Source organism: Myotis yumanensis, unplaced genomic scaffold (assembly GCF_028538775.1).
Source record: "Myotis yumanensis isolate MYYU_CA2020_CCGP unplaced genomic scaffold, mMyoYum1.0.hap1 SCAF_11, whole genome shotgun sequence".
NCBI classification, from domain to species: Eukaryota; Metazoa; Chordata; class Mammalia; order Chiroptera; family Vespertilionidae; genus Myotis; species Myotis yumanensis.
In genome coordinates, this window is record NW_027223762.1 from 56,294,280 (window position 1) to 56,438,458 (window position 144,179).

The 144,179-nt window shown below is 43.0% G+C and overlaps 1 protein-coding gene across 2 annotated transcripts; it reads left to right on the plus strand.

The window, feature by feature from the left end:
- The first annotated feature begins 1,350 nt into the window (after positions 1–1,350).
- Positions 1,351–107,465, plus strand: ANAPC1 (anaphase promoting complex subunit 1). 2 transcript variants are annotated; one of them, XM_070429691.1, is made up of 48 exons: positions 1,351–1,559; positions 3,579–3,815; positions 4,782–4,940; positions 8,018–8,069; positions 8,281–8,381; positions 9,182–9,264; positions 10,623–10,696; positions 12,668–12,813; positions 12,997–13,217; positions 13,892–14,101; positions 16,088–16,183; positions 18,029–18,119; positions 18,206–18,271; positions 20,141–20,275; positions 25,160–25,300; positions 26,192–26,252; positions 28,115–28,302; positions 41,685–41,759; positions 42,481–42,749; positions 44,154–44,245; positions 44,993–45,141; positions 47,849–47,927; positions 48,341–48,377; positions 48,473–48,543; positions 50,897–51,075; positions 54,296–54,510; positions 64,691–64,809; positions 68,600–68,871; positions 71,333–71,567; positions 72,976–73,067; positions 74,174–74,308; positions 74,682–74,764; positions 77,268–77,346; positions 78,327–78,401; positions 85,214–85,290; positions 85,824–85,914; positions 86,012–86,065; positions 86,942–87,135; positions 90,671–90,757; positions 92,414–92,531; positions 93,742–93,819; positions 94,892–94,959; positions 95,958–96,096; positions 97,892–97,978; positions 99,522–99,617; positions 100,868–101,066; positions 105,856–105,990; positions 107,102–107,465. In XM_070429691.1, exons 2-48 carry the CDS (start codon positions 3,603–3,605, stop codon positions 107,215–107,217), a joined length of 5,832 nt encoding a protein of 1,943 aa, XP_070285792.1. In that variant the 5' UTR covers positions 1,351–1,559; positions 3,579–3,602; the 3' UTR covers positions 107,218–107,465. The 2 variants fall into 2 exon arrangements, with proteins under 2 accessions (XP_070285792.1, XP_070285793.1); XM_070429692.1 differs by lacking the exon at positions 20,141–20,275.
- The last annotated feature ends 36,714 nt before the right edge of the window (positions 107,466–144,179 follow it).

Consider the following 144,179-nt stretch of genomic DNA (forward strand, 5'->3'; position numbering starts at 1 on the left):
CGCATGGCTTATAAGCAACAATTTATTTCTCATAGTTCTGCAGGCTGGGAAATCCAAGATCATGGTGCTGGTAGTTTCAGTGTCTGCTGAGGGCCTGCTTTCTGGCTCATTGACAACCTTCCCTTCACTGGGTCCTCACTTTGTGGAAGGGGCACTAATGCCAGTCAGGAATGCTCCACTCTCATGACCTAAGCACCTCCTGAAGGCCCACCTCCAAACACCATCACATACAGCATATGGTTTCCACATCGGAATTTCGGGGGAGGGGGGACACCAGTATCCAGTCCTCTCAGCACACTCCTTCTTGGATTGAAGTCTGCGGAGAAGAGGCATTTGAGCTAAACCCTGAGGGTTGGCATTCCAAATAAAGAAATGAGGGTGTACCCAGATCCCAAGACCACAAAGTGCAAGGTGTGTTTGGGGACACTCAGGAGATGATCTTAGTGCAGACATAGGTTTCAGCCAATTTTATATTTCAGGATAAAGAATTTGAACTTGATTTCTTAGGCAATAGGATGTCCATTGATATATATAAATATATATTATTCTTCACCTGAGGATGTATTTATTTATGAGAGAGAGAGAGAAACTTCATCTATGTGAGAGAGAAACTTCAATCGATTGCCTCCTGCATGCTCCCTCACCCGGGATCAAACTGCAACCTCGGTATGTGCCCTGATTGGAAATCAAACTCACAACCTTTTTTGGTTACAGGAGGACGCTCAGCCAATTGAACAACGGGGTCAGGGCTCCATTGATATTTTTAACTTAGAGAGCCTATGCAGTGGGAGAGTAGAGCTCGGGAAAGTTTTCTAGTTTCCATCAGTGTGAGATTGTACAGCTAAGTCCACGGAGAGGGAGGGCAGGTAAAGCTGGGTTCTCCATCCAGGTCTAGGGGTCAGCGGGGGGTGTGTCTGTGAAGCTCAGAAATTGCACGCCATGTCTCTGTGAGGACCTCCATGACTTTCCTGCACTTTTCACAGGGTCTGGCCCTACAGGGTGAAAGCACAGGCACAGGGGAAATCAGCGCGCCCATCACCGCCCCAATCCCACGGGGAGCGAGCAAAACCAGCCTGGAAGTGCGGCAGGTCAGGGTGGAGGCAGCTCAGGCTCGTAGTGACAGGACCCGGCGCAGACGGAGAGGCCGGGACGGTCCTGTCACAGCTCAGACTCCAGCTGACCGGGTCCTGCTTCCGGGCTCCACGCTGCGCCAGGGACAGAGGCGGTACCGGCGGGCGGCCCCAGCAGCCTCCCCTGAGGGGAGCAGACGCCGGACCCCGGGCTGCGGCACCTCCCGCGACACCCGGTCCTTCCAGGCCCCGCCCCCGGGCCCGGCGCAAAGCAGGACGGGACACCAAGATGGATGCTCTCATTTGAGCGCCTGATCTGAGCGGGCAACCTCACGCCCGCGGTCCTCAACTGCCGCTCGCTGTTTCTCGGGAGCCGGGGACGGAGCGGGAGGAAACGCTGCGGCGGCGGCGGAGTCCCCGTGACCGACTCTGCTGTGGCCCCGGGGGCGCAGCCGGGCTCCCGCGCCTCACGCGTCCCGAGTGACTCAGGTGAGGCCGGGCCGGCGGCGCTGCTAGTCGCCGCGTGTCCCTTACTCCGCACCCGACCGCCCCGGGTGGCGTGGCCTTGGGGGCTGGGCTCCGCGGCGCCCCTCCCCGCGCCGCCCCCCGGCCTCCTTCCGAGCTGAGCGCGGTGTCCGCGCGGCCGCAGCTCCGGGCGGGCCCGCCCCGTGGCCGGCGCTGCTTGAGGCTCCGGCTCGGCTCGCGGGTCTCGCCGACCCTGAGGCCCCGGACGCGGCCCTTCCGCCCGACCCGGCTCCGGTGCCTTCGGGTTCCCCCCGCGCCGCCTCGCGGTGCCCCTGGCAGGTCCTTGTTCCCAGGAAGCGAGGCCGCGGTCTCCATGCGAGCGCATCAGTTCAATGCGGTGCTGTTACAGGGGCCCCGGGAAGCGCACACACAGATGGGGCTGCAAAGATCTAAATATACTAATCAGCACAAAGTGGTCATTGTTCTGGGCAGGCGATTCTTTAATCACTGATTCTGTGGCTTCCTCTCAGAGTGTTAATATGTTGGTTATCCCGTTGACTAGAATATAGGAAGACCGGCTGGATTTTGTGGGTTTTTGTGTGTAAGTTTTATAAGGCACTATCTCAGTCATGGCCCAGGTTTAAGTGTTCACAAAACTGGCTTATCAGAAGGAGGAAAAAGTGTCATGAATGTGACATAACCGTTCTCTCAGGAATAACATTTAATTCACAGCAAAAATAACCACAATTCAGGAGCTGCGTGGGAACCACAGGCTCTGAGATATTTCAGCCAAGAAAGCTGCTGGTGCCAAAAAGACCTCAGAGGAGAAACGAAGTCAAATTAAATTGTTTGTGTTGTAAATGCTGTTTCAAACACTGTTTTTAAAGGTTGTCTAGTGCTGACATGAATGCTTGTTTTGATCTCTGTACTTGAGGATTGCAGCTTAACCGCTGTGCCACAAAACCCATTTTCATGTGGCCGTTGTCTCTGAGACAACTGGCGTCCACCTTATATGGCGCCTTATATGGTGTCTGAACTTGACAGGCTGCCAGTTACAGTCGGTAGAAATGTTCTGGAAGTAGTGGAGGGGTGTGTGTGTGTGTGTGTGTGTGTGTGTGCGCATGTGCATGTGCATGCATGTGCATGTTTTCACCCACAGCTCATCCACTTCTTTGTAGCAAAAAGCTGAATAAATTATGTTAATTCAAAGCTAGAATTGTTAAATTTGCAAACAAGCCTGACTGATCCATCGCCAGACTTATTTTATTCATGCCTTGGTCTTTTGGGTTTGGACCAGAAATTGGCATTGATTGCAATTGTATGCTTAAAATGAATTGGGGCTCAAAATTACTGATCACATTTGGTAGTTTGCTAAAGCAGTAAGTACTTCAACTTTTGATGAATTAAAAGTAATATGTTGTTTTTGTTTGTTTCATTTCAATATGCAGTGATCTGTTAGGTGTGCTTTTCAAATGAGGTGTCAGCATCTGAACAGAAATGCCCTTAAATGTTTAGAGCCTTTTACTATAAAGTAAAACCTGTCTAAATACTTAAAATGTGAAATGTGGAGATATTAGTGTGTAGTGTAGGAAAGGTAGGATAGTTATTGTGGGACATAAGTGCTTGTCTCAACCCAATAGATTCCTGCCTGTCTATTGATTCACTTGCAACTAAAATGTAGCTGTAATGTTAATTATGTAATGACTAGAGGCCTGATGCATGAAATTCATGCAAGAGCCTCGGCCCTCCCAGCCCCGGCCTGCCCTTGCATTCCTGGCTTCATCTGGAAAGTCATTCGGCTGTTCGTTCTAATTAGCATATTAGCTGTTTATTATATAGGATAGTGTAAGGTAAGTATAAAATGATAACTGTAATTACCTGAAAGAATCAGATCTGGAATGCCCTTTGATGTTATGATTACTTGTACACCTACAATGTGTGACACTCATCTAAGGATTAATGGCTCTTCTGTAAACTTTTATGATAATTTTCTTCTGGCTTTGACTCCCAACAGCTGACCAGAATGTGTTTGAATTCATACAGAAATAATGTTGATATCTGAAACCCATGTCGAACTTCTATGAAGAAAGGGCAACAATGATTGCAGCTGGGGATTTGCAGGAATTTGTTCCTTTCGGTCGAGACCACTGCAAACACCACCCTAATGCTTTGAACCTTCAGCTTCGGCAGCTGCAGCCAGCCTCTGAGTTGTGGTCCTCTGATGGTGCTGCTGGCTTGGTGGGATCCCTGCAGGAGGTTACAATCCACGAAAAACAGAAGGTTTTATTAAGATTCTCAGTTTGCTTTTGAAATGTAGAGAGATGCGATCTACTTATAATTTAAGGCTATCCAGATGCAACTGAGAAATGAGTATGATGCTACTTTGAGGGCACAGGTTAAGATTTGGTAATTTTAATCAAAGCTAAATATAACGACCTTATTGTATTATAGTGTCATGGCTGTGTATTTAGACATATAACTCATGGATTTATAATGACAGTCACTATGATTATGGTCCATTTAAAACCTCTTTCTTCACTTAGTATGTGGGGACCAGATTTCATGGTTCCCACATGGTTATTTGATGGTTAGATAGTAGAGTTAGCAATGGTCCCTGCTGCCAAAAACTTACATGTTTCTAGAGGAGAAAAGAAATGCCACATAGATTTAGTACTAGTTTTTAAATAGGGGAATGAGAACTAAGTGCATGTTAAATATTCAGTCTTTCTCATCTTATTCCAACATTTCAGGGTGGAGAAGTCTGTAGTTAGAAATCTAAACCTTTCTCTGCCCTGTTCATTTTGACGGTTGGCACAAGGGCAGGAAGGTGAATGTATATGCAGTTGTGAAGCAGGGAAATCTGCATGGTGGGTAAGCTCCCCCAGTGCCCGTGTGCACTTCACTGCACCCTCTGCTTCACCCTCCTATGCTTAATATGTCTTTAGTCTCCTAAGAATGTTGATTTAATTTTTGGATATATAGGAAAGGTCTAATTTTTGTTTGTTTATGGCAGCATAATATGGTAATATAATATAAAACACTTAATATGGAGAATTCTTGAGTATGTTCTCATTTATGAAATCAACCTAAGAGTTGGACTTTACTGAATCTTACTCCACAGGCAAAGAGAGAGTAGGAGACTTGTATCTGGATTGCTGTTCAATTTTGAGTAATTAATCTTGCTCCATAATGTTGAAAAAGAAATAAAAACCACTTAAACATGTCTTACCTATGTAAATTTTTAAGGAAAGCTGGCAGTTAAGGAGAGGCGGAAGTGAAATTGGAGAAGTGGATTATGACGAGGAACTCTATGTGGCTGGAAATATGGTGATCTGGAGCAAAGGAAGTAAAAGCCAGGCATTGGCTGTTTACAAGGCCTTTACAGTTGATAGTCCTGTCCAACAGGTGAGTTGATTTGAATTTTAGTATTTGATTGACTATTGCATATTTTTTTTAAAAAACAAAGCTCTTGCCTTAATATTTAACAGAAATGATAAAAACAGAGTATAATGATCCCAGTAGCTGTGTTTATGTTTTAACATGTGAAGATAATGGTAGGGAAGTAAACATTTCCTTTATTTTTCTCTATCAGTTTTTTACACCATTCTTTTTCAATTTAATGGTAATGTTTAAACATTTGAGTAATTAAATCAATTATTGTCAAAATTTTAGGACTAAGGGTACAAGAATATATTAACACATGATTATATTTGATTGTAGGATGTTGAATAAATAAAAATCAGATTCATGGTAGTACTCAAGAGTAAGGGAAAGGAAAACAAATCTAGTTTGTTGTCATTGCACTTAGCCATTACACCTAATTTTGTCCTAAAAATTAGTAATTAAAGGGACAGAATTAAGCATTTGCCCTGCCTTTTTAGGAGCTTTGTGGTTCATCTCTAGTTAATGAAGGAAAACCCTTATTTAAAGAAGAATACCAGCTAATAAATATAGAAGGAATTGCAGAATTTAAAAATCTCCATTCTGTACTCTCCAGTGTAACCTCTGATTCAGATAAAGATTGTAAATAGATAGTAATGCCATTGTGTGAAAGGTATTTAGGTGTCACCCAAAGTGAAGAAACAAATGCATCTCTACTTTGAAGCTGCGTGTTGTTCTCCACCTCCACAACCTGGTGGGTTTACCATCACTAATAGGGGACAGAGGGCTCTTTTATACCTACAGCTGTAATGTGGCATGGAGACATGATGTCATCTACTCAGTTTTCTTCCCCAAAATATTTGACATGAATATGTAGACATAACTTCCAGTTATAGGAAGTATGGGGGCTAGAGGATCAGTTTGTAAAATGAGAGAGGAATGAGTGGAAGTATGGATGAAACAAGAATAGCCAGAGTTGAGAATTATTGAAGCTGGCTGATGGGGATGCATCACAGTACTCTTTTTATTTTGTATACTAGAGGCCCGGTGCACAAAAAATTGTGCACTGGTGTGGGGTGGGGGCTCCCTCAGACAAGCCTGCCCCCTATCACATACTGGCAGCCCTCAGGGATGTCCTACTGATGGCTTAGGCCGCTCCCTACTCCCCTTGGGGAGCGGGCCTAAGTCACAGTCTGGCCTCCCTTTGTGGGAGTCGACCCGACTGATCAGGGGAAGGCACCAGCCCCATCACCCCGCTGCTACAGCCACTGCCAGTCACCGCAGCCACCAAGGTGTTTTCATCAACACGGACTCCAGTCCCTTCACCATGGAAAAATGACAACTTTCTTTTGGCATTTTCAAGATGTGTCTTTCATAGGAAATGACCTTTCTTTCTTTCTTCTTTTTTTTTTTTTAATTATCACCTGAGGATATGTTTCCATTGATTTTTAGAGAATGTGGAAGAGAAAGGGAAAGACAGAGAGAAACATCAAAGTGAGAGGAACACTTTGATTGGTTGCCTCCTGCATGACCCCTGACCTGGGCCCGGGCCAGGGAGGAGCCTGCAACCTAGGTACATGCCCTTGGCCAGAATTGAACCCAGAACCTGCGGTGGGCAGGCTGAGGCATTAACCACTGAGCAAAACCAGCTAGGGCAGGATATGACATTTCTTAGCCCTCCAGCAGCGGACCTTCCTTTTTTTCTCCAGGAGTGTGGTAAAAAACCCTAGATCACCTTATTGGATTCTTATTACTCAAATTACTAAGAATATTACCAGTGGCATACAGGGAGCTTAGCCAATGAGTAGTCAGAAAAGGTGTTTCCTCTGTAGTTCATACCAGTTGCCGGCTTGGCCCCTGCCCAGGCCTAACACCTCTGGCCAATTCATTAGGCCTGGGCAGGGGACCTACAGCTCCTTGCGATTGCCAGCTCCGCCCCTGCCCAGGCCTAATGCCTCTGACCCCTGCCCAGGCCTAAGGCCTCTGACCAAGGCCTTAGGCCTGGGCAGGGGACCTCCAGCTCCCCGTAGTCGCCAGCTCCGCCCCTGCTCCTCGCCATTGCCGGCTCCATCCCTGCTCCCCACCATCTCTGGCTCTGACCCTGCCCAGGCCTAATACGCTTGGCCAAGTAGTTAGGCCTGGGCAGGGCACCCCCAGCTCCCCATGATGGCACACTCTGCCCCTGCACCCCGTGATCGCTGGCTCCACTCCGCCCCTGCCCAGGCCTAAGGCCTCTGGCCAAGGCGTTAGGCCTGGGCAGAGGACCTCCTGCTCCCCGTGATCACCAGCTTTGCCCCTGCCCAGGCCTAACCATTATGCTTTGAATAGGCAAATTCACAAAAACAGCAAGCAAGTAGAATGTTAGCTGGGGGAGGGAGGAATGGGGAGTTATTGTTGAATTGGCAGTTTCTGTTTGGGATAATGGAAAAGTTTTGGAAATGGATAGTAATGAGGTTGTACAACTTTGTGACTGTACTTGATGCTACTGAATTTGTATACCTCAAAATGGTTAAAATGGTAAATTTTATGTTATATATATTTTACCACAATTGAAAAAAATCCATAAAATGCCATTAAGTAATTTCAGTAAGTGATTGTCAGGCATGCCAGTGAAAGTTGAATGGCATTTCCTAGTTTATATTTTGTAAGGTAAAAGGGAAAGGTTAGTTTTTCCAAAGATTTTTCTGAAGTGACTCTAGGAATGTCAAAGAATGTTAAGATTGTTAAGTAAATCTGTAGATTATAAAATAGCTCTTCTGATAATCTTTAGTTTTATATTGGACATAGGGTCTAAGAAAGGTTAAGCTGCTGTTTGAGGTCACTTTTGTGGCAAGGCTTCTATCTAGTAGATTTTTAAAATTTTTGTCTTCCCTTTCCTTTTCATAAAATTTATTTGCACACATGGTTTATCTTCCCTTGTAATATTTATCATTAATTAGTCTCATTTTATTTTATCTTTTTTTTGTTCCCATGGTGCCTGTGTTGAGCTGATGAGGAGACGGTTGTTATGTAAATGTCATAATTATTATGTAGATACCATTTGTTAACAGACTGCTGTTTAGATACAATTTTCTTAGGTGAGCATTTTGTTTTAATTTTAGGCATTGTGGTGTGACTTCATTATATCACAGGATAAGTCTGAAAAAGCCTACAGTAAGTTACTTGAAATTTTATTGCACTTTTTGATTCCAAAGGTATACCTCATTGTTTTTTTCTTCAAAATAAGTAGTCACTAATAATAGTGGTTTTGCTTAAGTATTTTTATCTTGCTCATTAAAGAATTTGTATTATTGGGAATTGTAATTTTGATGGGAATTTTTTTTGGGGAAAAAAGCATACATGTTATTATATCCTTTTTTTGCAGGTAGCGCTGAAGTAGAAAAATGTATATGTATATTGCAAAGCTCATGTATCAACATGCATAGCATAGAAGGAAAGGATTACATAGCTTCTTTACCTTTTCAGGTAAACTTGAGTGTTTCCATGCTGTTTTGTTTGGTTGGAGAATACTTTTTAGTTAATTGGTTTCAGAAGTATTACTACTTTTATATCTTATAGTTATCAAGGATGTTATTTTTACTCAAAATAACTAAGCAGCTTTAGTTGCTTACTATTTTCCCATTCTTTGCATAAAAAGTAATTTAGTGGAATGAATATGAAGTCTTTTCTGAGTTTTTTTTTTCAATTGAAGTGATATACAGGAAATAATTTTGATTATAGTAAGCACATGATAGTATTAGTCTTTTCCCTGTTTCTCTTCATCACATTAAAGTTTTATCACATTGTAACTTTGCTACTGATATTTGCAGCCCTTGGCAGAAAATTTGGGTTGAATATTTCCTTACAGTAGACTTGCTCTTGTCTTACACTTGCTTATTAGAATTACTTTTTAAAAATATTATAGTTAATAATCATGTTATTTACTTATTTTTTAAATATATTTTTATTATTGATTTCAGAGAGAAAGGGAGAGGGAGAGATAGAAACATCAATGATGAGAAAGAATCATTGATCAACTGCCTCCTACACGCCCCTACTGGGGATCGAGCCCACAACCTGGGCTTGTGCCCTGACCGGAATCGAACTTGGGACCCTTCAGTCTGCAGGCTGACGCTCTATCCACTGAGCCAAACCAGCCAAGGCGATCATGTTATTTTGTAAAGCTCTTATTAAATTCGAAGAATATCTAATTTTCTATATTGTTTTCTGAAAACATGTTATAAAGAGTAGTTTACTTCTGTTTTCCCCACCCTTTTACCTGACAGGTTGCAAATGTTTGGCCCACCAAATATGGATTGTTGTTTGAACGAAGCAGTTCTTCACATGAGATACCTCCAGGTCCACCCAGGTATCCAGTTTACTCAGTTCAGAATATTATTACTAGCGCTTTTTTTGTGTTCTGAGGTGAAATGGTTTCCCTCTGAATTTGGGATGACGATAATTTTCATGAAAACAGCATAGATTTATGCCACTTTCTCTCATCTCAGTGATGAGCACTCCTGAGTCTTCTCCTTACTTGGGTACTGAGTCACTTACAATTCCTCCCCCAGCCCCCCAAGTTGTAAAATTGAACAAGCATAAGGTTTAAAGATAACAGTACTCAATTCTTAACTCTCTCATCTTTTTATTGTGCTTCTTTGGGCAAATCATTGGAGCCTTCTTGGCTTTAGTTTTATTATTTGTTATAGAAATACTCTAGTTTACCTCTTGGATTTATGCAGGATTAGGTGAGCTAATGTATACAACCTGTTTTTGTTGTTAATCCTTACATGAGGATTTTTTCCATTGCTTTTCAGAAAAAGTGGAAGGGAGGGAGGGAGGGAGGGAGAGAGAGAGAGAGAGAGAGAGAGAGAAACATCCATGTGTCTCTCCTACATCGACTGGTTGCCTCCCGCACATGCCCCAACTGGGGGTGAGGAGTGAACCTGCAACCAAGGTACATACCCTTGACTCAGAATCAAATCTGAGACCCTTTGGTATGTAGGCCGATGCTCTATCCATTGAGCAATACTGGCCAGGGCTAAAGTATCTAACCTTTGACACAGGGCTTAGTATGTATTAGAAGCGCGAGAAATGATAGGTGCTCATTGATGGTGTATTTACCTGTCTCTGAATGAATCAGTTATGAGCTCACTGAAGGGCAGGGACATGCAGTGCTTTATCACAGTGTGGTGCAAGTAGTAGATACTATGTTTTTAGAAAATTGCTTACAGATTTTAATCTTTTTCTGTGTTTAGATAGAAGGTCTGTTCCCCTCTCCTCTTTAAAACACAGCCTCTTTATTTACTTGAAGTTTTTCTTTTCAAGTACACTCCTGTGTAAATAGGTGTAGGAGACAAAATTTCTTTCTTAGCTTCCAAAGACACTGCTGCTAACAGTGGTTACAAAAAAACAGACTGCTTTATGCCCATTACCCCATTGTTCCGTAATGCGATGACTGCTGTTTGCAGATTGTCTCTGGGCTGCATTGATTTTCCTGGGTTGGGTATGCTTACAGTCTCCTGCATAAGAGGGATTTCTAGGAATGAAATAGGAGAGACTAAAAAACAGTCTGTAGAAAGTTTAGAAAGCTTCTTTTTGAGAGGATAGGTTTCTAGTTTTTAGTGCAATTTAGAGAAGATATTTCTTTGCAAGGAAGGTGCAAAATTTGTGCACAAATGGAGTCATCTTGTATTGGTGATTGATTATTTGTTTTTTTATTACTAGAGAACCTTTACCCACTATGTTCAGCATGCTGCATCCACTAGATGAAATAACTCCACTTGTTTGTAAATCTGGAAGTAAGTGTATTTTTAGACATTCTTTTACATAGCTCTTTTTTGGAATTTGGGTGTGGGGAGAAAATGAAGGCTCTTATGAAACTTTAACTTGTTTCATAAAAATAATATAATTTAAACATTTTACAAAAATAACCTTTTTATTATGAAAATAGTTCATATTAAAGTAAGAACTTCTTGAATACCATTATATTAACTATTTGAACAGCTATTCTTTTCCTGAAAATAGGGCCTATAAGTTGATCAGGATTACTGATAGATTTGCTAATCTATCTGTAGAAGACTTTGGTCTCTGTTCCTTAGTGATTAATAAGTAAATGAATGATACTTAGATGAGCTAAAATTGATTACTTCTTTGAAGAGAAAAATATAGGTTCTTATGCCCTACTGTGTAAATTTTATTTTTATATTTTTAAAAAATATATTTTTATTGGTTTCAGAGAGGAAGGGAGAAAGAGAGATAGAAATATCAATGATGAGAGAATCATTGATCAGCTGCCTTCTGCACACCCCACACTGGGGATCAAGTCCACACCCCGAGCATGTGCCCTAACTGGGAATTGAACCGGGTACTCCTGGTTCATAGGTCGATGCTCAACTACTGAGCCACGCTAGCTGGGCTGTACTGTGTAAATTTTAATATTTCATTTTCCCTGCTCATAAAAACCTGATTTGCTGGGGCTCAGACTTTTAATATTTGCTACAGGTATTTCTGTATGAGTATTTTAAAATGTTCAATGTGGCCAAACATGATAATTGGTAATTGTGATTAGCAAGGATAGAAAGCTAAAAAAAAAAAAATTAATACACACACACACACACACACACACGTGTGTGTGTGTGTGTGTGTGTGTGTATGTGTGTATATATATGTTTTGTCTTATTTTTATCCCAAGTACATATTCTGAAATATGAGGTGTTTGTCTTCTGTATCAGGGCTTGGCAAACCATAGCCGGTAAGGCTTAAGAACTAAGAATGGTTTTTACCTTTTCAAAGGGTGTAGAAAAAAATACCCCAAAAAGATTATGTAACAGAGTCAGTCACAAAGCCTAAACTAGTTACTCTTTGGTCTTTTACAGAAAAAAGTTTGATAATTCTATATTTTATTGGTAACAGTTACAACATAACTGAACATGTTAGCACCTGTGATTGAATTGTGTGTGGCCATTATTGATCATGTTTTTGAATAATAAACTCAGGAGTTGCTTATTCATAATGTTAAGTATGATGTAAAATAATACAAATTGATTTTGATTTTGAAAAGACCTGAGAAGTGTGTGTATATGTATAGGGGAAACTAGAAAAAATACTCCCAGATGTATTAATAGTGGCTATTGAGATGGTGGTATTATGAGTGCTTTTTATTTTTTTAAATAAAATGCTTACTTTTATAAAAGAATTGCATTCTTTTATTTTCTAATTTAACTGAAAGGGGGAGCATTTAATATGTTGTTAAATAGGGACAGAGAAGTCAATTCTTGGTACTATCAGAAACTGAACTCTAAGCCTTATTTTGAATGTATAATTAGTAAAGCAGAAACAGGTGTACTCTTCACTGTTTGAATGGTTATTATGAAGGACTAATTTCATACAGAAGAAGAGAATCAATAAGGAAGTCAAACTTGGCAGAATAGTTGATTGAAATCGATAAACAAGTTGCTTATTGGAGGAGTGGACCTTTCACCCATGGCTGATGAATTTAATGGTGGATCAGCACAAATCTTCATCTTTTAATTGTGTGTATGTGAAATTGAAACCGGTAACTCTCTCATCTTTAACGTATTCTGAGGAATTTGATGCTTAAAGTAAATTTATTAAAAATATAGGGTCAATTAATTAATATATTAATGGATTTTGTGCCTTAATTGGTTTGGTTTCTCTTGATCTTTAGGAATTGCAAGGTGTCTTTTTATAAAGAACAGATTTGTAAAGTTTATTGTTCAAAACCTCATCATTTCTGTTTGATCTTTCAGGTCTTTTTGGTTCATCACGGGTTCAATACGTTGTAGATCATGCGATGAAAATAGTTTTTCTCAGCACTGACCCCTCCATTGTAATGACCTATGATACTGTTCAGTGTCTGCATTCTGTGTGGGTTCTCCGGAGAGTCAAAGCAGAGGTAAGGATAAAGGGTAGTTAATACTGAAAACCTTCACATGTTTTTGTGAAATAGATTTGAGCTTCTTAGGGAAAAAGAAAGATGGTGTCCTTAAGAATTCATATCCACCCTGAATTTTCACAAGGAAATTACCCTTTTTATCTAATTATAATCTTTTCTCCCTTCTCATCATTCTTACTTAAGGAAGAGAATGCCGTTTTAAAATTCTCTGAACAGGGGGGAACTCCTCAGAATGTGGCCCCCAGTAGCTCCCTCACAGCAAACCTCAGAAGCCTCTCCAAAGGAGATTCCCCCGTGGCCTCGCCTTTCCAGAATTACTCCTCCATCCACAGTCAGAGCCGCTCCACCTCCTCGCCCAGCCTGCACTCACGCTCTCCTTCCATCTCCAACATGGCGGCTCTAAGGTGGGGATCCACTGTGGGTGTTACCTTGTTTTACCAAGATAGACCAAGAAAAACATAACTTTTTTGAAACTTTCTCTTAGTTTTGAGGAATTTAAAATTTCGGTTGCCAGCCCTTGGATAGTTTTGGGGAAGACAGCCATTATTCCAGTTGTGTTACCCATTTTTAACGAGTCATATTTAGAGGCTGCCTGTGTTTGTCATAAAATTAGTTATCTCATTTGTGCTAAGTGGCAGCAGTTTGATGAATATTGGTTGCAAAAATATTTTGATGCTATTTTGTCTTAATTCGAGTTAGTTTTTCTTTTGTTTGGTTGTCTCTCTAGCTATTAGCTATCTATTGATACAGTAATGTAGTTTTGTTGGTGTGCAAATGTGAGCATACAGGAACATAGTTTAGACGTTTTGAATGATATAAACAATTCATTTTTTGAGGTAGAAAGTGAACTGATTTTCAGTTTTAAAAGAAGGAATTCTAAGAAGAATTGGAAATCTTTACAGTATAATAGAACACATTAACATGACGTAGTTATTCCTTTTTCAAGAAATTGTTTTTCTGACTGGGGTTTTGCCATCACGAATGCTCTTTGTACCCAGAAGTTTGGAAAGTGTTCCTGGAAAGCGTGTGATACCATCTTGCACTGTGGTTGTGATGCCCTCTCTCCTCTGTTTTGCAGTCGTGCTCATTCCCCTGCTTCAGGAGTGCACTCTTTCACGGGGGTGCAAAGGTTCAACCTTTCAAGCCATAATCAATCTCCAAGGAGACACAGTATTTCTCATTCTCCAGATAGTAATTCGAATAGCTCTTTTCTTGCACCAGAAACAGAGCCAATTGTTCCTGAACTTTGTATTGACCATTTATGGACGGAAGCGATTACTAATATAAGGTTTGTAGTATATATTTTTATGTTCAAAGAAAAATGTTGCTAAAAGTCTTAGAAGATACTTGTTATTTTGCCTAAACTTCTTTTAATATGTTCAGTTATTAGTACTTATAAACATGTATAGACACGTATTAAGGCCACCTCTGTTTCAGGAGAGGATGTTAATGACATTAAAGTGATCATAAAAATTTTTTTGTGTCATTTGTTATTTCTTTTTTAACTTAGTAATCTCTCAGATTTGAGGTGTTTGATGGTATAGGGAGAAACAACTAATTTCTGTAGATTAGGAAACTTGGGATTTTTATAACATTTTTTAATGTTTTTCTCTTTATGTTAGTTGAGTGTTGCCTGTTCTTGGGAAACAGTTCAGATCTGTTCTAGCCATACAGAGCCTCTAGGTCAAGGTAGAGTTTTGTTTACATTGGTTGACCTACTTAAAGAAAATTTATCTTAATGACTAAATACCTCAGTGTGTGTCCCTAAAAAGTAAGGACAATTCCTTATCCAACTGCAATACCATTGTTAACCCAGCCAATTAACAGTAAGTTCTTATCTCATCTAATAGTCTGCCTTTGTGTTTCAAGGCTTTCATGTTAATACTAGAGGCCCGATGTACGAATTCATGCACAGATGAGGTCCCTCAGGCAGAGGGACCTTGGGAGGTTGGCTGTGGGAGCACACTGACCGTCTGCCCCTTGGTGGTCAGTGCACATCATAGCAACCAGTCGGCTGGTCGTTCAGTTGTTCGGTCACTTAGGCTTTTATATATATGTAGATGAGAGAGTAGGTTTTAAGGAGCATAACCAAAACAGGGAAAGCATTGAAAATACAGGGGAAGGAAATGACGAGGGACAAAACCAGCAAGGAGCACAGGTGGAGATTAGCCTGAGGAGAAAGAAGGTGGTGTTTATCAGACATAGAGGCAGGGGGTTGAGCTGAAGCCTTACAGCCTCTCGTCTGTGAGGCCGAAGGCAGATGCACGCTCTTAGAGCAGGGGTCCTCAAACTACGGCCCGCGGGCCACATGCAAATACAAATATTGTATTTGTTCCTATTTTGTTTCTTTACTTCAAAATAAGATATGTGCAGTGTGCATAGGAATTTGTTCATTGTTTTTCTTTAAACTATAGTCCGGCCCTCCAAAGGTCTGAGGGACAGTGAACTGGCCCCCTGTTTAAAAAGTTTGAGGACCCCTGTCTTAGAGGGTCATTAGAGGAAAGTAGAGATGGGAATACAGTGTTGAAGTAGCTTCTCTGATATAAAATAAAATAAAAAATTCCTACTTTTAAAAACCTTGGTAAGTTGAATATATTGTAGATCCCTATTTTAAAGATTTCTGATCTTTTGCTCCATTCTAGGAAGAAACCTTTGGCAATTAGAGGCGTGGATTGAAAAAAATTAGTAAATAGAACCTAATCTGAGAGAGAGAGAAGAGATACAGGAAAGGGCTTTTTATGAAATGTCTGATCCCTTAAAGCAGCGGTTCTCAACCTGTGGGTTGCGAACAATGAAATACATCCTGCATATCAGATACTTATATTATGATTCATAGCAGTAGCAAAATTACAGTTATGAAGTAGCAACGAAAATAATTTTATGGTTGGGGGTCACCACAACATGAGGAACTGTATTAAAGGGTCGCGGCATTAGGAAGGTTGAGAACCATTGCCTTAGAGGGATAGGAATTCAAGTCTGCATTACTTTAGCAGTTGGTGACTTGCATATTATGGAAGTAAAAAATTCATTGATGTTGCTTAAATTTATTGTGATTTCCCCCCAAGAAAGCTGTAGACTCAGAATCAAATAGCTGAAAGGAATCTCAGGAATCATGAAATTCAAATCCTAGAAGTGTTTTTGGGTCTTCCAGGTTATTGCTTGACCCATGTAGTTTTAGGTTTCTGGCAGAATATTTTTCAAAGACTTTTAATGGTTGCTGTGGTAGACTTTTGAGCCAATGCTGACAGTTACTTTATTTATATATCTATTTCAGGGAGAAAAATTCACAGGCCTCAAAAGTGTTTATTACATCTGACTTATGTGGGCAAAAATTCTTGTGCTTTTTAGTAGAGTCCCAGCTCCAGTTACGGTAAGTGCATAGTCCCATTGATATTCTGTGTAAATAAATCTAGGGCTGCCCGCCCTCCCTTCCTCCCTCCCTCCCTCCCTCCCTCCCTTCCTTTTATCCTTCTTTCCTTGGAGTAGCTTTATTGCAGTAATTTATATAACATAAAGTTGACATGTTTAAGTATACAATTAAACAATTTTTAGAAAATTTACAGAGTTGTACTACCATTACCACAATCTAGTTTTTAAAATTTCTCTAATCTTAAGATCCTTTGTGCATGATTTGTAGTCAGCCTCATTCCCATTCCCAGCCTGTGGCATCCGCTCTGTAGGCTTTCATCTTTGGATTTGCCTTTCCTGGACATTTTATAGAACTGTGCAGAATGTAGCTTTTGTGGCTAGCTTCTTTCACTAGCATAATGTTTGCTAGGTCCCACCATGTTGTAATGTGTGTGAGTGTGTAGTCCTCCATTGTGCAGATACATCAGGTGTGGTTTATCCCTCAGCAGTTGATGGACATTTGGTCTGTTTCTACTTTTGGACCCTTGTGAGTTAGGTAGCTATGAACATTGGAGCTAAAGTCTTTGTGTAGACATACATGATTTATTTTTTCTTGGGTAGATAGATAGGAGTGGATGGTTTGGTCCAATGATAAATTCATTTTTAATTTTTAAGGAATTGCCAGATTGTTTCCAAGTAGGCTGAACTGTTTTCCATTCCATCCAGCCACATCTGAGGCTTTCAATTTCTCCTTGACAAGATCAGGTATTGTCATTCTCTCTGATTGTAGTGAGTGTGAAGGGTTTTAATTTGCATTTCCCTAATGATTTATGATGTTGAACATCTTCTTGTGTGTTTATTAGCCATTTATCTTTTTAGGTGAAATGTATATTCCTGTCTTTTGCACATTTATTTATAATTTTATTTTGAAATAATTATAAATCACAGGAAGTTGCAAAATAGTAGAGGAGTCCTGTGTACCTTGTACTCTTTTTGCTTCAGAGTTAACATCTTACATAACTTTAGTGCATGATCAAAACTAAGAAGTTGATATCAGTATAATCTACAGACTTTATTCAGGTTTCATCAGTTTATATGGATGTGTGTGTGTGTGTGTGTGTGTACATGTACGTATGTGTGATTCCAGGAAGTTCTCTCAGTGTGTAGATTTGTGCAGGTGTCACAATCAAGGTATAGAACTTATTTATTACCTCAAAGGTCTCCCTTGTGCTTCTCCTTTATAGTAACACTAGAGGCACGGTGCACAAAAATCGTGTACTGGGGGTGGAGAAGGGGGAGTCCCTCAGCCCTACGCCATCTCACAGTCCAGGACCCCTCAGGGGATGTCCTCCTGCTGGCTTAGGCCAGATCCCCAGGGGGAGCTGGCAGTCAGACATCCTTCTCGCAGTCTGGGGCTCTTCCAGTCTCAGACCCCTTGCTCCTTACCACCCGCCTGCAGCAGAGGTGGGAGAGGCTCCCGCTACCACCACTGTGCTCGCCAGCTGTGAGCCCAGCTTTTGGCTGAGCAGTGCTCACCCTGTGGGAGTGCACTGAACACCAGGGAAAAGCTCTTGTGTGATTGCCCCCTGGTGGTCACTGCATGTCATAGCAACTAGTTGTTCCACTGTTTGGTCGATTTGCATATTAGGGTTTTATTATATAGGATATACCACCCCCACCCCCATCACTAACCCCTGACAACCACTAATCTGTTCTCCATCTCTATAATTTTGTCATTTCAATATATATAAAAGGAATGCTACAATATGAAACCTTTGGAGCTGGGCTTTTTGCATAGTACCCTTGAGATCAGTACAGGTTATTACATGTGTCAATACTTTGTGTTTTTTTTAAATTTAATCTTTAGCTGTGTAAAGTTTCAAGAGAGTAATGATAAGACCCAGCTCATCTTTGGCTCCATCACCAACATACAGGCAAAGGATGCTGCGCCAGTGGAGGTAAATGCAGGCACTTTCTTGAGAAGTTGAAAATCATGCTTTATAACTTGCACAGACTTTAAAATAAAATGTGTGTCCTCTTTTAGAAGATAGACACCATGCTGGTTCTGGAAAGCAGTGGAAACCTGGTGCTGTACACAGGAGTGGTTCGGGTGAGTCAGAAGCAGCTTTTGGTGCTTTTGTAGGGCTGCCTCCTTAGTTATGATTTTGTATTGTTGCTTTAGTTTTCTATTTAAATATTTACTCCCATTTGTAGGATTTGGCAGAAGGTTTATTTTGTAAGAGCTGAAAATGAAGTTCCCAATTTAGGTTGGTCCTAAGTGGGAGGTTGCCTCACTGCCATTAGATAGGTTGGCACTGGGAACCCAGAATAGATGGGAACCTTCAGTGAGGATAGAGATACTTTAAAAAAGAGTTAAGCTGATGTTTTATAAATTGAAGTGTTGAAATTGATACATGGGTAGCTTTGATAATTCTCAAAGTTTTTGTAAAGTTCTATTATATTAAATGTATACTGTGTTGGGTGGATCTTTTATCAGTTGTGAAATTTATATATGAATAATGTAAATGTTGCAAATTTAAATTATGAAATTTAGTACATACACCAGTTTGAAGAATGACAACATTTGTGTAAGCTATACTCAGGTTAAGAAATAGGGTGCTGCCAGTATCACTTGTCTCCTGGGAGTTCTTTCCTGACTGTCCTCATCTCCCCACCTCCCCCAGATAGACACTATCCTGACTTCTGCCATAAATCAGTCCCTTGTTTTTATTATTTGTTTTGCACTTATGTATGTATCACTAAAGATTGAATTGTTTGGTTTTCCTCATTTTGAATTTTTATGTAAAGGACACCATGCCATATACTTTTCTCTGACTTGATTATTTTGCTCAACATTGTGCTATTTTTAGATTTATCTATCTTGATGTGTAGTTGTTTCCCTATTCACTGTTACATGATATTCCATTGAATGATGATACAAACCTTCACTATTTTACCTATCACTAAGGTTGGTTGTTGTTTCTGCTGTAGTTCTAGTAAACAGTAATTTAAAAAAAAAAAAATCCTTATATATGTCCCCTAGCCTCTATGGCAGGGGTGGGGAACCTTTTTTCTGCTAAGGGCCATTTAGATATTTATAATATCATTCGAGGGCCATACAAAATTAGCAACTTAAAAATTAGTCTGCTATACTTGGTCAAACATTTAATTAACTCACCCCTAATGCCTTGGCGGGGCCAGACCAAATGATTTTGTGGGCCTTATACATCCCTTAGGCCGGATGTTCCCCACCCTTGCTCTAGAGTATATGCACATTTACTTTGGCTATGTGGTGCCAGATAGTTTTCCAAATATATATGCACCTTTGATATTTCAAATTTTATGCTCAAACACTAAAGATCAAAGAAAATTAAAATTTTAGTAATGTATCAAATTCTACCATCCAATACACATATCTTGGTATAATTTCTCTTGGTCTGACTCCTTCTCTTTATTACTGAGAAAAGAATTATTTCTTGCAGGAAAGTGTGGAAAATACTCAAAACTAAAGAGAAATTTTAACAATATACATATGTATTGTCAATATACCTCCCAAAAGCTAATAAAATTACAAAAGTTGCCAAAATAAAATCCATAGGATTAAAAAACAAAAATGACAATGAAAACTAATGCATACAGTGTGGGGGCAAAAGTACATTTACGGTTGTGAGTATGCAAAATGAAGTTTATTTTTGTATTACTATTTATTAATTTATGTATTATTTTCCATATGAACAACTACAAACCTACTTTTGTCCCACCATGTATACATATAATGCTTTTAACAAACTCTCAGAAACCTCCAGCTAATGAAGAGAAGGAGTCAGACCAAGAAAAATTATACCAAGATATGTGTAGTTGGATGGTAGAATTTGATACATTACTAAAATTTTAATTTTCTTTGATTTTTAGTGTTTGAGCATAAAATTTGAAATACCAAAAGTACATATATATTTTTACATCCTTTCATTGCTTTAAGGTGGGCAAGGTTTTTATTCCTGGACTTCCTGCTCCTTCCCTGACAATGTCCAATGCGATGCCTCGGCCCAGCACTCCACTTGACAGCGTCAGCACTCCTACACCTCTGAGTAAACTGCTTGGAACCTTGGATGAGGTGAGAAAGGAATTAGGTGTTGTCAAAAATGAGTAATGTTTTAAAGAAGTTTGGTCAGATGTTCTTTCCACAATTACCTCCCCCCCCCCACCCCCCCCCCCGTTTTAAAAATGACAGAATTGGCAGTTTAGCTAATACTTGTAGAATATGAATATTTCCAAGTACCAGTGTCTCAGTCAACGTGCACTGACCTTCTGTGTATGTGGAAGGTACAATGAAAGGTGCCGCAGTGATGAGAATGAGGCATTCTTTTCCATCCAGGGATCTCACCATTTACTTTCGTGAAACATGTAGTGTCTGCATAATCTACACTAATAAAAGAGAAACATGGTAATTAGCGTACGACCGCTACCCTTTTCATTGGCTAATCAGTGAGTATATGCAAATTAACCGACAACCAAGATGACGGCTAATTTGCATATGTCGGCTCCAAGCCACAGACTGAGGCTTAGACCTGGGTAAGGGAGGAGCCAGCCAGAGATCGTTGAGCCAGCGATGGTTGATGGCGGTGATGGCAGGGGGAACCGGGGTGGAGCCAGCCAGTGATCATAGATGGCGGTGGCGGAGGGGAGCTGGGGGTGCCCTGGCCCAGGCCTAAAGCCTTGGCCAGAGGCTTTAGGCTTAGGTTGGGGAGGAGCCAGCCAGCGATTGTTGATGGCGGCAGAGGTGGGGAACCAGGGCGGAGCCAGCCAGCGATCAGCTGAGGCGGGAGCTGGGGGTCCCCAGTCCAGGCCTAACGCCTTGGCCAGAGGCTTTAGGGTTGGGCCAGGGAGGAGCCAGCCAGCGATCTTCCGCAGCGGCGGAGGTGGGGTCTGTGGCGGCGGTGGCGAGCTGGGGGTGTCCCGGCCCAGGCCTAAAACCTCGGCCAGAGGCTTTAGGCTTGGGCCGGGGAGGAGCCAGCCAACGATTGTTGATGGCAGCGGCGGAGAGCTGGGGGTGCCCCGGCTCAGGCCTAAAACCTCGGCCAGAGGCTTTAGGCTTGGGCCGGGGAGGAGCCAGCCAACGATTGTTGATGGCAGCGGCGGAGAGCTGGGGGTGCCCCGGCCCCGGCCCAGGCCTAAAACCTCGGCCTGAGGCTTTAGGCTTGGGCTGGGAAGGAGCCAGCCAGCGATCGGCTGCGGCCGGAGGTGGGGGTACCCCGGCCCAGGCCTAAAGCCTCGGCCAGAGGCTTTAGGCTTGGGCCGGAGAGGAGCCAGCCAATGATTGTTGATGGCGGCGGAGGCGGGGAACCAGGGTGGAGCCAGCAATCGTTGATGGCAGCTGCGGAGAGCTGGGGGTGCCCTGGCCCAGGCCTAAAACCTCGAGCAGAGGCTTTAGGCCTGGGCCGGGGCGCAGCCAGCCAGCGATCCTTGATGGCCACGGTGGCTTGGAGCTGAGGGTGCCCTGGCCCAGGGCTAATGACTCGCCAGAGGCGTTAAGCCTGGGCAGGGGCCAAACCAGCAATTGGTGTGAACTACAGAGGAAACACCTTTTCTGACTGCTGATTGGTTAAGCTCCCTGTATGCCACTGTAATTTGGGTAATAAGAATCCAAATAGGTGATCTAAGGTTTTTTTTACCACACTCCTGGAGAAAAAAAGGAAGGTCTGCTGCTGGAGGGTTAAGAAATGTCATATCCTGCCCTAGCCAGTTTGGCTCAGTGGATAGAGTGTCGGCCTGTGGACTGAAGGGTCCCAGGTTCGATTCCGGTCAAGGGCATGTACATTGGTTGCGGGCACATCCCCAGTGGGAGGTGTGCAGGAGGCGGCTGATCGATGTTTCTCTCTCATTGATGTTTCTAACTCTCTATCTCTCTCCCTTCCTCTCTGTAAAATATCAATAAAATATATATTTTAAAAAAAAAAGAAATGTCATATCCTGTCCTAGCCAGTTTGGCTCAGTGGATAATGCCTTGGCCTGCCCAACGCAGATTCTGGGTTCAATTCTGACCAAGGGCATGTACCTAGGTTGCAGATTCCTCCCTGGCTCTGGCCCAGGTCAGGGGTCATGCAGGAGGCAACCAATCAAAGTGTTCCTCTCACTTTGATGTTTCTCTCTGTCTTTCCCTTTCTCTTCCACATTCTCTAAAAATCAATGGAAACATATCCCCAGGTGAGGATAAAGAAAGAAAGAAATGTCATATCCTATGAAAGACACATCTTGAAAATGCCTAAAGAAAGTTGTCATTTTTTCATGGTGAAGGTACTGGAGTCCGTGTTGATGAAAACACCTTGGTGGCTGCGGTGACTGGCAGTGGCTGCAACAGTGCGGTGATGGGGCTGGTGCCTTCCCCTGATCAGCCCGGTCGACTCCCACAAAGGGAGGCCAGACTGTGGCTTAGGCCCACTCCCCAAGGGGAGCAGAGAGCAGGTAGTAGGACATCCCCTAGGGCTCCCAGTATGTGATAGGGGGCAAGCTGGGCTGAGGGAACCCCCTCCCCAGTGCACAAATTTTTGTGCACCGGGCCCCTAGTAGATTATATTTAAAGTAGACTATTAACACTTATGATGACTAATAAAATGTCCTGAGGAGATGTACTGATAAGATACATTCTGAGGGTCAGTGTGGCAGAACCACCTCTCATCTTGGAGAGGCCTGTCTGACTAGGGCTGGCCTGTGAGGATAAGTGGAATGTCTGCAGGTGAGAAGGAGCATTTGGGGAGAGAGGGCTCACAGGGCCACAGGCAAGGAGGCAGGAGAGTGCAGATCACGTGTGTTCGCATCTCCATCTCCTAGTGCACAGGTTAAGACTCAACACGTCTGAGGGTAGAATGAACGAGTGTTTTTGCAAGTACAAGGAGTCTCTTGGGATTGTCATGGTAACCTGTTTTTGAGTGTTTTCTGTGTACTAGGCACTGTTCTCTGTGTTTTGTATGCATTAACTTATTTAATTTATTAGACCAGCTTTATTGGAAAGTTACTGATTGCTGTTTTACAAATGGGTACACAGAGATACAAGGAGGTTACTGTTTCGAGGCCTGTAGCTAATAATGGTGGTGCTGGGATTTGCATTCTATTGATAAGCCCTTAATACAAGAAAGGATGAAAAGGTGGTATTTATTCTGAATGCAGTCACCAGGGCATTACAGTTTTTTTTTTTTGTGTTTTTTTTTAATATATTCCATTGATTTTCCACAGAAAGGAAGGGTGAGAGACAGAGAGTTAGAAACATCGATGAGAGAGAAATATCGATCAGCTGCCTCCTGCACATCTCCCAATGGGGATGTGCCCGCAACCCAGGTACATGCCCCCGACCGGAATCGAACCCGGGACCTTTCAGTCCGCAGGCCGACGCTCTGTCCACTGAGCCAAACCGGTTTCGGCACATTACAGTTTTTGAGGATGGAGTTATGAGTGCTGGGATCGTGCTTTAGGTAATTTTATCTTGGGATTGAAGATAGACCAGTTATATTCCAAGTGCATTGTTTGTGTTAGTTTAAGAGGTGCAAAGGGAGACTGACCTAGGGCAGTACATTGGAAAGAAGGGGAGTGACACGAGAGGTCTAGAGAGGTGGGAAGACAGCGTTTATCGGTTGGATTTGTGCTGTGTTGGGGCAGGTGCTGGGAAAGGAGACTAGGTTCTCTGAGCAACCTGGGTGGATCCCCAGATGTACCAGGTTAGGAAGCCTGAGAAAAGCAGGGGGTGTTTCAGAGACACCTGAGTGCACATGTTTAGGGGCAGTTCAAAGTGCAGGTTGGTGCTGCACTTGTGTTGCATAGTGTCTAGGCCCGGAGTGTTATTTTTGTTTTTATGTTCTTCAGTGAACAAAAGTTTTAAACTTTAATGAAGTCCTATTTATATTTTTCTTTCGTTGCTCACTAAATATTATTTTTTTAAACACATGCAGTGTTGAGCTGTTTCCTGTTAAGCCTGACCCTTGCAGAAATCTTGGGAGGGGGCTATAGAACTATCAGATTTCTGTGTGATTTGCAAGAATTTCTTTTTTTTTTTTTTTAAATATATTTTATTGATTTTCCACAGAGAGGAAGGGAGAGAGATAGAGAGTTAGAAACATTGATGAGAGAGAAACATCGACCAGCTGCCTCCTGCACATCCCCTACTGGGGACTTGCCTGCAACCCAGGTACATGCCCTTGAACGGAATCGAACCTGGGACCCTTGAGTCTGCAGGCCGACGCTCTATCCACTGAGCCAAACCGGTTTCGGCTGCAAGAATTTCTTTTATAACATAAGATGATTCCTCGCTTTCTTGGAATTTCATAAACCTAGGAATGGTTAGTGGCTTAATGGCAGCTGTCAGATCACAGCTCAGTCTAACATATTGGCTGATGACTTTCCCATTTCTAGGACCAATGAAGCTCAGTTTTAGGGCAGCTATTGGGGTAGAAGCTGGAAATAATATATACATCTTATTCTGGGTTGGCTCTTATTATTGACAAGATAGTCATTTAGAAATTTCCTGTAAATTGAGTTATAGGAATACAAAAAGGTTGGTGGTCAGGAATAGATTTAAAATAGGAGGCATCTGCATGTAATCAATAACTACGATCATTTAAAATTCTTGTTTGCATATCTACAGTTGAGAAAAAATGTTGCTCTTTATCAGACGTTTGCTTTTTCTGAAGCATCACTAAGCTGTCTCAGTTCTTTGCTCTCTCATTGCTTTTCCTTCTCTCCCGTGTCTTGGAGCCTCCAATCCTGTCTGTCATGCCTTCCTCACCTTTCAGTTACATCTGTAGCCCTGTTGGGTTGCCAAGAGTGTTGCTGCCTTCTCTTCCTGTGGCCGTGTTTGCACATCAGTCTAGCTAGCCCTATCCCCCATGATCCTACCTAGAGCAGAATGATTGTAAATTATTATGTACAGTTGTTAGACTATATGCAAAAAGAAATAACCTTCACTTCTCAAAAAATACTTGATATGTGTTGTACTTATGACTTTTTATAGGTTGTTCTATTGTCCCCAGTTCCAGAACTAAGGGATTCTTCAAAACTCCACGATTCTCTCTATAATGAGGACTGCACTTTCCAACAGCTTGGAACTTACATTCATTCTATAAGAGACCCTGTTCGAAACAGAGTGACTCTAGTAAGTATATGTAGATTAGGTGGCTCTCCGTAAGATATGGCGGTCACTTCAAATTTGTCAGAATGTAGAATTTGTCTGAAAATCGAAAGCAAACATTTCTGATGACATTTAAAATATTTTGTGATGTGTTCTTTCTTTGCATTATTTTACTGTGAAGTAAATCTGTTCAACTTTTTAAAGGTTTTTATATTATTAAAAATGTATCGAAAATAGCTTGTTCAATAAGTTGAATTTTGTATTGACATCATTTTTTTCCTTACAGGTAAGTCTCTTTTTTTAGTGACATCATTTTTTGTATTAAGTCTCTTTTTTAGTGACATCATTTTTTGTAATAAGTCTCTTTTTTGTATTGACATCATTTTTTTCCTTACAGGTAAGTCTCTTTTTTTAGTGAAAATGAGACACTTATTAGAAACAAAATTTTTGTAAATGTTTTACAATTACGCACATTTATAGTTTCTGAACTTTGGAAGTATTCGCTTCTGTTTTAAAAATGTTCATTTTTATATTTATTTTTATATTTATTTACTTAGTTTGTAGAGGATGTTTTTCCATTGATTCTTTTTTTTTAGAGAGTGTATAAGGGAAGGGGAGAGACACATCGATTAGTTGCCTCCTGCGTACATCTATCTCCACTGGGGCCAGGAATTGAGCCTGCAGCCCAGGTACTTGCCCTTGACCAGAATCTAACCCAAGACTCTTCAGTCTGCAGACCAACACTCTATCTACTGAGCCAAACAAGCTAGGGCAAATATTGTTTATTTTCTTTTATTTTATTGAATTTTGCTTTGGCAGGCAAAATCTTGTAAAGCATCAGCTATTGTTAAGAATTCAGAGACTTAGACCACAGATTCTGTTGACTAATTCTGGTTTGTTCCCTTCTTTTTCTAGGAGCTGAGTAATGGCTCTATGGTGAGGATCACTCTCCCTGAAATCGCCACGTCTGAATTAGGTGCGATTAAGGAGCAAGCCTGAATTCTGTGTATTCTTAGTTTGATTTGGAGTCATTGTTGATTTGTGTTAGTAATTGGGGATATTAAATTTTTTGCTGTTAGTGAAGCCACAGGATGGCGTTTTTTACTTTGTGGATAACTGTGAAGAACCAGGAGCACCCCTGGGACGTCCCCTTCATGGGTACTGTGAGGCTGGGCGTGACTTGAAGGAGATGCTGGTTCTGTTTCTCGGCCTTTTTTTATGTGGAAGATACCACACAGTGAGATTACACATACAACATGCTTCTTGCAAGAAAATCTTGCAATAAGGAAGGCTAAGCAACTAAAATAGTTTTTGGCATACTTGATGGTTTTAATCCTAAATCTCTCAATTGAGACATGAACGTAATTGCCTTAATTGAATAAAAACATTATAGTAAAAATGCAGTTAGAAGTGTTTTTCATACAATTGGAGTCTGCTTGAATTATTTTTGAAATGCAGTTTGGAAAGTACTAGGTGGAGAGTATTTCTGAACATAGAATAGTATAACTAGAATTGAAAGAATTTGCCAAGAAGCAAAAGTTAAAAGAATGCCTATGTGACAAAAGAAAATGTGTGACATGTATTAGTTTCAAAATGTAAATGCCAAAGCAAAGCGCTGGCAGGTGGTCTGGTTTCTGGAATTTGATAAGTAGGCCAGAATGACTTTTTTATTCTAGGAAATACCTTTCATTGGTGTGATAAGTGATATTCTGAGTTGGTACAGAGATAACTTTGCTTTTCTCAAAGATATGTAGCCCATAATCACAAGGTTATGTACCTAGAAGTACAAGCCTAAACAAAATATACATAAGTTAATAGCAGATTAAGTTAAATAAAACCAAAATGAAATCCTGCTCTCTCACAGCCAAATAGAAATTTTTGTACTTTATAAAGTGCGTCTTAGCTCCTCGTTTACACTTATCTGGTTTACACTTATTTTGGATTCAGCCGTGACAGATTTGGTTGTTTTTCTAACATTTATTCCATTTGATTTCAACCTTTGTGTGCGCATGCACATAGTAAATTCATGAGAAAAAGGATATGCAGCTGAGGATGGGCCCAGTGACAGTGACAGTGTGAAGGGAAGAATCCTCTGAAGAGAACATAGAATACAAGCACTTTGCTATTAAAAGCAGACCCAGGCCCTTCACAGCAGCAGCCCACGCCAGCTAAAGGTGTCACTGAATGACAGTGGAGCACTGAAACTGGCATTCATACAAATGACATAGGGTCATTAAGAGAAACATGGTATTGAAGGGTCTAAGACAGAGAGCCTGGACAACATTTTAGACTCTGAGTGCTGTCAGATTATTCAGTGTTGTAAAGCTTTGATTAATAGGAGTGTTCACTAATGGAGAAATCTCTTGTGCTAGTAGAAGAGGCTGTTGACTGTTATATGCGTCTGAAATATTAAAGCAATTATTTCATATGAATTTATTTGTGTAGAAATTGTGTTTTGATACAGTGACCTTTAATTCATTGTCCATACTAGGAATGTTTGAGGCTGAAATGGGGAGCGATTAATACTTGCTGGGGCAGTGGATGTCAATCCCTCTGTCTCAGGTTATGTGGGCTCTTTGGTTACCTATTTCTGATAGAAAATTAATGACTGAAAAGCTACCCAGAGACCTCTTGCAGATCCTGTGAACTTTAGTAGTGGGTTTAGGTTTCCAGTGATCGGTTAGGTAATGTGGCATTTTATTGGCTCTTTCATGACAGTTCTCTCTTTATAGTAATTGGCCTTTATATAGTCATCATAGTTTAAAAACTTTCATATTAAAAGGGGAAGAGAAATGCATGCATAGGAACCATACTGAACGTAATCTTTGCTTTTAACAGTACAAACATGTTTGCAAGCAATTAAGTTTATCCTGCCAAAAGAAATAGCGGTTCAGATGCTTGTCAAGTGGTACAGTGTCCACAGTGCTCCAGGCGGACCCAGCTATCACTCAGAGTGGAATCTATTTGTGATTTGTCTCATGAACATGATGGGTTATAACACAGACCGCTTAGCATGGACACGAAATGTAAGTACATCCAGTTGTTTTTCTTCCTGAGTTATTCTGTTGTTATCAATGTAATGTTTACATAAATAGTAATACAACCTTCAGACTATATAGCAGAGCAGTTTAATAGGTGTACCTTATTCAACAAAATGGAATAATACTGAGGGTTATTGTATCTGTATTCTAAATCAAATATCATTTCATATTTAATAACATTTTACTAGTAATTATTATTATTACATTTTTATAACGTGGCAAAGCATGTTAGAGTATTATTTCTCATTTCATCGTTGTAAAATAACTGCAGTTTATGCTAGGATTAGTAGTAATAGTCTCTTTTACTGGAGAAGGAACTGAATCACAAAGCAATCACATACTGGAGATTTGCTCAAACCTGGGCCTACAGCAGGGGTGGGCAAACTTTTTGACTTGAGGGCCACAATGGGTTCTTAAACTGGACCGGAGGGCCGGAACAAAAGCATGGATGGAGTGTTTGTGTGAACTAATATAAATTCAAAGTAAACATCATTACATAAAAGGGTACGGTCTTTTTTTTTTTTAGTTTTATGCATTTCAAACGGGCTGGATCCGGATTCATTTCAAAAAGACCGTACCCTTTTATGTAATGATGTTTACTTTGAATTTATATTAGTTCACACAAACACTCCATCCATGCTTTTGTTCCGGCCCTCAGGTCCAGTTTAAGAACCTATTGTGGCCCTCAAGTCAAAAAGTTTGCCCACCCCTGGTCTAGAGACTCTAGACTATGTCTGCTGACTCGTGTCTCTTTATTCCTTTCCGAAGCCCAGACTATTTTCACACACAAAGTTCTTGATTTGTGAGAAGGGAGACTTGATTTGAGGGGGATTGAAAGTGCTTTAGCCTCAGTGTCTACTCTGTTAATGAGAGCAAGCTGTGTCCCTCATCTCCTGGCCCTGAGACTTCCTTAGAAGGTCCTACAGAGTTATTTATACAGTCAGCAAGGGCGTGCCTTCATCTTGATTTGCTCTTGGCTCTGGAGATGACTCCCGGGACAACCTTGCCTGGGTCACTCTGCAGAAATCACTCCTTGTCCAGGTAACTCAGCTGTCCCTGTCTGTACATTTTAGTTTTGTGTTGGCAAATCTATTTTAAAGATCGTTTGTTTTTCTTTATTATGAAAGAATATATGTTTACTGAGGAAAACTTTCAAAATGAGGAATTCAGAAGAAGAATAACACTATACAGAGATGGCCACTGTAAATTTTTTTTGTTATTGCCTTTTAGATAAATATGATATCAATGATCTTTTTAAAACATCCTTCAAATATGACCCATAATTTCATCATCCTCATAAAAGGCTACCATGTGGTCTTATCACACCTAACCAATAGCTATTAATTGAACATTGTTGAATCTGTTTTTTTTCTTTTATTTATTAAATTGGGGTAACATTGGTCAACATGAACATATAGGTTTCAGGTGTGGTTTTCTATATTATAAGATCTGCTTATTGTGCCATGTGCCCATCACCCAAGTCAAATCTGTCCCCATATATTAGGACCCCCTTCTCTTCTCACCCCCTTCCGTTTGGCAGTCACCACACTGCTATTTATGTTCACAAGTTTCAGTTTTATATACCACATATGAGTGAAATCATATAGTTTTTAGCTTTTTCTGACTGACTTATTTCACTTAGCATAATGTTATCAAGGTCCATCCTTATTGTTGCAAATGACACTATTTCATCCTTTCTTATACCTGAGTAGTATTTCATTGTGTATATGTACCACATCTTCTTTATCTAGTCTTCTATCGCAGGACACTTTGGTTGTTTCCAGGTCTTGGCCACCATGAATAATGCTGCAATGAACATAGGGGTGCACACACATGATTTCGAGTTTTTCAGGTATATACCCAGGAGAGAGATTACTGGTCATATGGTAGCTCTATTCTTAATTTTTTGAGGAATTGCCAGACTGCTTTCCATAGTGTTTGTACAGTCTACATTCCCACCAGCAGTGAATGAGGGTTCACTTTTTCCACAATCTCTCCAACACTTGTTATTGCTTCTCTTGTTGATAATGGCCACTCTATAACGGGCGTGAGGTGGTATCTCATTGTATTTTTTTAAAATACATTTTCATTGATTTTAGGGAGGAAGGGGGAGAGAGAGAGAGAGAGAGAGAGAGAGAGAGAGAGAGAGAAAGAGAGAGAGATGGAAACATCAGTAATGAGAGAGAATCATTGATTAGCTGCCTCCTGCATGCCTTACACTGGGGATCGAGCCCACAACCTGGGCATATGCCCTGACCAGGAATCGAATCATGTACTCCTGGTTCATAGGTCAACGTTCAACCACTGAGCTACATCGACTGGGCTCATTGTAGTTTTGATTTGCATTTCCTTAATTACCAGTGAGGTTGAACATCTTTTCATACATCTATTGGCAGTTCCTATGTCTTCTTGGGAGAGGTGTATTTTCAGGTTGTCTGCCCAACTTTTGATTGGGTTGTTTGGTGTTGAGTTTTATGAGTTCTTTATATATTTTGGAAATTAAAGCTTTGTTGGAGCTACTGTTTGCAAATATCATCTCCCATGTGGTTGGCTCCCTCTTTGTTTTGTTGTCAATTTCTTTGGCTGTGCAGAAGTTTTTCATTTGATACAGTCCCATACATTTATTTTTGCCTTTACTTCCCTTGCCTTTGGGGTCAAGTTCATAAAATGTTCTTTATGACCAAGGTCTATAAGTTTGGTATCTATATTTTCTTCTATATAACTTATTGTTTCGGGTCTTATATTTAGTTCTTTGATCCATTTTGAATTAATTTTTGTACATGGGGACAAGCTATAATCCAGTTTCATTGGTTTGCATGTGGCATTCCAGTTTTCTCAGCATCATTTGTTGAAGAGACTATCTTTACTTCATTATGTGTTTCTGGCTCCTTTGTCAAAAATTATCTATTCAAATACATGTGATTTTATAGCTGGGCTCTTAATTCTGTTCCACTGATCTGAGTGTCTGTTACTCTGCCAGTACCATACTATTTTGATTATCGTAGCTCTGGAGTATAATTTGAAATCATGTAGTGTGGTATCTCCAGCTTCGTTCTTTTTTGATTTGGCTGTTCGGGGTCTTGTGGTTCCATATAAATCTGATGATTTCTCATTCTGTTTCTTTAAAAAATGAAATTGGAATTTTGATGAGGATTGCATTAAATTTGTATATTGCTTTGTGTAATATGGCCATTTTAATTATGTTGATTCTTCCAATCCATGAACACTGGATAGTTTTTCATTTTGTTGTGTCTTTTTCAATCTCTTTCAATAATGATTTGTAATTTTCATTATATAGGTCTTTCATGTTCTTTGTTAAGTTTATTCCTAGATATTTTATTCTTTTGATTGTAATTGCAAAAGCAATTGTTTTCTTTTTTATTTTTCTCTGAAGTGTTTTTGTTAGTATACAGGAAAGCAGTGGATTTTAGCACATAGATTTTGTATCCTGAAACTTGATTGTATTTGTCTATTGTTTCTAATAGTTTTTTGGTGGAGTCTTTACGGTTTTCTATATATAGAATTCTATCATCCACAAAAAATGATAGTTTTACTTCTTCCGTCCCTATTTGGATGCCTTTATTTCTTTCTCCTACCTTTTTACTCTGGCTAGGACTTCGAGCACTATGTTGAATAAGAGTGGTGAGACTGGACATCCTTGTTTTGTTCCTGATCTTAGAGGAAAAGCTTTTAGTTTTTCACCATTGAGTATAATATCACTTGGAGTGCGGGAAACGAGTTAAGTCGGCTCGCGTGAATTGCGCGTACTCCGCGGGAGCCGTCTTTAACTCGGTTCATATAGATTTGCGGTGGAGTGCGGGAAACGTGTAAACTCGGGCCGATTGTAACTGCGTATTACCAAATATTTGTTTGTAATCCACCCTTTTGGTGGATGGAACAAAACCAAAAGACAGAGCCATCTTATATTTTGGCGGGAAATTCACCCGCACTCCAAGTGATATTAGCTGAGGGTTTATCCTAGATGACCTTTATTATGTTTATGTACTTTCCTGATATTCCTATTTTATTGAGTGTTTTAATCATAAATGGATTTTGTATCTTTATCAAATGCTTTTTCTTCATCTATTGATCAGAGATGATTTTCATCCTTTCTTTTGTTATTGTGGTGTATTGCATTGATGGATTTGCATATGTTCAACTATCCTTGCGCCCTTGGAATGAACCCCACTTGATTGTGATGTATTATTTTTTGGATATACTATTGTATTTGATTTGCGAGTATTTTGTTTATGATTTTTGCATCTATATTCATCAGAGATATTGGTCTGTAGCTTTCTTTTTTTGTGTTACGTTTGCCAGGGTTTGGTATCAGGGATATGGCCTCATTGAATGTTTTAGGAAGTATTGCCTCTTCTTTAATTTTTTGTAAGTTTGAGAAGGATAGGTTTTTAATCTTTGAATGTTTGGTAGAATTCACTGGTGAAGCCATCTGCTCCTGGACTTTTGTTTTTTGTAGGTTTTTGATGGTTTCAGTTTCTTCACTGCTAATTGGTCTATTTAGAGTTTCCACTCCTTCATGATTTACTATAGGAAGGTTATATATTTCTAGGAACTTACCCATTTTTTCTAAGTTATTGAATTTGGTGGCATATAGTCTTTCCTAATATTCCAGTATGATCCTTTGTATATCTGTAATGTTTGTGGTGACTTGTCTTTCATTTCTGATTTTGTTTATATGGGTCTTTTCCCTTATTTTCTTAGTCATTCTAGCCAAGGATTTGTCAATTTTATTTAACTTTCCAAAGAACCAGCTCTTTGTTTTATTAAATTTTTGGTATAGTCTTTTAGTTCTCTATTTCATTCATTTCTGCTGAATTTTTATTCCTTCTGCCGACTTTGGGTTGCTTTTCTTCTTTTTCTAGTTCTTTTAAGATGTAATGTTAATGTTGTTTACTTGGGATTTCTCTTGTTTTTTTATATGTTTTATTGATTTTTTAGAGAAAGAGGAGGGGAGAGGGAGAGAGAGAAAGAAACATCAATGAAGAGAGAGAATCATCTATTGGCTGCCTTCTGCACACCCCCTAATGGGGATCGAGCTTGCAACCCGGGCATGTGCCCTGACCAGGAATCAAGGCAGTGACCTCTTGGTCCCTGGTCGATGCTCAGCCGCTGAGCCACACCGGTTGGGATCTCTTGTTTCTTAAGCTAGGCTTGTAGTGATACAAACTTCCCTCTTATTACTGCTTTGACTGCGTCTCAGAACTTTTGATACGTTGTATTGTCATTCTCATTTGTCTCTCTATATCTTTTGATCTCATCTTTTATTTCTTCTTTGACCCAGTCATTGTTTAGTAGTATGTTGTTTAATCTCCACATATTTGTGGGTCTCTTTTACAGTTTATTTCTAATTTCAAGACATTGTGGTCAGAGAATATGTTTGGCATAATTTCAGTTTTCTTGAATTTGATTATGCTAGTTTTGTGACCAACATATAGTCTATTCTTGAGAATGTCCCATGTGCACTGGAGAAGATTGTGTAATCTGGTGTTCTGGGATGTAAGGTTCTGTAAATGTCAATTATGTCCATTTGATCTAGTGTTTCATTCAAGGCCGATATTTCTTTATTGATTTTCTGTTTGGTTGATGTGTCTAGAGCTTTCAGTGGTCCCCAAGAATGATTGCATTTTGATCTGTTTCTTCCTTTAGTTCTGTGAGTAGTTGTTTTATATTTTTCACTGCTCCCTGGTTGGGTGCATATATATTAAGAACTGTTATGTTTTCTTGATGTGGTATTCCCTTTATCATTATAAAGTGTCCATCTTGTCTCTTGTTATCTTGAAATGTATTTTATCAGAGATAAGTATGGCTACACCTGCTTTTCTGTGGATATTATTTGCTTGCAGAATCATTTCACACCTTTTTACTTTATTTTTTTTTATTTTATTTTATTTTTTTAAATATATTTTATTGATTTTTTACAGAGAGGAAGGGAGAGAGATAGATAGTTAGAAACATCGATGGGAGAGAAACATCGACCAGCTGCCTCCTGCACATCTCCCATGGGGGATGTGCCCGCAACCCAGGTACATGCCCTTGACCAGAATCGAACCCGGGACCTTTCAGTCTGCAGGCCGACGCTCTATCCACTGAGCCAAACCGGTCCTGGCGACACCTTTTTACTTTAAATCTATCTTTGTCTTTGCATCTTAGATGTGTCTCTTACAGGCAGCATGTGGTTGGATTTTGTTTTTTGATCCACTCTGCTACTCTGTTTCTCTTTATTGATGAATTAGACCATTTACATTTAGGGTAATTGTTGGTGTGTGGGGATTTCCTGTAGCCATTTTATCTTTTGTTTTCTGGTAGCTCTGTGCCTACATTGGTTCTTTTTTCTTTGTGTTTCTTTCTGTTATATATTTATTTTTTATTGTTTTGGTGATATTCCATACTTCTTTCCTCTGTTTTCCTCCTTTTAAGCTGTGTTTTCCTGGTTTGGGGATTTTTGTGTGTGGATATCATTAGATTAATAAAAAATAAAGTTGCATACATAGTGTAGTTTTCTTTTGAGTGCACCTGATCTTCATCCTCCTTTGCCAGTTCAGACCTTATCCCCTCCCCTTTATGTTTTTGTTGTCACAAATTATCCTTGTTTATGCTGTAAGTTGTTTGGTGATCTTACTCATAGTGTTGTGACCTTATGCTCTTTTTTTAAGGTAGAATAACCCCCTTACGTATAATTTCCTGCAATGGAGGTTTTCTGGTGATAAAATCCCTTAGCTTCTTCATGACTGGGAATGTCTTTATTTCTCCTTCATATTTAAAGTATATTTTTGCTGGATATATTATTCGTGGCTGGTAATTTTTCTCTTTCAGACGTTTGAATATTTGGTTTCACTCTATTCTGGCTAGTAGAGTTTCTGCTGAGAAGTCAGAGGAAATTCTGATGGGTTTTCCTTTGTAGGTCACTTCCTTCTTTTCCCTGGCTGCTTTGAGAATTTTTTCTTTGTCGTTAATTTTTGACAGTTTTAAAACCAAGGGCCTTGGAGAGAGCCTCTTTGGATTGAGGTATCTAGGTGTTCTGTTTGCTTCTTGGATTCAAGGATCAATAGGTTTGGGAAGTTCTCATCCACTATTTGAATAGACTCTCCATTCCCTGCTCCTTTTCTTCCTCTTCCACAATACCTATAATGCTAATATTTTTCTAATGGAGTCAGATAGTTCTCATAGAGCTCTTTAGTTTTTCTTTATGCTCAGGTCTCTATCTTCTTTTCTCTGCATCATTTGTTGATTCCTATCTTTGATATCACTAATTCTTCCCTCCACCTGGTTGGCTTTGTTTTCTGTGCTCAGTAGTTCACTCTTACTCTCTTTAATTGCATGCTTCACTTCCAGGATTTCTGATTTGTTCTTTTTTAAAGTTTCAATCTTTGGTAAAGTACTTGTTTTGTTTATTGATTTGTGTTCTGTGTGCACTGAATTGCCTGCCTGTGTTTTCTTGCATCTTGAGTATATTCAGAACTGCAGTCTTGAAATCTCCGACATTCATATCACATATTTCCATGTTACAGGTTGTTTTCTGAGGATTCCTCATTTCCTTTCTGATCATCCTCATTACTGTGGTTATTCATGGTATTTGCTATTCTCCTTTGCATAGGCATGAATACTTGTCTATATTACTGGCTTTGAATATAGGAGCTTACTCTGAAGAGGTCTTTCTGCTATTTTTCAGTAGATGGTGCTGAATTGCAAGAATTTTTTTTTTACCTATGTGAGTTCCCAGTCTTGACCTTCATAGCTTCTGTAAGACAGTTCAGCCACCTTGTTTGGCCGTGGCATTTATTTTGTCCTCACTATAATGGCAACCCCTGACTTCCATGGGGTCCCACTCTAAGCACCCCTCCTAGGTTCAGTCATAGAGGTAAACAATGGTTCTACTGCAACAGCTCTTGGTTTATGGATAATATGCTCCTGGTTCCAACTCTAAGGACAACAGGAGGCGAGTCTTGGGGGTCCAAGCGGTGGATATATTAGGGCTACCTGTGGTTTATAACAGTTATAAAGGGGAGGGAATTCTTTGGTTCCATTTCTGAAACACCACCACTGGCCAGACATTGGAATACTGCACAGCAGAACCCCATGCTGTCAGGTGTCTGCTGACTCAAGTACTGTTTGCTCCCTCACTGCTTGCCCTGCTGGGCTGCCCCCTTCCCCCCGAACCCTTCCAATCTCTCTGTTCCTCCTGGCTGAAGGAAGCACCTGCTGTCACCAGCTTTCTCTCCTCTCCTGGCCCAGCCCTGAGCTCTGCAGAGTCTGCAGGGTGTCTGCGCTTTCCTCCCTTCTCATCTCCCCCTTTATTCCCCATTGCCCACCTTTAGATGTTTCAATGTGCAGGTCTTTAGGTGTGCATCTTTGTTGAGCAGTGATTTCTTTGTTGATTTATAGTTGGTTAACTTGTTGAAATTTCAGGGGGAGAGGACAGGGTGCACTCCTATGCAGTCATTCCTCTGACAGCACTCTTTTCATGTTTATTTTTTAAAATAATTATTAGTAATTTGCAAACTTACTTTTACACATAGATTTTGACATCTCTAGTCATTTTCTAAGACTTGAACCTAAAAAGAGGGATTTTGCAAACATGCTTTTACATGTAGATCTTTACATCTCTAGTTTCCCAAGACTTGAACCTTAATCCCAAGAGGGTTTACTAGGTGAGATAACATGGAGAAAGAGATTTCACAAAGAGCTTTCGAATTGACATTCTCACTAGCGTAATTTAAAAGTGCCTATTTTACCATATTGATGATTGTGGTGTGGTGAACTTTTGCCAACTTAGTGAGAAATTCTATCTTATTTCTGTATAAGTAAATGGGAGTGTTTTTTCCAAATTCTCATTGGTCATTTATAATTTTTATATTTTAACTTGAATTACATGTTCTTGCTTATGTTTCAGTCTCTTCTAAGCCCCGTAGACAAAGTAACCCTGTCGGATAAAGTCAGGTCATATTACTCCTGCTTAGAACCTTCCAGTGTCTTCCCATCCTGCTCTGAGTAGATGGAGGCGAGAGGCCGTCCCCTGGATGAGGAAAGTTTAGGTCTTTTTCAGATCTCACTGTAGTGCTGTCTGCCCTGTTCATTTCCTCCCCTTCATGCTCTATCCCCTTTACCTGTTTTATTTTTCTCTTAGCACTAATTAAATGTAATATGCTACATATTTTTCTTACTTTGTTTGTGTGTCTCTCCTTTTCCCATTAGAATGTCAGTTCTATGTAAGCAGGAGATTTTTCGTTTTCTTCACTATCTCCAGGATCTATAGCCGTGCCTGGCATTGGTAGCTGCTCAGTGAACATTTGTCAAATAAATTTCTTTTCCGTCTAAATGAGATAGTTTTAAGAGTTTGTGTCTGTTGTAGCATGAGAGAATTGCCCTCTGTAATTTTCTTAAGAAAAAAATCAAGTCCACTTCAGCTTTTTGTGTTCAGTGGAACTTGTTGAATACAGAGCATTATGCTTCATTCTCCAGCAGAGAACATGTGCCTACTCGGGTTTCCATGTTGTAGGAGGACCGAGCACCCAACCCACGGTGTTTTATTTTGTAGAGATGGATATGGCTCTCTGACCTGTTGATTGGTAGTCCTAAAGGAAGAAACAAGGGACTCAGTTCTGAGTCCAGGTTGCTTTGACATTCATTTTATAAGAGGACGTACATAGTTCACCCCTTGATATCTTCTGTCCTAATCAGAGCTCAGGATGGAACAGTCCTCATTGTCAGATTGTTCTCTTTTACTTTGTCCTGCTTTATCCTCTTTTTCTTTTTCTTTTTTTTTTTTTCATTTAAAGAATGGGATGGAGAATAGGGGATATGAAATTTCTGTCAATGACTAGTTATGTGAATTTTGGCATTTTTTTTGGACCTTTCTTAATTTACTGATGTGGTAAATGAGAGCGCTGGACCAGATGATGTTTTTCTTTGGTGAATGGTTGCATCTGCGGCCAACTTTTGATGTGCTTTGGGATGCTCATATTTTCATTACAGAGATATGGAGCCCCTGCTTTGGGTCAGGCATGATGCCAGGCATTTCAGATATGCATTAGGCAAGATAGATAGTTCCTCTCATGGGATTGATTATGTCAGGGGAAGGCAGATAAATAAATATTTTACATACAGGTGATTACAGATGGAGGTCAGGGATGCATAGGGGTTATAGAACAGGGTTGGCTGACATGAATTATTAAAATAATGAAAATAAAGCAGATCTATATATGCCACAAAGAGGTATCGATAGCAACAGTTTCTGCTGTTTGTTTCCATAATTTCAGGTCTTACAAATCTGGGAACAATAGCAGAGACATTCTCTCTGACTGTGGGACTTAGGCACTGTGTATGTGTGTTTGTGTGCTATACCGTTGTGAATATACGAAACAGTTTATTCTTGTATTATTATTTATTAATAATTATTTTCCATACAAACAACTGTAAACCTACTTTTGCCCTGCCCTGTATTTTGGTTGAACTTGTAGGTAAGATAACTATCATATCTGTTTCTTTGATTTCAGTCTTCTTATTTTTATTTTTTTGATAATATTGTGTTTGAATTGGACTGTGTTTCATTTGAATGCTCCACAAGAAAGAGATCTTTTCTCTTGGTCAGCTTTAAAAATTGCTTTATGCAGTTTAAAAAATTACTTTATTGCTACCTATCATTTAGCTTTTATATAGAGATCAACTTTTAGGGGAATAGGATTAACTAATAAGTAAATATATGTAAGTTTCATAGAGCATAAGAAAACAGCATTACCATTTCTAGAGTTATAGTTGATGATGTGGCCATGAGAAGTAGCAGAGGTGGCAAATACTATGCCAGAGGAAATTGGGTAAGAATGAACTTTTAGAAAGTTTGCTTTTATGTAATAGTGTTAGTTAGGGTTAGCTAACTGTTAAAACAGAAAATTCTCAAAAGATATAATTGCTCGCTCATGATAAAAATGTGTGTCTTGTTCATATGATAGTTCTTAGCAGGTAAACAGGACACACATTTATTACAGACCCAGGCTGATGGAGCATGTGCCACCTTTAACTTGAGGCTTCAAAGGTGGCCTTTGGATTGTCTCCATCTAATCAGGTTCAAGGTTAAAGTGCCTGGAGCAACATTCATGGCTGATGTCTCCATGAACTGGGCCTGGAAATGGTGACATCCACTTTCATTCAGAGTCACACTGTCACAGGGCCACACCTAACTCTGAGGGTAGTAGGGATATGTAGCATGGCTGTGGGTCCAGGAGAAGGAGGAGAACACAGGTTTTAGAAAGGAACTACCTGTCTCTTCCATAGAATTGTTAGACTCTAACAATTCATAGAATTCTGAACAGACTCTAAGGAAATGTCCGTTTCCTTCTGGTATGTGGCTAACGTTGGGGTGACTCTTTGAGACATGGCATATTTGGTTATGGCTCATGGTTATTGTTCTTCTAAAGGAGTGAAGATGTGTGCTATCACAGAAGTACAGGAGGATAGGAAACTTCCATTTCAGTACCTGTGAGTGCAGGCACTGTGCTAGGTGCTTTACATACATGGTTTCATTTACTCTTCACAGTGATCCTAGAAGAAAGGTATTGTATCATGTTTTTCCAGGTGAAAGAATGAGTTTTGGTCACCTACTTTCCGTAGTTGGTGGAACTGATTTCACACACACAGGCCAGATTATTATGACCACCTAACGTTTGTAGGCAAATTAGCTATAATTACGCGCTGAAGTTGCTAGAGGGCCAGACCATTATAAATAGGGAAGCAGGTTGTTTACCATGACAGTAGAAGTGATTTTTTTCTGAAGATATAGGTAAACAGCGCGATTTAACAGCCTTTGAACGTGGGATGATTGTTGGTGCTAGGAGCCATGGAGCGAGTATCAGCAAAACAGCTGAATTCCTTAAATGTTTAAGAGCAGCTGTTGTTAAAATGTTTAACCGTTTGAGTCCCAAGCAGCGCAATCGCGCTGCTGAGATTTTATGTCGAGAAAACCCAGCACATTTCGAACATTGTGGACAATGTGCTGTTTGGGATTCTTCGACAGTGTTTTTTCAATACCCCCTGGGACTCAAACGGTTAAAGACTGGACTGTCAGCCGAAAATCTGGGTCTGAACGTGTGAATTGTGGTTGTCAGCGACTAGTCAATTTTAGGGCAGAACGGAGAGTGGCAACACTGGTACAAGACAACAGAAGGGCAACTGTGCATCAAATTACTGCAGATCTTAATCAGGGATCCTCTCAAAATGATCTCTGAACGCACTGTTCGCCGTACACTGCATCGTATGGGATATGGAAGCCGAAGGTCTGTTCGAACACCTTTACTGTCTGCAGTTACCAAGATAAAACGTCTCCATTTCGCACAGGAACACGAGGATTGGACAATTGAGCATTGGAAAAAAGTCATGTGGTCCGATGAATCACGTTTCCGGTTGCATCATGCAGATGACAGAGTGAGAATTTGGCAGAAACAGCATGAAAGCATGCACCCCACATGCCTGAGTACAACCCTTCAAGTTGATGAGGGCAATGTTATGGTTTGGGGCATGTTTTCCTGGCATGATTTGGGCCCTTTGATTTGTGTGGAACAATGTCTGAATAGCACAACATACTTAAGTATCGTTGCTGATCAAGTTCATCCTATCATGTTGATGGCTTATTCCAATGGAGATGGCTTCTTCCAAGAAGACAGTGCGCCATGCCACGGTGCTCGTATTGTGCAGGAGTGGTTTCAAGAACATGAGGGAGACTTTACCTTGCTTAGATGGCCCCCACAATCACCAGATCTCAATCCAATTGAGCATTTGTGGGATGAAGTTAAAAGAGCCATCAGGCAGCTGGTTCCACAACCATCAGATCTCACAGAACTTGATAGTTATATTCATCAGGCATGGTGTCAGATGCCTCGCATCAAGATTCAACATCTCGTGGAGTCAATGCCAAGAAGAATCGCCGCAGTATTGAAGGCAAAAGGTGGCCCAACGAAATAATGATGGGGTGGTCATAATACTCTGGCCACTCTGTGTGTGTGTGTGTGTGTGTGTGTGTGTATGTATATATACATATATACATATATATCCTCACGTGAGGAGAGGATGTTTTTTATTGATTAGAGAGGATGGAGGAGAAAGAGAAATATCCATGTGAGAGAAACACATCGGTTGGTTGCCTCCTGCACGTGCCCTGACTAGGGCCCAGTCTGGAGAGGAACCTGCAACTGAGATACGTGCCTTTTGACCTAATTGAATCCGGGACCCGTCGGTCTGCAGGCTGATGCTCTATCCACTGAGCCAAACCGGCTAGGGCTAATTTCTGAATCTTTTTAGTCAGTTGACAGTGATAACTTTATATGATCTTTGTCTTCTCTTTTGGGTTTATCTTCCAGTTTGACTTTGAAGGATCACTTTCCCCAGTAATTGCACCCAAAAAAGCAAGGCCTTCTGAGACGGGATCTGATGAGGTAAGTATTATTTCTTGCTAGTATAAATTGCCCTATAGATACTTTTACTAGTCTCCCATTTCTGTGGTATGACTATGGCTTTATTGGGCTTCACAGATACTGCGTTTTTTCAGAATTGAAGGTTTGTGACAACCCTTCATCGAGCAAGTCAGCTGGTGCCATTTTCCCAACAGAGTTGCTCACTTTGTGTCCCTGTGTGACATTTTGATAAATATTGCAGTATTTCAAACATTTTCATTATTATTACATTTGTTATGGTGATCTGCGGTCAGTCATCTTTGATGTTACTATTGTAATTGTTTTGAGTCTCTACAAACTGCACCCATATGAGATGGTGAACTTACTGGATACATGTGTGTGTTTTGACTACTTCCCTGATTGGCCATTCCCATTTCCTGTTTCCCTCTCCTTGGGCTGCCCTTTTCCCTGTGGCACAACTAATAACCCTACTAGGCCTCCACGTTCAAGTGAAAGGAAGAGTCGCCCATCTCCTGGGAAAAGTGCTGTGGAGATTGTGGAAATGACGCAAAGGACTTAGAATATCATGGCCATCACTCAGCTGTTTTGATATTCTTTTTATGTTTCAGCATTGTGCTTTTTTTTTTTTCATATTCTTAGAGCAGCTTAATGTGAAATGGAACTTGAATTGCTTTAATTGAGTTTTTTAAATGACAACATTACAAGGAGGCATGATTTAAAAATCAAATCTGTTTCTTCTCAGGATTGGGAGTATTTACTGAATTCAGACTACCACCAGAAGGTTGAGTCTCATCTTTTGAACAGATCTTTATGTCTGAGTCCTTTGGAAGTTTCTCAGATAAAGGATGAGGACTTGTCACAGAATCTCAGTCTGGATTCTTCTACACTTCTCTTCTCTCACATACCTGCAATGTTTTTTGTTCTTCACCTTGTCTATGAGGAGCTTAAATTGAATACTCTGATGGGAGAAGGAATTCATTCACTTGTTGACCTCCTTGTTCAGTTGGCAAGGTAAATACTGTGTGTAGAGTGAAAACTTCTAGGAGTGCTCAGGTGACTCAGAAATTGGCCTTCCTAAGAACCCTGAGCATTTTTTAAGAACCACAGAATTGTTTGGAGGTATTGGCTATGTAAGAGCCTGTGGATCATGCTAGGATTGCTATGAACAGCGGGAAATCACAAAATACGTTAAACACTGGCGGTGACCTGCTGAGCATTTCATGTTGACAAGATGACTGGCTGCACTGTGGTGGAAGTTCTATAACAATGTCTGCTGTACTGTAACAATACCTACATTCTGGTAGTGCTTACAGTTCAGAGAATCGCAGTTTAGCTACATAAGTTGTCAAATAAGGCCAGGGAGTCATGATCCCCATTTAATGATGAGAAAACCTGTCTGAGTGTGTTTCCAAGACCATGACGTTTGGCTAGCTGTGGGCTCTGCTGCGCTGTGTTGTCCCTGTCTGTGATCATCCCTGTCTTCCAGGTCCCTAGTGGATCCACATTTAAATTGTTCTAACAGTGCTCTTTAATAGCCTTGTGTTTCGCACTGAATTCTAAAAGTCACTCTTGGGTGTTTAAGCTTTGTGATCCTTGATGATAAAGAAAGTTAAATGGAATCAAAATGTCAATGTCTTTAGTTAAGGTTACAGCAAATTTTCTAATTTCTGTGATCTTCCTTTAGATCAGTGGTTCCCAAACTTATTTGGCCTACCGCCCCCTTTCCAGAAAAAATATTACTCAGCCCCTGGAAATTAATTTTTTAAAAATTTTAATAGCAGTTACTCATCGCCCCCAAATGTACCTGTGGCCATCACTGCCCCCCTGGATCGCTGCAGCGCCCACTTTGGGAATCACTGCTTTAGATACTGAAATTATTTTCTGAGACATGACAGTTTTAATTGTTTGATTTCTCTTAGGAGAAATCATTACTATCATGAAAATTCTTTTTTAATGAAATAATTTCCAAATCCTAATCATGGGCTCTCTGAAATAAGTAACATTTGTTTAATGTTTTACATTTCATAAGATATTTTTCACATATCTTGTTATGTTTTAAAACTTCACAGTGAATTTACTGGTGTTTCCCCATTTTCTGGAAGAAAATTTCAGGTTCTAGAGATGATTTGCTGAAGATCACACAGCTAATAAGTATTGGAGGAGAACCTAGACCTCAGTGTTTTTACAGTAGTTTCACCTCCACAAAATTTGTAGCAAAAGGAGTGTAGGTTGCTTTTATCATATTGGGCACTGGAAAGTCCAGAAATAGAATAAAGAGATTCTAGATTTGATTATCTTCTTTCTAATAGGTAAGTTTTTAAAATGGAAAGTTCTATTGATGCACCCTAACTCTTGGGGGAAAATATTGTAATATCTTCCTTGTTATTTCTATTTTATATTTTCTTATTGTTTTAGGGACTTAAAATTGGAGCCTTACTTAGATCATTACTACAGGGATTACCCAACACTTGTCAGAACTACTGGACAGGTGTGCACAATTGATCAAGGTAAGCATCTGTGTTGATAAAGATTTTGTGAACAGTGTAGTGACATTTGCTTGTATTTTTCTTGCCATCAGTCCCTAAGTCAGGGGCAGGGCCTTCCCACTAGGCAGATTTTAGTTTGTGATTGATCTCTGATTTGCAGTAAGCCATAACTTCCTCATATGTGGGCAAATTATACTCATCCTTAAGGTTCTGAGTTGCAGAAGCTTAGCTTCTACTTTGAAGTATGCTGTGTCCAAGACCTGTGCTTGTCATTCCAGTTAATAATATTAAAAATTCAGCTCCTCAGTTGCACTGGCCATGTTTCAAGTGCTTAGTAGCTGCATGGGGCTAGTGGTTGCCATATTGGAACATGTTCATTACCACTGTACTGTCTTAGACCCTGAGCTAAAGGGACTCAGGATTGGGGCCCAGTGTAAGAACAGAGAAGAATCCTGACTGTCTCTTCTGTTTTCTGACCTTTCAGGTTAGGGCAGAAAATTTTGGTTAGATTCTTTATATGCCTTGAGCATAAAAATTTGCTGAATTTCTATCTAGCAGGGGATAAAATAATAGTCATTCAAATTCTACATATTATAATATAGACAGTTTACTTATTGTGGCAAGAAAAATGCAACATTTTGGAAAACAGGGGAAAATGTTATTCCGATTAATAACAGTATCTGTCATTTTAAAATATTTTCCCTTTAGAAAAAGAGCATTTTCCAAATGTATTCTTGTATGTCTATAAGTATTTATCTAATTTTAAAGGTCAAACAGGGTTTATGCATCATCCATCATTTTTTACTTCTGAGCCACCAAGTATTTACCAGTGGGTGAGTTCTTGTCTGAAGGGTGAAGAAATGCCACCCTACCCTTACCTCCCTGGCATCTGTGAAAGAAGCCGACTTGTAGTTTTGGTACGTACTCATACTATTTGTTTTTATCTTTTTCTTTTAAAATATGGTTTAAAAATTATACAGTAAAATTAACTTTTTAAAAATTTTGTGTGCAGTTCTGTGAATTTCAACAAACATGTAGATTTATGTATTCACCACCATAACTAGGATACAGAATAGACCTCCTCCCTTCCAATAAATTTTCCCTTATACTTTTGAGATTCATGCAGTTGTGAATATAGCTGCTGTAATCATTCAGGTTTCTGTGTGAACGTAAGTTTTCATTTCTTTAAAGTAGATACCCAGAGGTGGGATTGATGGTTATGTAGTAAGTATGTATTTAGTTTTTAAGAAACTGTAAACTATTTTCACACTAACTGTACCATTTTACATTTCCCCAGCAGTGTGTGAGCATTCCAGTGTCCCTGCATTTTTGTCAGTGTTTGCTATTGTCATGATTTCTAATTTTTGCCATTCTGGTACATGTGCAGTGATATCTCATTTGGTTTTAATTTACATTTCCTTAATGGCTAGTGACATTTTGAGCATTCTGGATAATGAAATTTTGTCAGATATGTGGATTGCAAATATTTTCTCCTAGTTTGCATCTTGTCATGTCTCATCATTCTCTTAGTGTTTATTTTGTAGGACAAAACTGTTCAATGTTGATGAAGCCAGTTTATCCATTTTTTTTTTTCTTTTATGGATAGTGCTTTTGGTGTCATGTGTAAGAATTCATTGTTTAACTTCAGAACACAAGATTTTCTTCCTGTTTCCTTGTAGAAGTTTTATAGTTGTGTGATTTACATTTAGAGCAACGATCCACTTCGATAATTTTTTATAAGACATAAGGTTTAAGTCCAGGTTCTTATTCAGTATGGATGTGTAAATCTTTTAACACTATTTGTTGAAAAGATTATTGTTTCTTTGTTGCTTTTAAAGTTTTGTTAAAAGTCAGTTGACCACATTCTTATGGGTCAATTTCTGGGCTTTTTAATCTGATCCATTGATCTGTGTTGCAGTCCACACAGTCTTGATTATTGTAGCTTTAAAAGTAAGTCTTAAAACTGGTTAGTATGTCTCTTCCCATTAACTCTTCTTTTCCAATATTGTTTTAGCTATTTTAGTTCCTTTGCTTTTACAATTAAATTTTTTAACCAGTTTGTCTGTAGCTTCCCAGGTCCCATCCCCCCCTCCCCCCACCCAGAGAAGTATGTTATTTATTGTTAAAATTAGTTCATTTTGCATAGCTAAGACATATCTATGGTCAAATCTTTGAGTAAGAACCAAAGGGCATCTGGAAAGGTGAGCTTTTTCAGCACCTGTCTCTCGGTCCCCTGGCCCTCGAGCAGCCTGCGTACAGGTCCTTTATGGACCCTTCAGGCTCACAGGAGAATCGTGTGCTTTTGTCTTCTCTCACACATGTCAGTGGATCACACCCATCTTTTCTTCACTCTGCCTCTGCCTTCATGTTGAGGAAGGCTTCACAACCCGTGTGCTCTGACACAGACATGCAGAATGGTGATTCTGCTCTTTTAAATAAATGATAATGTGATAATCTAACATGCTATTTATTATTTTAACTGTTTTTTGGTGTACATTTCAGTGGCATTAAATACATCCATAGTGTATTCAGAACAGCTTAATCACAGAACTTTTGCATTTCTTGCAGCTTGTGTGGAAGCATTTAAGTTAAATCACCAAATTTTTGGTCTTGCCCAATGGGGTGGACCCAGTGCATTTCTAACCAAAAAGGGAAGGCAGAGAATTATGGATAAGCCATAATTCTTCAACCTCCAACCTAAATACATTAGTCAACTTACAGATATTCACATTATAACTTTTCTTTGTTAGATTTGATGCCTGGTATATAGAATTTTAAGATCCTCCAGTTTTGTACTAAAATTCAGTAAAATCGTGCTACTCCTTTCTTTAAAAAAAAAAAAAAAAGTGCCACTGCAGGTACAGATGTTAGTGGTGGGACAGATATTCAAAAGAGAACCATGGCTCTGGCCGGTGTTTCTCAGTGGTTGGCCCTTGAACCAAAGGGTCACAAGTCAGGGCACATACCAGGGTTGTGGGTTTCACTCCCCAGACTCAGTGGGGCTCATGTGATTGGCATCCAGTCAATCACAGTGATGTTTCTTTCTCCCTCCCTCCTTCCTTCCCTTCCATTTTCTCTGAAAAGCAATGGAAAAAATATCCTCAGTTGAGATTAACAACAATAAAAAAAAGAGAATCTTGATGGCAGAAGTGGGAAAAGGGTTAGGTCAGAGGGTTAGGGTTCACCTAACCGGAAATGACCTGTATGCCCATCTGAACAAAGTTGGTACATCTGTGTAAAGGAATACTGCTCAGCAGTAGAAAGAAACAAGCTCCTGATAGATGTGGTTAATGTGGATGGATCTCAAAGGCATACTCACGAAGTAGGACACAGAAGACCACACATTTGTGGTTCTATTCACATGACACTGTAGAAGAGGCAAACTACAGGGACAGAACACAGATGAGTTGTCTCTGGTGCTGGTGCAGGGAGGAGCAGATGGACCACGAAGGGCACTGCGGACCTTTCTGGGATGAGAACAGTATTCGTATCATGATTGTGATAGTGGTGGTGGGACTGTGAAACATTTGTCAAAGCACAGAGCTGTACCCCTAAAATGGATGAACTGTCCTATATGTAATAACCCAGTCATTTAAAAAAGATGTTAATTTCCTCCTTGTGCAGAGTATTGCGCTCTACATTCTTGGCGATGAAAGCTCTGTTTGTGATGAATCCTCACACTATTTATCGAGAATTTCTCTAGGTAAGTCAGTGTAATGTTAGGCTTTGCAAACAAAATTTTATAAATATTGATATCAGAGTTGAAATTAAGAAATAGATTCATGTTTGTTTAGAAACCACATCTTACCTCATTGTAGAGGTTGTATCTTACACTGTCTGGTCTAAGTCCACAACTGAATTTCAGAGACCAGGATGACTTAAAAATCTAACTTCATACTTTTAATGTACCTTATTTCATACTTTTAGAAGGATTATTTTATTTATTTTTTTAGAAGGATTATTTTAACTTCAGGGAAATTATACTTTCCACCTGCTTATTTTATTATTTTCTAGGAGTTGTTCGTTAAAGCTTTATTTCCAGATTTCTTGTGTATGTTATGTATTTTTTTTACCAGGAAGACTATCAAAATAAAGATTCGTTTTGTTATCTTGTAGCCCCCCAAAAGTCACAAGCAGAACAAGAGGAAAACAGGTGACTTTTATTCAGATTGTGCTTTTATATTAAATACGTAAAACTCGATTATGTGTCACTCTTTTGCTTAATAACTGTGTTTTGTTTTCCTACAGGTTTAGTTTCAGGCATTCTCCATCAGTTTCTAGTCTGGCTGAAAGATTGGTTGTCTGGATGGCTAATGTAGGTAAGGCTGTCTTTACTCTTTATGTGTATTGAACTGCCAGTGAGAATCCTCTGCTTCCCTGGACACTCCATCCTCACGAAGCCCATCTTCTTCAAGGCAACTTTCCCTAACAGTTTCACAACTTTCATATGACATCAGCAATACTAGCTTCTGATCTCTGGGCCTCAGAATGGAGAGCACCAATCACTGCACACCAGACCTTAAGCCATCGTCATACTCAGATGTCAGAAGGGAGTATTCCTGGCAAAACCTAAAAGTAGTTGTATGAACATTGCAGGTGTGCTTTGGAAGGGTATATAGGCCAGGGATTTGAGGTACCAAGATGAAGATTCATAGGTGGAAGGGGGAAGGAAAGAGTTTTCTACTCTCCAGTCCTAACCCTGTGATCCTAGGTTTCAAACTGAGTAAAGTACTAAAGAAATTTTTCACAAAAACAACTAAAAAAAAAGTTAAATTACTTATATGAAGATATTAAAAAAAAAAATGAAGATGTTTCTATATTAGAAAGTCATGCTCTAATGAATGTTACAGGATATTCCTGAATTCTTAAAGACTGCTCTAAATGACTTAGTTTTTCATTGTACTTTTTTGTATATCTCTTCAAAATTATAATAATTGTCATTAGTATTACAGATAAGATACCTATGCTGAAAAAATAGTGGCCAACTTCTATCTATATGTTACATAATATTTAATAAAATTGTTATTCTCATATAAGGAATCATTTTTACCTTAAAAATTAATCAAGGTTCTATATTAATAGATAATATATAATTTATAAAATTTAGATATTATTTTAGGAAAAATAAAAATTTAATTAACGTGAAGATTTAAAAATTTTAAAAATGAAATGTGGCGTACATACAAAAGAATTTTTGAAATGTTTAGAGAATAACAATAAAGTGAATATTGATGTACTGGTCACCCACCATTAGAAACAGAACATTGCTAGTGTGGTTGAAGACCCTTGTGTGTTTACTTCTGCATGGTGTCCTCCCATATAATCCACCACTAGAGGTAACCAATGTCCTACCTAAATTTTGTATTTCTTTTCTCATATATTTTTCTAGTTTTATCATCTTTATATATTGCTTAGTGTTTTATATTTTTGAATTTTATGTAAACATAAAAATAAAACTTTCTGCTATCTTGTTTTCTTCACTCAATACTGTTATTAAAAATTTAGAAAATTATATTTTTATTGATTTTAGAGAGGAAGGGAGAGAGAGAGATATAGAAACATGAATGATGAGAGAGAATCATTGATTGGCTTCCTCCTGCACAGCCTGAAACCCGGGTATGTGCCCTGCCCCAGAATTGAACTTCCTGAGCCACACCATCTGGACTCAATATTTAAAGATTCATCCATGTTGACTCACATAGCAGTAGGTCACTTGTTTTCATTGCTAAATACTTCATTATTTGAATATTAAAACTTATTTATTCATTCTTTTTTTGTTGTTAATCCTCACCCCAGGATATTTTTCCATTGATTTTTAGAGAGAATGGAAGGGAGGGGGAAACAGAGAGAGAGAAACATCCATGTGAGAGAAACACATCGATTGGTTGCCTCCTGAATGTGCCCCAGTGGGGGCCAGGTATCCATCCTAAAACTGAGGTACATGCCCTTGACCAGAATCAAACTCTAGACCCTTCAGTCCTTGGGCCAATGCTCTTTCCACTCATCAAAACTGGCTGGGCCTTATTTATTCATTCTATTGATGCAAGTAATTGGGATGTTTCCTCCCTTCTCTTTTTTTGCCATAGTGAAACAACATTGCTAACAAATATTTTAATATTGTGTCCTGGTGCACAGGTGCACAAGTTTCTGTGTGGCTATTGTTGGACCATAGGGGTCGGCCTATCTGTACATGCCAAGTGTTTTCCAGTGTGGTTGTACCAGTACATAAGTAATCACCATCAACTGTGGTCGAGAAGTGCTGTTGCTGTGCATAGTTGCCAATACTTGATATTGATTGACTTCAATATTTGTCTGTCAGGCTAGTGTGAACTTCTGTTTTCTAGTGGCTTTAGTTTTGCGTTTCCATGACCACTCATTGGATAAACAATCTTTTCATATGTTTATTGACTCTTTGTATTTAATCTATGGAATGGTTTTTAAGTCCTTGGTGGTTTTCCTATTGTTTTAGTTGTCTTTTTCTTAAGGTTTTTTAGAATTTTGTAAAGAGACCTTTTCTGCTAATCCCTGATGTCAAGACACTAGCCTGGTAGTAGGATGAATAAAATGAATTTCTTTCTTGTCAGAATAGATGTTTGTTAACTTTAGTCAGAGGGTAAACAGGAGAGTGGCAAATCTAAATGCAAATAAAAAATGTTTTCCTTTCACCATCAGGTTTCACTTTAAGAGACTTGGAAACTCTTCCCTTTGGAATTGCTCTTCCCATTAGAGATGCAATTTATCACTGTCGAGAGCAGCCTGCTGCAGACTGGCCTGAGGCTGTGTGTCTCTTAATTGGACGCCAGGACCTATCCAAGCAGGCCTGTGAAGGAAACTTACCCAAAGGGAAATCTGTGAGTGTCAACACCAAAAGTTCAAGGGTTCAGTTTGGCCTTAGTAACATCAAAGTAGGAATGTTCTACATTTCTTTTATCTTTCTGCAAGCGTGTATATTACATTGCCTTTTGCATATTATGTACCAGGTGGCATTTATAATTGAACAAATGTTATTAATTGTAAATTAAACATGAGAACAGGAGATTTTGGAATGCTTTCTCTTTCCTGGACATTTCTTCACCTTGAGTGATCAGTAGAGCAACTACCATGGTTGACTCCCTACTTATATTGTATTGGTAATTAACTAATTTATAATTATGTGGGAAAAGCAAGAGCATAGATCCTGAATTTGAATAGTTAATATATAACTATTTTCTGTTTCATACATTTCTGATGAGTTGGCTTTCTTGAATTTAACCTTTGAATATTATAAATATATCTGTTTAATCACATCAAACTGAAGCCCCAGGAAAAGGATTTTTTGGGGGGAGGGGGCAGAGGGCACTAAGGTTTGAAAGATGTCTTAATGTTATCCCTTCTGACTACTGTCCTTCATCGGTCTTTAAGACTGTTTTTTAAAGAATGGGTTCTAAGGTAGAAAGTGAATTACATCATTAACTCTCCAATTATTTCTTTTAAAATCAGCCTCTTTAAAAATTTAAAAATGGAATTTTTAAAATTTCTAAACTCGAGTTAACTTTAAAATCATAAATGGTGGTGCTGTATTACTGTGAGCATCCCAGAGGGTCCAGAGGTGGCAGTGGACATTTGCCTACTCTCTTATTAGCCTTTGAACCAACAGATCATAATCAACACATTTTGACTATTTATAATCCACATCAGGTCTTAGGCTACTGATGCTTTAGAACCTGTGTCAAAATTTATTCCTGACATTAGTGTTGCCTCATGTAACTGTGACAGAATCTGTTTCCATGGGGATCCATCTTCAGTAGGGTCCAACCAGATAGTGCTCTTCAGTCTGCACCTACATAACAACTCTTTTTTTTTTTTAAATATATATTTTTATTGATTTTTTTACAGAGAGGAAGGGAGAGGGATAGAGAGTTAGAAACATTGATGAGAGAGAAACATCGACCAGCTGCCTCCTGCACACCTCCCACTGGAGGATGTGCCCGCAATCAAGGTACATGCCCTTGACCGGAATTGAACCTGGGACCCTTCAGTCCGCAGGCCGACACTCTATCCACTGAGCCAAACCGGTTTGGCAACAACTCTTATTTGAGTTAGTATTTGTTTTGTCTTAAACAGAAAACCATTTTTTGGGGGGGGCGGGGGGGGGGCGGTGGAATTAATACAATTTTTATTCTTTCCTTGGCCAAGATAAGTTTTAGCATTTAGACCTCTTTTCACTGAGTAAGAGCAGTGTAACATCATTAGCACTGAAACCAAATGGTATTGATAATCATTCACCTGTATTTGTCATTTTAAGTAATTCTGTCTAAATTCAGTTCAGTTAATTGAGGCTATATTGTATAACTCATCTAAATTTAACTTACCAGCTATTTGGGTCTATATTTTATAGCTAACCCACCCATTAGAATATAGTTTCTTTTTAAGATTAGATAGTTCATAGGAACCGTAATAAATTTTTATGAACTAAATAAAAGTGATTATTTAGCCCTATCTGCCATTATTTTTTTCATGTTAATACTGTTTCCATGTTAAATGTTGACAGAACTCTAGCATTTTAACTAGAAGTTAACCTTTTGTTAAAAGAATATAAAACATTGAGAGAAAAGAAGATTTCATGCTATTCAAATCTGTGTTGAAGTCTGAATTACAGTGAAACCTTGGTTTTCTAACTAATTTGTTCCAGAAGGCTGTTTCGAGAAGTGATTTGCTGGAAAACAGAATCATTTTTTTCCCATTAGAAATAATGTAAATTTTATTAATTCTTTCCAAACCCCCAAATGATTCCGTTTTGACCTTTCTTATATACAGTACATGTCTAATGTACTATTTAACCTATAAACAAAACACTTCTTTTTTTTAACTTATCAACCCCCCCCCCCCCCCCCCCCCCCCCCCCCCTTCGCGCCCAGCCTTAAATGAATCACTTTCAGCACTGGTTCCCCAGTTTCTTTCAAGGAGGTCAGTATGTGGCATCTGCTTTTTTACATATCTCCGCCTCCAAAATGCTGTCATTGGCTACCTGCTTTTCCTCTGTCCAACAGTTTTTCTACCTCTTTAGTTGTCCTTGATCATTGTTTTTTTTCACATCCTTAGTAACATTAGTACTCTTGATGGCCTCTGTAAGTTTTAAAATTGTGCCAGTTCTCCATTTAGTCAGCAACAAAAGCAAAACAAACAAACAAACAAAAAAACAACACAAAAATATTCACAGCACTGTTTCCTGAGAGGTTAATAATCCTAGATTTAGCAGTAAACTGACTTGCATTCTCTCTTTTGTTTATGGCCTGGGAGACCCTTTTTGTCATTCTGATGTATCAGCATGAAAGGGTTGTCAGGTCCAGAACCAAAGTTTATTCAACAACCCAGGCATTTTTTCCATGAACAAACTGGTCAAGAATTGAATTGTTCAAGATGGGAGAAGTTTGAGAGCTGATGTTTGACTGTACTTGGACCGGAAGACTCATACTAAAAGCATTCACTGAGCTTATGAAGACAGAATGATAATCAAGGATTGAACCCCTTTCATTTGTTTTGTTACATTCAGTCCCCTCCCTTTTAAGAAATTTTTATTTGGAACATATTTACAAACAAAAGTGAAAACCAGCCATGATTCATTGTATTTAAAACACTAAAGGGAGAAAGTATTGTTCAGCTACCCTTGTTGCATATTCTGCATGTTTTTCTTTTCTGCTTATATTAATAAAATATAATATTTAAATTAGTGTGGGTTCTTAAACAATAATGAGGGGTGTCATATCTGTTTTTAAGATGTTTAGGATATAGTTAGATTTTTATAATTTATTAGATCCTTTTAAAGGAATCCTCCTCCTGACTCTTATCTCAAATTTAAACTTCTCTTGGCTCAATAAAGAATTTTTAAGTGGGCAGTTTAATTGTGCTGTAACAGAGAGTTCTACGTTCTACGTTAGAGTCCTGGTACATAAGGGAATCCAGGCTCGCCTGCTTTTGAATGCATAGTTCTTCTCTGTTGGTGGTCAGATATGTCATCCTGGACATGCTCATGTCAGTCAGTGTGTATTGACTGGTTTTTAAATTGTCACTACAACCAAGTCTGTTACTCAGGTGCTCTCATCAGATGTTCCTTCAGGAACAGAGACTGAGGAGGAAGATGATGGCATGAACGACATGAATCAGGAGGTTATGTCACTCATATGGAGTGAAGATTTAAGGGTGCAGGACGTGCGGAGGCTTCTTCAAAGTGCGCATCCTGTCCGTGTCAATGTGGTGCAGTACCCAGAGCTCAGTGACCATGAGTTCATTGAGGAGAAGGAAAACAGGTAATTGAAAGCATGAATTACCTCTCGGGGATTTTTTTTTTTAACGCAAAAACCCAAAAAATGGATACTTTAAAGTTAAAAGTACCGTATGTTTTAAGTATTTATCCAACCTTAATACTCTATACATTTTCAACATATTTTGGCGTTTAATGAGGTAAATGTTGTACTTCAGACCCTCATCCTCTTAAAATAACAGCTCTCTGCTCTTAGTTACCTTAAGAATTTATAAAGGAAAACACTGAACTCATCCTTGGACTTCTTGATCAGGAAAATATTTTGAATTTTTCTTGTGTTATTTTCAGTATAAACTTACACCAGTATTTTTTCCTTGCTCCCATTAGAAACTCTAATAGTGATATGTAATATTGTATAAGCCTTCTCTTTTGCCATTCTCTAAAACTTATGTTCTTTATTACATTGCTAATACTAATTTATCCCTTGATAACTTGTAGTAATCCATGTAACATTCCAGAATTGTTGCCTTGGGGCAATTCAACTTAATTTTTATCAATTATAGTTGAAATTCAATATTATTTTATATTAGTTACAGATATATAGTATAGTGGTTAGACATTATATAATTATGAAGTTATCCCCCAAATAATTCTAGCATCCACTTGGCATCATACATCCTATCTAATAATAGATAAACATGGTAATTAACCATACCTCCGCTACGCTTCCCATTGGCTAATCAGGATATGCAAATTAACTGCCAACAAAGATGGCGGCTGGCAGCCATGCAGCTGAAGTGAACATGAGGCTTGCTTGCTCCAGTGATGGAGGAAGCCAAGGTTCTCTGCCTGCCGCGGCCCAGCTCTGAGCTCCGGATGCAACAATGTTTCAATTATAGAAGCTAAACAAACCCCAGATACCTGTTTTCAGCCGGCAACGGGCTCAGAGCTTAGAGCGCCAGTGATGGCAACAGAGTTTCAATTATAGAAGCTAAACAAACCCCAGATACCTGCTTTCAGCCAGCCATGGCCTCAGAGCTGGAGCCGGCTTTTAGCTCCAGTGACAGCTATAGAAGGTAAATAAATCCCAGAATAAAAAAAAAAAAAGAAAAAAAAAGGCTGAGAGCTTCAGTCGCCTGCCAGCTTGAAAACGGCCCTCAGCCCCTCACCCAAACTGGCCAGGCACCCCCGTGGGGACCCCCACTCTGAAGGGGGTGTGACCAGCTGCAAACAGCCATCAGCTCGACATCCAGGCTGGCCAGACACCCCAGTGGGGACCCCCACCCTGAAGGGGGTGTGACCAGCTGAAAACAGCCATCAGTCCCTCACCCAGGCTGTCCAGGCACCCAAGCGGGACCCCTACCCTGATCCGGGACACCCTTCAGGGCAAACCAGCCGGCTCCCACCCATGCATCAGGCCTCTATCCTATATAGTAAAAGGGTAATATGCAAACTGACCCTAACAGCAGAAAGACTGGGAATTACTGGTCACTATGACACACACTGACCACCAGGGGGCAGAAGCTCAATGTAGGAGCTGCCCCCTGGTGGTCAGTGTGCTCTCACAGGGGGGAGCTCTCCTCAGCCACAAGCCAGGCTAATGGCTGCCAGTACAGCAGTGGTGGTGGGAGCCTCTCCTGCCTCCTCAGCAGCGCTGAGGATGTCTGACTGCAGCTTAGGTCTGCTCCCCGCTGGCAAATGGACATTCCCTGAGGGCTGCCGGGCTGCCAGATTGCCATCTTAGGCTCAATCTCCCGGGGAGCAGGCCTAAGCCAGCAAGTGGTCACCCCCGAGGGGTCCCAGACTGGGAAAGGGCACAGGCCGGGCTGAGGGTCTCTCTACCCCTGAGTGCACAAATTTTTGTGCACCGGGCCCCTAGTAGTTATTATAATACTAGAGGTCCAGTGCACGAATTTGTGCACAGGCGGGATCGTGGGAGGTTGGCTGTGAGAGTACACTGACCACCAGGGGGCAGCTTCTGCGTTGAGTGTCTGTCCCCTGGTGGTCAGTGCACGTAGTTTGGTTGTTTGGTCGCTTAGGCTTTTATACATATAGATTATTGATTTCCTCTGCTGTACTTTATATCCCTATTGCCGGGGTTCTTGTTCCAGTATTAAGAAGGGTTCAGGAAATTGGAGAAGGGCTGTGTGTAGATTAAATAGTCCAGAAACAAAATATAATTTTGAAAGGCATTTGGGGGTCAGAGGAGCCTAGTTTAAAGGAAACTAAGATCTCCTCGTCTCAGGACCCCATGCTTTTTATTAACACAAATTGTCCTGAGGTGAGGCAGAGATATACACTTCAAAGGGTCAGGGTTTCGTATACAGAGGTCATTGTCAGACTGGGGAGAATTAGCCTATGGCTGTTCAAGTGTTTGGCCAGTAGGAGGCAATAACATGTAGATTAAGATTCCCTGAGCTGTCTGGCAGCAAACAGTCAATTTAATGTATCCTATTCAGGTTTGGGGAAATGCCATCAGCTATTCCCAGACTCAGCCCTGCTGTCATGCTGTAATTGGTTTCTGGCACCCTATCACCATTTTGTAACTACCACTTTGCACTTCTTAAATCCCTTCACCTTTTCCACCCCATCTTCTCCATTCTCTGGCAACCATCATTTGTCTTCTGTATCTATGAATCTGTTTATGTTCTGCTTGTCTGTTTATATTGTTTTTTAGATTCCACATATAAGTGAAATCTTATGGTGTTTGTTTTTTTCTGTCTGACTTACTTCATTTAATATACCCTCTAGGTCCATCCATGTTGTTGCAAATGGCAAGATTTTATTTTTTTCTATGGCTGAGTAATATTCCATTATGTATATGTACCACATCTTCTTTATCTAATCATCTATTGATGTGCACATGGGTTGCTTCCATATCTTGGCTCTTGTAAATAATGCTGCAGTGAACATAGGGGTGCATATATCTTTGAAATAGTGTTTTAGATTTCTTTGGATATATACCCAGATGTGGAATTGCTGGGTCATAAGATCTAGTTTTAATTTTTTTGAGTAACCTCCATATTGCTTTCCACAGTGGCTGCACAAATGCATTTGTACCAGCAGTGCACCAGGGTTCTCCTCCACATCCTTGCCAGCACCTGTTGTTTGTTGATTTATTGATGACAGTCATTCTAACTGGCAGGTGGGAGGTGCTATCTCATTGGGTTTTAATATGCATTTCTCTGACAATTAGTGACTTTGAGCATCTTTTCATATGTTATTCATTTTCTTTGGGTATTTGCACTATTTAGGGAGAGGTTCTTCTATGTGGGAGTTTTTTTGTATAGGGAGTAAGTTGGGGTTTTTCAGGGAGCCCTATTTGGTGCCTCCTCCGTTATTTTCTTTCCTCAATCTATGCAAGTGGCTCTAGTTGCCATATCTCCTGGGATGCTGGAGAGCTGCCACCCTAGCTCTTGGGCTCAGGAATAGAAAGCCTTCTAGAAGAAGACACTCAAGTTCTCTGGCATAGCCTAAGGTATGGGTGTGCTTGGTGGAGTTGGGGAGAACTCGTTGCCATTTGGAACTTGATAAGAAGGGTGGGCTTAGGGCTTAGAAAGTGCCACTTCTGGCAGGTTTGGAAATTTACAAATAAATTCTTGTATATTGGTGGTAAAAACACCATTATGTCCTCTATGGAGAAGTGTCTAATCACTTTTTAATTGGATTGTTTGCTTGTTTTGGTGTTGAGTTGTATGAGTTCTTTATAAATTTTGGATATTAACCCCTTATCAAATGTACATTGGCGAATATCTTCTTCTGTTCAGTAGGTTGTCTTTTTGTTTTGTTGATAGTTCAATTTAGATTTTAAAATTCTCCCCAGTCCCTTTATCTGCCTGCTCTCTGTTACCTGTAATCTCTGCCACTGTTTTTTCCTTTCTTACTCTGGGACTTAAAACTTTTAGGGAAGGACCATCCACACTTAGCTTCAGGCTGGTGAAGGTCTGAGTCAGTCATAACTCCCTATCTCTATTTTCTCCCCATATGGACCCAGCTATTTGTCACTATAAATGAGGAAATGGAGTGACAGAGATGCTGTGTGAGAGCATAGTCTATAGCCTGGACTCTGGGCTATGCCTGGCCAGTATCTGCTGGGTGACTTTGAATAAATTACTAATCTCTTTCTGCCTCAGTTGCTGCCTCTATAAGAAGCACGATTGTAGCGTTTATACCGCACAAGGTTTTGTGTATCAAGTGAGTTATCTATCCTATATAATAAAGAGGTAATACGCAAAAAGACCATCATGCCCTTGCACAAGATGGCTGCCCCTATGTGGCCATAGGATGGCCGGCAGGGGAGGGCAGTTGTGGGCGATCAGGCCAGCAGGGAAGGTCATTGGGGGACCAGGCCTGCAGGGGAGAGCAGTTGAGTGTGACCAGGCCGGCAGGGGAGCAGTTAGGGAGCGGTCAGGCTGGCAGGCAGAAGTGGTTAGGGGCAATCAGGCAGGCGGGCAGGTGAGAGGTTGGGAGCCACCAGTCCTGGATTGTGAGAGGGATCAGACATCCCCTGAGGGGTCCCTGATTGGAGAGGGTCCAGGCCGGGCTGAGGGACCGCCGCCCCCCCCACCCCCCCCCAGTGTACGAATTTCATGCACCGGGCCTCTAGTCCTATATAATAAAAGGCTAATATGCAAATCGACCAGATGATGGAACAACCGGTCCCTATGACGCGCACTGACCACCAGGGGCAGACACTCAACATAGGAGCTGCCCCCTGGTGGTCAGTGTGCTCCCACAGAAGGAGCGCCGCTCAGCCAGAAGCCGGGCCATGGCTGGCGAGCGCAGTGGTGGTGGTGGGGACCTCTCCTGTCTCCACTGCAGCGCTAAGGACCCCTTAGGGGATGTCCAACTGCTGTGTGGAGTGGGTCTAAGCCAGAAGGTGGACATCCCCCGAGGGGTCCCAGACTGCTAGAGAGCACAGGCCGAGCTGAGGGTCTCCCTCCACCCCCAGTGCACAAATGTTGTGCACCAGGTGTCTAGTCTATATATGAAAGGCTAATATGCTAAGTGTTCGACCATCTGGGTAATGACATCACGTAGCAATGCCCGGCTTCCTCTCCCTACCGACTAGCCTCCTTGTAGTTTCTTCAGCCCAGGAACATGACTTGCTTTACAGCCAGGTGGAAACATTTTACACTTTGACCAAATGTCTGTAAAGCGTTTTCCCATACCTCATCTCATTTGATCCTCACAGAAGTCCTGGAATAGGTAGATAGGAGACTCAGTGGAATCCTATTTTCTTTTTATTAGCTGGGAAATGGAGATTTAGAAAGCTTAGAAACTTTACCTGACTGAAAAGAAGTAAGAAATGGTGGACCTTGAAAATGACTTTAGGTTTTCTCACTACGGAGAATATAGTCAAACACTGCTGCAGTTAAATATTTTACCTCTTGTTCTCCCTGCATGACCTACAATAATAATGTGCTTTGTGTTGATATTTACTGCTGTGTTGCTGACAACTACCTGAAAGAGAAGTTGGGGTGCTTCACTGGGCTGGAAAAAGTTGAGTTAAATCAGAAAGCAGGTCTAATTAAGCAAGTTTTATACTAGAGGCCCTGTGCACGAATTCATGCACATGTGGGGTCCCTCGGCCTGGCCAGCGATCAGGGCTAATTGGGGCCGGCAGGCAGGGGGGAGGGACTGCAGGAGGTTGGCTGGCCAGGGGGAGGGGCCGTGGGAGGTTGGCCGCCCCAATCAGGGCCATCGCTGGCCAGCCAGGGGATGGGAGAGGCTGCAGGAGGTTGGCCAGCCAGCCGGGGGGGAGGGACTGTGAGAGCTTGGCTGGCTGTGGGAGCGCACTGACCAGGGGGCAGCTCCTGCATTGAGCCTCTACCCCCTGATGGACAGTGTGTCATCATAGCTACTGGCTGACAGGTTGTAATGGTTGCTTAGGCTTTTATATATTTACTAGAGGCCTGGTGCATGACATTCATGCACGGGGGGAGGAGGGGTGTCCCTCGCCCCAGCCTGCACCCTCTCCAATCTGGGACCCCTTGGGAGATGTCCGAGTGCCGGTTTAGGTCCGATCCCACCTAAACCAGCAGTCAGACATCCCTTTCGCAATCCGGGACCACTGCCTGCCTACCTGATTGCCCCTAACTCCCTTCCCCTGCTGGTCTAGTCACCCCCAACTGCCCTCCCCTGCCGGTCTGGTCGCCCCTAATTGCTCTCCCCTATCGGCCACATCGCCCCTAACCGCCCCTGCTTCGGTCCCTGCCACCGTGCCTTTGTCCAGAAGGATGTCCAAAAGATGTTCAATCTAATTAGTATATTACCTCTATACACACACACACACACACACACACAGACATATACATACACACACACACACACACACACATACATACTAGTGGCCCGGTGCACGATATTCATGCATGGGAGAGTGGGTGTGCCTCAGCCCAGCCTGCACCCTCTCCAATCTGGGACCCCTCGAAGGATGTCCTACTGCCGGTTTACAGGGATCGGGCCTAAACCAGCAGTCAGACATCCCTCTCACAATCCGGGACTGCTGGCTCCTAACCGCTTACCTGACTGCCTGCCTGCCTGCCTGATTGCCCCTAGCCACTCTTCCTGCGGCCTGCTTGCTCCCAACTGCCCCCTGCTGCCGGCCTGCTTGCCCCCAAATGCCACCCCCCCCGCCAGCCTGATCACCCCAACTGCCCCTGTGACAGTGTGCTCGCCCCAACTGCCTCCCCTGCCAGCCTGCCCACCCCCAGCTGCCCCCCTGCTGGCCTGCTCACTCCAAACTCGCCCCCTCGCTGTCCTGATCACCTCCAGCTGACCCCCATTGACAGCCTGCTTGTCCCCAACTGGCCCCCCTGCTGGTCTGCTTACCCCCAATGGCCCCGGCCCCACCAGCATGATCACCCACAACTGCCTTCCCCTCTTGGCCTCTAACCGCCTCTACCTCGGCCCCGCCACCATGGCTTTGTCCAGAAAAACGTCCGGAAGGTCTCCTGGAAGGTCTCCCAGTCTAATTAGCATATTACCCTTTTATTTGTATAGATAGAGGCCTGGTGCATGGGTGGGGGCCGGCTGGTTTGCCTTGAAGGGTGGCCCAGATCAGGGTGGGGGTTCCCTTGGGGCATTGGGCAGCCTGGGCGATGGGCCTGTGGTGGTTTGCAGGCTGGCCACGCCCCCATGGGGTGAGGGGCCCTGCTGGGGGGGGGGTGGTGGCCAGCCTGGGTGAGTGGGTGAGGGTTGTTTTCAAGAAGGTCACACCCCCTTCAGGGTGGGGGTCTCCTCTGGGATGCCTGGCCAGCCTGGGTGAGGGGCTGATGGCTGTTTGCAGGCTGGCCATGGCCCCCGGCGACCCAGGCTCCAGCGCCTTCTTTTTTTCTTTTTTTTTTCAGCGCCTCCTTGAGCGGAGTGAAGCAGGTATCTGGGATTTATTTATCTTCTATAATTGAAACTTTGTAGCCTTCAGTGGAGGCCAGGGTGGGCAGGAAGCTTGGCTTCCTCCATCGCTGGGGACAACACAAGCCTCCTGCTCGCTCCAGCTCTGTTGCCGCCGCCATCTTAGTTGGGTTAATTTGCATACTTGCTCCTGATTGGCTTGTGGGCATGGCTTGTGGGCATAGTGGAGTGATGGTTAGTTTGCATCTTTCTCTTTTATTAGTGTAGATATATGTATAAAAGCGTAAGTGACTGTATGACCAAACGACCGGTCACCATGACCCGCACTGACCACCAGGGGGCAGACTCAATGCAGGAGCTGCCCCCTGGTGGTCAGCGCACTCCCACAGCCAACCTCTTGTGGCCCCTCCCTCCAGCTGGCTGGCCAACCCTCTGGGTCACCTCCCTCTGGCTGGCCAACCTCCCATGCCCTGATTGGCCCTGATCGCTGGCCAGGCTGAGAGATCCCACCAGTGCATGAATTCGTGCACCGGGCCTCTAGTATAGATATAAAGTTCTCGCTGGTGCCAGTCGTGTGCATCTGTTTTGATCTGTCATTGTCGATCATGAACTTGGTTGACACTTCTTTTATAGAGAATTAATTTCCTTTCAATGTGCACGAATACATGCACCTGGCCACTAGTCTTATATAATAAAAGCCTAATATGCAAATCGACCGAACAGCGGAACCACTGGTCGCTATGATGCACACTGACCACCAGGGGGCAGATGCTTAATGCAGGAGGTGCCCCTGGTGTTCAGTGTGCTCTCTCGATGGGAGCGCCGCTCAGCCAGAAGCCGGGCTCATGGCTGGTGAGCACAGTGATGGCGGGAGCCTCTCCTGCCTCCAAAGACAGCGCTAAGGAGCAGTGAGTCTGGCTTCTGGCTGGTGAGCACAGCGGCAGTGGCAGGAGCCTCTGCTGCCTCTGCGGCAGTGCTAAGGACCCCTCGGAGGATGTCCACCTGCCAGCTTAGGCCCGCTCCCTGAGAGGGCGCAGACCAGGCTAAGGGACCTCCCTCCCTTAGTGCATGAATGTCATGCATCGGGCTTCTAGTTTCTACATAATGCTGGTAACACTGCCCAGTGTGTTTTAAAGCTCCATGCAGTCCATCATGAACAGAGTTCATTTTGTGAAGTTATTTTCTATTTAACCTTTTACTGTCTCTGAAATGAGAATATCTTTCAGTCAATAGGTGTTATAGTTTAAATGGCGATGCTTTTTCTTTCCTAGTACCTCAGGAAATAGTGATGTATCTTGTAATCAGTAACATCATAAAGAGAAGGAATACAGTATTAATTGTTTCCATTATGATAATGTTGTGGATTATATGTAAGATATCTGCTAAGGAAATGTAATGGGATGTTGCGTTCTGGCCTTGAGTTTCCATGATTCTAGATTAATGTAGTCAGTGTTCCCAAAGAATCTTAGGAAAGCAAAATTTTCTTCACCAGTGAACTAGAAAAACAACTATGAGTGTGTACAATTAGGGAGAGATCATGCTTGTGAATAGCGTTGTCTGCAGAGAAAATGTTAGCCTCTGGAGAGATATTTCACTTGTGTTAAGTGTTTCCTGGTTATAACGCCTCTGCTTTCACAATTTGTTTGATTTTGTTTTGTTTTAAGGTGCTCTACAGAATGTGATTTACTTTAATATAAAAACAAGTAACCCTAGCTAGTTTGGCTCAGTGGATGGAACATCCGCCTGTGGACTGAGGGGTCCCAGGTTCAATTCCGGTCGGGGGCATGTACCTTGGTTGTGGGCACATCCCCAGTAGGAGGTGTGCAGGAGGCAACTGATCGATGTTTCTCTCTCATCGATGTTTCTAACTCTCTATCCCTCTCCCTTCCTCTCTGTAAAAAAATCAATAAAATATATTAAAAAAAATAAAAATAACAAGTAGCTCATAGAAGCCATTTGAACCTTGAACATCTCTGATAAATTCTAGCTGTCATATAAGGGAAACTGATTCTCTGTTTTTCCTAGAGATTCCATGAAATCTGTTGACCTTCACTGTAGGATCTTCCTTTCCTTCATTGAGTATAGGCCATGGAGTCTTTCTGCTAAAAGGATGGGAGTAGGAACCCAGATATATTGAGGGCAGCTAGACTGAAAATAACACAGTGAACCAAGAGTATAATATTTTCCTATGAGAGTGTTAACAACAGAGTAGAACTTTAGGTTTCTCCTTTTGGTTACCTGGGAGAGTTGGCTTGGTTTTTAGACTAGCTGTTGTGTGTTGTTGTTGTTGTTTTTAATCCTCACCCGAGCACATGCTTAGACAGACAGACAGACAGACAGACAGACAACCTTTTGGTGCACAGGACGATGCTCAACCAACTGAGTCATTTTGGCTGGTCTGCACCAGATGGTTTTCATTCAAAGCAAATATGAAACAAAAAAAGGAATTGGGCCTCCCCTTAGACCAGCGGTTCTCAACCTGTGGGTCACGACCCCTTTGGCGGTCGAACGACCCTTTCACAGGGGTCGCCTAAGACCACCTGCATATCAGATATTTACATTACGATTCATAACAGTAGCAACATTACAGTTATGAAGTAGCAACAAAAATAATTTTATGGTTGGGTCACAACATGAGGAACTGTATTTAAAGGGCCAGAAGGTTGAGAAACACTGCCTTAGACTTTCTAGAGGAGGCAAGAATATTAAAGTGAGAATGACCATGTTGGGATGATTCAGCCACATCTTTGTGGATTTCCTGGATGTGACTTCATTTTATACAGCATGCCTTCTTTTGAAATACTTGTCCCAGATTGCATTCCAATATATTTGCTTAAAATTTTTTCACATGTTGGTTTTTATTTTTATAGATTGCTCCAGTTGTGCCAGCGAACTATGGCCCTTCCAGTAGGACGAGGGATGTTTACCTTGTTTTCATACCATCCTGTTCCAACGGAACCATTGCCTATTCCTAAGTTGAATTTGACAGGTATGTTAAATTCTGGGCTCATTGAGAAAGGAAATGAAATGCTCTTTTTATCTTTAGTGGTCTTACATATTATTAATAGCTGTTCTAGTGGTTATTGCTGCTCAAATAGCAAATCGGACTAAACATTGAGGGAAATAGAATGTAGCCCATTACTAATTTTTGCTTTTTTTAATGAGACCATTTCAAGATACAGAAAGGTAATTGGAAAAGTTTAGAAATATATTATGGATAATGGTAATATTATTAAACATTAAACAATCTTAAAGTATAATATGTAGAAGTATTTAGTCTTAAAATGTCTTATGTCTTTTATGAACATACTAGAGGCCCAGTGCATGTATTCATGCACCGATGGGGTCCCTCAGCCTGACCTGTGCCCTCTTGCAATCCGGGACCCCTCGGGGGATGTCCGACTGCTGGTTTCGGCCTGATCCCTGCAGGCCAGGCCCTGTGGGGATCAGGCCGAAACTGGCAGTCGGACATCCCCCTAAGGATGTAGTAGTACCTGAGGCGGTGGGTGGCTGGAGAGGAGCCTGAGCCCAGGTCGGGTGCCACGCTGGCTCATCTAGGCCCCGCTGCGCCTGCCATCTGTTGCTGCTCGTTAGCATTGCTGTGGAGGTGGGAGAGCCTCACCTCGTTGCAGCTGCGCTCACTAGCCATGAGCCTGGCGCCTGGCACCAGAAGGTCAGCTGAGCTGCTCTCCCACTGTGGGAGCACGCTGACCACCAGGGGGCAGCTTCTGCATTGAGCATCTGCCCCCTGGTGGTCAGTACGCATCATAATGATGGGTCGGTTGGTTGCTCATTCGCTTAGGCTTTTATATATATAGATGATCCTTTTACAAAATAGAAAATATACTTACTTACAGTAGTTTCACTTGCTAAAGACCCACTAGTGTTAACGTTTTGCTATATATGTTTCTGAATTTTATTTTTCCACTTTATAATTTTATATTTGCTTAATTATCAGAAAATATTAAATCTGTTTTAGAAATTACAGTATCTTAAAATTTACTATGTAATGAGCATCCTTCCATATCTAGTATATCTATGGATACAATTGCATATATGTATGTATGTAGATATTGTATACACATCTTTTAATATAGATATGTACATATATATGTATATATATGTGTGTATATATATATATATATATATATATATATATACATTATTGATTTCAGAGAGGAATGGATAGGGAGAGAGTTAAAAACATCAATGATGAGAGAGAATCATTGATAGGCTGCCTCCTGCACACCCCCTACTGGGTATTGAGCCCACAACCTGGGCCTCTGTCCTGACTGGGAATCGAACCGTGCGTGATCTCTCGGTTCATAGGTTGATGCTCAACCACTGAGCCACGCTGGCCAGGCTGTATACACATGTTTAATCGACAACTTCATTTTTATTTTTCTAGAGTATTTCATTTAGTGGGATATAATTTATATAAATAGCCTGGTATTGGAAATCATTATTTTTTGCTATTATAAGTGTATATTGGGGTGTACTCATCTTACTTATTTAGAAATTGCTTAGAACTCCTAAGACAAGATTTTAAGGCTCTGATGCAGCAGATTGGCACATGATTGGATGCATGAGCTTTTACTTCTGCCAGATATGAGAGTGTTCTTTTCCTAATGTTATTCGTTATAATGGATTTTATAGTGCCCATTCACCTGATACTAGTTTGAATGTGTTCTATAGGTGACAATCACGTATAGTCAAAATTATCCTTGAAAATCTTTTAAAGTGTAGTGCATGTGTTTTTATGAGACTTGTATAAAATGTATATTTCAAGTTAAGTAATTTTAAAAATACAGGGTCCCCTCAGATTTGTAAGGAACTGTGTTTTCAGTGGTTGCGGAAAATGAGACCAGCTGAGTAAAGAGCCCATCATCCAACTCATTGATAGGTAAAGCAAGCTGAGTGACGTTCACTATTTTAACTGTTCTCTCTCTTAGAGATAAGCAACTATGTCAAAATCTGAACAACTGTTGAGTCTTGATGGAGGGCATGGTATATAGGTGTTCATTTTATTAGTCTTTCAACTGTTTGGAGCTTTTCATAGAAAAAGCTTGGATTAGAAAAGAATTTCATGCAAAATTGGCAAATGTTATAGTGTATTAAATCTGGGTGGCAATACTTGAGTGAGTGTTTAAGTATATGAATCGTTGTCTTCTTTTGAAAAAAAATACACTTAGTTAAATTTTCATGATTTAAAATGTGTTTATTACATTAATCCAAAATTTTATTCTTTTAGCCATTCTGGTAGACACCCCTAAGAAAAAAATCTTGATTTAATAATAAGTTAATTTAGGAAAAAATGTATTTTTTAAATAGTCCCTTAACTCTCACACTTATAGGCCGGTTGTACTTATGTATATTGTTCTGGTTATTGAATAATATATTGAATTCTTATGGCTTTACCCTTTGCCTTTTATATTGTGTGCAAATGTTATGTGTTATGTATATGATGCATTGCTATTTTGGTAAGTTTACTTGTTTTTCATGATTAATCTCTATGCCTTTTTTTTAAAGAAAAAGTATAACTCATGAACTTGTTACCAATGTAGTGCTGTCATACAACAACATTTGAATTAGTTCGTAGGTACAAAAAGCAAATGGTACAATCATGTATTTTACTTTGTGCTTGTGTATCTGTGTGAGTATACTGTATGTATATACACTGAGTGGCCAGATTATTATGACCACCCCGTCAGTACTTCATTGACACTTCCAGAAATACTGAGTATTGAAAACTTCTTGAACAAATACTCTCAAGGTTTTATTATTATTATTATTTGCATAACTAATTCACTTCATTGTACTGATGGGGTGGTCATAATAATCTGGCCGGTCATAATAATCTGGCCACTCAGTGTATGTATGCATAAACTCTAAGTAAGATATTATGCATCTATTTAAAATTGATTTTACATAACTTTCAGAACTTCTTTAAAATAGCATTTTCAAACACCCAGTGAACTGTATTACTCTATGCAATATGAGGATATTTATTTTATAGTCATGACTTGAGTTAAAAATATAAAAATAATTTAATATTTGCCTATTAATGGGGTAGATCAAAACCAGACTCGGAATTCAAAGAACATCACAACCATTTAATTTTATGTTGCTCTTAAATTAAATTTAGTGCATATTCTTATGGTTCACGGTTAACTCAAGTCTGTAAAATGATGCTTTTTTATAGCGCTATCTATGAATGAATTTGGTGTTGTGAACAATAGCATATAATTAGATATCTATATTGTATGTATAGACAGACATAGATAAGAGGCAGGACAAATTTATAAAGGTCCTAATCTCTTTTTAAAATGTCATTTTCACTTACTGTCCTGAGAAAAATAGGGTGTGGCACATTTAACATCAGTGTCACTAACCACATGTTGGAATTTATTGTTCATATAGTTTAACTGTGACACTACTAGTCTTTGTTTTATTTTTTAATAAGCTTCCTGCTGTTTGAAAGAAAGATTTTTAAGCAGTGGGTATCCTAATCAGATATGTATAAAGTTAAATTTGTATCCGTTATCTTATAGCCCCATGTATTTTAGCAAAAAAGACAATGAATTATTTTAAGCAATTAAGGCTTTTCCACCTTGCATCGAGTTTGACTCACATGTATAAAAGTTTCAGAACTCATAGTAAGCTAATATTAAGGATTTCAAATGTAGAAAAAACAGTCTCTATTCTCAAAAATCTAAATTTAACCACTTTGGTTTTGTATATTTCTATTCTCTCAGTTTTAAATTTGTTTGCCTGAATAGGGCGTGCCCCTCCTCGGAACACAACAGTAGACCTTAACAGTGGGAACATTGATGTGCCTCCCAACATGACAAGCTGGGCCAGTTTTCATAATGGTGTGGCTGCCGGACTGAAGATAGCCCCGGCCTCCCAGATCGACTCTGCGTGGATTGTTTACAATAAGCCCAAGCATGCTGAGTTAGCCAATGAGTATGCTGGCTTCCTCATGGCCCTGGGACTGAATGGGCACCTCACCAAGCTGGCCACTCTCAATATCCACGACTATCTGACGAAGGTGAGAAAGGTGGTGCTCCCAGCTCTTGGGATAGTGCCTCACCTGGGCTGTTGCAGTATCTTCTAATTGTTCTATTTGCTCTTCCTTCTTTATTCTTTTATTTGTAAATCCATTCTTCTTATAGCAGACAGGGTAATCTTTCTAAAGTGTAAACTGGAATATATCACTTCCCTGGTCAAAACTGTCTAATGGTCTTCCATTGCTCTCAAGGTACATTTAAGAGCCTCGTGATCCTACTCACTTCTCCAGCCTTACTTTGTACCACTCTTTCCCCTTGCTACCACCTTCCAACCGTGGGGACTGGCTATTTTTACTCCTTGGCATAAACTCTTCCTCTTGGCATAGAATCTTCCACTTTTATGCTATAAAAAATCATCTATTTTTTAAAATATATTTTTATTGATTTCAAAGAGAGGAAGGGAGAGGGACAGAGAGAAACATCCATGATGAGAGAGAATCATCGATCGGCTGCCTCCTGCACCCCCTCTACTAGTGATCGAGCCTGCAACCGGGGCATGTGCCCTCACCAGGAATCAGACCGTGACCTCCTGGTTCATGGGTCGATGCTCAACCACTAAGCCACATCGGCTGGGCAAAATTCACCTATTTTAAGTATACAATTTAGTAGTTTTTAGTATATTCACAGATTTTAGAACATTTACAACCTTGTAACGGAACCTCATACCCTCTGTTCCTCTCTCCATTCAGTCCCTAACAACCACTGATGTGCTTTCTGTGGATGTGGATTTGCTCATTCTGGACCTTTCATATACATGGAATCATATAATATGTGGCCTTTTATGACTGGCTGCTTTCCCTTAGCAAATGTTTTTAAGGTTCGACCATGTTATTTCTTGTATCAGAACTTAATTTCTTTTTATTGCTGAGTAGAAGCTCTGTTGTATGGATATACTGCATTTTATTTATCCTTTCATCAGTTGATAGATATTTGGGTTACTTTTTGGCTATTATGAATAATTCTGGTATAAGCATGTACATGTGTTTATGTAGACTTATATTTTCATTTCTCATGGGCATATTGCTAGAAGTGGAATTGCTGCATCATATGGTAACTCTTTGTTTAAATTTTTGGGGGTTCACCAAACTGTTTTTCAGAGTGGGTGCACCATTTTTCAGTTGCACCAGCAGTACCTAGGAGTTCCAATTTCTCCACAATATCTCATTGTGGTTTTGGTTTGCATTTCCCTAATGGCTAATGATCTTGAGTATCTTTTCCTGTGTTCATAGGCTATTTATAAGTTTTCTTTGGAGAAATGTCTATTCATATACTTACTATTTTAACTGGGTTATCGTATTGAGTTATAAATCTTTGTATATTCTGGATAGTAGTCCATTAACAGATAAAAGATTTGTACATTTCCCTCCCATTCTTTCAGTTGTTTTTCACTTTCTGGTGGCATCTTTGAAACACAAAAGTTTTAGTTTTGACAAAGTTCAGTTCACTTCTTCTTTCTTTGGTTGCTACACTTTGTGTCGTATCCAAGTCATTGCCTAATCCAAGGTCACGAAGACTTACACCTATGTTTAGGGCACATGTTTTATAGTTTTATTTATTTATTTATGTAAATTAGTTTTATAGTTTTAGCTCCTACATTGAGTTATGTGGTCAATTTACAGTAATATTTGTATGTAATATAAAGAAGGGGTCCAACTTCATTCTTTGGCATGTGGCTCTCCACTTACCACAGCACTGTGTTTTGAAAAGACTTCTTTTCCCATTGGATTGTCTCAGCACCCTTGTTAGTCAATCATCCATGTGAGGGTTCATTACTGGATCACCTCAAAGTCATTTACATGTTGTTCTCTCACCTGACATTCTCCCTTTCTAAAGTTGAGAGCCTCCCTTTCTGCCACTTTCCTGGCTAATTTATATTCATCCTTCAGGTTCTATTATGAATATTACTTTTTTAAAGATTCCTAATAATTCTTCAGCCCCTCCTAATCTAAATTAGGCACCTTAATAATACTCTTTCATATTACTTTGTACTTTTTCAATGTATTACTTTTTCTTTTTAAAAATATATCTGTTGATTTCAGAGAGGAAGAGAGAGGGAGAGAGAGAGAGAGAAACATCAATGATTTGAGTGAATCATTGATTGGCTGCCTCCTGCATGTCCCCTACTGGGGATCTAGTCAGCAGCCCAGGCATGTGCCCTTGACTGGAATTGAACCTGGGACCCTTCAGTCTGCATGCCAACACTCTATCCACTGAGTCAAACCAGTTAGGGCTCAATGCATTACTTCTTAATAGTATAGTTGTATGTTTTTAGTTTAACACTTTTTCCCCATTAGGACACTAGCTTCATGAGGGCAAGGACCATGTCTGTGTAGTTTGCTGTTGTGTTCTTGGTGCCTTTCACTGTGCCTGTCACATAAAAGTACTTATTTAAAAATTGGTATCTGTTTTGGTAGTGGCTTAAGTTTCTCCTCTCTATCTTAGGGTCATGAAATGACAAGCATTGGACTATTACTTGGCGTTTCTGCTGCTAAGCTGGGCACTATGGATATGTCCATTACCCGGCTGCTTAGCATCCACATTCCTGCTCTCTTACCCCCAACATCCACAGAGCTTGACGTTCCTCACAATGTCCAGGTGGCTGCGGTGGTCGGCATCGGCCTTGTATATCAAGGGACAGCTCACAGGCATACTGCAGAAGTCCTGCTGGCTGAAATAGGTATGGCATCAATAGTGCTGTGTCTTCATTAGCATACATTTTGCATTCCACAGGAAACAAAGTAAGAAAGATAGTGAAATTATTAAAATTAAGGAAAAATGGTAGCTGATGTGAGGATAGAATGATCTTACTAATAAAATTGCCCAATTATTTTTTATTTTCAGGTCTTTTAAATAGTTTCTAATTCTTTGCTGTTATGCATAAAGATTATGCTGATTACTTTTGTGTAGTATTTATTATTTTTTAATTGTATTTTTCCCCTGAAGATAAAATCTCAGGAATGTAAACTTTTTTTTGGAGGGAGAGGTCTTTATATATATTACATTTTACTGCCTTAAAGGGTAGAGTTAGTGTTATGTGGTGCTTTTTATAAGTATAAACTTTGCATCAAGCCAAGCATTTAGAATCAATACACAGAAATTCTACCATAGTAGAGCAGCTCAGTATTATTATTATTATGTAGGTTCAAAACAGGTATCTGGAAGCAAAATATTTCATGTGCTTAAAACTTGTGGGAAGTATCCGTCCTGTATTTCAACATGTTTTCACCACATCTAATAAATGGATTTGAAAATAATAAAGCAAAAACAAATGTAAGAGATTAAAAATTAAAACTCTTGTTGATCACTCCTCCCTTTAAAATTTTTTTCCCCCGCCCTAACTGGTTTGGCTCAGTGAATAGAGCGTCGGCCTGCAGATTGAAGGGTTCCAGGTTCGATTCCGGTCAAGGGCATGTACCTTAGTTGGAGACACATCCCCAGTGAGGCGGGGGCGTGCAGGAGGCAGCTGATCAGTGTTTCTCTCTCATCGATGTTTCTAACTCTCTATCCCTCTCCCTTCCTCTCTGTAGAAAAAATCAATAATATATACATTAAAAAAGTTGCATTATAAAAATTTTTTTCCTATTTATTAGTAATTAAAAAAAATCAAACCTAATTTTTTGCAGTGTTTTAAAGTTATTGCTCTCAGAGGGAACGTGGTAGAGGGTGGATGGGTGGGAAGAGATCAACCAAAGAACTTCTATGCATATATGCATAACCCATGGACACAGACATTAGAGTGTAAAAGCCTGGGGTAAGGGTGGGGGGCATTGGCAGGCTAGAAGAGGTTAATGGGGGAAAAAGGAGATATGTAATACTTTCAACTATAAGTATTAAAAATATGTCTAAATCTAAATAAAATAAAGGCATTGTTTTTAAATTAGAAAATTACAAGAATCATTTTGGAGTTTTTTTGTAGTAAACAGAGATGTGGACACCATTTGTGATAATGTCATATCTTTCTGAGTGAGGGTATATTGAATCTATAGCTCTTACACAACTTAGTTACTAGAAAGTTAACTCTTAAAGCTCCTATGAATTAAGATTTTAAAAGGCCACCTTGAACCTCGTTATTTCCTCTTTCACAGGAAGGCCCCCTGGTCCTGAGATGGAATACTGCACCGACAGAGAGTCCTACTCTTTAGCTGCTGGCTTGGCCCTAGGCATGGTCTGCTTGGGGGTAAGCACAGTCTCTGTCTTCCAAGGCTTCAGGGAAGATATCTGCGTGTTGACGTGAATATGAATACTGAATACTGCTCTGCATACTGTGACTTGATTTAAACTGAATCTTTTTCTTCTCTCTGGATGTTTTTCAAAGTGTTAGATTTGGAAATGGAGAGAAATTGTAGCAGAGTGGGGCTTTAATATTTCTTTTCCCTGTCTTAGATGGAAGTATTTATGAATGAACTAAGGAATGAGGTTTCTTGTAAACATTTTAAGACATAAGATGAAGAAGTGTGACAGCCTAATCAGTCAGAAAACAGAATATAGTGAAAAATGTGTATATGATGGGGAACTTTAAGAGTCTGTAGTAGTTACTGGAGAGAAACCATAGCCTTTTCTTGGCTCCCTGGTGTTCATGAGGTCTGGCAGAATGTTGCCAATGTAGCGTTTGCTTTGTGATAGAATGCAATACCATGTTGACCCATTTTTAACCCCATCCATAAGAAATGGTATAGAATTAGCAAAAGCATTTCATTTCATCTGGCTGACTGTGTCAGCTGGAATGTGGGTCCCTTGAAGAACCACCTATACACTGAAACTAGTTTATACAGAACAAGTTAACTGTTAGGTGTTTGAATCTTCACATTTACTTGTGAACTAAAGAGGCAGATGATTCAGTGGAAAAGCTTCATAATGGGATTGACACCTGAATTCTGGTCCTGACCAGGTAGTCCTATCATTTAACTACAGCATTGTCTAGTGGTTATGCAACTCCATAGATTGTGGAGCAAAACTGCCTTGAGTCATATCCAGCCCTGCCACTTGCCAGCTGTGTCACCTTGGACTTCACTCTTTGTGCTTCACTTTCCTCACATATGAAAGAGTAGCTGTTTGATAGAATTGTCATACTAAGTAAGTTCATCTTTGTTAGTGCAATTAACTGTATTTTGAAGCCTTTATGTATTTTGTGACATGAAAATATTAACTTGAACATATACTGTAATTTTAATGTGAATTATTAACTCATAACACCTGTTTTGCAGTTCATTCTTTTCTTTTTCATGTACTATAGGCCTTATTTCCTAAGATTTCCTTTCACATGTCTGTTATTTAATTTTCCAGCACGGCAGTAACTTGATAGGTATGTCTGACCTCAATGTGCCTGAGCAGCTTTATCAGTACATGGTTGGAGGTCATAGGCGCTTTCAAGCAGGAATGCACAGGGAGAAACATAAATCTCCAAGTTATCAAATCAAAGTAAGTTCCAATTAGAGCAATAATTTTTAAAAGTATGTTTTTATTGATTTCAGAGAGGAAGGAAGAGGGAGAGAAATATAGAAACATCAATGATGAGAGAGAATCATTGATTGGCTGCCTCCTGCATGCCCTCCACTGGGGATCAAGCCCATAACCCGGGCATGTGCCCTTGACTGGAATCGAACCTGGGACCCTTCAGTCCACAGGCAGACGCTCTATCCACCGAGCCAAACCGGCTAGGGCTAGAGCAATAACTTGAAAATAGTTTTTATACCAACCTTTACAAATATGTTAACTTTAAGCATAGGCTAGTATTCAGAAGATTTTTATAATAATTCATAACTCTTATGTGAATAATCTTTTCTTTTGATAGGAAGGAGATACCATAAATGTGGATGTAACTTGTCCCGGTGCCACTCTTGCTTTGGCTATGATCTACTTAAAAACAAATAACAGGTAATGCATCTCTGACCCCATCCCTGGCCAGACAGTGACTTCCTTTCTGACCTCAGTAGTAAGACTAAAGTATCTTAATGTGTTCATTTCCCATCTCCTAGATCAGTGATGGCGAACCTATGACACATGAACTCATTTTTTTGGTTGATTTTTCTTTGTTAAATGGCATTTAAATATATAAAATAAATATCAAAAATATAAATGTTTGTTTTACTATGGTTGCAAATATCAAAAAATTTCTATATGTGACACGGCACCAGAGTTAAGTTAGGGTTTTTCAAAATGCTGACACACTGAGCTCAAAAGGTTCGCCATCACTGTCCTAGATTAACCTGATTTTAATTCTCACAAATAGTACAGTGTTAAGGTAAAAAAAACCATTGAATCTTGTAAAGAATTTTTGTGAGTTTATTTGAACCAAACTGTCAACATATGCCAGGAAGCAGAACCTCAACGAATTGAGATAATGCTCTGGAGAATGGAGGGGTTACATCTGTATTTATACATTTGCAATCAAGGAGGGATGTAGGTGGGTTACATGAAATTCATTGGTGATAGATTAAGGAGGAGTGATAAAGCAAAGCAGGGGAAACCCCTGGGATTGGATAAAAGTAAATATACTTAGGTGGGTGCAGGATTAATTAACATGATAATGAAGGAATTTGTAGTATCTGTCCTGGCACTCAGCACATTTGGTTGTGCCCCACGGGCTCCTGAAAAAGGGAAGTTACAAGTTACCCAGACATTTTAAGGGTATGTTATAGTAGATGCAAAAAGACAGATAGGCTCAGTTAAGGTAAAGGTTGACCTTGTCAGTGGAGATACTGGCCTAGGACAGTGACGGCGAACCTTTTGAGCTCGGCGTGTCAGCATTTTGAAAAACCCTAACTTAACTCTGGTGCCGTGTCACATATAGAGATTTTTTGATATTTGCAACCATAGTAAAACAAAGATTTATATTTTTGATATTTATTTTGCATATTTAAATGCCACTTAACAGAAAAATCAACCAAAACAATGAGTTCGAGTGTCACCTCTGACACGTGTGTCATAGGTTCGCCATCACTGGCCTAGGACATAACTGCCCACCATAAGTGCTTTAGTTAAAGTTTAATTTCAGACCATCCCTTGTGGTTACTTTAGGTCTCTGAGTTTGCAAGACCGCCATGCAGGCCTCCCCTGAGCTTGTCAGGTCAGCATGTGGCCCCTTTTGTCCACAACAGATTATATAGATTTTTATCTAGAAATAATAAAATTTGCTATTTTAATGATTTTTGACAGTATAATTAATTGCCAATCTTTATTCAATTCTGTTTTCTGGTTGCTGTCACTGACTATTAAAAAAAAATGCCCAAATTGCTTTTTATTAATTTTGAATGTTGTGAGGACTGGTTAAGCCAGAAATACTTATTATCATTATTCTATTCTTTGTTCCTATTTATAAAAATGGTTTCTGCTTACTTCAAACTTTTCTTGTGACTACACCATCTATCTTCCCAACCCCCACGAATAGTGCTGACACTTGAAAATAGACCTTTGGCATTTATTCTTTTACATTTTGCATAGGAATGTAAGTTGGATAGGAGATATTATACCATGTTTAACTCTTTTAATTTAAAAAATACACTAACAGTGTGTGTGTGTGTGTGTGTGTGTGTTAATCCTTACCTGAGGATATTTTTTCCATTGATTTTGTTTGTTTTAGAGAGAATGGAAGGGAGAGAGGGAGGAGGAGAAAGAGAGAGAGATTCTGTAAAAACTCCAAATCAATATGAGAGAGACATATCTATTGGTTGCCTCCTGCACCCACCCAACCAGGGTTGGGAATTAAACCTGCAACCCAGGTACATGCTGTTAATCGGGAATTGAACCCTTGACCCTATGGTTTGTGGGTAGACGCTCTGACCATTGTACAACACTGGCCAGAGCAAGAATTTTTTTAAAATATATTTTTATTGGTTTCAGAGAGGAAAGAAGAGGGAGAAAGATAGAAACATCAATGATGAGAGAGAATCATTGACCAGTTGCCTCCTGCATGCCCCACACTGGATCGAGCCTGCAACCCCAGAGCAAGTGCCCTTGCCCGGAATCTAACTTGGGACCCTTCAGTCTGCAAACCGACGCTCTATCCACTGAGCAAACTGGCTAGGGCAAGACATTTTTTAATGTTGTAAATTCTTCCTCTTAGAAAAAGTAAATGTATGCAAAATTAACAAAATGGGTCAGAACAGGCATTTGTTCATCTACTACTTGGATGAATGTGTATGTCAATGCTTTCTTGGTACTAGAACAAGACAGAACTATACATATCTGCCCTCGTGGAGCTGTTATTGTATAAGACACATACATAATAAATGTTATTCTAGTGGTTGTGAAGTACTGTGTATGCAAAGAAACTAGGACAGTGGGTGGAGTGGGAAGAAATGCTGTGAAATCTGTCTCGCACTTGTTGATTATCTTGCCTCTTCCTGAGCAATGCACTGTTAACATCTTCCACTAACAGGTCCATTGCCGACTGGCTTCGAGCTCCCGACACTATGTATTTGCTGGACTTTGTGAAACCAGAGTTCCTCTTGCTTCGGGTATGGTCCTTGGCACTTTCTCATTTCTGTTAACATGAGGAGTCTGTATGTGGTGGGCAGGTTTATCTTGCAAATGTACATGTTACTCCAAGGGGACCTTTTACTATTAATTCAATATGCACATGTAATTGCCAATGTTCTTTTGAAGTTTCCCACATTTAGCCATAGGAATGCTGAAAAGGCAGCCACTTTGACATGTAATATTTGGAATTGACATTTCAGCTCACATTATTATTATTATTTTTTAATCACCAGAGGATATTTTTTCCAATGATTTTATTTTTTTGAGAGAGAGAGAGAGAGAGAGAGAGAGAAAGAGAGAGAGAGAGAGAGGGAATAAAAGAGGAAGGGAGAGAGGGAGAGAGGGAGGGAGACACATCTATTGGTTGCCTCTAGCTACTGCTGGTTGACGTGGATTAAACCTGCAACCAAGGTATGTGCCCTTGACCAGAAATCAAGCCCATGACCCTTCGGTCCAAGGGCCGACACTAACCATTGAACAAAACTGGTCAGGGCTCACATATTATTCAAAACTTCCTGTTAAATAGCAAGTGACTGGAGCTTTACTACTGCTTCATTAGTAAGGATGCAATATTACTATTAAGCGTATAAATAATGACAAGTGTATAACATAACTACCTGAATTATTCCTTCTATAATGTTTAAACTTGTCTGTTTTTAGCCTATAAAAGCCTTGAAATTACATCGATAGGGCTATGATTCTTTTCTTTTAAAACATCCTTTTAGCTTCTCCAGATTTTGATGACAGTCAACTCAATTTTAGATTTTTTGGGTTAAAATCTAAATCATCAGTTTATTTTCATGATTGTCTTAGGTTGATACTATATACTAATTTTATTTTTTGAAATTACCATCATTTGGGAACTGATTCTAAATTATTCTCTTTAACATTGTCATTGTTATAAAATCTGTGAACTTTGCTTGCTCTAATTAATTTTTTTCTGTATTACATTTTAAAGACACTTGCTCGATGCCTGATTTTGTGGGATGATATTTTACCAAATTCCAAGTGGGTTGATAGCAATGTTCCTCAGGTAAGTACATATGATAAATATTGTTTACCGTTAATGGCATAAAACTATGATTTCTTATGGACTTTCCAAAACCACATAAAATACTTCTTAGGAAGGCAATACTGATGATTATGGTATCTGTGAAAACATAGCAACTTTCATTTTAAGATTGTGTGCTTATTATAGATTAACCTTCCTTTCTGACTCAAGATCCTAAGAAATTGTAGTTTTTAAAAATTAAATATACCAGAGTACCTTAAAATATTTTTGTCATTTTTATCTGAATTGGTACACATTTATCTAAGATGCTATTATATACTTTGTGACAATTTAAATCTCTTATTGATAAGTTATTTTAATTACTTTATGACATATTTATTCAATAAGCCAAATCATTATAAATAAGCAGGCTCCATAATAACTCCAAATCAAATATTATCAATAAATATTACCCTTTTAACCAACAGTCCATTTCTGGTGGTCAGTTCCATTTTACTTATAAAATAAATCTATTTATCCTTGGGAATGCTTGAGAGTATTTCCCCTAATATTTGAGTAAGAAAAAGTTCAAAATAAAGAAAGGTTTAAAGAACTTCACAGAAACAGCTACATCACCAATTAGATTCTACAATTAATATTTTACTGTGAAAACTCGTTTAACCACATATCTCCATTTTTCTTCTATCCAATCCATCATTTTTAAAATATATTTCAGTTAGTTACAGACAGTACTGAATTTCTCCCTAAATGTTTTAGCATGTGTGTTAATAACTAGAATTTTATATTTCCCTTTTAAGATAAAATTTACGTGCAATGAAATGCAAATATCTTAACTATAGTATTTGATAAGATTTGACTAATGTCTATGCTCATGGAAACAAACCTCCTTCAAAATGACCAGAAGTTCCTTCCTTCCCCTACCCACTCAATCTGTTCACTCCCTCCCTCCCCCAATGCAACCAGTTTTCTGATGTTTTCCCAAAATAAATTAGTTTGCCTGATGTAGAACTTTATATTGATGGATTCACATGTAGTGTAAACCCTTTGTATAATGTTTCCTTCACTCAGCATGATTGTGTGATAGTAATGGTTCATTCTATTTATTGTAAGTAGTATTCCATTGTTATTAACTTAACACAGTTTCTTTTTCCATTCTCTTTTGTTGGACATCTGGGCTGGTTCCAGGTTTAGCCATTATGAATCAAGCTACCATAAATAATCTTATATGAATATTTTTGTGCATTTATGTTTAATTTCTTTTGAATAAACATTTAAGATTGGAATTACAGAGGCATAGAGTAGATAATGTATTTGGTTTTATAAGAACTGGTGGGTCTTTTCCCAGACTTTGTACCATTTTACACTTTGGCCAACAGTGTTTGAAAGTACTGGTGCTATACATCTCATCCATATTTGATGGTGTTAATCTTTTTAATTTTAGTTATGTTGGTAAATATGTAGTTTCCATTTGTATTTCCCTGCTGACTGATGACAAGGAAACCTTCTCATTTGTTCCCTCATATATTCTTTTGTGTGAAGTGTCTGTTCCTATCTCTTTCCCATTTTTTAAAAAAAAAGTTATTTATTTTTTTTTTTACTATTGAGTTGCTAGGATTTTTAATATTTCCTGGAAGTCTATTCTTTCTCAGATATATGCTTTGCAGATATTCCTCCCAGTGTGTGGCTTGTCTGTAATGTTTTTGCTGAGCAGATTTTCAAAGTTTGATAATGACTAGTTTATCAGTTTTTTATTTTATGGTTATTGTGTTTTGTGTCCTGTGAAAAAAACATTTGCCTAACTCCAAATCCTGGAGATTGTCTCTTGTTTTTTTTGTGTTTTCTTTAAAAACTCCAATGTTTTAGCTTTTGTGTATAGTTTGGCATCCATCTCAGAATAATTTTGTTTATGACACAAGGTAGGCATTGAGGTTTTTATAAAACTACTAGAGGCCTGGTGTACAGATTAGTGCACCAGTGGGGTGGCTTAGCCTGGCCTGTGCCCTCTCGCAATCTGGGACCCTTCGGGGGATGTCAGAGGCCTGGTGCACGGATTCGGCCCGATTTCTGTGTCACAGCTACTGGTCAAACGGTCGAATGGTCGCTTAGGCTTTTATATTTATATATATAGACTAGAGGCCCGGTGCACAAAAATTTGTGCACTCGGCCGGGGAGAGGCGGTCCCTCAGCCCCTGCCTGTGCCCTCTTGAAGTCTGGAACCCCTTGGGAGATAATGAATGACCTGCTGGCTTAGGCCTGCTCCCGGGTGGCAGAGGGCAGGCCCAATCCCTAGGTGCAGCCCCTGGTCGGGCTCAGAGCAGGGCCGATTAGGGAGTTGGGGCGCCGCACCCTGTCACGCACAGAGCAGGGCAGATCAGGAGGTTGCAATGCCACCCCTAGTGACGCTCAGGGTAGGGCCAATTGGGGGGTTGGGGCACCGCCCCCTGTCACACTCAAGGCAGGGTCGATAGGGAGGTTTCGGCACCACCCCCTTTCACGCACAGAGCAGGGCTAATCAGAGGGTTGGGGCGCTGCCCCCTGTCACGCACAGAGCAGGGCCCATCAGGGGTGTTGGGGCTCCGTACCCTGTCACGCACAGAGCAGGGCCGATAAGGGGGTTGAGGAGCTCCCCGCTGTCACGCACAGAGCAGGGCCGATGAGGGGGTTGAGGAGCTCCCCCCTGTCACTCACAGAGTAGGGCCGATAGGGGAGTTGGGGCACTGCCCCCTGTCACACACGCAGCCGCAGGGCGATCAGGGGGTTGGGGAGCTCCCCCCTATCAGGCACAGAGCAGGGCTGATCAGGGGGTTGGGGCGCCTTCCCCTGTCACGAACAGAGCAGGGCGGATAGGGAGGTTGGGGCCCCGCCCCCTATCACACACTGAGCCGCAGGGCGATCAGGGGGTTTGGGCGCTGCCCCCTGTCATGCTGATCCCGGTGCTGGGAGGCCTCGGGGCTCCGCTGATTCCGGTGCTGGGAGGCATATTACCCTTTTACTATATAGGATAGAGGCCTGGTGCATGGGTGGGGGCCAGCTGGTTTGCCCTGAAGGGTGTCCTGGATCCGGGTGGGGGTCCCCACTGGGGTGCCTGGCCAGCCTGGATGAGAGGATGATGGCTGTTTGCAGCTGGTCACACCCCCTTCAGGGTGGGGGTCCCCACTGGGGTGCCTGGCCCGTCTGGGTGAGGGGCTGAGGGCTGTTTTCAGGCTGGCGGGTGACTGAAGCTCCCAACCTGTCCTTTTTTTCTTTTTATTTTATTCTGGGCCAGCTTTAGCTCTGAGGCTTGGCTCCAGCTCTGAGGCCTCGGCTGCTGAAAGCAGGTATCTGGTTTGTTTGGGTTCTATAATTGTAACACTCTTGCGGTACTGCTCACTCCAGCTCTGAGATCCCGGCTGGCTGAAAGCAGGCATCTGCGTTTGTTCTATAATTGAAACAATGTTGTGGTCCTGCTGGCTGAAGCCTGGCTGGCTGAAAGCAGGTTTCTGGGGTTTTGTTTAGCTTCTATATTTGTAACAATGTTTCTTAAACTGCAAGCTCAGAGGCTGGCAACGGCAAGTGGGGAACATTGGCTTCCTCCGTCACTGAAGCAAGCAAGCCTCCTGTTTGCTTCAAGCTGCCTGGCTGCCGGCCGCCATCTTGGTTGGCAGTTAATTTGCATATCACCCTGATTAGCCAATGGGAAGGGTAGCAGAGGTACGGCTAATTACCATGTTTCTCTATTATTAGATAGGATGGGTATCGAGTTATACAAACACCATTTTCCCTATTGTATTCCTGTGATTTCTTGTCAAAGTCAGGTGAGCACATAAGTGGGTTTATTTATGTGCTCTGCATCTGTTCTTTTAATCTATTTGACAGTCCTTTTGCTGGTATCAAACTCTTGATTACTGTAGCTTTATAGTAAGTCCTGAAAGCAAGTACAGTGGGGCTTTGACTTACGAGTGTCCCGACTAACGAGTTTTTCAAGATATGAGCCGTCTCTCGGCTGATTTTTTGCTTTGAGTTGCGAGCTAAAATTCGGGTTTCGAGCCAGCTTTAGATACCCCACCGCTAGTTGGTGCAGCGTATGTCACAGTGATTGCCACAACATCAGCCCAGCATCACGTGTCTCACTCGTTCACTTTTTGATTTGACATATGAGTAATTTGAGTTACGAGCTCCGTCACTGAACGAATTAAACTTGTAAGTCAAGGCCCCACTGTATTGTATATCTGCCATTTTTGTTTTTTTGTGATTTCTTTGAATACTCTAGGTCCTTTGCATTTCCATCTAAAATTTAGAATCAGCTTATCAGAATTGATATGAAAGTCTGATGGATTATAATTGAAATTGTGTTGAATCTATTCGGGTGGGGAACACCTGACCTGTGATCTGTATAAGGCCTGCGAAATCATTTGGTCTGCCCTTACCAAGGCATTGGGATGAGTTAATTAAATGTTTGACCAAATAGAGCAGGATAATTATTAAGTTGATAATTTTGTGTGGCCCTCAAATGATATAAATATTCAAATAGACCTTGGCAGAAAAAAAGTTCTCCACCCCTACTATAAATAAATGTATGGAGAATAGATAACTAAATAGTTGAGTTTTGTAGTCCTAGGATAGAGAATCCATTTATTTTATTCCTTTTTTAAGTTTTTTCTCAGAAAAATCAGGGTCTTCAACAGTTTAATAAGTTTACTCCTAAGTATTTTATATTCTTTTACTATACAGTAAGTGGAGTCTTTATGTAGAATTTTGTTTTCTAATTGCTTGCTGCTATACAACTGATATAAAATATGAAATTGATATTTGTATATCATCCTTTTAACCTGCGGCATTTAAATGCACATATTAGTTAAATAAATAGTTAAAATGATAAGTATTATGTTAGGTCTATCTTATTGTAATTTTTTCTTTTCAAAAGGACTCCATTCTGTGTGTCTGGTGCAGTCTCGTACTGAACGTTGTTTCGGTATTGCCTCTGTGTGTGTGTGGGAGCAATGAACTCTTTACCAAATGTCTATGCATCCTTATACTATGAACTCCTCAAAGTCAGCTAGTGTTCTTTTCCATCGTTTTGTTTTTAGCAACTAGTACACATTGGCTAGAGTTCAGTACATTACTATTACATTGAAAGAGGACAGACTGGTTCAAATTCACTTGGCTAATCAGGGTCATACTGAAACTAGCTGTAGGACTTCAGATCTTTAAGATTTTGCCTTGGACAGAGGAGTTTGGTGGTCTTATTCATTTCCTGTGTGCCTCAACTTGTTCTTGAAGAATTACATTTCTTTCTTTGATTACTCTTTTATATGATTAAAAAAAAACTTTAGGAGACCATAGAAAAGGTGACAAGAACCAAATTGAAGAAGGGTCTCCTTCCATACAGTTACTTACAACCCAGGTTTAGTGATGCTTTGAAATGGTGTATGATCAATGTGGTGTTATGATAGAGGTGGTACAGATCAGTTATAATAATAATAATAGTAATAATAATGGTAATGGTAATAGTAATAGCTAATACTTATAAAGGACTTACTAAGTGCCAGGTGTTAATTTTAAGAGGTTTTCGAGTGGATTAAGCCTTCTAATTCTTACAGAAACCTAGAAGGTAGAGGAACCGCTATTATGCTCATTTACAGAGGAAGCATAGAGCAGTCAAAAAACTTGCCTGTGGTCACACAGCTAATGTGGCTCTGTGGGATTCAAACCTAGGCCCTCGAGCTGCTTTTGAAGACAAAAAAGAGCTTACAAATGCCTGCTGTCAAAATAGAAGCATTTCATTCATGTATAATGATGTAGTTAAAACCCTAATTTATATGAATGTTGTAATCAGGTTATCCATATATGTATCACTTTGGAGTTCTGTCAGTTTTTCAGAATGTCACTCAATTTCTGAATAAATAGTAGTCAACATTAAAAGTAAAGATGAGAGGAAGAGCGATGGGAGTAGTTACTAGCTTATATTACACAGCGAACATAGTTGCTTACCTTATTGAGATTATCAAAGAGCAAAGGTATTTGGAGTTTTTTGATTTGGTGATATTTATTTTAGTTCATAAGAAGTTTGTATCATAAGTGACTTCTGAGTATTTATTGTTTTATTGTAGAAAGCACCTTGTAATGTTATTCTCCTGAGCAGTCTTTGAAAAAGAATAAGAATAAATCTTGAGTTCCTCTGTTCTGTATACTTGCTTTCATATGTTTAGAAAATATATAGTTTTTTCTTTTTTATTTGTAATTTTTAAGTGAAGCAGATCAAGTCTTTTCTTTGTTGTTAAAGCTAGATAGATATTCTATTTTAAAAAAAATTCTTGTTCACTACCTATACTAAAATGAAAGGGATATGTTTCTACATAGTAGTTGCAGATTAACACATTGACAGTTCACTTTAACTCAGGTAATTAATCTAGTGACTAACCTCACCTCACCTTAATGCTAGAAACGTCCCATGACTAAGAAGTGTATGTGTCTGAATTGAGTTCTCTCCAAGTGCTTTAACTCTTTCCTGCTGCTTCCCGGCACTCCTGCCCCAATTCTGCTCTACAGCCATCATCTTCCATTTCAGCTCACTGGTCTGAAGTATTATTACTCTGCTATTGATTCAGAATATACTTAAGTCCTCTAGTTTGTGTTCATTCAGTCCAATTCAGTTATTGTTTTTATTGGGCCATCTTAGATTTAAAATTGGGTTGCATGGATGTGAATATAATATAGGCCTTTGAAAATGAAATGTTTTGGCAAAGCTTGTTTTTTATAACATGGCCATATAAGCAGTATGTTATTTTTCAGGTCATTAAATATTTATAACTTGAATGTTAATGTTCAGGTATTCTTGGTTTGTATTTTCACAGATTATAAGAGAAAATAGTATCTCTCTCAGTGAAATTGAATTGCCTTGCTCAGAGGATTTGAATTTGGAAACTTTGTCGTAAGTTATGAAATGAGGAATAGAAACGAGCTATCCTAGCATCTGTCAGATAAATAATAGAAATGCACTCTGTAAGAGCAGTAATGCCCTTAACTTTTGAGTAATTCTGAGTTCCTTTGTTTCTAACCATTGCTGATTAGATGTTCAGAAAGATGAATTTTTTGTTTGTTTGCTTTTGTTTAGGTTTCTGAAATACAGTGTTCTTGCCCTCAAAAACCAATATTGGAGATTTAATTTGTACATACTCCTATTTTTATCCTTTCCATTAAAAAAATGGCAACGTTTTTAAAAATTATCTTCTTTCGCTGTATGTGAAACATATGCAGGCAAGAGTGTATTTTATTAGTAAGGGCCACCTGGTGTTTCTGCTGAAGAAAAGGGCATAGGAACCTGCTAATTTAGTAGAGGCATAATTGAGCATCCCCAGAAGAACAGAAACAGAAATAATTACTATTTTTACCCCAAGATAATACGAATAATGAATATTAAGGCAGAATATTGACAATAGTAAATTTCTTGTAATCTGTCTTTAGGCAGGCACATGTCTACATAATTGCAGGAGCCTGTTTGTCCCTGGGTTTTCGATTTGCTGGCTCAGAAAACTTATCAGCATTTAACTGTTTGGTAAGAAGTATCCTAGTTTATTCTGTTCTGTTTCCTTTTTTCTCAAAGCCTCAATATGCTTCCTCTTAACTTTAAATTTTTTCTTTTGATTTTCCAGCATAAATTTGCAAAAGATTTTATGACTTATTTGTCTGCACCTAATGCTTCTGTGGTAAGTTTTTTTCACGATGAGTCTCCTTGGGAATAAAATTAAACTCAAAGGAAATTCACCAATAATTCAGTTACTTAATATGTTGTTAATTTCTGCAGTTTGTTTGAATTTAGAATGGGAGATTTGAAGTTTAGTTTATCTTTGCATTTTTGTTCTGGGATATTTAGATGAGAATATGATAATTCTAGAAGGATGCACAGGTCTCTAATTCTTGTGACAAGAGAATAAATAAGAAAAACCATATTGTCCCCCATATTCTCAGTACCGAATATTGATAATTGCCTTTAAAAATTAGTATTTAGTAAACATGCAGTTGTTTTTGAGGCATTGCTGCTTTATGACAGGAACACTGCAAGATATTTATTTCTTGCTAAAAACCACACAGATTTATGCAACATTATAATATGAGAAAATTAAAGACATCAAAAAGTCTAAAAGTGGTTAAATAAGTTTGAATATATCTATACATTGTTTTACAATGGAGCTATCAAAACCGTGTTCTAGAAGACTTTGTTGTGAGTGAGATTGCTTATAATAGGTTAAAAAAGGTTAAAAATATTATGTATAGTAATGTCTCAATTTGAAAAAATATATATATAAATATAGGAAAAGATTTGGAGAAAAAGAAAGGCAAACTTTATAGCAGTTCTCTTTGGGTGTTACTATTCCAAGTGATAGTTATTACCTTTTGTATATTTTATTTCCTGAGTGTTCTATATTGAACTTAAATTTAGCAATCAGAGAAAATACTTGTTTTTATAGTTTTTTTAAAAAGTCATAAACATTTGTTTTTGATTACTTGTTTTTTATAATGAAGAAATGTAACATGGAAGTTGATAATAAAGAAATGTAACAGTCTTCTTTTCATATTTCCAGACAGGCCCTTACAACCTGGAAACATGCCTGAGTGTGGTGCTGCTGTCTCTGGCCATGGTTATGGCTGGCTCGGGGAACCTAAAGGTTTTGCAGCTTTGTCGTTTCTTGCACATGAAAACAGGTGGTGAAATGAACTATGGTTTCCACTTAGCCCATCACATGGCCCTTGGAATTCTTTTTCTGGGAGGAGGAAGGTAAATGAGTATATATTTCTTCAATGAAGATCTCATGAACAAGACCTATAAGAGTGACTTATTTTGAATTTGAAGATGAAAATTTTTTATTCTAATTGGCTGTTAGCTTATCTGAAGGTATTAGTACACTTTAAAAGGGCTTTTTAATGGTTTGACCATTAATTTATGCCCTACTTAGTAGAGTTACCGTCCTTATTCTAACATAGTTAGCATCACTGCATTTCTCAGAAGAGTATGAACTTAGTACTTCATTGCTAATCCTCTTGTTCCCCACTGTTTAAGGATTTTACCCTTTTACTAAAGTGCTTTCTCGTAAAAGTCGCGAACACTATAGCCAACAGATTCGATGGGATTTTCTTAGTTTTTAACTTCTCACTCTTTTTCCATTATCTGTCATTCCTGACCACCTTATCCTTTTATAAGACCCTCCTGGCTTTTAATGATCTCTGTTGAATAAAAATAAGCATACAAAAAATTGTGCAAATTATAGGAGCACAGCTTAATTAACTACTTCCAATAGTACCATATAGATGAAGATATAGCTCATATCACCTGTTTCACTCCAGCCATGCCCCTCCTAATCACTGGTACTTTACTTTTGCCCAAAGATAACCACCAATTAGTTTTAGATTGGTTTTACCAATTTTTAAAATTCAAATAGAATCATACACTATGTATCTTTTTGTGACTTCTTTTGCTTGATGTTACGTTTGTGAGATTCATCCCTGTTGGATATTGGTCATGTTTCAGTGTTGTTGAATTCCTGTATGATAGGAATCAATAGTCACAGTTACTGATTTACTCTGCTGTTGGTGGACATATTGTGTTATTTCCATTGTGGGGCTACTATGAATAATACTCTACGTCTATTCTTATACATGTCGTTGATTTGTTATATATAGATCTATGAGTGGAATTGGGTCAAAGGGTGTATAGGTATGATCGATTTCAGTAGACAGTGCCTTCAGTGCTCCTAAGTGTTCATATCATGTCACATGTTCATCAGTACCTATGATGTTCTAGTTGCTCCCCATTCTTGTCAACACTTGCTAGTCACCCTAATTTTAGCCTTCTGGTAGTAATACCTCATTGTGGTTTTAATTTCCTTTTCCCTGAAATGATAATGACCAACTAGAAATCTCCTTGTGTAATGTTCAAATCTCTTGCTACTTATTTTCATATTGGTTTATTTGTTTTTCAAATTTTATTTGTGGTAAAATATCATAAAATTTGCCACCTTAAATATTTTTAAATATACAGTTCAGTAGCATTAAGTATATCCACATTTTCATCTTGCAAAACTGAAACTTACACTTTATACAACAACTCCTCTATTTCCTCTTATCCCAGTCCCATTCAACCTCTATTCTTCTTTCTGTTTCTATCAAATTGTCTACTTCATATTGGTTTATCATTGTGATCCTGAGGCCTTGGTCAGTTTTGTATGTTGTAGTTATCTCCTCCTACTCTTTGGCTTGCCTTTTAACTCTCTTAATGATATCTTTTGATGAGCAGAATTATTATTTTTTGATTTGTACTTTTTTGTCCTGTTTGTCTTCCAGAAGTTTTTTTTACCTTTTCTATTCATTAGGATTTAAAATCTACCCGGAACTGATTTTTCTGCATTCCCCCCCACCCCCACCCCCCCAACTGATGCCCTTGTGTTATTGAGAAGTTAATCTTTTTTCACTCTTCTGCAGAACCACCTTTGTTATAAATTAAGTGTTCATATACTTGTGTTTATTTGTTTGCTGTTATGTACGATTGGTCTATGTATCTATACTTGCACCAGTACCACACTGTCTTGATTATTATAGTTTTGTAGTAGTTCTTGTTGTATGGTAGAGGAAACCCTCCAAACGGGGATTGCTTTCTCAATAGTGTATTTTCTGTTCTTGGCGCTTTTCACTTCCATATCAGTATTGGAATTTGTTTGTGAGGTTCACACTAACTAAGCTGATAAAATGTTGATCAGAATTGCACTGAGTTTCTCCATGGGTTTGGAAGGAATGGAAATCTGTTACAGTGTTGAGTCTTCCAGTCTGTGGATGTGATGCACCCCTGCACTTAGCTCTAGTGTGTGTGACCTTGGTTTACTGACATGTTTTCTAAAGTCACGTAGGTTTATTTGTCCTCTTTTTAAAGACTGAACTAAACACTGGAACTTGCCTTTCCAGAGCATAGAAAGCAGAGGTTGTCAGAAAGGTTGCATGCCCTTTTAACAGGCTTTGTACACCTGTTCTTTCTTTAGTTGTATAGAATTAAGAATGGCTTGTAGAAATATTAGTATACATATTCATATTTTATGATTTTTGAAATACTATTTTCCTTTCAAAATAAGACCCTTCATTAATTTTATTCTCTTATTCAATGCCATCTTTCACCATTCCATACTGTACAACCCTACTTGGTCTTTCATGTTGAGTAGGTTTTCTCCCACGCTGCCTCTGCTCTTCTAGTGATTCCTGGTCATTTCATGGTTATGTGTACTCTGTGACAACATTTATGCTTATAGTACAGCTACACCCTTACATTCAATGTTAAAATTCCTGACATTAATAGCTAACATTTGGATTTTAGTTTTATTGTAATGGTAAAGAGAAAATGGCCTATTTTATGCACCTGTCAAATATTTTCTTAAATTTTGAAATCTTTTCTTTCTAAATTCATTAAATATGTGTGTATGATAAATGCTAAGTTCTTACTTGATACCCTAATTTAAAGATAGACAGGGAAAGCAGTTGGCGGATGTGTGTGTGTGTGTATGGAATAAAATATGTATGTATATTAAGTAGCTTCTACAGTGGTTTTATGTGATGTCTTGTACCATCTTTATTTCAAAATATTTGTAAGAAAAACTCCAGAACTTTAGACTAACCTGCCTGTTTGCCATACTGAATTTGAACAACATTAAAATAATTTGGAAGATTTTACTTTACTAAGAGTATGTGGCTTTTATAAAATAAGTTTATCTTTGATAATGAAAAACCATTTTTATTTTGAGAAATAGTTGTTTACACAATTATTGCAACTTTTTAATACTTTTTCCTTTTTCACTGAGTTAAATATTCTAAGGAAATGCTCATGCTTTACAGAAATGGGAATTTTAGATACCCAGTAAAAACCTTGTATATTTAAAAGTAATGTTCATAATTTTAAAAATAGCTATTTATAAAACTGGAGAAGAAGGGGATGTACTTTATACATGACTTTTTAAATGTCCATAATCTCTAGGACTGCATTCATGGTCCAAAGTACAATGCTACTTTAGGTTAAAGCTTTGCTTATTAGTTCAAATTTTGTAATTTAGCATTTGTGGGATATTGCTTCTGCTTTAAGTAATGCATGATCTTGAAGTAGTTTGCATACTTAATAACAAAGAAGTGAAATTTTCACAGCATTGACATGTATTTTCAAGGCCTTGCCATTGGTATGCCTTGCCATAATAAATACCCCAATAGCTGGTTTTCAAGAATGCCGTGAAAGTTTGACAGTATCATTAATTATGTCTGTACTGCCTGAATTTATCTCCCAGGTACTCGCTGAGCACCTCAAACTCCTCCATCGCTGCTCTCCTCTGTGCCCTTTACCCACACTTCCCAGCTCACAGCACTGACAATCGGTGAGTCCAGTAATTCTGACCCACATGATCTCTCTGCAACTCTCTAAGGGGATAATTTGGTCGTGTTTTGGTTCCAGGGACTCATTTCCATATTAGCTTTATTGTGTTCTTGAACTTAGTTATCTTTCGGGCTATTTTTAAAAGTTTCTCTTACAAAGTATTAGACCAGAAGAGAACTTTGGACATCTGATTACTGGTTGGTCTTTCATGGTACTTCAATCACTAGAATTGCTTTAGACCTGGAAGTAGACTGCCAAGTTTATCTTTAGGGAAAATTTGATCAAAAGATAATAGCCAAGAGGAGCTGAAGATGATATATTTTGTGCTATAATTAATTCCAAGAGAGAAGTTTGTCTGATTTAGTGGCAATGTCTATATGAATCACTTTTTTCTCTCTTTTACATGAGTGCCAAGAAGTTTTATATAAATGACATAGGAAGGACAAGAAAAGCAAAATGCAGCAAAAAATCAGTCAATTTAAAAGTGGTAGCGAGCAGTAAATCTTAAACACATAGGAGTAGTCTGACAATACAAACGCTTTGCCTTCAGAGCACAAGAAACCAATTTCTCTAGACATCAGGTACAGCATGGCGTAAGGGAGGGAAGTAGCTGCTTGCATCCCATGACATTTGAGATGACCAGTGTGCTCAACAGAAGGCACCCCAGCTACCCAGGGATGAAGCCTCATTGTGGAGCAAAGCCATCACTTTAAACTGCTTTGTAGCCCATAGCATAAGTTCTTTTACAAAGTGACCTGACACGAAGCCCACACTTTAATGATAAGTGGTGCGTAAGAACATTATTGTTAAATTAATGTAAGTTAGGAAAGTCATTATGGTCAGCTATTGGTGAGAGTATAGTGGAAAACACACACATTACTGGTTATATTATAAGTTGGTTTGGCTATTTTTAAAAAAAGCAATTTGGTGTTGAGCGCTAAGAACCTTTATATAACTGATAAATAGTAGTTTTTTTCTGGCCAGGATTGATTTTATTTCAAATAGTTTTATAGGGGTGGGTAAATTTTGGTGGGAAGGGGGAGGGTATTGCTATAACTAAAATTTAAAATATAATGAGGTTTCATTTTATCCTTTTTTTCTGGGATCTTGAAATATAAAAACTTTCTTTGCGTGTTTAAATTCTAAGATACAAATTTTAAAAAATATTGTCATAATCTCACCCATTATTTTTGGTGTAACATCCTTGTAGGAGAGCTTTCCTGTCTGAGGAAGCTGGCAATCTTTCTTCCCCCTTCTTCCCTACGAGTACTTAAGGAAAAAATAAGAACTGAAAGTAAATACCTTAGGAGGGGAAACAGGATGCCTGTTTTGAGCAGCAAAGGATATTTGAAATCTGATTTTTAAAATGATCAATTTATTACTACATATTTTCATGTTAGGTAAATTTTACAATCCTATAAAACCTTGTAACTGGAAACTCAAGTAAAGAGTTCGTTGGTAAAGGATCAAATATCTATATTTTTTAAAAGAATTTCTCCATGACATTTTAATTGGATTTCTTATTTTCCTTCAGGATAACTGTCATTGGAAGAGAGCATGCTAGCGTCTTTCTGGTTCAGTCTGTCGGCCACAGCAGAGTGTAGAGCTCGAGCTGCTGCCACCTGTTGGTTACCTTCTGTCTGTTTTCTGTGAACAGGTATCACCTCCAGGCTCTGCGGCACCTGTACGTGCTGGCTGCAGAACCACGGCTGCTGGTGCCTGTGGATGTGGACACAAACACCCCCTGCTATGCCCTCTTAGAAGTTACCTATAAGGTAACACTTTCACCTGTCATTTATTTGTAATTTTACTACCACTCATTCATCTTTGCAGGTCAAAGTATTTCAGAAGTGTCCTTTAAAAAATGACAGTAATGAGTTGAACTCTCATAAAAACTAAAGCCTCCACAGTTCTCACACATCCTGCCAGCCAGCCAGGCTCATTTACAGTCTGTGAGTCTAAGCTCTTAGAGATCAGCAGCTGCCCTTTCATCCTCAGAGCTTATTTGAAAGTGTCCCTGTTAACTATATGTGGCTGGTGATAGTGTTCTAAAAAATGAACCGAGTTGGAACTGTTGTAAGATTTGTTAGCAAAGGACATGAAAGCCCACAGTCCTGTATTTGAGGAGAGATCTTTGATTTAGATGCAGGACTAGATTACACATAATGATGTATCTTTCATTCAGAAAATAATTGAGTACCTTTTATGTGTCAAAATTATGCTAGGCTCTGGGATACAAAATATGACATTGTCATATTTTTTTTCCACCCATTGGGGAGCCAGGCATGGGTGCTGTACGAATAGAGTGGTAATCAGAGGTATGCATGGAATGCAGGGGGAGCAGAGAAGTGCTCCATCTATCTCTGGGGGGTTAGAGGCAGCAGGACAGGAGGACAGCTAAGGCAGCCACTATGTTTGGGCTGAGATGTGCCAACTGCAGGGACATGGTCCCAGCAGAGAAGACAGCATGAGGTCTGTCAAGTGCAGACTGGCAGTATCGCCAGCATCGGAGTGCAGTGCTCCACGTGATAAAGGTGGTGTGGACCCACAGTGGGTTGTAGGCTTGAGCCCTTTGAGACTTGAGTATCAGAGGATGTTGTGCTATTTGATAGTCTGTACAAACTGCAGGGAAGGAGAAGTGTAGAGTGGAGATGTTTCTTCTTTGTAGCTCTCCCTAACTTAGTGATTTTCAACTAAGTGTGCTGCAAGAATTTTCACAACATGCAATACCTGACTATTTAGTCAGGTGCACTGACCTCTTTTCCCTTAGATTGTCAAATTTTAAAAATGACTCCAGCCAATACAACAGTAGCAGCCCGGGGTGAACGAATAAAAATTATACCTATTTTTTTGTCAGATTGGCAAAAAAATATGTTTGGGTGTGCCATAGAATTTTAGTAAATAGTTTATGTGTGCCATGAGATGGAAAAGGTTGAAAATTATTGCCCTAACTCTATCGTGAATGTGGCTCTTGTATTTGTAAAGGGCACTCAGTGGTATGAGCAAACCAAAGAAGAACTGATGGCTCCTACCCTTCTTCCCGAGCTCCATCTTTTAAAGCAGGTAAGTTGAATATGATTTAGGGAGATCTGTCCAAGGGATAAAGTCACCATAGCAGCATAGCATAAAAAATAGTTAAACAAAATCCTTCGCTTTCTCTGTGTTTTTTTGTTTTGTTTTCTTTCCAAATGAGTAGGTTTAATCCCAGGTGGTACAGAATCGGGTAGAAGACTGAAGAACACATTTCGGCAGGATTCTGGGCTGGGTTTACTCTGAGCTCACAGCTAAGGTTGAAATGACAGAGAAGAACTAGAGAGCCACTGCATGATTATTATTTATTACAAAAGTTTATTCTTAAATGTACTCAGGCTCCAAGAGAGCACTTCATTCTAGCGATAGGTGGCAGCAGATGTTATGACAGGGAATCCAGATGTTAAAACAGAAATGGACTTAAGGATCACCATTGCCCTAGGCCTAAGGAGCAGCTCACTTTTTTGCTAGATTTCTTTAAAAAAAAAAAAAAAGAAGTTCTTATTAACTTTTTAGGGAGAGAGAGAAACATCTGTGTGAAAGAGAAACATTGATCAGTTGCTTCCTGCACCCTGACTGGGGTTCAAACCAGCAACCTGGGTATATGCCCTGACCAGGAATAGAACTGGCAACCTTTTGGTGCACAGGACGGCGCTCAACCAACTGAGCCACACCAGAGTTTGCCAGATTTTTAAATTCTACCTGTAACCAGGGGACCTTTCCCATGGCCTTTGATTTTAGCTCCTTGAGTTTCTTCACCTCTTTTTGCTTCTGCTTGAAAGCCTTGCCGTCCTCATTCATCTCTTTGGCCTGCTTCTTGCCACCTTCACCGCCAGACACAGTGCCTGCTACCCCTTTCCCGCTTTCTGCAGGAAATAGAAAAGCAGTCCCAGGGGGTGTCATGGGGAGTTGGAAGGCCTTTGCTGGTAGGTTAGATGGCTTCAGAACATGACTCACACGCACCTTTGGAAATGGAGTTTGTTAACCTTTCAACATCTCTTTCCAGTCCAGTTATTCTTATTTCTTCTGTGAAGCATGGGTTTCATTTTGTCAGACTAGCACTTTTTCAGCATTGGGCTGACTGTGTTTATATTTGTCTTGACAGATTAAAGTTAAAGGTCCACGATACTGGGAACTGCTCATAGATTTAAGCAAGGGAACGCAGCACTTAAAGTAAGTCTATTGAATTTCTCCGACATATCTGTAAAGTGAATAGAAGCACATGGGAAGACATAAATTACAGATGAATATCTAGAATGGTTCTTGTCATCCTTCGATCTCATTCAGAACAATATCTTTGAAACATTTGTGTGAGAAAGTGAAAATTTTAATTTAGAAATAAAACCTTAAATGTTTATGTTTATTCATTGAGAAACTTGAAGTGACTTAAGTTGGGGCAGTAATGGAACTGTAGTTGGAGCAATAATGAACGATTTAGTTTAAGAAAATAAGGCTGATGTGTATGCCCACAAAGGGAGCTTGATGACAGTTGAGTTGATGTTTGTCAGATGACATTTCTGTTGCATCTCTTTACCTTCTCTTGTTAGATTGTTGTCATAAAATTAAGCTTATGATAGATTGGTTGTGGGTTGAAATCATCATATGTAAGTAATTCTTTAATGAATAGTGAATGTTAATGTAGTAGTTTTATACCTATGGTGATATGTAAATTAAGTCTTTGTATTTCCAGAAAATTTAACAAGCTTGCAAAAGTTTTTATAATTTAGTCTCATTTTCCATTTCCTCCCAACTTTCTATATAGTAGCTGTATTCTGTGTTGTTCTGCCTTTAGATTTGCAGCTTTATTTTCTTTTTGTTGCAACCAGTCAGTAGTGATTTGGTGCTTCTTTGTCCAACTCATAGGACTCAGGGATAGAGAGAACATGAAGACGTGTCAGATAAAATACTGCCTTTGAAGCTCACTCATGAGGACAGTCAGGATGCCTTCTTATTTAACAAGTTCTATGAATCTAGACACCAAAGAAAAACAGAGCTTTATTTTGGCTTTCTTGTAGGGACTGGTTTGATTTTAGGCACAATAAATAACCATATATTTTAGTGGAAAATGGTTAAGATTTTATCTCATGGGAACATGGTGTTGGGAAACATGACGTTTGAAGCAAGAGCTGCCAGCAGTACCTCATATTAAGTTCATTCTTATTTCCTTTCAGATCGATCCTTTCCAAGGATGGGGTTTTATATGTGAAGCTTAGAGCAGGCCAGCTCTCCTACAAGGACGATCCAATGGGATGGCAGAGTCTCTTGGCCCAGACGGTTGCTAACAGGAACTCGGAAGCTCGGGCTTTCAAGGTAGTGTGGCTTGGTAAAAACTGAAGGAGAGGGGAGAGTTCCACATTCCTCTGGCCCACCTAAAACTTACTTCTGTGATAGCACTGATGGTGGTGTAGATGGACCTGCTTCCTCTCATCACTGCAGAGTGTAAGGAGTGAATGACCCCTCCGCTGCTTTAAGTGGCAACCATAGTAAAATATGGGCCATGCGCAGGACTCTAAGGATGATTCACATCTAACGGCAAGGATAGTCACAATATATCTTAGTGCTATAAAAGTATTTAGTTTAACTAATTTCACTTATTAATCCTCCACTCTCTCAAGATTTACTTAATTCTTGGCAAAAATATTTTTGCAGGATAGCACTTGGTACCATTTTTAAATTTGTATTTGTTGCTTATATCTTGGTGAAGATAAAATGGTGACAGGTTTAGCCTTATTTTATTGGCTTTATCCTCCAAGTATCTGAATGCTAATACAGTAGTATTTGGAATGAATAAATAGTTAAAGGGTATACGAAGCAATCTCATTCCCATGGGCCAGTACATATTTTGCTGAAGTCAAATAAGCTTCCACACTCGAAATATGTTCCATGATCTACCGTCAGAATTTCAGAATTTAACTCAGTTTTCAGGAATTCCATGAACAAATATGTTTCTACGGGAGATACATTAGAAGCCATGTAAAGATGTCAGGACCCCTAAGGATAGTTACATACAGCAAAAGCATGGCACACAGACCAGCTCAGTGGCAGCAGAGGACTGAGAGTCCGTCTTTGGTTTTCTAAGTAAGGAGATAGTAGTTTATTTTAACTCAACTCATATTTCATTTTAGGTCAGTTACCTATGGCTAAATACAAAAGTTCCCCAGGTTTAAATAGATGTAGTTAACATCAGGGAATGTTGTTTGTCACTATTTGATAGGTTGTCTAAGAAATACCTTTGTAGGACTTTTGGACAGAGTTTAACTTAATTTATTAGCACTATTGCTTCTTATGTTGATCAGAGCCCATCTCAAAGACCCTAATCTAGTTTGTAAAGAAAATAGGTACATTTAGACTTGAGTTTGAATGGGGAAAGTGTATAACAATTAAAAGACATCTCAATTTTCTGCCTCCTGGGAGTTCAGAAGTAAAATATAAACCTTAGTGGAAAATGATAAAATGTGATATACATTCATATTCCATTTTCAGTCTTGAACCTTGGGAAATACTCTTTTCTTTTTCCCTTCTAATTTTTTTTATGTTGGAAACTACACATAACATAAAATTTACTATGTTAACCTTCTTTGAGTGTGCAGGTCAGTGTTATAAGTACATTCATATTGTATAGTCATCACTTCCATCATCTCCAGAACTCCTTTCATCTTGCAAAATGGAAACGTTGGCTCCATTAAAGGATAACTCCCACTTTCCATCCCATCCCCAGCCCTTCCTTGGCAACCTCCATTCTACTTTCTGTCTATGATTTTGAAGACTTATTATCTTATGTAAGTAGAATGATAGAGCCAGTATTTTTCTTTCTGCAAGTGGCTTGAGTGGCATTTCCCTCCCATACCTTTTCTGCAACAATCTAGTTTGCTTTTCAGTTAGTCAATGAATGAGGTGAAAGCCTTTTTTGGGGTGAGTTGTGTAAGAAAGACCTGCTTATTATTGGCCTTTTGATTTCTTATAACTCCTGAGAACAGGTTGATGAAGCTCTAGCAAGTTTGTACAATCTTGGGGTAGATTTCTTAAAACTGCATACGTTGCCATTTGAAGCATAAAGGAAATAATCCTTTGATCTTACTTCTGTTTCTTGTTATTTAATTTTTAGCCTGAAACAATTTCAGCATTCACTTCTGATCCAGCACTTCTGTCATTTGCTGAGTATTTTTGCAAACCCACTGTGAACATGGGTCAGGTATGCATTATATGATTTGCTTATATTGTTTGTTATTATGTCTATCTGTGGATGCCACCAAGAAAATCTATAGTACCCTTACATAGTCTAAAACTATAAAATTTAGTAATTTCCTACCTTGATAGAAGAAGCAAGTTAAAATTTTGAAGACACTAATTTTAATAGGTGATGTAACTTTCATATGTCCGTTCTTATACTGATTTATGTTTTCAGTGTTTACAAACCTCTTATATTTATGTAATTTTATTTTATTTCCTGTGTATTTTATAACCCTTCTTTCTGTTCACCATAAAACTGTTCTCTTCAGGATTCACCGGTTGCCCAGATCACTGATTTATTCAATAGTTGCAGATGGCAAAGACTGGATGTAGAATTAGATGATCTGGGATTGATGGCCAATTGCCAACCAGAGTGTGTGTGGCCTTAAAAAAATTCTTAACCTCTCCAAGAGGCAGTTATCTCATTTTTAAAAGTGGGATTAAAAGAGAACCTACCTCACATTCTTGTTTAGAGGGTAAAGTGGAATAACCTGTACCCTCTAATTTATTGAATCTTTACTGTATTCAGGCATACATTGGAGGTTTTGTGGGTTGGGTTCCAGACCACCGTGATGACACAGGTGCCATGGTGACGTGGGTCTCATGGTGATGCAGGTCATCATATTTTTGCTGGAGGAGGGTTTTGTGTTCAATTCATAAAAAAGTGCAACACCTGTGAAGCGCAGTAAAGCAAGTGCAGTAAAATGAGGGATGCCTGTATTAGACACTCTGCTCAGTACTTCATGTAATTTTCTCATTTAATTCTCACCCTGAGGCTAGGTACTTTATCATTCAGGGTTTACAGATGAGGAAACTGCCACTCAGAGATATCACATGCTCAGGATCACAACTAAGTAAAGACCGGGCACTGCATCAAAGGCCACAGGACTCTGATGAAGGCTCATACGTGCCCTTAACCTCAGCTGGTGTGACTTTGCTGCCTCCCCCAGACTTGTTCCGCTTAGTGTTTCTACTACATCTTTGGGTGCTGGGTTCCCTTTTTGGATCCTGCCCTTGCCAGCACAACCCAAGGATTGATTCACTTGTCTCCTTCATAGCACTTACATCCTTAACTGTCCCTTGGGACTTAATTTTGGTTGTATTTTATTGATGTTTAATGTGCTAGTGCTGTGGTTTTATAAAGACCCAGCTGTTTTACCCTTTTCTGTTATTCACTGCGGAGCTTAAGAATGGACCATGTAGCCTGGCCAGTGTGGGTCAGTGGTTGAGCATTGACCTATGAACCAGGAGGTCACAGTTCAATTCCCCATTAGGGCACATGCCCAGGTTACGGGCTCAATTCCTGGAAGGGGGTGTACAGGAGGCAGCCAATCAATGATTCTGTCTCATTATTGATGTTTCTCTCTCTCCTTCTCCCTTCCTCTCTGAAATCAATAAAAATATATTAAAAAAAAGAATGGGCCATTTAGTTGTTATACAGTTGTTCTTGATTTGATTCTGGAATGTACACTGATGTGCTACAAACAGCTTCTGATTTTTCACAGAAGCAGGAACTTCTGGATCTGTTTTCTTCAGTGCTCTACGAGTGTGTTACTCAGGAGACCCCGGAGATGCTGCCTGCATACATAGCAATGGATCAGGTGTGGTTCCGAAACCTATTTCACTTCTGACGAGACGTATTCTGAACGGGGAGAAAAGGTTCCCAGTGTTCATCTTTTTACTTCTCTGCATTTAGAAATTCAGAAAATGAAGCTTTATCAAAGTTGAAAGCTCTGTGCTTATCAAAAAAGCTCAGCATCTTTTATGACAGCAGTGCCCTCTCTGGGCTACCTTACTCCAGGGTTCCCACTCACCTCCTTGTGTGGCCTCTGACCTCCCTCCTTCGAGCCTCTCCGTGGAGGAGACGGTGCAAGTGAGCAGTGAGTGAACAAGCTGTGCCTGCTGCTGGCAGTTATGTGCACACCTGTGAGGTGAAGCTAGCAAGAGCTTACAGGACCAGTTTATAGTTTAGGGAGTGGAAATTCGTTTTTAATTTGTGTGTGTGTGTTCCTGCTCTTTTAAAAGGGCAGTGCAGGAAATGATGCTTGATAGCTTTCCTACAGGATGGAAGCAATTGATTCACTCTGGGTTATTAGTAACACATAAGGCTTTTTCGTAGTATAGCTTTCAGACCCAAATTTGCAGTTAAGCTAAGCCAGTAGTTTTCTAACTTGGCTAAAATTTATCTGGGAAATCTTAAAAACACAGATCTTCAAAACCCATTTTATAGCTACGGGGTCAGAATTTCTGGGATGAGATCTAGGGTGTATAGATTTAAAGGGCTCTTCAGGTGAATATCATACAGTGAGTTTACAGATAAGCATCTGGTAAATCATCTAATGGCATAATTGTCCCTACTGAAAAGCAGAGTGGGAAATACATTTAGACAGGGAACAATCTCCCAGACCTGAAAATCACACCATACTGAGTAATGTGCTAAATAACTCAAAGGCAATGTCCAATATAATCACATAGGCCCAGAATGCCTCACTGCCTGGTCTCCGACAATATTGAGTAGGAAGTGTCAATGTGGGAAGTGCACACTGGTGCTGGTTGCCATTGTGGCTGGGAATGTGCTTTCCTTCGGCCGTGAACCTTCCTTGTTGCTGTCTCAGGAGGTCTCTATGGAGGGAATATCCTGTATGGTTGCCACCATGGCGGTTTTGCAGATGGGTCCTAAGAGCAGTATTATCAGAATTGTTGCTTTTGCCTTCTGGCCTGACTGACCCCAGTCATGCCATGATACCCACCAGGGTTCCCAGTGGTGACTGGCTATGGACCTGTTGGGTTTTTCAGTGACTTCATCTCCCTGTGGCTTTTACCTAAGAGCTATTCCTTTTTTCTTCTCAAGGCTGTAAGAAGACTGGGAAGAAGAGAAATGTCTGAGACATCTGAACTTTGGCAAATAAAGTTGGTGTTGGAGTTTTTCAGCTCCAGAAGCCATCAGGAGCGACTGCAGACCCACCCAAAGCGAGGGCTCTTCATGAACTCTGAGTTCCTGCCCGTTGTGAAATGTTCTATTGATAACACCCTAGACCAGTGGCTACAAGGTAATAAAAGCCTGTGCCCGTTGTGCTTCTTAGATGATGCTGGGACTCAGCTTTTCTGTTCTAACGTTCTCATTGGAAAGCAAGACGAATCTGAGGAGAAACCAGAACGCCCGTGGATTTAATATTTCCAGTTAATGAAGTAGACTGATTACTTGCTTCAGCCTTCAGCTTCTTTAAAAATGTATTTGACCCTGCTTTGTAAACCCTGGAGAGAACATACAGAGCATTTTAAATAGCACTTGACACTTAAGAACCTTTCTCTAGTGTCAGATCATGTTTTCTTTCTGGCCTCTGTCTTTTGTTTCTGAGTGGCATTGCTTCCCTGAGGCCAGCAGCTGTCTTCTTTCCTCTTCTCTACCCCCTAAACCCCCAAGCCTCCACCCGCACTGTACACTGAAAATTCGGTGTGTGGATATTGAGCAAATGCTTGTTTTACCAACTCTTGAGTCCATGAGAACCTGGGACATCATGTAAATGTGGCCTTCTGTCCGTGGATGTACTGACTTGTGATTGAAAGAAAATTGTGACATTACTCATAACAGTGTCAAAGTGAGTCTGCCTCCTGAGACAAATGATGGAGCTTTTTGACTTATGGAAAGCCGTCTGTGTGTGACATATGGCTGAGATTGGTTTTTAGTAGTTAACTTCTTGATTTTAGTCTTTTCTGTTCATTCAGATACTTCTTTGGCTTTTCTGACAGCAATCTGCTTTGGGTAAATACTAACCCTAGTAACATTAGTGGTAACATTCTTGATTTTTTCATGTACTAGCGATCAAGAACCTAAGAGTTCAACTATAATTAAGTTAAGAACTATCTACCTAGGCCAATTGGTGTGGCTCAGTGGTTGAGTGTTGACCCTATGAATCTTAGAGGTCATGGTTTGATTCCCGGTCAGGGCACATGCCTGTGTTGTTGGGTGTGCAGGAGGCAGCTGATCAGTGATACTCTCTCATCATTGATGTTTGTATTTCTCTCTCTCTCTCTTGCTTCCTCTCTGAAATCAATAAAAATATATTAAAAAGAAAAAAACAACAAAGAAAAGCTACCTACCTATAATAAAATACTATGACATAAATTTCTGGAAAAAAATTAAATTATAAACCAGATTTGGGAAACAGCAATTTCAAGCTCCCAGTGCTTATATTTAACACGTGTACCCTATCATTTCCTCTTGTCATTTAAAAGATCAGAAATTTTTTTAAATATATTTTTTCTTACTTTGGGGAAAAACACAAATTATTTTATAGGCTTTCTTGTTTTGTTTCTATTTAGCATTTTATCATGTACTGCAGACCTTTGCTGTTGTTAAGAAATACGTTCTTAAATCTCTGATTTGCAGATTTCATAGAATGAAATGAAACTTTGGCAGTGACTCTAGAGCAGTGGTCGGCAAACTCGTTAGTCAACAGAGCCAAATATCAACAGTACAACGATTGAAATTTATTTTGAGAGCCAAATTTTTAAAATTTAAACTATATAGGTAGGTACATTGTTATTAACTTAATTAGGGTACTCCTAAGGTGGTCTTTGCTAAAAACGTCCTCAATCTGATTGAGGTACGTTCGCTGAGGACTACCCCTTCCAACTCTCCCATTCTCAACATGAATTGCACGTGTCTCCCCCACGCTGTGTATCACGCGGCCTGCCTGCGCCCGACAGACTGACACCCCCCGCTTCTTCAAACGCCACTTCTTCAAAATAGACTCGCCAAGGCTGAAAACTGACTTCTGCGCATGGCCTCGAAGTTTCAGTTGCACTGTACGTGCCCGCACGTGGTATTTTGTGGAAGAGCCACACTCAAGGGACCAAAGAGCCACATGTGGCTCGCAAGCCGCGGTTTGCCGACCACTGCTCTAGAGCATTCTCTAAAACAGCGCTGAACTGCTTTCGTCCTATTGCTCTTTAGGACACTTGATGGTTCCAGCATTGCTCTGAGCCTCCACCAAATTTGCTGCCTCAGTTTCCAAAAATGTGTATTTATTTTCTAGTGAGGAACCATCATTTTTTAAAACTCTTAAATCTGCGATCTCCACTCTCAGAAGAATTAGTTGTTGGCTTTGGGATAGAGCACAATAAATTCAGTGAAGATGTAGAACTGATGTATGCATCATCATGGAAATGTCCTCATGTTTTGTCTTACTTTTAAGGTCACTCAGTAATAACCCAGATCACTCATCCATCCAAAAATGCATTGGATTTACCATATTGTCTAGATATGTATATGTCTCCTCAATTAGATTTTATTTTTTATTATTATTTTTTTAAATATATTTTATTGATTTTTTAGAGAGGAAAGGAGAGGGATAGAGAGTTAGAAACATCAATGAGAGAGAAACATCGATCAGCTGCCTCCTGCACACTCCCCACTGGGGATGTGCCCGCAACCAAGGTACATGCCCTTGACCGGAATCGAACCTGGGACCCTTTAGTCTGCAGGCCGACGCTCTATCCACTGAGCCAAACCGGTTAGGGCTCAATTAGATTTTAAACTGAGCAAAATAAAATGGGTTTTAAGTTAAGAAGGTAGAGAAGTTTTATTAACTTTTTAATATCTTATCATGGAAAATTAAAACATAATAAAATAAACAGAGTAGTTTAATAAGCCTGTCACCTGGCCTCAGCATTCACCAGCATTTTGCCATCCTTCTGTCATCTGTACCTGCCACATTCAGTTATTTTTCAAATTGTGCCTTTTTTTCTGTCCCCACCAGCAGTGGGCTGCAGTGCAGTTTTTGGCATTGTCAGTCGGTTTAATGTTAGGCTGCTGGTGAATATGTAGTGGTGTTTCATTTAGTTTTAATTTGCATTTTCCTGGTAATTCATGGTGTTGATTATTTTCATGTGCTTTCTTTTTTACTCATATACCCTTTGTGAAGTGTCTGTTTAACCTCTACCCATTTTTAAATTGTCTTTCTTTTGGTTATTGAGTTGCAGGAGCTTCTACAAATTCTGGCCACAAGTTCTTTGTGAGATGGTTTGCACATATGTCCTCCTACATTTTGCCTATTCCTTTTCTTAGGGTGATTTTTGATGAACAGAAGTTTTAAGTTTTGATGAGGTTTAATTTCTCAGTTTGTTGTATAGTTAATACTTTGCAGATACTGTCCAAGAAACCTTTCCTACTCCAGGTCATGAAAAAACTTCAAAGTTTTCTATTAAAAACTTTGCAATTTTATCTTTTACTAGAGGCCCAGTGTACAAATTCATGCACCAGTGGGGTCCCTCAGTATGGCCTGTGAGATTGGGCCAAAACGGGCTCTCTGACATCCCCTGAGGGGTCCCAGATTGCGAGAGGATGCAGGCCAGGCTGAGGGACCCCATTGGTGCACATCAGGCCAGGGAGGGATGCGGGAGGTTGGCCAGCTGGGGGAAGGGACCCCTGTAGGTCTTCAAGGTGTGTCCAGCCCTTCTCGCTCAGTCCCGATCTGCCGGACCCCAGCAGCAAGCTCACCTATCTGTAGGAGTGTCTTCCCCCTGGTGGTCAGTGCACCTCATAGCAACTAGTCGATGGTCAACTGTCTGCTCCCTGGTGGTCAGTGCATGTCATAGCGAGCGATTGAGCGGCTTTAGCATATCATTAGCATATTAAGCTTTGATTGGTTGAATGGACGACTGGTCACTTAGCATATTCGGCTTTTATTATATAGGATATTTAGGTATATGATTAATCTCAAATTAATCTTTTATGTGGTATGAGGTACGAGTTGAATTTTTTTTTAAATTAATAGAATGTCGTTGTTCCAGTACCATTTGTGGAAAAGACTTTTCTTTGTAATAAAATTGCTTTGACACTTTGTTGAAAATCATATGCTGAATAATCTTTGTGAATCTGTTTCTCTAAGTGCTGTACCCTTGGTTGGTCAGTCTGTCTGTATGCCAGGACTGTACTGTCCTAATTACTGCAGGTTCAGAGTAAAATCTGAAATCTGGTAGTGGGAGTCATGTTGAGAGGGAGAGTTATAGCACTAAATGCTTACAACATGAAAGAGGAACAGTCTCAAGACACTAATCTAAGTTCCTGCTCTAAGAAACTAGAAAACAAAAAGCAAAATAAACCTAAAGCAAGCTTTTCTTTTTCTACTTTCTTGAAGCAAAAACTTCGATTAGTGACTGTAACAGTTCCTTGCCTCAGGCTCAGCATTTTGCTCAGAGGAAGGACAGAATGGCTTATTGGTGCTTTGCCACAGGAATTAGGACATTTTTGTTTCCCAGAGCCTTCACCTAACGGGTTATCCAGCATCTCACATCTGGGGCTTGAACTGGAACTCCTGGACGTTCCTCAGTTAGTTCCCGTGACAGAGAATGTCCTTCTCCTGACCCTGTCCTGTTGGGAGAATGGGATTGCCTGGTGCCCAGGCCACTAGTTCTGTAAGTGAGGTCCCTGGAGCAGCAGCACCTGGGCGCTTGTTGTAAATGCAAGTTTTCTGGTCTCAATCAAGAAATTCTGGATGTGTTTTAATCAGCTCTCTGGGTTCAAGTTTGAGAACCTCTGGCTAAGACTAATCAGAATCTAGTCTTGGAGCTGAAGTCAGTCCCTTCCAGTGCTACACAGTGGAGAGAAGTGTGGTAAAGTGGGTGTTTGTGGAGACAGCTAGTGTGCACTCATCACAATTTGCATTTATGCATTTGTTTTTGTGATCTCTCTGTTCCCCCCAACTCTAAATTCTGCAGCGACAGTCCCTGCCTAGTATATGGTAAATGCTCATTGAGTTCTTGATGAAAAAGAATAAAAAGAAGGCATTCCCTCTGCCTGTCAGGTATGTAGTTTCATTTGTGTTTCTCTTACAGCTGGGGGTGATGTGTGCCTGCATGCCTATCTCAGTGGGCAGCCCTGGGAAGAGTCTCAGCTGAGTATGCTGGCCTGTTTCCTTGTCTACCACTCGGTACCAGCTCCGCGGCACCTGCCATCAGTAGGACTGGAAGGTACTGCAAACCTAAATCCCTCTTTTCAGTATCACTTAGGTTTTTAGTTTCTTGGTAGGAGGCATATCTAGCGAGTTATTTTCTTTAGGGGGTTTTTGTCTTCATTCATGGGTGGATGTTACTTTTTAGAACCTTTTCTGACAAAAACTCTAAACTTTACACATGCATAAACTTTTATTTACATTCAGAAAAAGATGGGTTACTAGAAACACCAATTAGAAAGGATATATGCACCCCTGTGTTCATAGCAGCACAATTCACCATAGCTAAGATTTGGAAACAGTCTAAGTGCCCATCAGTAGATGAGTGGATTAAAAAACTGTGATACATGGAATACTACACTGTGGCAAAACAGGAGTTCTTACCATTTGCAAAAGCATGGATGGAACTGGAGAGCATTATGCTAAGTGAAATAAGCCAGTCAGAGAAAGATAAATATCACATGATCTCACTCATTTATGGAATATAGTGAACAAAAACAGATCCAAAGACAGAGAAACATCAATCAGACCGCCAAACCTCAGAGGGAAGGTAGGGGAGGGTGGGGGTAAGGGGAAGAGATCAACCAAAGGACTTGTATGCAAGCATATAAGCTAACCAATGGACACCGACAACAGGGGGGTGAGGGCATGAGTGGGGGGATGGGAGATAATGGGGGGTTAAGGACACATATGTAATAACTTAATAATAAAGAAATTAAAAAAAAATAAAAGTGTTAAAAAAAAAAAAAGGTTGGGTTCTTCCTCACAGAACCCAAACAACCTGTATGTACCAGCAAACTAAATGTTCATATTGTTTTTCTCTATAATTGATTTTTTAAAGTTATTTTTAGTTTTTAAATTGTATTTAAATAATATATGTAATAAAATAGTTTCACATATAGTTAGTTATAGGTCACTTTCTGAAGTACAGAATGAATAAATTTAAATGTTTACATTAAATTATGTTTTACAGTGCATTAGAGAAATTCATAATTTAAATGTTGTGTTTGGGTCGTTGATTTTAAAGGGAAGAATGCCAGTGTAACCTGGCTGAGGCTGTCTCCTTGAAGGAGGATGTGGGCTGAATCTATTGAGAGGTGTGACCTTTCCCACCATTTGCATCTCTTCAGGGAGCACAAGCTTTGCGGAACTACTCTTCAAATGCAAGCAGCTGAAGATGCCTGTGCGAGCTTTGCTAAGATTGGCTCCTTTGCTTCTTGGAAACCCACAGCCAATGGTTATGTGATTGCCTCTGGTGAAAAACTGTCCTGCAATGTGACTTCTGCACAAAAACATGACCAAACAACACAGCTAAAGAAACATTTGTAAGTGTTATAATATAATCAGGGGAAATGAGCTGCACAAACCTCAATGTATTTTAAAACCTTAGCATTTTAAATATTCTAGACTGTTGCTGTCAGCATTAACACATGATCTATAAAAGTGAGTTAGAATTTACTTTTTTAAATAAAGTTTTTTGGTTTGTTTTCAGAACTCTTGATGATTTCATTTGGGGTTCCAGAGACTAGAGCAGTGGAGTCTGGGCTGGACATTGGTTTCTAAAGTCCTTCAATCTGTGGTGATTCAAGTGAAGTGACTTTATGCTCAAAAATGCAGTTTTTAAAGCTTTTAAAATTTTCTACATCAATATAAGTCCTTCAGCATTTTCTAAATGTCACAGTTGTCCTGTTTAAATTAGTTTGTACCAGAAAGTGTGATTGATCATCTAAATGGGAGATTTATATCCTAAGGAAGAATTACCCAATTTGAAGCCTGTTCTAGATAGAGAAAATATGACATTCCACTATAGATATAGCTTCAGAAATTGTCTCTTTCCATCCAAGATGTAGAGAATATTCATCTGTATTAGGGATCTCTGGACTAGAAGATGAAAAGTACTCATGGAGGTGTTTCCAGCTCCTGCTGTCTCCACTGTGACCTGCGCTCTGTGCTTCTTGAGGCTACATGGACCGTAAACTGGTAGAAGCTGTAGTCTCATCACATGTTCACTTCCTGAACCGTGGTGTTTAGCTTTAAAAGTGAAGATTAGAGCAAATAGAAACATTTCCATGGAGATTTTTGGCAACAATCCCGTGGCCTTGGCCCTTGCAGCGGGTGCTGCCATTCCCCAGACGTGCCGAGGCAGCAGGGCTGGTTTCCTTGACACTCAGGGTTCCATTTGCTCTCCTGCCCCAGTGACTGCTCCTGCCGTGGGCGAGATGCAGCTGGCCCCAAAGGCGAAATGTGCTTCCCTTCACGCTTAAATAGTTTTTCTTCTTTACCTAAAAAGAGGTAAAATGGTACATTATAGAAATTCCATTTCAATCTAGATTTAAAGAACTCAGTATCTTGACTACTGTTGCTTTGCCTGCACTCAATTGTTTATAATTTGTATGCTTTTCTCTGATTGAAGAACGACTTGAGAGACAGTGACTTAACACATATGAACTCTTATGTATGAGGGAAAATGGTCATTACAATGTTGTCAACAAAAGCAAAAATAGGTCTTTATACAGGAGCAGAGCAGAAGATGGCACAATCCGGAGACAACCCTGTCTCTGTATGTTGGGCCTTGTGATTAGTTGGCAGGGAGCAAAAATGATATTCTGGGCAGCGTGCTCTTGGGCAGGCATGCCAGGGTCGTCAGAATCAGTTCCAGCTACTTAATGGGTCCTCAAAAAATCTTGAGTGTAGCTCTCACCATCCCAGCCTTTTCAGAGCCATGGCAATGGAAGAGCTGGGCAACACCCTGCTCTCAAGGGCTTTGGCCCAGAAGTGGACACGTCACTTCCAGTCACAGTCTGTTGGCAGGAAGTAGGCATGCTGCTCCACCTCATGTACCTACTCCTCCACTTGTCATGCTATTTCTACAATGCCAGAGATACAGTGGTACACAGTCTCTCCCTTTAAAAAAAAAAAAAAAAATTATTGATTTTTTACAGAGAGGAAGGGAGAGGGATAGAGAGTTAGAAACATCAATCAGCTGCCTCCTGCACACTCCCTACTGGGTATGTGCCCGCAACCAAGGTACATGCCCTTGACCGGTATCGAACCTGGGACCCTTGAGTCCGCAGGCCGATGCTCTATCCATTGAGCCAAACCGGTTAGGGCCAGTCTCTCCCTTTTATTCCCACTCTTTTATCAGCCTCAGATGAACACACCAATAAGTAGGCTCCAGTGTCCATTAGTCCTGTGGCTGAAATTTCACCATCTCTCCACTGGACAAGACTGTTGTGCAGCTTGTCAGGAGGGGCTTCCAGCACAGTTGTCCCCGTGTAGAGTATAAATGGTGTAGAGTGGGTGGGCCGCCTCCTCTCTCTTGTGTTTCTCCACTCCCATCTCCTCTTTCTTCACCGTCTTTCCAGTCATGTTTTGGCCTCTCCCGTCAGGTTCTTCCTCCTCGGTAGTCCATTTCTTCTTCCTCTGCAGGTCCTTAGTCTTCACAGAGGTGCCTGCTCCAGCCTCTCGGTTCCCTTGGGTGCCCCTCCACACTACTGCCTACCCTCCGGGACATCCGGGGTTAGGGACCTTTGCTGGCTGACACCTACTGGGAGGTTGGGGGCTGCTGTGGTTTGTGCTCCCTGCATCATCCATCCTGCAGTTCTGAGGAAGCTGGAGGCCCCATATTGGTGCCACCTGGAGCCTGGGAAGGAGGCAGCATCTTCCAGATCTGGAAGGGGGAGAAGGGGCGGGAGCTATAAGAAAAGCAAGAAAGTGAGACCAGAGAAGAGGGGAAGACAAACCCTGCCACAGGCTGCACGTTGGGAAGCTCGGGAAATCAGCATCGCCTTCATGCTCCTATAAACGACCAGACCCCAGCGGGGCCCCCTTACCTCTGTTTGCTTCTTCTTTTTATTGTGCTAAAAATGCTATTTTCTTAGAATTTTAAGATTCCTGACATACAGTAGTTCTTGGTCCTCAATAAAAAGCCTGTGGATGAATTAAACTTAGTGGTTTATGTCAGAGCACCTGGCCTGCCTTCCTTCGCAGGGCCAGTAAGACTCTAGCAATCCTGTTGTGCAGCGTGGCTCCCACACCTGATTATTCCAGCACCACCTCTGCCCAGGGAAAGGGTTTCCCCACTTCAAGTAAGAACAAATGTAAAATCGAAATTTAAACCAAGGAGAACACATTCTCCAGAGTGTTGATAGAGGAGGGCGTTCTCTATAAATGTGTTATCTTGTGTTCTTCTCACAGCTCATGGTGCACCTGCTTCCTCTCCCCAGCAATCTTGTTTTCTCAGAGCCCTGCAGCCCCATCCCTGATCTCATTCAGGGCGCAGCTTGGGCGCTCGCTTCACGTGGGAGGAACACAAGCGGCGATGCAGTGCCCGAGCCCATCTTCTCTTTCCTCCCAGAGTCTCCATGGTCATAGCCCCTTTCCACAAAGGGTGACCTCAGTGTTCTCTTGTGTTTATGTTCAAAACCTTCAAGGCAGATAAAAACCCCTGCAGAGGTTTTCATTACTTAGATCAGCATTTCTAAGACTTCTTAAAAGAAAAAAATTAATATGCAAATTGGGGCTTGTGTTGCATAGTGCATGATTCCACAGTCCATTCATTTGGATTTTGATGTAAACACAGGTACTTTTCCTACCATAGGAGTTCTCAGAGCACTGAGTAAGGCAGTAGCTTCCTCCTCAGGCCGCCAGCCCAGCTGAGGTGACTACAGGACACAGAAGTGGGGCTGTCTGACTGCAGAGCCCAGCCTCCGCCTACACTCACCCGGACCACCAGCAGCCCCCTGCTCACTCCCTGGGAGTTTAGGGGATGCACTGGCGACCCCGACCCCAGACCCAGTGATGTGGATTCTGGGCCTGGATCTGAAAGAGAAGCAAAGGGAGTGAGCACCTGGAGGAAGGGCCCAGCCCAGCACCCCAGGTGGCCCGGCCTCCTCCCGAGGGCCACACCTCCTCACATAGCTCTTGGGTGACCCAGGCCTGGTGCCCCATCGCATGGAAGAACTTCACCTTCAGACCCAGGAACTCCCTGTAGAGCTCCAGCCAGTGCTTCCTGCCCAGCAGGAACTGGAATATGCTGCGCTTGGCAGTGGGGTTGTCCTCCTCCATGTCGGAGGCGATGTAGCTGCCACAGGGAAAGAGGGAACCTTATATGGGCCCAGTGATGACTTCCAGCCTCGGCACACAGGGTGCTGGGGCAGTGTGTCCAGGAGAGAGGCTCTGGGGGAGCTCTCTCTGTAAGGGGCCCGGGTCTAGGGGCAGCAGGACTGTCCTCAATGCAAGCCTGACGGGGCTCTGCTGTGCTTAACCCAGGCCAGGCTCCCAGCTCCCATTTCCCTCATGTCTTCCCTCAGTCCCCCATCCCTGGGCAGCAAGTGTGGTTCCTGGCTACTTTCCTTATCCCAGGACCTTACTCGCGGCCTGCCTTCTTCATGGCCAAGGGGAACCCCCTCTTGAGACTGGCAGGACATGGGCAGTGGAATTGGGGGCGTCTGTGGGGTGGGAGTATTGGACAAAACTGGGAACAGTTTCCAGGGAGGCACTCACAGGGCCAGGAAGAAGTGGATCTTGTTGTAGAGATGTCCGGGCAGCCCGACACGGCCAAAGTACTCCACCACCATGGACAACAGGTACTGTGGGCACAGCGCTGTGAGGGAGGACGCTCGGGGGGCTGCCGAGGGTCTCAGGGCCCTCAGATGGGGGGTTGGGATGAGCTGAGGGGAGGCCTGGGGAAGAGATGGCACCAAAAGCAGGTCTTTCCAGGGATGCTCCTGCCCTGGCAGGGATCCTACTCTGCACCGGCCCCCCATAGGCTGGTGACTGCAGACCCCCCGGTCCTTCATCATTCTGTGCGGCCGATACCTTGTCAGACACTTTGAGGAAAATGTCAGCTTCCAGGAAGCTCTGGATAATGGGGTCCTCTGCAAAGGAAGGGAGAGGGATGAGAGCTCGCTCGGAGCAGCCTGCTGGAAGAAGTGAGCATGGCTGGGGGACATTTCAGAGGGGAGGGGGACCCAGAACCTCCCGCCCTCTGGTGGCAGTGAGGGCAGTGAGCCTTAACAGAAGAAACAGCTGCTGCTCCTTCCACTGAAACACGCAGAGGGAGTTTTAACTGGGGTGTGGGTTTTGCGATTTTTACTCAATTACACAGGGGAAGTGGTGTGTTTCCTGCATGTGACCCAGCTCTCAAGCATTTGCCTTAAGTCAAAGGCTTGGTTGTGGCTTTGGTACGTCATCGTGCTGTGATTGCTGTGACTGCTGCCCCATCGGTAAGAGAGCACCCCAGGTGGGATAGAGAGTTGGCGGCTTCCCGCCTCCCTTTCCTGGTCTCCCTCACCCTCCCAGACAGCGACCTGGCAGGGGAATTGCAGGCTCATCTGGGATTAGACTTGTTTCCTGGAGGTGCCATTTTCCAGGGGAGACCTGAGGATGATGGGTCCTCTGACCTTCCCTGGGCACTGCCCATGCCCAGGGCTACGACATTGCCCAGCGGGGAGGTTGGGGTAAGAGGCCACTAGCCCTCCCTGCCCCACTCCAAAACTCTTTCTGTGCAGGTGAAATTGTGTCTGCTGTCCATTGTGGCAGCCATTCGCCAGGTGCAGCTACTGAGTGCTTGGAGTGTGGCTAGTGAGACTGGGGACCTAACCTTTAACAGTTTGCTTAATTCATGTGGAATTACGTTGAAAAAGCTACCTGTGGTTCATGGCTGTATTGGACAATGCTTAGTGTGTCCCTAAGTCCTGACTCTGGTCTTGACGTCACCTGCAGATGCGCCTTCCTGAACTAAGTACCCTGTTCTCGAAGCTCTCCCACCCTTGTTCATGCCCCATCTCCAGGCGTCATTGCCTTTTAACAAATGTCCTGTTCTGCATGAGAGCATCTTATTTCTGCCCACCTGGTTTTTCTCGTCTCCTCTCTGAGCATAAAGCCAGCAAGTTCTAGTTTGCCTTTCATCCCTGTCTCTCAAATCCTAACTAGAGGGAAAAGTGCATTTCAGTGAGCAGTATGGTTGGTCCTAAAATGTCTTTTAAAAAATACATATATAATTTTACTGATTTCAGATAGAGAGGGAGAGAAAGAAATGTCAATGATTACAGAGAATTATTGATCAGCTGCCACCTGCCTACTGGAGATCAAGCCCGAAACCTGGGCATGTGCCCTGACCAGAAATCGAACCCTGACCTCTGGTTCATAGGTCGACCCTCAACCACTGAGCCATACCAGCTGGGCTGAAATGTCTTAACAATTGAACCAGGGGTCCTCAAACTTTTTAAACGGGGCCAGTTCACTGTCCCTCAGATCGTTGGAGGGCCAGACTATAGTTAAAAAAAAAACTATGAACAAATTCCTATGCACACTGCACATATCTTATTTTGAAGTAAAAAAACATAACGAAACAAATACAATATTTGTATTTGCATGTGGCCTGCGGGCCGTAGTTTGAGGACCCCTGAATTGGACACTCAGTGGGGAGCCCCTTAGCCCTCCCTCCAAGAACTTGACTCTGAGAGGAAAACCTGTCAGCACCACAGTAGAACCAGGGTCGCTCTACTTCGATGCCACCTGGATGCCTCACAGCTGAGAGCTGGTGTTGGGGACCTGGGGGAGGTTGAAGTATGACCCAGAGCCACTGTCCCCCTCAGTTCAGTGTAGGAGGGCCCTGTGCACTCTACAGCTCTGAGCACACACCCAGGAGTCGGTAGAAGGCTTCTTGGTCCTCAGGGCGGTAACTGGATCTTTTCTTCTTCATCCAGAGTTTTGTTCCCTCGATGTAGTTGATAGTCCATCTGGTTTTCTGCCCCCTCTTCCAGGTCATCAGCTTAAAGAAGGTTTTTGAGGAGGCCAAACTGGAGGCCGAGGAGCCATTCTCCTGGCAAGCTGCAGGAACAAAAGACCCTGTGAGCATGGACCTGGGCTACTGCAGGCCCTGTGTCCTGTCGCAGCTCCCCCTGAAGACTGGACCTAGCCTCCTGAGGACAAGATGACAAGAAGTTACTTAGCAGTAACTGATGCTCCGTGCCAGGCCGGGGAAGCAGAGGGATGCCTTGGGACACATACTCGCCTTGGCATACAGAAACCTTTGGTTCTGGCCCCTCGTCCCCCTGGTTCTGTGCTTAGGGATGGCCTCTGTAGAGGCAGAACTGGAGCCCAGAGAGCTCCTATTCCACAGAGCTGCAGGGAGAGGAGGGACTGTGGGCTCCTCTCCAGGGGAATGCGGACCCACCTGGGAAATACTGGGCTCCTCCCACCTTGAGGGTTGCCTTTGACATCTGAAAGGATGAGAAAAATGACCATCCTTCCCTTTGCATTTGTCTATAGAGAAGAGCAGGAATTGAGTTATTATTTACCTTCCTCTTCCAAGGGAATGCTGCTGCTGTCTTGTGTCTCTTCACATGAATCCTGTCCGGAGGACGTCTCTGTGGAGATGAGTGAGAGATTCTGTACTCAGATGTCTTTATAGTGACCAAAATGAACAAGATCCTGACCTCCCTGTCTAGCCCGCAGACCCATACTCAGGGTCAGGGATGATACTCCCACACTTTCATTCAGAGGCCAGGGGGAGAGGCGAATGACCGCACACCTGCCTGCCCTTCCATGCACAGCCTTTTCTTCCATGCTTCTTGGCTTGGAGAGTCTAGGGCAGCGGACATGGAGCTCAGAGGGATCCTGTCTTCGGTTATAAACCAACTGAAGGTTCCCCACCTGTTTCCGAGCGGGCTGTTTCTGCTTAATCCCCTTGTGAAACCTAATAATTAAAATGGCAGTAAGCATAGCTAACAGTTGCTAATTGCTTATTGAACTTAAGATATTGGTCAGTGCACTAAGAATTACCTGATTCAATCCTTGTAATGCTCTGTGAGGGAAGGTGTATGACTAACCTGATTTACAGGGGAGGAACCGATGACTTGTCTAGGATGTGCTCCTTGACCATGGTGAGAACACTTTGGATTTGGGATTAGAACTCATGTCTGACTGGTGCTCAAGGGGAGAATGGCTAGTGGCCGGGACAGCTGAGACTCAGTCATATTTCTTTTAGGGTCAAGCTGGATGACCTTCCATACTTATATTTCTGTCATCAGCTCTACCTAAATGTCCTTGTGGACCACTATAGAATCATGGGCAATCAATCCTGGCAAAAATAGGACCAGAGTGGCCATGCCTGTCTAAAAGACCCTTGAGGCTGATTGAGGCAGTGCCTCCTGCCCGCCTCCAGAAGGCCAGTGCCACACACTCCATCCGAGGACCACGCTCCTCCTGACTGGTGGAGGGCTCCTGCTCCTACCACAGTCCTGGCGCCCGAGGCTCTCAAGGCAGCCCCTGACTGCCGATTTGCTCTCCTGTTTCCACTTCCTCCTCCCTTTTGCCCACCTCTTACTCTATTATCTCTTCCCTCAAATTTGAGACCTGTTGTTTTTCCTATTGCATCCCAGTCACTCCTCTGGAGACTCACAAGGGCTCCCATCCACCTCTCTTGGGACTTCTTGGAGTGAGTTCAGTATCCACGTTCAGTCTAGTGCAGGAATGACTGCCGCCCACCTTGTGTGAGCACTTCGTGGCTCTCTCACGATCTCACACGTACTCAGAATATAGCCTCAGAACAGTGTGAAAAAGTGCTGGGCATAGCCAAGCCTTTGGGATCAAATGGCTCCCAACATTCCAGAGCCTTGCCAGGGTCACAATGACCTCACGCCATTCCTCCAGGTGTTGCTCTGGTATGTCAGTCACTCAAGGAGAAGCCTTGGGTGTAGGGAGTTAGTGTCTCAGCCTGAACACCTGCTCACCTCCTGTTATCCCAACTTTACCTCCACTTTGAAACTCACCTCATGTTAATCAATGACTCCAAATGAAAGTGATACATCCATGTATCAAAAAATAGAGAAAATACAAAATAAGTTACTCAGGTAATTTCATTTGTGTTTAGCTATGAGCATATTAAGATTAAAATTTTTCTAACATTTATTTATTTATTTTTTATTTATTGTTAATACTCAGGATATTTTTTCATTGACTTTTAGGGAGAGTGGAAAAGAGAGGGAAAGACAGCGAAACATCCATGTGAGAGAAACACATTGATTGGTTGCCTCCTGCCTGAGCCCAACAAGGGCCTGGGCCGGGGAGGAGCCTGCAACCAGGCTCTTGATGGGAATTGAACCTGGGACCCTTTGGTCCACAGGCCGACGCTCTATCCACTGAGCCAAACCAACAAGGACAAAAATTATCTTTATATTTTGAGATAATTATAGATTCACATGCAGTTTTATGAAATTATACAGAGAGATTCCATGTGACTTTCACCAAATTTCCCCAGTGCTACAAATTTCCAAAACTATGTAGCAAATATCACAACAGGAAATGGACCCTGTACAATCCATTGGCCTTATTCAGGTATCCCCAGTGTTATATGCACTTTGCTTAGTGTGTATTTAGATCTATGATTTTATCATGTGTACCACCTGTGTGACCATCACCAAGATGCAGAACAGTCAGGATACTACTCTTATAGTATCCCCTCAACCCTTGGGAACCACTCATATCTGCTCTCTATCTTCATTTTCTAATTTCAAAAATATTACATAAATAGAAACAGTCTATGGTCTTCTGAGGTTGGCTTTTCATCCTTAGCATAGTTCCCTTGAGAATCACTCAGTTGTTACATACATGAACAGTTTACTCTTCTTATTACTTTGTAGTACTCCATAGCCCTATGGCAAGGTGCATAGTTTTGTAAGAATCCACCATACTCTTCTATCGTTTTACATCTCCACCAGCAGTGATGAGCTATTCCGTTTCTCTACATCATTGCCAGCATTTGATGTTATCACTAGTTTTTATTTTAACCATGTGGTGGTTTTAATTGGCATTTCCATGATAGATAATGATGTTGAACATCTTTTCATGTGTGTATTTGCCTTCTCTTTGGTGAAATGTCTGTTCATGCATGTCTTTTCTAATTCAATTGTTTCCTTTTTATTATTGGGTTTTGAGAGCTTTTTATATATTTAGATACAAGTAAGATATGTGATTTGCAAATATTTTCTGTCTATAGTTTGTCTTTTGCCCTCTTCACAGAGCAAAAGTTTTACATTTTGATGAGATCCAGTTTATCATTTTTTCTTTTTTAGAATGTGTTTTTGGTGTCAGTCTGAGTACTTCACCTAGATTCCAAAGATTTGTTCTATGTTTAGTTTCTAAAAGTTTTAAATTTTATATTTAGTTTTACATTTTGCATGATCTACTTTGAGTTAGTTGTGTGAAGTTTGTGTGGGTGTGAGGTTTAGCTCAGGTTGGAGTTTTTGACTTGGATGTTCTGTTGCTTCAGCACTATTTGTTGAAAAGGCATTCTTTTCTCCATTGAATTATTTCTGCGTATTTGTCAGATTCTACTTCTGAGCTCTCTACTATGTCCCAATGACCTATATTTCTATCCTTCCACCAAGACCACGTTGTCCCAGTGACTGTAGCTGTAGAGTAAGCCTTCACATTGGATAAGCTATTGTTCTTTTTCAAAATTGCTCAAGCTATTCTAGGTCCTATGCGTTTCCTTATAAATTTAACAATAAAATTATCCCTATATGTAAAAATATTTTCTTATATTCTGAAAGGAATTACATTGTCTTTAGATTAACTTGGGAAGTGCAGTAATCTGTGCTAGTGAAATATATTTAGCCTGTTAAAGATAAGATTTTTTGGAAATTAAAGAAGTACTTTTTAAAATATTTGAGAATCAGCCACATGGAGAAACTGCTAAATTAAACTTGGTGAAGAGATGGTATAAAGTTCTGATTTTCTAGCTCAGCAGAAAAATTTAAAAAAATTATTATTGTATTATAAGAACTTTCAAATATTCAGTAAAGTTGAAATAATTTTACAATAAGCACCTGTATACATAGGACCTAGACTCTACAATGACTATCTATATATATATAAAGAGTCAGAGTCTATAATGTCCAAAATGACCAAACGGATGACCAAATACCAGAAGGCAGTCCTGCAGCCATGGCGACCCAGCACTGACTGCTGCCGCTGCGGGTGCAGCTACCCAGCACTGACTGCCAAAGGGGGCTGCGGATCAGGCCCAGAAAGAGGCCCGGAGAGAGAAGCAGGGTCTGATTCAGAGCCTCCATGGCAGCTATTGATCAGCCCTTGCCTCTCTCTTTCTCTCCAGGCCTCGCCAGCAGCATGGGGGCTACTGATCAGCCCCACCTCTCTGATCAGGTCTGGAGATAGGCCCGGAGACATTGACTGGCATAGAAACCGACCAATCAGAACCAAATCTGGGTGACCTGCGAGGAGCCAATGGCTGCTAGGAGGCGGAGCTTTTGATGCTGACTGGAATAGAAACCAACCAATCAGAACCTAATCTAGGTGAACTACGAAGGAAGAACCTAAGGTGGGGGCAGAGGAGGAGTTTTAAGGGCAACAGCTGTTGGTGTAAGGTGTAAGAAAGCAGTTCAATTTTTTAATGACCAGTTTAGCAGTATAGTGCATATGGCTGGCTATCAATCCTCCTGGGTGTGAAACGGTATCTCATTGTAGTTTTGACTTGCATTTCCCTGATGGCTAGTGGTAGAGTGTTTATTGGCCATTTGTATATCTCCTTTGGAGAAATGTCTATTCTGATCCTTGGACCATTTTATCTTATTCTTTTATAAAATATATTTTAAATATGTTTTTATTGATTTCAAAGAGAGGGAGGAAGAGGGAGAGAGATAGAAATGATTGGCTGCCTCCTGCACGCTCCCTACTGGGGCCTGAGCCTGCAACCCAGGCATGTGCCCTGACCGGGAATCAAACTGGTGATCTCTTGGTACATTGGTTGGCACTCTACCACTGAGCCACACTTGCCAGGCTATTATATTCTTTTAATCCTCACCTGGGGATATGCTTTTAATGACGTTAGAGAGAAAAAAGGGAGAGGGAGAGAGAGAAAAGCATGGATGTGAGAGAGAAACATCTCTCAGTTGCCTACTGTACATGCCTCAACCAGGGACCACAACCTGGGTATGAACCCATGACCTTTCAGTGCATGGAAGAACGCTTCAACTAACTGAGCTACACGGGTCAGGGCTCCTTTGACCATTTTAAAATTAGGTAATTTGTCTTTTCATGATTGAATCATAATTGTGCTTTATATATTCTAGATATAATTTCTTTATCAGATATATGATTTGCAAATATTTTCTGTCACACACACACACACACACACACACACACACACACACACTACAGGCCCAGTGCATGAAATTCATGCATAGGGCGGGTGCGGGGAGGAATCCCTCAGCCCGGCCTGCACTCTCTCCAATCCGGGATCCCTCGCGCAAATTGGGACCGCTGGCTCCTAACTACTCATCTGCCTGCCAGCCTGAATCCCCTAACTGCATTCCCCTGCAGGCCTGATCCCCCTAACTGCACTCCCCTGCCAGCCTGATCCCCCTGCTCTCCCCTGCCAGTCTGATCGCCCCTAACTGCCTCTGCCTCGGCCCTGCCACCATGGCTTTGTCCAGAAGTATGTCCAGAAGGATGTCCAGAAGATGTCTGCTCTAATTAGCATATTACCCTTTTATTAGTGTGTGTGTGTGTGTGTGTGTGTGTGTGTGTGATATGGGAGAATGGAAGGGGAGCAGGGGCTTCTTTGTGGAGTCTCTATATCCTGGAAATGTGGGGAGGGAAAGCAGTTGGGCATCACTACTAGTTGGCCCCATAGGGATGCCTCCTGGGACCAGTCAGCAGCACCCACACAGAGCTGGGACTAGCGGGCCTGAGGGCAGCTGGGTCAAGGGCATTGCTGTCACCATCCCCTCCCCAGTTCTGTATGTTGGCTCAGGTTCTAGGGTCAGGGTCTTGTGAAATTTCAACAGAAACCAGACATCCCAACTGTTATGTGCAATCTCCAAATGTAAACAATGGTGAGAAATCTAAGAAATTTAGAGTGCTCTATGGAGGACGCATAGGACACACCGCGCTGAGCCCGCACCGTGGGGGGAGGGGAAGGGAGGAGAAGGGTGGCTGGGATGGGAGCCACAGGGTCTTCCCCTCCTGCTCTTCACCAGGCCCAGCCTGTGCTGGAAGGGAGGAGCAGAGCCTGGTCTGTCACATAGGCTCCCAGCTCCATTTCCACTCTCCTGTGATGGCGGCATCAAAAAGATCTTTTCCTGTGGTGGTGGCGGTGGTGGGACTGTCATGGTGCCCACCCTGGTGTGGACTCTGCGTCCCTTCTCTGTGGGTTTGCTAGCAATGGTGCTGCTGGGCTCTGTCTTTGACTGCTGATCCTGAGAAGGTGGCTGTGGGTTGCCACTTCCTTGGTAGGGTGTGTGGGAGCCGATGAGTGTGCCTTCTGTCCGCCATCCCCCGTTCCCTCTGCATTTGGTATCTGACCATCTCTGCTGGTGTGGGTGCTGGTGGTAGGATGTTCTCGCCGTGGGGGTGCTGCTGGGAGTCCAGGAGGGGTCAGGAGGGTGACCGGGGCATGACCCTTTGAAGACCACGGTAGGCACTGAACAGCGGCTGTGGAGCGGACAGACACGTGCCCCATGCGTGTTAGGCAGAGGCCACTGCTACTCTGGCTGCATGTGGAGAAGGCAACCAGATCTCCTGAAACACATCTTTGATGGCGGGGGCGAGGGGGGGGGGGGGGGGCGGCGGCGGGCGTAAAACTTCCGCAGTGCTCTTTGCTGACCAGGAGAGGGGGCGAGTAGGGACAGAGTTTGCCCCGAGTAAGTTCCACCCTGCCCTGCACAGGGAGGCAGCAAGGCAGGGCCCAACAAGCGTCGGGCCAGGCGCCAGGGGTCCTGGGTTCAAGGCATCTAACCAGTCTGAGTGGCTTTGGACAAATAGGTAACACGGCAGATCCTGACGGTGCAGTGAAGCAGGACATGGAGATGCCTGTGCAAACCGCTCCCCCAGGAGGGCCTCACGAAGCCCAGGGGACCCTTGAGCAGCAGGGACTGGAGGCATGGGTCCACTTCTAGGGCTCTTTTTCAATCAGCCTCTGTATTCCCGAGGTTCACATTCGCAGATTCAGTCAACTGCAGGTAGAAACAGTATTTTTCATCCATGGTTGGGAATCTGTGGATGCCATTTTATATAAGGGCATGTGTGTGTGTGTGTGTGTGTGTGTGTGTATATATATATATATATATATATATATATATATATATATATATACTTCCTTAGATTCTGGTATCTGCTGGGGATCCTGGAACCAATCCACGTGGATCCTGAAGCAGAGTTGTAGTTAGTGAGGGGCAGTCAAACATTATGCCCAGATTCTCAATTGTGCAGGGGTCAGTGCCCTAACCCCAGCATTGTCCAAGGGTTAACGGTATACTCCGTCCACTCTGAGGCATGACAAGGATGTGACTGTAACTGGGCGCCTGAAGAAACAGACCATCATACACTCTGTCACACAGATTGAAAGTCACCACATGTTGGGCCTGACCGGGCAGCTCAGTTGGGTAGAGTGTTGTCCTGATACTTCAAAGTTCCGGGTTCGACTCCCGGTCAGAGCACATATAAGAATCAACCGTGAATGCATCAATAAGTGGAACAAGCTCTCTCTCTCTCTCTCTCCCCCTCCCTCTATCCCTCTCTCCCTACTTTCCTCTCTAAAATAAAAAACAAAAACAAAACCCAACCAAACCCATGTGGCGGAGGCTGGAGAGCTCACCTGGTGGAGTCGCCTCCTCTGAGGCTCCGAGGCTGACAGGTGGAGGCCATAGTGTTGACCCAGTTCCCAAACCTCAGGAGCCATGACTCCGCACTCCTCTTCCCCAAAGATGGAGTAACGGGGACTGAATGTACCCCCCACCGGAAATAACTAAATGAGGACAAGTGTATGGAAAAGTGAAACAAACCAGTCCAGGCATTGCTCATCGGCCCTGCAGAGCAGTGGTCCCTGCGAGAGGGGACATAGGCGGGGAGCCCCAGCATCGCCCCGTTACTGCCAGACAGTGACCCGAGCTGCGCTGCCGACGTGAAGTCCCTTTGTGGGGATGACTTTGCTGGTGAAGAGTGTCCTTCCTGCGTTCCCCAAGGCCAGGCGCTGATTTCCTCTGTCATCCCAAGGCAGGCAGGGCTCTGAGCCCCATTCCTCTGGAGTGCAGCTCAGACAGTGTTGCTGTCCCTTTCTCCTGTGACGTGGCCTTTGTAGCTCCCCTCACATCTTTTCAACATGCTCTTCGCAGTCTGTTAACTCCCCCCCGCCCCCCGCCCCCCACGTAAATCCAGCCTCCCAGGGTTGAATCCCAAAGTACTGCATTCACAGCCTTCCTTGCTTTTAAGGTGCCAATGTGATTGGGGGCAGGTGGTCCTGGGTGCCCACTCAAGGTTTAGAACCTGAGCAGGTACCGTTTATGGGAGTGGTCGCGATGGAGAGCCAGGCCGGCCACCTGCTGGGCGGTCGTCTTCTCATTCAGGATGGGCCTGGGGCTGCCCCTGCGTCCACCTTTCTCCAGCACGCAGTGATTTGCTTGCTATCTTGATCCTGTAACGAGCAGTTTACTCCTAAACCAGCCGGGGGTTCTGGTGTGCAGATGGGGGAGCACTGAGCGGCGCTGGCTTTCACTCTCAGCTCTAACCTAACAGGCCCGCGCAGAAGCCAGAAGCCAGAAGCCGCGCCCCGGGAAGTGGCCAGGCCCCGACTCGGAGTGCAACAGCCTCGGGGAGAAGCCACCCTCTCCCCGCTCCTTGCTCTACCTTCTTCCCGTTGCAGCTGGAAGTTCAGGACCTCATCCCGTCTGGTGACATCTCATCTTTTCCCTGTGGTGCCAGCAGGTCAGAGAGGGCGGCTCTGCTGTCGGCCAGGAGACACGGACCATGTCAGGGGCTGGCTTCTTGGAAGTGGACTGCTTTTTCGCAGGGGTGATAAGCAGCCCGAGGAGAATTCAAGTTGGAGGGAAGGCTTCTCCTCTTCTGCCTCCTGCAGCCCGCTCGCTGGCTCGGCATGGCATGCTTCCGGCTCGGAGGTGGCGTCTGCTCCGTCTCCCTGGCATGCCCTGCGGGTCGCTGTCACTCGGGGCTTGGCGGCACTAGTGCTTCTACCTGGTCAGGTGTTGTGTTTTCCCGCTTCGGTGAAGCCCTCAGAAGCCCAACCCCTCGGGGCCGCTTGTTCGGGGTCCTTATTTGATCAGGCCCCGGTCTGGACAGTATTTGCCAAATGCCGCATGGCCAGTGTTACAGTGACAGGCCGCAGTGGGTCTTCTCCCCTCATCACCAGGTCCCAGCACGCAAGGCCCCCATGTCCCAAGGGCCCTTCTCCTGGGAGCAGGGGACCACGGGCTGCTTCCTTGGCTATCAGTTCCCATGATGGGAACACAGGTCTGGGGACCGGGTCCAGTGTGGGGCAGTTGGCTGGGGTCATTTCCTAGTCACCTCTGTCCTCCAGGGTGGGTGGAACAGTGAGAGTTCTGACCAGTTCACCCCTTTGGCTTTGGGTTGTGATCCCGGCACTGGCCAGTAGGTGGCATAAGCGGCACACCGGCTGTGCTGCCTTCAGGGTTCCTCAGAGGGAAGATCTATGCAACCAGCCCCTCTCTGGCAACACTTAATCACATGGAAGGAACATGCAATGACTACTGGAATTTCTGTAAACACGCGTGCTAGGAGCAGCTGCCAGTGGGGATGAGGACAGAGGGAACACAGTGAGAGGTCTCCTGAGGACAGGCTATAAAAGGAACACCCTGCGGGTTTTTAATTTAAGAGCCTGCAGTTAACCTTTGTGACTCATCCAAAGGAACATTTAGAACCAGGAAGGACAGCGATAATGCATGTTGTGGGTTGTAACCTGGCCCTCCGTCTACCCTGCCCTTCCTCTCCCCAAATGGCAAGGTTCTGGGGAGATGAGATCCCCTCCCTTCGGGCAGGGACACACCTTTAGGACTGGCCTGGGCTTATTTCCCTATCTTTGCTCCTGGCAAATTGCTTGCTTCTGGGGTTGGTCCTTTCTTGGGAGAAAAGTTAACTTGAATCTTATTCTGCCATTAATAGAATTGGCAGCAGATGGAAATGAAGTGGAAGGGGAGACACCCCATGGCAAAACAGAAGTGGAATGTGGTCACTGGCAGGGCAGTGAGGACTGGGCGCCCGTGTTTTTAACAGGTGTGGACACTGAAGACCTGTGAATGCACAAGACATGAAACTGACCACCCTAACCATTGTTAAGTGCTCCGTTCCCTGGCATTAAGAGCCCTCGCATTGTTGTGCGGCATCACCTCCTGCATCTCCAGAGCTTTCCTCCTATAAAACGGAAACTGTCCCCATTAAACAGTGACTCCACTGCCCTCCCCTCAGTCCCTGGCACCGCCGTCCACTTTCTGTCTCTGTGAATATGACTATTTTAAGTGCCTCATATAAGTGCAATCGTATAAAATTTGCCCTTTTGTGACTCACATCTGACTTAGCATGATGTCCTCAAGGTTCACCCATGTTGTAGCATGTGTCAGAATTCCCTTCCTTTTTAAGGCAGAATAACATTCCATTGCACGTATAGGCCACGCTGTGTTTATCCATGCGTGTGTTCAGGACATGTAGGTTGCTGTCATGGTTTAGTCACTGTGAACAGTGCTGCTATGGGTGTACAAATATCTCGTCGAGACCTTGCCTCCAGTTGCTTTGGGTGTGTACCTAGAAGTGGGGTTGCTGGACCGTGTGTTAATTCTATTTTTAATTTTCTGAGGAGCTGCCATACTGCTTTCATAGCAGTTGCATCATTTTACATTCCCACCAATAGTGCACCAACAGTCATTTTCTGGGCTGCTTTTGGGATAGTGGCCACCCTAATGGCTGTGCGCTGGTGTGTGGACACTAAGTTTGTTTTTTTTCCAGGACTTTCTCTTGTGTGGGCCAGGCTCCTCGATATCTTTCTATGATGGTAAAGAAGATGTTCCCACAGCCCCCTGCCCCTGCCCTCTCCCCAGAGTTTTGGGTGTGGGCACATCTGGCTCCTCCACCCAGGGACACAATTTAGGGCGGCTTCATTTGGACCAATCTCAGGTCCCTGGCATTTCCCGAGGCTTCACCAGGCCACTGCTTTGAGGAGAATGTGGCTTCAGATCCTCTGAGGACAGGAGACATCAGGCTGATGGGGTCCCAGGAGTCCCCTTCTCAGAGTGTGGTCACTCCCAATTCTCTTGGGGTCCCCTGCCATCATTGTTGTGGATTGGCCTCTTATCTCTAGATTCATTTATTTAAAAATTAGTGGCCTGGTGCATGAAATTTGTGCACATTAAAAGGGAATTAATTTGAGGAAATATTTTAATATTGCTATTTGCCCTTTCTCTATAATAGAAGTATCAGAGATGAAAGAAAATTAGTAAAATGTATATGCAAATCTTCCTCCTGTCAGAGTCTGGGGCGTGCTGCGGGACCCAGAGTCAAGCCCCCGCCCACCCACCTGCTTGTGCCTCAAAACTGTGCGAGACCCAGACCTGGCTGGCCCCACCCCCATCAAGCCCCACTGGGCGAGGAGGCGTGGCCTCATGTCCCCCAGCCCAGTGCCAGGGAGGGGGGTGCGCCTTGAGGTCCCCTATCAAGCCCTGCCGGGCAGGGGGTGTGGCCTGAGGTTTCACAGCCCAGCACCAGGGTGAGGGGTGTAGCCTCAGGTCCCCCCACCCTAGCCTGGCACCACACAGCCTCAAGTTCCTGTTGATCGCTCATTATGGCTCGTTACGGGAACCCCGTGTCCGCTGTGGGTGCAGCCATCTTGTGATGGCGTGAGAACCACTTAGGCTTTTATTAGTAAGATGTCTTTAAGAGATACACGCTGTGGCCCACACAAGTCAGGCAGGGCAGCCTGTCCTCCTGGAGCTGAGGTCAGGGAGGAGGCAATCGCATGGTTGGTATAGAGTTCCTCAGGGAATGGCCACGTGCTGGATCGCTGGGGGCAGCTGGTGTCCCCGGGCCTGCACCTGGGCCCTGCTCTGCGCCCTGGGCAGATTCCTCCCCTTCTCTGAGTCTCAGCTCCCCCCTCCACACAAGAGGGTAATGTAGCTGTGTGGGAGGTGTCAGGAGGTCTGAGTGAACTGATGACGCGTGTCGTGTCTGGGGCATCTCGGGTGCTGCCACCGCCTCCCTCCTGGCCCTCCAGTCATCTGCTCAGCACAAGATGGGAGCAGAGTGTTGTTGAGCTCAAGTTTGGCAAAGAGAGGAGAGAGGTGGGTGTGAGAGCCTCCTCTTGCTCACCCCCCTGCACTCAGGTGACAGCCGACAATGACCACTACTGGCAGGTGAACAGACAGACATGGTCCCTGCAGTGGGGGAGGGAGACGGGGAGCCCGGCTCCAGCTCAGGTGGACTCCCCCCCTACCCTCCAGGGATAGGTCCCCGAATAGGAGCTCTCACTTCCTGCTCACCTGTGGGGGTCGGGGGGGGGAGGGTCGGCTTCCCTAGGTTTCTGTCCTGATTTCTTCTTTATTCCTGCAGCAGGCCAACGGGGCAGCTGCTCAGGGCCGTCACAACTCATTCAGGGGCAGGAGAATACCAGTTTTATTATTAAAATAACTAGAGGCCAGATGCATGAAATTCGTGCAAGGGGCTCGGCCCTTGCAGCCCCGGCTTCATCCAGAAGGTTGTTCGGCTGTCTGGTCTAATTAGCATATTACTCTTTTATTATTATAGATTACTAACGTATTGAGCATTGTAAGCATTGAGATGTTTGCTGGCTAGTAGTGGGCCATTTGTGTTCATGGCTTTATTAAATGGACGTTAATAAGGAGGGTCCAGTCATAATCTTGATCAGCTGTTCAGTTCACAGTTTGCCTTTCCTTGATTTTGTCTCATTCTCTCTTTATGACACGCCCGTGTGACAGCAGAGCATCCTGCTTCCCAGATGGGGAAACCGAGGCTGGGACTAAGGCTGCGAGGGGCGGTCGGGCAGGCCTGGGCTCTCGAGGACGTGCCATCTGCTCGCAGCCTCCACAGCCCACCATCCCTAACCCGGGCCAAGCGGCCTGTCTGGCTGTGGCTCTGAGATGCACTTGCTGGCCTGTGGGAAGCCCCCTTTCCGGGACAGACACTGAGTCTGCATCTCAGCTTTAGGTTTAAAATACGACCTCCTGCTGTCAGCAGGGGGATGCAGGGAGAGGGCCGACCGAAGGCAGGTGTGGGGGTCTCCCATGGGCTCCACGACCCTCCCGCTCTATCCTGCGGTGTAGGCCTTCCCCTTCTCACAGCTCTTCTGCTAACTAACCAGGCAGGCGGGAGGGCCGTTTCTCTCCTGGAGGGCGAAGGAACGTGAGGCCGTGGGAGGGGGGAGCAGCTCGCAGGCCAGTCGCTTGCCCAGGAGCCCTGGGAAGTAGGGAGGTTGGATGCTTTTTGCTGAGCGGGGCATTTTCTGCAGATTCACTGGAGTTCGGTTGCAAAGGCCCAGGACCTCTGGCTGCTTGTGAAATTGGGAGCGTGGGTGATGTTTCACAGAGGCCAGGGGCCGGGGAGGGAGGGGCCCAGTCCTCCAGGCCTGGCAGTTGCAACCTTTCATTTGGGGACTGTTGTGGTATTGTTGGTGTTATTCAGGGGTTTGGCTTCAGGAAAATCTGCGATGATTTCTTTGTGATTTCACAGAAACGGGTACCAGTGGTTGGCATGTAATGTGGTGGCGTTGGTTCTCCTGTTTGCCCAGCAGCTTTCCTGGAGGGTGAGGCAGTGGGGAGGGAGTGTGGTCAGTTTGCTGACCTGCAAACTCCAACCGTGGGCACCTCGAATTCTTGCTCAAGAATTTTCCCAGGCTCGGTGTTTGTGTAAATTTGCAGAAATAACACAGTCAACCTTCATCGTTGCTCCGTAAGTAAGAAGCTCCTGGTTCTTTCCTAGTGAGGAAGAGAGGATTCTGGGCCGGAACCTGGCCAAACTTCCAGGCGACCTGTCTCAGTCCTTCAGTCTCTGGGTTCCTGTGCCTCTCGACCGTCTCGGACTCGTCCTGGTCCTGGAATTATAATGTTCATGGCTCGTGCTCCTCCTTGTCCTTCATGCTAGTTCTGGTGGATTTCTCAAGGTCACACTGGCCTTTCTCTCGTGGTCCAGGCTCTCATGGGGTTGACCCTTGAGGCCAATGTCCCCCTCTGGACGCTTGGAACACCTGCAGGAGATGCTGACCGCGTGACCGGCCAGGACACACCTCTCTCCTCTGGGGCATGAACTCATCATCTCTGGGGTCAGCGCTTCGTCTCTGTTGGCTTTTCCTGGGGAGCACAGGCCAGGCCGAGGGCTCTGTCCTGGCTTTCTGAGGTGCGTCATTGTCCTGCTGGGAAAGGGACAGGTCACCAGGATTCCCTCCCAGCCCCTCGTCCCACGGAACTCACCTACAGCAAGTGCAATAAGGGAGCAGAGGCCCACAGCATGAAGACTGGTTTTTTGGAGAATGGAGGTGGGACTCTTAAAAAATATTGAGACGTAATTGACATAAAACACAACTGATCCGTTTCAAGCGCACCCTCGGTGTACTGGGATATTTCCACACAGGCGTGTAGCCGTCACCAAGTCAAGGTGCAGACACTCATTGCCCCCAGGAGCTCCCTTCCACCTCTCTGGTGTCACCCCTCCTTGGCCCCTGCAGCCAGTGACCCGTTTCCTAGCACTAGTTTTGCCTTTTCTCATACAGACAGAATCAAACAGTATGCAGTCTGTGTCTGGCCTCTCTCGCTCGGTGGGATTAACTTGCGACTTGTCCACATCGCTGTGTCAGTGGTCAGTCCTTTGCATTGCTGAGCAGTTGGAATTGTAGGGACACACCACTGTGGGACCTCCCGTTCACCGCTGGGGGGCATCCGAGCTGTTTCTAGTGTTTGGTGATGATGAATGTGGACTTCTGTCTCCATTTCTCTTGGGCAAATGCAAGATTTTCTGGGTCATAGTAGCTATGTTTCTAAAATGGTCACGTTCAGTCCAGGACACACAACTGGCCTCCTGACACCCACGGGTGTCTGTCTATGTCAGTGGTTCTCAACCTTGGCTGCACATTAGAATCACCTGGGAATCGTTTTAAAATCCTGATTTCTGGGCCCCATCCTCCGGAAATTCTGTTTCTTTGTTATGGGGTGGGGCCACAACGTTAGTAACAAAGAAACCGAATTTCCGGAGGATGAGGCCCAGAAATCAGGATTTTAAAACGATTCCCAGGTGATTCTAATGTGCAGCCAAGGTTGAGAACCACTGGTTTATGTGCTGGTTCGAGAAGCTGTATGGGATCCATGTGTAATTAAGGCCCCTGGCTTTTAGAGAGAAGGAGATGGCCCCAGTTTTGAGCTCTGGGTGCTGTACCAGGTTTGCGTCTCCTCCTGAGGAAACCAAGCACATGGCCGTGCACGCGTGTGGCAGGCTCCCGAGAGCCTTGCAGCCTCGTGTGCTCGCTCTGCACGTGAGCCTCCAGTGCCCGTTTCAGGTTCGCCCTGGGCTGGGCTCGCGCCTGGAAGCGAGGGAAGACTATCTGAGGCTGTCAAGTGAGGTGAGAGGTGATCACTCATGGAGTCCGGCCGGGGGTGCTGACCTGCCCTGCCTGCCTCTACCTGTGCGGCAGGGCCGGCGGGGGCAGATTTCAGGCCAGATGACGAGTGTCTGGGTCAAGGTTGCTGTCCAGGCTTGGCTGGGGGCCAGTGGCTGTGTGCCTCCCACCTGGTGACCCCGACTCCCAGTTCTAAGAGGGGTTACGGGGCTGGGAGCACCGGCGGACCCAGCTTTGGGCTAGAACTTCCTGTAAGGCTGTCAGAACCCACGGCCTCGGAGGTTGTGCAGCCCACCCGGCAGTTCCCTGGGAAGACTTGCTCACCAAGCCTCTGGGCCTCCCGGGGACCTGGGTGCTCCTCCTGGCCCCTCACCCGCCTCAGGGCGGGTTGTGGGTGTGAGCTTGCTGACGGCAGGGTAGGCACACACCGTGTCGGGCCTCCTGGTGTCCCCACATCATGGGATCGGTGGCACTTGACAGTGTTGCTGTTTATCATGAGGTCAAACCGGCCTCTGAACAGAAGGTGCTCACAGTGTCCTGAGCGCTTGGCACTGCCTCACTGTTTGCATGGGTTTCGGAGGCCGTGGTGGCTGTGGGACCCCTCGTTTACTCCTGGCTCAGCAGTAGGAACCTAGGCCTCCACTGGGGTCACACCTGGAGGGCAAGGTCCCCCATCTGAAGCCTGTTTGGGGGTGTCTCTATCTTTTCGCTGAGAATAGTGACTGAATACTAGAAATGTCACACTAGGATGTCTGGACAGAGGCTCCACCTTTGCAAAGGTGTGGGCTCCTGTTCCAGCGCTGGGAGACCTGCGGGGCCACCCCAGCTGCCCGGGGGCCAGGGAGCGTCTGGGGCATACAGCCCTCTGACCCCCAGACGTGTCCCCTGGGTCAGGGTCTCCTGATTCCTGTGTGGGTGTCTTGCCCCCCCCCCCCCCCCACCCGTCCCACCGCCTTCTAAACGCACTTTTGAAATCTCCCCAGAAGAGCCGTGTGCAGTGCCCCTACTTCATCTAACCCAGTGTTCCTGGGGGGAAGTGGCCGCCTTCCCTCCCCCTGGCCCGTTCGCAGAGGACACGGAAACGGCAGGGTTTTTCTCTTTCCAATGAGCAGGTTGGGAGTTGCTGACACAGTGGCTGTGATGTTGCAGGAGCATTTCCTTTCTGTTTGGAGCACATTGCCCGGGGCACACAATGCAGAGTGATTTACAGTTAGAGGAGACCTTCCACTGGGGTGGGGGGGCACTACTCTGCTTGGAAGGTGGTCCCGGGCTTGTGAGGGGCCCAGGAGAGCCCATGCGGACACCCAGAGGGCAGTCCCAGAGCTGGCACTGCCAGCCCCGAAAGGCGGCCTCGGGCCTGGGCCTTGCAGGGCTTCAGGGAGCACTGGTCACCCTGGGGCCTCATGGGGCCCTCCCCTGCCCACATGCTCAGCACTGGGAACAAGCGGCTGCGGCTGCCGAATGCCAGGCAGGGGCGGTGCCGAGCCGGAGAAGCCGGACAGAGAGGCGAGAGAGGAGCCCGTCCCAGAGCACCACGTGACATGCCCGGGCCGGGGAGGGGACATCACGGCGCCATGGGGCAGGGTCACAGCAGCACTTCTGGGAATGATGGGCTCGGACGGCAGAGCAGGAATGGGCCCTCAAAACGGAGGCGAGCGGTGCCCCCGGTGCTCAGGCGGCCTGGCCTCCGAAGGCTCTGGCAGGAGGAAGGGCAGTGGATGACCACACTCCACCCCGTGGACATTGCCCAAAGTGGCGGTGCAGCAGGGTCTTGGATGGTTCTGGAGGAGCGGGGTGTGAAGCCCCATTCCAGGCAAACGTGCTGGGAGCCAGGCTCACTCCAGGCCTTTCTCTGCTCACTCCGAGCGGAGCTGCGTCCATTCTCGTCGCCTCCTGGAAGCTGTCAGATGCCTCTGTCCCGTCAGTTCCTGGAGTCAAGTGCGTGCACTGCCAATGGGAGTGTGTGTGTGTGCTTGTGCTGCTCATCTGCTCCCCGCTCCTCACCGGTCAGTGCAGGCTCCCATCTGGAGTCTGCCCTGAGCTCCAGATGCCACAGCCAGCACCCGCTCCACCACTCCACCTGGACCTCTCTCGGGCATCTTGAACTCAGCGCTCCCACACTGAGCCCTTGTTCACTCTCCCTCCCAGCCTTTCTTCCTCCAGGCCCCACCCTCCCAACCTCAGTAAGAGGCCACCCCATCTCCCAGCTGCTAGGGGTGAAAACCCTGGCTTCATCTCACCCCTGACACGTGATCCCTCAGATCGGGGCTCCCTTTGACATACCCAGAATCCACCCACTTCCCCCACCAGCACTCAGAGCCACCACCACGCCCACCCTGTCTAGACCACCGCACTCCCTGCTTCTCCCCGGGCCCCACTGCAGGCTACTCTGCCCATCCTCTAAAAGGATTTTAAAAAGATTCCCAGGTGATTCCTTTGGAAGCTGGGGAGTCACTCCCCTGCTCAAAGCACTCACATGGTTCCCCATTTCCCTCAGAATAACATCCCGAGTCTTGCCACAGCCCACAAGGCTCTGCACATTTGGTCTGTGGTGCCCCTGGATCTTCACCTCGGGCTCAGTCCACTCCATCCACACTCTCTTCCTCCATCTGACGCCTTGCCATTCCTTAAAAGCAAGCACACACCTGCCCCGGGGCCTTTGCACCTGCTTTCTCTCTTGGGAGCACTTTCCTCCTTAGAGCTGCATGACTAGCCCTTTCATTCCCTTCAGGTCCCTCACCACACAGGCCTGGCCAGGAACTTTGTGTAAAATAGTAGTTTCCCCCTATCCTTCCTCTTTTTTAATAACCAAGAAATAAGCTCCGTATCATGTGGTCCTTATTAAAATACCAAAACACAGGGAAACTTTTAACAAAACATTTCTATTTCAGATACTTGCAGAGGCATTTCAAACAATTTCTAGTTCAATTGAGTTTATGAAAGAATTTCATTGCTTTTGCAGATTCACGGTGGATGCTAAGCGGTCAGTTGTCACCCAAGGAATTTGGTGAACTTTTGCAATAAAGTAACCCTCTGTCATTCTGTTATCCTTTAACGAACCCTGCCTGTTTGCTACTTATCGCCATGTGAAGTTACTTCGTTACTTCTTTTTTAAAATTTTTTTTAAATATATATTTTATTTGTTTTTTACAGAGAGGAAGGGAGAGGGATAGAGAGTTAGAAACATCGATCAGCTGCCTCCTGCACATCCCCTACTGGAGATGTGCCCACAACCAAGGTACATGCCCTTGACTGGAATCGAACCCGGTACCCTTCAGTCTGCAGGCCAACACTCTATCCACTGAGCAAAACTGGTCAGGGCACTTCGTTACTTCTTATGGAAATACTAGAGGCCTGGTGCACGGGTGAGGCCCGCTGGCCAGCCCCAATTGGGGCCGATTGGGGGCGGGGCTGGACGGAGAGGGGCAGAGGACAGTTGGCTGGCCTGCCCCGCCTCCTGGTCGAACTCCCAGTCGAACTTCCGGTCGTGGGGACATTTTGCATATTAGCCTTTTATTATACAGGATGTGAAAGGAAAGAGCTTTGTCTTTTCTGAGTCTCGCCAGGACCCGCCCCGAACACTCTGGCGTCTGGAGCTGTGCAATAAGTATTTGCTGGATGAACTGAATGAATTGCTGTCAGTGGTGGCAGGGGGCCTGGACTGGGCAGACACTGAGTACTGCTGTGGTGATGGAGGCAGGCATGATAATGACAGGGACTGGGGGAGGCCGCGGGATGTGAGGAAGGGCTGAGTGTGGGAGGGGTAGGTTGCAGGAGAGGGATGCTGGCCAGGCTGTGGATGACTATACGGACTGTATTTTGATTCAAAATCTGATTTAACCATTGGTTTTCCAATGCCTCCTGCTGCCTGATCGACCCCCTTGTCCCATGATTCCTGCCCCAGCTCCTCAGCTCTCACTCTGTAACCTTAACCCAAGTGGCTAAGCCTGGGGTTGCGGACTGACCCTTAGAGGAAAGACCTACTAAATTGGAGCTGGGATGCGACAACATGGAAAGATGCGCAGAGGTACCAAGTTGTCCCTGGACATTTGGATTTTTAAAGAATTTCCTCTCAGTTGCATTTGGCCATTTGAATCCAGGGATTTAATATCATGTTTGGTTTTTAACACGTGATGCTTTTCACGGAGGTGTGGCATTGTCTGCTCATCTGTGTTTTGGGGTCAAACACAGAAGACAGAAGACCTGCTTCATGCGCTATTTTAGATGGAGAGGCCCCATGCTTTAGTGGAGTCCACACCCTGAGACCATCCTTGTATCTCAGAAGTGGGTGTGGTGGGGGTCGGGCCACAGCATTCCAGAAACCACCTTGTCTGAGTGTCCTCAGGCCTAAAGTTGCAACAATGTTCTGTTCTAAGACCCTTTGGAAATGGGTCTTGTTTTTCTAAAACTTGACCAAATATTTTTTAAAAATATATATATTTTATTGATTTTTTACAGAGAGGAAGGGAGAGGGATAGAGAGTTAGAAACATCGATGAGAGAAACATCAACCAGCTGCCTCCTACACACCTCCTATTGGGGATGTGCCCGTAACCAAGGTACATGCCCTTAACCTTTCAGTCCACAGGCTGACGCTCTATCCACTGAGCCAAACCGGCTAGGGCTTGCCAAACATTTTTAAAAAATCACCTCTAAGAAGAATTAAACCGAGGGCACTAGGCTCTGCCCTAGGTCAGCGAGCTTTACGTCTCTGTGGCTCTTGGGCTGTGGCTGGGCCGAGGGGGTGTGGCCGGGGCAGAGCTGCAGCTCTGAGTGAAGTTTGCTCTGGGAGGAGCAGGTGGGTTTCCCAGTGGGGAGGCCGGCAGCTGGTGGGCAGGGTACCTGGGAACTCACAGAGGCTGATGGGGAGCAGGCTTGTCCTGAAGTGAGGGACTCGCTGCTTTGTGCACAGGCCTCTCTCTCGGCATTGCAGCGCTTTAAGGTGTCTGCCTCCGGGGTCTCGTTTAAGATGCTGGCTTTAGGAGGTGCCTGTGCTGGGAGCACATCTATGGGTGCTGGGTCTCTCGGCAGTTGCGTTGTTTCCCTTGTGGAAAGGGGGGCTTGTTCTGTCTCACGGACTCAGCTTGGTGGGAAACAGGCCTGGTGGGGGTGGGGACGGCACAGGGACAGGACGGGGACTGCTGTTTTGAAACAATACAGGGGTTTACCTGTCCAGGTAGGACACAGCTTCTTGTATTAACCACAGGTGGGTGCAGATAAGGGGCTAAACGAAGGGGATCTGACTTCTCTCCCCTTCCGCCTCCGTTCTGGGGCTGACGTGTGCATCTACTGCGAGTGCGTTTTTGAAACAGGCAACTCGGCAGACAGGCCCTTTTACTAGTAAGTACATCAGAGCCCTGGGAGTGCTGCTCAGGCCGGGTGAGTTGCAGCAGCATCCTAGCAGGCAGTCAGACGTGAGCAGAGCAAGGACGAGGGGCCAGGGACAGAGGGCTCCAGGGCTGAAAGCCCCGGGGGCCTGGCAGGGGCAGCACTGGGAAAACCAGGACTCGCCCCCAGGGTAACCCTCCCGTCCCTAGCTTATCCCTGGTCGTGTGGGTTAGACCCCTGGCTCTTCCTCACCAACATGACATCTAGGCCTCAGTTGTATTTCAGCTCCAGGCCCAGAAAAGCAGCAAAACCAGACAAGTGACATCAGACCTGCTTCAGGACTGCAGTATTGACTAGTGACCCCCTGCCCTGGTGGGGCCCAATCGGTACCGACCATGACCCGAAAGAGCACACCTGGAAAGCTAATGAATATTCTGCTGAGACCCTCACCCCGAGATCTCCCCTAAGATTCCCACCTGCAGGGGAGCAAGCCTGTGCCATTCCCTCCCCCTGCTTCCTCCACAGGCATGCATCTCCCAAACTCTAAGGGACCCCAGGAGCGTTACACCCAGGGGAGCAGTGGCAGCTCACCCAGGGCTCACCCCACCCCGTCTCCAAGGCCCTCTTTTCTCTGACTTCCCAGTGAGGCAAAGCAGCCCGGCCTGGGCTCCCGGTTGCTGCTTCTATGCCCTTCCTGCTTCACTGTCCTGAGTGTGGCCAGGAAACTCTTGCTTTGCTGCACTTTGTGTCTTGACTGAAATCTCTTCTTCAAGAAGACAAGAGCCGAGGTCTCAGGTCTCATTGTCTTGCCCGGAACAGCTTGGTTGTCTTGTGGTGACTCCACGCCGAGGCCAGACCACAGTGAGGCCTCCCCTCCCCACTGACCACACCAAAGTGGGGCGAGGGCTGAAGGGCACAAAGGAAGAGCTTTCCTCCACCCACTGAGGGATCACAGGAGCCTGGCTTGGGGCGGGGCAGAGAATGGCTCCAGCCCATCTCTGTGGATTCTGTAAGGGTGGGCATGCGTGGCCTGATGGAAAGTAAGGAAGGTCCTGTGCCTGGACGGGTGTGGGGCAGGCTCTCCGTGGGCCATCAGCAAAGGGCCAGCACCCCTCCCCCACCACTGCGGGTGGCGTGCTGGTGACACTGGGGAAGTGGAGAGGAACGCTTCTACCCACCTGGTGTCCCGACCTCTCACCTGCACACCCATCCAGCCAGCCATCAGGTGAAGCATTTTACAAGCGAGTCCCCTGAGGCGGGGTTTTGGAAGCTGGGGAGTCAGCAAACAGGGCAGATGCTTGCATTAAAAAAATATATATATTTTTTATTGATTTCAGAGAGGAAGGGAGGAAGAGAGAGAGACAGAAACATCAATGATGGAAGAGAATCACTGATCGTCTGCCTCCTGCACACCCCACACTGGGGATCAAGCCCGAAACCTGGGCATGTGTCCTGACCGAGTATCCAACTGTCCCGGTTCATAGATTGATGCTCAACCACTGAGCCACACCGGCTGGGCGACGCCTGCATTTTGATAGTTTTCTCTGTTGTTACTCAAAGGAGTGAAAGGACTGTGTGAGGAGGGCTCGCTGGACGCTGGATGCTCTGTGGTTGGAGGAGTGGACTCTTAGGGACTCCTCATGGCCACGGGGCTAAGCACCAGTCTTGGATGTCAGGCAGGTGTGGCTGGACGCGAACCGCTCCTGTGGCCTCGGCTTCACGTGGACGATGGGAGTGGTGACGTCTGCTCCCCGGGGCTGTCAAGGACCACGTGGAGAGCAGGGAGCCCTGTGTGGCTCCCAGGAAGGGAGTCACTGTTGTCACTGTTGTGGGATGTGCCACAGGGGCGGGTGGAGAAGCCATGCCTCAGAGGTGGAGCCCAGCAGTGTGCAGAGCTGGGCGAGGCGATGCCAGGGCCTCCCTTTGCAGAAAAGCTGGTCCCCAGGGGGGCGCTCAGAGCTGCCACTCCCTGTTGCCACAGGAAGGCTGGGCCTCTGGGGAAGGCCGGCTCTAACTGGAAGCATCTGCCTGGACCTCAGCCCTGAGGGGTTAGAGAGGATCTGGCCAGAGAGGGGTCCTGGGGTGATGACTTCCCAGGTCCTTTCTGAACCTAACTGCAGCCCCAGCCCCCAGGCGTGACCCCATCACAGGCCCCCGAGAATCTGGCTTCCTCCCAGGTTCTGGGTAAGTGATACCTGGGGGTGGCCAGCATTTGAATGAAGCTGTTGAAATGGCTTAGTTTATTTTCCTGTTAGAAAATCAGATTGAAGATCCTTATGACAAGTTGGTAAAGCTGCAGAATGATGCATGCAGCAAATTTTTATTACCAATGTACGCAAGTGTATAAACCCTGGAGGTTGCACACAGACCTTGGACAACGACTGGGAGTGCAGGAGAACGGCTTTTCTCTCGCTGGACTCGCCCTGCATTGCCCTCTGGTGCCTCTGTGCACTGTCCACTCCTGCCATTGAAGTACCTCGGGGAACACACAGCCACCCTGTGCCGAGGCCGCTGGCTGGCTCTGACGGCAGATGGCGCGTTTTCTGAGGATGTCCGTGTTCTGGCCGCGGCCTTCAGTCCTAACAGCTCAGCTGTGCGTCCCCGCTCCTGTTATCGCTGCTCACGAATTCCCTTTGCCACTGCGGCGGGCTCAGCGATGGGCAGTTCTTCGTCCAGCCTCAGTTTGACAAAACCATCTTTATTAAAGCAGGTCAGCGAGGCCCTTTGGGAAGACGGTTCCCACAACGAAGGGGAAGTGGCCGATCAGTACAAACTCAAAGTCCAGGAGTCTCACAGGCTTTCAATTTCCCCCATTTTTTCTGAAGTTTTTTCAGGATAAGCTTCCTTTGTTTTCAGCTGTGCATTGCCGTATTCTCATTTACTTTGATTTTTTTAAAAACATCAAGGTGCTAGTGCTAGATTGATGTTTGAGCACAGAGGTTTCTTGAAGTCGTCTCATCCCTTAACTGTTCTCTGTCGATAAACTCCTCACGGTCAGGGTCTTCTGTGGGAGACGGTAGCTTCGGATGCAGGCTGAGCGACAGGAAGTGTTCAAATGTCCACATCTCTCCCCGAGGGCCCTGCTGGCTCGGCATCAAAGCTGCCTGGTTCTGAGGCCCCCACACTGCCTGCGGCGGCCCCTGCTCCCGGATTCTGCCCGGAGCCATCAGGTAATTAATTCCTAAGACACTAGTTAGGTAAAGGAGGGTGAGAGTCAGCAACCCTGCGGGGCCATTCAGGGGCCCGGGTGGGGCCTGGGTGTGTCTCGGCACACTCCTCCTCTGCCCTCTGGCCTGGCCTGCCCCCACCGTCAGGCCTGCATCCTCGGCTGCCGCTCAGGCTCTCGCCCCTCCGCCCCTCGCCTCCCTCTGCCTGTTGGATGTCTTGTCTGCAGGCAGCTGGGACCTGCTGTGGGTGAGCCCGTGTCCTGCACTGTCTCTGTCCCCTTTGTAAGTGTGCACAGCTAAGGGCTGAGCTGTTACTTGAATAGTCAGTGAGTAGACAGACAGACAGACAGCAGCACTGTAAGACAGGCAGAGTACTGAGCAGGCCCAGCAGAGGGCCACGCTCCCTGGGGCCGTCCCAGAGCTGGCCCCTGGCCTGTGGGAAGGCTGTCCTGGGCTCACTGTGGGGACAGTGGCTGGCAGCCTCTGAGGCTCCTTTTCCCATGTGACTGGCTGCCGTCCAGAATCTCAGAGCCCCTCTCAGGAGCCACAGGGGGCTGCTCCTTCAGGCAGCTCCCTCTCCTGGGGACTCACCCTCTAACAGCTGACCTCTCTGAGAACCCAAGGAAAGCGTGGGACCCACTGCCACTGAAGATGCATGGGCTGCCCAGTGTGGCATTGGGGGGGCCTGTGAGCCTGGGTTCGGGGCTTGTCTTAGGGAAGTGCCAGCTTCCCGAGGGATGAGGTCTGCCGTCTGCCCTCTTTTGCCTAGGACTTAGAGCTCTGAGCCTGCAGCAAGAGAAATGGCGGTGGTGCTCAGGTGAAGGCAGGCATGGTCCTGGGCCCATAGGAGGCTGGGGCTGCAGGGGGCTGCTGCTGGCAGGGCCCCAGGAGCAGGCAGAGCTGTGGGGGCACAGGTAGGGCCTTCAATGGCATTTCCTACCACACAGTCACATCTGCTAAACCTCCCAAACCTGCCAGTGGCAACTAGTCGGCTGAGCAGGACACGCTACAGCTGGGGCCAGACTCTGAGGGTCAGTGTCTGCCCAGCAGCAGCCTGCCGCCCTCTGCGCGGGCGCTCTCTCCTGCCTGGCGGCTGCTGCACAGGTGAGCATTGGTTTTGCACGTAAAGTTTACCATGGGCTCCGTGGACGCTTTGGTGAAAAAGGCCTGGACTGCACCTTGCGCGGCTCACTTCCATGCCCAGATATGCGGCTGGCATTTTGGGGCGACGAACCCTTTGGGGAGCTGCCACTCCAGCTCAGACTTGGCTCTGTGTTGAGTCTGGGCATCAGGCCGGTCCCTCTCACGTCCCCTCACGTAGGGGCGAGGCTGTCCGCTGCGAGGTTTGGGGCAGTTTCCAGAGCTTGGGACTTGGAGTGGTCCTGGCAGCACTCAAATTCTAGTTCTGCGTTTACTGCAGGGCCCGGGCAGTGTCTTTGCCCAGACTCAGGTTCCTTGTCGGTTGATGGGGTAATAGTCAAAGCCCCTATGGCAGGGGTGGGCAACCCCTGGCACGCGTGCCAAACATGGGACGCCAGTAACTTTTGCTGGCACGCGAAACCCTCTCTATAATCTTCCATTTACAATTTTTTTCTTAATATCGACTTTTTTATTTTTCACACAAATTCAGTGTAGGTGCATCTTAGATAAATAAATAATTTTACATAACAAGTTATCTTAAAGACCATAGACATGGATTGACAAGAGAGGGGAAGAGCAATTTCTATGCCTCTGCCTTAACTCTCCCTGCCTTCCTAGATCCGACCAGTGTTTTGGTTTCATCCACATACGCTTGTGAATCTTTGTCCTCAGTGATGAATTTTGTTAAGTCTCATAATAAGAGTAGCCTGACGGATGAAAGTAGTAACTCGTGCATATCTCTGAAGGTCACGAAATATAAACCTGATGTAAAATCTCTGTCATCAGTGATGCAGCAGCAAAAGTCCCACTGATAATATCAAACGGAGTAATAAAGTTTTCTGTCGGACTACCAGTGTACACGTATACATTAAAAAATAAATGTATTTTTCATCATCATATACTGTGTTTTTGTCGCTCGAATGAATTTTATTATTTCTTCAAGGTTCTTCACATACATACACCTTAAGAGATAGCAAGTAGGCGTAACATGTTCCCAAAAAATTAGGGTTGGCACGCAGAAGAATTTTGAGTCAGAGATTTTGCTCGTTTTGGCACGCACTCACAAAAAGGTTGCCCACCCCTGCCCTATGGGGTCATGAGGACAGATGAGCTCACGGTTGTGGAGTTGGGCTCAGTGCCCAGCGCACTGAAGTCTGCGGAGCCCTCATCCCTAATGGGGTCCACATAGGGCGGGAGGTGGGCTCCTGAGCGGCTCTGGGCAGAGCTGTCTCTCAGTTGCCCCTCCCCCAGTTGCCCCTCCCCCACATCACTATCCAGCACTTTTCCTTTAAGACTGTGACCTGTGGCGCAAGGGGTGGGGGGGGGGGGGGGGCGGGAAAGGTCAATGGCGGAGAAGGGGGCATACATAATACTTTCAACAATAAAGATACAAAAAAGAAATAATAATTCAAAACATTTGAGTTTCAGCAATTCCTTTCACATCATCTCATTTTCATTTGCTACCTCTAAATTCAAATAAAAATAATAAATATATGTTGTTTTTAAAATATCGCATACACGATGACTCCTGTTTCCTGAAAAATATTCCAAAGCTTTCTTTCTAGTCTCCATTTGCATACATACATAGAAAGATAATGAAATGATGTTCACTTAAAATGATGGTTGTTTGGGGATAGTGATTTTAGAGGTCACTCATTACTTTCTATAATTTTTGAATTGCTTAAATCTTGTAACATAAAAACAATAAAGTAATTCTTGAAAATATTACAGACGTCCCCCATTCCCCTTCCTTTGGGCCTCCTCTACCCAGCCCCAGAATAAAGCAATTTTTTATGAAAAATAGTGTAGTGTCAAATGGCGAGAATGAGTTTCAGACACATACAAAACAGACTTTGAAGTGTGTTTTGTATGATTAGGGAATTGGGTTCCATGAATCACACTGATGACTCGTGATTAGAGGCAGGAGACAGGTGTGGGCGTGGCCATCCTCCTGCCACCTCTGCAGTGTCTGCGCCCTGCGTTCTGCACACAGCTGTGGGCCCAGGTGGACGGGCGTCCTCAGGGAGGCCGGGAGGCCGAGCTCCTCCAGGGCAGGCGAGTGCTCGCTGCCACCGTGGTCAGCCTGGGCAGGGCGGGAGCGCGGACTCAGAGTGACATAATCTGAGCTGGCACCAGGCTGAGGTTTCCTTTCCCTGGAAAGTTCTCTCCAAGTGTCAGGAGGGGCTGAAGCTTGGTCCACGTTTCCCGCAAGCTGACTCACCTGTGGTTTTTGTTCCCAGAGCTTCCCCTGCTGTGCTTAGGTTTGGGGCGGTTGCATGTACCCTGCTGCTCCCACGCTGAGCTGGGCCCTGCCTGGCCCTTCACCGACCCTGACCTTCCAAGAAAACCCCTGGGGCTGCGGGCACAGCTTTCCCGCGGTTGAGGCGGGGAAAGGACAGTGATGTGTCATATTGCATCATGTTTTGAACATTTTTAGTTCAATAAAAACAGTAACACACCAGAACCAACCTTCCACTTAACTCACCTTTTATTTTTTATTATATTTTAATTCTCATCCGAGGATATTTTTTCCACTGATTTTCAGAGAGGGGGGGGGGGGCGTGTGAAGAGACAGAAAGAGAGAGAGGAACATTGACGTGAGAGAGACACATCGATAGGTTGTCTCTGGCATGTGCCCCAACCGGGGCTGGGGATCAAACCTGCAACCCAGGTATTTCCGCTTGATTGGCAATCGATCACAAGATTCTTCCATGCACAGGCTGATGCTCTAACCACTGAGCAATGCGGACAGGGCCACTTAACTCACCTTTTAGAATCACTTCCTGCCTCATGAACTTAGCTGGTGGGGTCTCACCTCCAGCCTCTGTCCTGCAACCCTGACCTGCTGAGTCCTTCCTTCTCCTGTCAGGGCTGGCTTCTTACACTTTCCTTTTTATTAGCTTACTAGAGGCCTGGTGCACAAAATTCATGCACAGGTGCAGTTCCTAGGCCTGGCCAGCAATTGAAGTGTGAGTATCTGGCATAGAAAGGCAGTCCCAGCTGATCTCTGGGCCCTGGGCAGCACCTAGGTCCCCGCGCCCCCACGCGGCCTCCTCTGCCTAAATCATCAGGCCTCACCTGGCTTCCTCAGCACCTGGGAAACCTCCCCTCCAGCACCAGGTAGCCGCCCTGCCCTCCGCCACAGCCGCTAGTCACAGTCTGTGGGGTGATTGGCAGGGCAAATGGGCCTCGCTCACACCCGCTTTGGCATGGCGCTGCCTGCTCACCTGCTCCACCATCCCACTGTGGTCTCGCTCTCGTCTGGGCCCATTGGGGCTGGCAGCACCTCCACTGCTGCCTGCTACCAGTGCCATGTCACCAATGCCAGCCATGTTCTGCGCTGCCCCCTGGTGGTCAGTGCATGTCATAGTGAGCGGTTGACCTCCCAGTTGAGGGGACAACTTGCATATTAGGCTTTCATTATATAGGACTAGAGGCCTGGTGCACGAATTTGTGCACGGGTGGGGTCAAGCCGGCCCACCCCAATGGAGGCCGTTTGGGCCGGGCTGGTGACGGGGAGGAGCTATAGGTGGTTGGCTGGCCGTCCTGGCCCCAGATTGGGGTGTGGGGGGCCACTTGGGGCCTGGATGAGGCTGGTTGGCTGCTGCAGTGCATCATAGCCACTGGTCATTCTGGTCTTTCCGCCATTCTAGTCACTGGGCTTTTATATATATAGATGGCAGCTCATTCCAACCTGACAGTACATCCCAAGGACAGGGATTAAACCCCAACTTTCTTAAAGATTTCTGTAATAGAAAATCATACTGAAAAAGAAAGTAATGCAAATGCAGGAAATTGCAAGAAAGAAAGCCAATTTCAGTTGTGATCCAGCCCTTAGGACAACACTGCCCATAGGGATGCAACATCCATCCAATTGGTTCTCTCTTGCCAGGACCAGGTGTTGTCTCTCTACCTACCTGGACCAGGTGGTGTCTCTCTACCTACCTGGACCAGGTGATGTCTCTGTACCTACCTGGACCAGGTGATGTGTCTGTACCTACCTGGACCAGGTGATGTCTCTCTACCTACCTGGACCAGGTGGTGTCTCTGTACCTACCTGGACCAGGTGGTGTCTCTGTACCTACCTGGACCAGGTGGTGTCTCTGTACCTACCTGGACCAGGTGGTGTCCCTCTACCTACCTGGACCAGGTGGTGTCTCTGTACCTACCTGGACCAGGTGATGTCTCTCTACCTACCTGGACCAGGTGGTGTCTCTGTACCTACCTGGACCAGGTGGTGTCTCTGTACCTACCTGGACCAGGTGGTGTCTCTGTACCTACCTGGACCAGGTGGTGTCCCTCTACCTACCTGGACCAGGTGGTGTCTCTGTACCTACCTGGACCAGGTGATGTCTCTCTACCTACCTGGACCAGGTGATGTCTCTGTATCTACCTGGACCAGGTGATGTCTCTGTACCTACCTGGACCAGGTGGTGTCTATCTACCTGGACCAGGTAATGTCTCTGTACCTACCTGGACCAGGTGATGTCTCTGTACCTACCTGGACCAGGTGATGTCTCTGTACCTACCTGGACCAGGTGGTGCCTCTGTACCTACCTGGACCAGGTGATGTCTCTGTACCTACCTGGACCAGGTGGTGTCTCTCTACCTACCTGGACCAGTGATGTGTGCATAGTTGTTATGCAAACAGGACCACACTAGGCCGTTGCTGGAACACACCAGCACCGTGGTTCTTTATCATTTCTTTCCCACTTCTTCTCCTTTCTGACCCCGGACAGAGTATCTACTATTTTGTAAGAAGCTCTTTCTAACAATTTGATTGATGTCTAGGAATAATTATTCAACAGGTTGTTTTTTTTTTCTAAAAATCCTCACTTGTGGGCATTTTTTCCATTGATTTCTAGAGAGAGTGGAAGGAGGGGAGGAGGGGGAGGAGAGAGAAACAGAGAGAGAGAGAGAGAGAGAGAGAGGGAGAGAAGAAAAAGGGAAACATCGATTGGTTGTCTCCTGCACATGCCCCTACAGGGCCTAGGGTACCTGTAACTGAAGTATGTGCCCTTAACCCTTCAGTCCACAGGCCAACTGAGTGGTTTTCTCTAACCACTGAGAAAACCAGCCAGGGCAATACCCAGACAAATTTTTTTAAAAGTTCTCACCAACCACCTTCTTGTGAGGGTGCCACACAGGACCCTCTCTTCAGGGCTGGCCCTGGGTCCTGGTCCAT

What these genes read in the sequence shown, in the direction of transcription:
- ANAPC1 (XM_070429691.1), top strand. Translation starts at nt 3,603, where the DNA reads ATGTCGAACTTCTATGAAGAAAGGGCAACAATGATTGCAGCTGGGGAT. An exon ending in TCCTAAGTTGAATTTGACAG is followed by an intron (nt 64,810 to 68,599) that starts GTATGTTAAATT and finishes TTGCCTGAATAG; the next exon opens with GGCGTGCCCCTCCTCGGAAC. An exon ending in CAGAGTTCCTCTTGCTTCGG is followed by an intron (nt 77,347 to 78,326) that starts GTATGGTCCTTG and finishes TACATTTTAAAG; the next exon opens with ACACTTGCTCGATGCCTGAT.